The following is a 144,179-nucleotide window of genomic DNA, read 5'->3' on the forward strand; positions in this document are numbered from 1 at the left end:
TATCCTGGCTTCTACCTTGCCACTTTGAAACAGCCTCTTAGAGCAATCTGAGATGCTGTGTCCTGGGCTTGAGTCCTAAGAAAATCCGTCCAATAAAACATAACTCTCAACTTTTAGATTGTACATTATATCTCAGTCAACATAAATCTCATTTTCATTGTGGAATCTTCTTTTTTATTTTTTAATTGAAATATGTTTGACACACAACATTGTGTAAATTTAAGGTGTACATCTTGATTTGCTATACTTATGTGTTGTAATATGGTTGCCACTGTAGTAATAACACCACTATCACATTACATAATTATTTCTTTTTTTTGTGGTAAGAATAAGATCTAGGAAGGAATTATTTCCAATATCACATCAGACATACCTCCTCAGCTATCTACCCCTTGTTCTAGAAAAACCAGCCTCTGTACCCTGATAGCCAAATTGAGACTTGGAGGCAGAGTTTTGGGAGAATTAGGAAAAAAAAAAAACAAAAAACAAAACCAGCTTTATTGCTTTGCCCGGCAAAGGGGAGTCACAGCAGGCTAATGCCTTAGAGACTGTGAATCCAGCTTGGGGTTGGGGTCCTGCAGTTTTATAGAAAAGCTGGGCAGAGCAGAAAGGCAGCAACAAACGGGGCATTTTTCCAGGGCACTGTGTTCTTACTCTTGATGAATCCACCTGGTGTCACAGAGGAACTCCAGAGGATCTGTTCATCCTTCTGAGGCTGTCAGCGCATGACCACCTTCCTGGAACATAGCTTCTGGGTTAAAGGATAAGCTATTCTGGGTAAAGAATGTACAGGGAGTAGAGAGTGTAATAGAAAGTTTGGGGGCTGTTTAGGTCAGAGAATGAGTAAAACAAGTTGCAGGAATTTTCGGTCAGAATGAATCAGCAAACAGCTTCAGCATCAGAGAAGCCATTCTGTTAGGTTCCTAGTCCTTCACTCTCAGTCAGGCCGCACCTGTTTTGAGATCTATAGGAAGCAGTAGAGAAGAGCATGTGTTGCTGGCACCATGTAGAAAGTGAAATTTGTAGGGTATTTGATCTGAAAAAACTCACAGTGTTTCTTTATCAGAAGTGTCACATATCAGAAAAACGTGTAGAAAGTGGAGAAGTGTGTAGGGTATTTGATTTCAATAAAGTTACAGTATTTCTTTCTCAGAAATGTCACATATCAGAACACAGGTGACTAAGTTTTATGTCTGAACACAGCTGATTTTCAGTTTATAGTTGTTTGTCCAGCCAATACCAGTTTTAGATCTTTTAAAAACCATTAATAAGAACCTTGCCCCGCTGCCTACCACAACCCCACATTAACTGCCACGATGGTGTTTACCTCCGCCGAGGGACTCCAGTGTATACCAACACAGGCTCAGACAGCAGGTGTTCTGGGATTATCATTTAAAAATGCCTCAAATCTTTCATGCTTGCGGTTGACAGTGAATAGTTTTGAGACAGTTGACTCTAATTTTGAAACCTAGAAAGATGCTTTCTCTTCGATCAAAGAAAAAAGCTTCACTTGCTACAGGAAGATTTACTTAAGCCAGGAAGAAAACATTTTTGGTTCATATGTCTCTAGACTTACATGTTAAGGAAATTCAAGTAGTTTAGTTTATGCAGAAAACTTCCAAGGGAACGTGTACGACATAAATTTTACATTGTATCTGATTTTATAATTCAGTAAATGTGTGTAAAAATATACATTTGTGAAGAATTTGGTAATTTTTTGAGAACTAAATTGTCAAGGACAGACAATATGTCTATTAGAAATATGGGTACAACTTATGAGGCCCAAATTTTGACTGTTTATCGGCAAGAACTGTTTAGGTCTTAAATTGATCATCACCAGACTGAGAAAGGAATAACTTGCTTTGTACAGAGCATGACATAGAGTAGACTACAGGGTACTCATTATAAGGTTTCAGGCGTGGACTTTTGGGCAGAATTGCCGTTTGATATACTGTGCTTGAAATGGAAATCCCTGCTGATGATGATGCTGATGGCTAATGATGACAATGATGAGTATAGCCTTTTTTGAGCAGTTTGTAGTGCCAGGTACTCTTAGAAGCACTTAACTCATTTAATCAACAAACAATCTTAACCAATGGGACAAATGTTGAGATGAGTTTATTTCTCTCCTAATCTCAGGTACTCATGAATGGGCTGCAGCAGGTAAGATACTAGAGTTGGGTAAAATATTCAGGAGCTTCCTGGAGAAGGTCAGCCTTGACTGAACCCCTGAGAGGTGGCTGGTTTAGGGAGGAGTACACCCTTCTGGCTCGGAGGGACGCTAAGGAAGGAGCTTGGATGTGGCCACCTTACAGCAGATGGAACAAAGCTCCACTGAGGCTGTAGTGCCACTGGTTTCTTCAGTTCTTCTTTTATTCTCATCATCTACCTTGTAATAGAAAACACAGGCAGTTCTCAGAAAAGGCACACCTGCCTATTTTGGAGATGTAGGGAATGTGGGTGGTGTGTTTTGAACTGTTAGAGTGATTGGGAGTCATCCCTGGCAGTGAGTGGCTGGAAGACTGAGAGATGTTAAGTACCCTAAAAGTGAGATAAGCCCACACAGTAAAGAATCATTTCATCCAAAATGCTCACGGCACTTCTTGAGAAACACTGCGGGTGATTCAGGTCCTCACCAAGAGATATCCATGGTGGCTTTATAGTGGCAGACCTGGAATAGAGGATGATGCAGTGGGAGAGGGGTTCATAGAGTCAAATCTGGAATATATTTTCCAAGTTTTTTGGAAATTTTTAGACTCCAAGGAGAATGTACTAATATTGTGCCATGTTAATTTGTTAAATAATTTTTGTATAATGCATCTGTTTTAAAAAATTTTTTTCTTATTTTGGGGAGAGGTAATTGGGTTTTTATTTATTTATTTATTTTAATGGAGGTACTGGGAATCGAACCCAGGACCTTGTGCATGCTAGGCATGCACTCTACCCCTGAGCTATACCCTCCCCTCTATAATGCATCTTTGATGTGGAAATTTTAGAAATAGAACAAAAAAGGATATCCCCCCATCGTGAGAGTATGTTAGTGTATATCCATCCAGGCTTCAGTAGGCAAGTTAATTGATTACACAAAGATGTGATCATAAAGAGAACACACAATTTTTTTAATTGCTGTTTTTGATTATTTGCACAAAAGGGAATAACTTTCATAGCTTCAGCTCAATACTGTATGTGTCTAAATTATTGAAGTTTTAAAAATAATTCTGTGTGTGAAGACACATTAAATATTTACCTTTCACGTATCAGTAAGCTTTGATTATATTTTCAGTGTTTCATTTATTTTTGCATTATTCCAAACAAGATTGGGAGTGGTTTATTTACATGTCAGAACTGACTTGTGACGTAGTGCTTTCATCAGTAAGGTGAGGGCATTTCTGCAGCGCACATCACAGCGATCACTTTCCTGCATGGACTCTCCACGGCATGAAGCAGCAGTCTCTAGACCCTGTTATGCTGTCTACTGCTTTGAGAATTTCTACGTTTCCATAGTTCATCCTGAACAGTGCTCTCCCACCAAACCCTGCCTGAACTCTCCTCCAGGGACCCTTTAACAGGGAGCCAGTTCTCAAGGGATTTGTCATACTTCAGCAGTTTCCTCTACCTTTTCGGTGGCCGCTGTTATTACACCGTTAGTGCACCTTTTTAATTAATATTTATTCTTTTAAATCCAGTCAGGTGGTTGGTTATCATTTTTTTCTTTAGAATTTAGAATTCTTCTTGGTGGGGAAGATAAAGAAAGAATTTTGTGCTTTCTTTTTGCACAGGCAGCATTCTGATAGGAAGCCTCCACAACTTGTGGTCCTTCCTTTGTTAGTCTAAAGCCAGGGAAGGAAGGGGCAGGTCCTGCCCGCTCTGTCAATGCCAGGCCATTGGCCTCTGTGCTCTCCAGAGGGGCCAGAGAGCCAGGGAAGCTGAAGAATGGCTGAAGGACAATTCAAGCTACTTTATTATTGAGTTGTATCGTTCATGTCTTTCACTTGCCCCAGGGTGAGTTGCAGCAGACTCAGATAGCTTTATGAGATCCATGGGCCAATTAACAAGTCATTTCTAGTTTTATTAATGATAGTTTATACATCTTATTTTTTCTAGTATTGATGAATCAGTCTGTTAGTTAATTTAGCAAGTGTTTAATTAAAATCTATAATCATGACTTAGTTTTTATCAAAAACCATGACCTATTTACATACATAATGGAAAATATGACATTATAGAATTTAACAGTATTCTTTTACTCTGAGTATTTGGATTATGAGTAATTTTCATTTTCTTTCTTTATTTTGCGAGTGTTGTGTTGGCTTTTAACAATTTTTTTATTTTTATTTTTTTAATTGAAGTATAGTTGATACACAATGTTGTGTTAGTTTCTGGTATACAGCATAGTGCTTAATTTATATTTATATACACACACACATATCTATACTTTTTCAGATTCTTTCCATTATAGGTTATTACAAGATATTGAATATAGTTCCCTGTGTGATACAATAGGACCTAGTTGTTTATCTATTTTATATATAGTAGCTTGTATCTACTAATGCCAAATTCCTAATTTACCCCTCTCCAACACTTCTCCCTTTGGTAACCGTGTTTGTTTTCTATGTCTGAGAGTCTTTTTCTGTTTTATAAATAAGTTCATTTGTATCATTTTTTAGATTTCACATGTAAGTGATGTCATATGATATTTGTCTTTGACTTACTTCACTTAGTGTAATAATCTCTAGGTCCAACCATGTTGGTGCAAATGGCATTATTTCATTTTTTATGGCTGAGTAGTAGTCCATTTTGTGTGTGTGTGTGTCTGTCTGTATATATATGTGTGTGTGTGTGTGTGTATGTATGAGTGTGTGTGTGTATATATATATATATCTCACATCTGATTTGTCCATTCATCTGTTGTGGACACTAGGCTGCTTCCATGTCTTGGTTGTTGTGAATAGTGCTACTGTAAATATTGGAGTGAATGTATCTTTTCAAATTTGAGTTTTCTTTGGTTATATGCCCAGGAGTGGGATTGCTGAATCGTAGAATAAGTCTATTTTTAATTTTTTAAGGAACTTCCATATCATTTTCCATAATGGCTGCACCAAATTACACATTCCCACCAGTGGTGTAAGGGGGTTCCTTCTTCTCCACACCCTCTCCAGCATTTATCGTTTGTGGACTTCTTAATGATGGTCATTCTGACTGGTGTAAGGTGATACCTCATTATAGTTTTGATTTGCATTTCTCCGATAATTAGTGATATTGGGCATTGTTTCATATGCCTGTTGGCTATCTGTATGTCCTCTTTGGAGAAATCCTTGTTTAGTTCTTGTGCCCATTTTTGGATTGGGTTGTTTATTTTTTTTGTCATTGAATATGAGTCATTTGTATATTTTGGAAATTAAGCCGTTGTCAGTTGCATCATTTGCAAACATTTTCTCCCATTCTGTAGGTTGTCTTTCCTTTTTGTTTATGGTTTCCTTTGCTTTGCAGAAGCTTATAAGTTTGATTATGTCCCATTTGTTTATTTTTGCTTTTATTTCTATTGCCTTGGAAGACTGACCTAGGAAAACATTGCTATGATTTATGTCTGAGAATGTTTTGCCTACGTTTTCTTCCAGAAGGTTTATGGTGTCCTGACTTATGTTTAAGTCTTTAAGCCATTTTAAGTTTATTTTTGTGTATGGTGTGAGGGAGGGTTCTAAGCTTCATTGATTTATACACTGCTATCCAGCTTTCCCAACACCACTTGCTGAAGAGACTATCTTTTCTCCATTGTGTATTCTTGCCTCCTTTGTCTAAGATTAATTGACTGTAGGTCTGTGGGTTTATTTCTGAGCTCTCTCTTCTGGCTTTTTTGATTGTTGTTGTTCTGAGGGCCCATATTGTAATGTACAGTTCACAGTGAGTATAGGTTTTTTATCCTGAGATGTAACTGAATCTCAGAAGCCATTGACTTCAATGCAGAGTTTGAATTCTTGTCCCCAAAATGTTTTACACAGTTATTGTTACAGCTCTTGGATTTTGGTACTTTAGATAGGAAGGAGTTTGACATCAGGATAATATATAAATGATTTAAAGTGGTTTCTACAGAAGTTTTCTTTTTCTATGTATTTCCATCTAATTCTACAGTAATAGAGGAGGCAGGCAGATAAATGGCTTATTAGATACATATTTGCTAATATAATGGGAACTATCATTAGAAGAAAAAGAGCAAATCAAATGAATTAAGTATTCACACTTGAAGAGTATGCCAAGTTTAATCAAATTCAAGCCAACTATAGTATTTTTAAAAATTATTTTTAACTGTGAACTATAAATATCAATCCAACCATATATCAATGGAATGGCTTTGATTTTTCCTCCTGAGTCTGTTAAGCCCAGTGTTTCTCAACCCTGGCTACATAGAATAGAATTAACCAGAGGTCTTCGGGGAAGATTTAAAAAAATCCTGATGTCCAGATTGTTCCCTGGACTGTGACCCATGGGGAAGAGACCAGGCCTCACTGTGTTTCTAAGGCTCCCTGTTGGTGATTCCAGTATGCTTACAACTACTTTAACAGATTACTGACTTTTTGTGTCCACTGAACTGAAAGGTTGGTTAAAAAACATTTTTTTCCCGTTAGAGCAGCAGAATTTGCTTCTCAGCCACTTGAAGTTTGGCTCTCATCACAGGAATAAGTATCTTCCCATGGAGCAAGGATGTTCAGTTTGGCAGATCTCTCTCGAGTACAGAGAGAACCACAAAGGACTTTATTTATCCTTTCCCTGGGCTCACAGCAATCATTGCACATGAATATGTTTATTTATCAGAATAATAAATTAGTGGTTCTGCAGCTCTGTTTCAGATTCACATGCAAGATTCTCAGCATCTTCAAAGAAGGGCCTTTCAAAGACTCTCAGAGCTCAAACTTACTTTTTATCTTTTTTCTGCTCTCTACATATATATGAGTTTCGGCAGGCAGGATTTTCATTGACCAAAATCAAAGGGAGAGACATTAAAAATATTTTAAAACAACAACCAAAAAATCCCAGATATTTCAAGCAGGATAAAGACCCCTTCCTTAGAAAGAAGTTTATGGGAATACAATATTCTTAGTTCTATCAACATCCAAATACCTTATATTTGTTGATAAAACCAATAGTTTCATTGTTAGATAATGGGGTATCTGAGCTTTCTCTCTACCTTGGACATATTTCCCTGAATAAATGGAGCTCAGGCTGCAGTCAGATGCCAACTAAATGAAAGAGCCATCTTTTAACAGCTGAGGCATATGACACTGAACAGCCCCAGTGGACATAGATAAGCTGAGAAGGAAAGTTGTTTGATTTGAGAAGAGGCATGGAGTTACCCTCTGGGCTGACCCACGTTGTTTCAGATGATGAGTGGCTATGGAGGTGACAAAACTTTATTGGCCTGAAAGAAATATAGGGAAAATAAATAAGCTTTGTTTGCTCTTAGTGAAAAAAAAAAAGTGTGTGCAGTGAATTTCCTCCTTCAGATTGGAGCAAGTAGCCTGCTGTCAGTTTCCTAAATATATCACCTGTAGAGAAGTGAGGACTACAGAGCCATCTTAAGCTGTGCCCCTAAATCATCCTCAATCAAGGGCCCAGGACATCGAGATGGGAAGAGAAATACCCTCTTCTTGCACTTTTGGTGTCAGTTTCTTCTTCACTCATCCCTGTCTCCCTCATACTACCTACCCCACAGTGCTTTGCTGCCGCTTTTCTTTCTCTTTTTTCTTTCTTTCTTTTTTTTCTTACTATCTTTGCATATCCGACTATCCTGGACAGGGTCCATCCTATTTAAGAACAATCTTAGTATTAAGCCTTGTCACTTGGAAGGGAACTCAGGGTGTCACATCTGGACAGTTTAACTTGTTTTCGCTGAAGCACTATGAAACTCCCAGGGACCCTCCAGTATTTGTACCAGGCAGGTTTGTTCACGACCAAGCCTTAATAAAACAAGAAATGTGCTGGCAAAGGAAAGATGATATCTTTCATCAGTATGAGAACTTAAACACTAAAAGAAGATAATTTAATTTCATGTTACCCTTGGACTTTGTTCTTGAAGGTTGTTCAGTGTATTCCAAATAAGTATGGGAAGCAGTTTAAAGTGCACTTTTCTGTTTGACTGTCAGTAGCTCAAATTGTTTTAGGTGTGTTTGCATTCAAATCACTGCACCAACCATAATCTCTTGCACTCAGGAATCCATTTCAAACTACCAGGAATATCCAGAAACTACTTTCCACGTTGAAAATTCATGAAGTGATAGAAATATTGACAAATACATTCCTTGTTATTGGAGTGTAAAGTCCTAGAGAGGACTTTAGTAAGGAAATTAAAATCCATCTTTTAATTCATATTCATATTCATATGACTTCATATGAAGTCATACAGCATCTCATACATTAATCTAATCAGTAACACCACAGATTTCTGGAATTGCTAACCTGGTGAACAAAACAAATTATACTTAGATCATATAAAAAGAGAAAGGAGCTAATAGATTTTGGGATAGTACTGTTGCTGATTTAACAGCACCATAGATATACTTTTTGTTGTTGTTGTTGATGTTAAATTTGCAAAATACCAGAAAGTGGAAATTGCTTTGTGTTTACAATTTGAACTCAAATGTATCAGAACAAGGATGGAATACATGTCTTTTCTTGAAATAATGTATCTACAGAGTTTGACACACACAATAAAGTTGCTAGGATTCTACAACTCAGAAGAATCAAGAGATACTGCAGTAACACAAAATTGACTTTTAATGTTTGTTTACCAGTTCATTATATCTTACAGAAAATGAAAACATTTTTTTTTTGTAATACAGATTGGTTCTTCTCCTCAGATTTATACTCAGTAGGTATTAGATGCCCTTAAATACTGACTTCCTTTTAATCAGGTGGCTTAATATGGTTTTTCTATTTTTCATTTCTTTTGTTGTACATCATTGCTGCGCTGGCAGTAGTGAGCTATGATACAGATAACTTCTCAACAAAACTATGTCAGTTATCCATTGATCATTCCTGATGCATTCTGTGCTAGAAACTGATAGGTAATTCCCTTTTCATCCTTCCCTCCTTAGTGGTCAGCTACTCCATGAGACCACCATATTCTTTGGAGCACTGAAATCAAGAAACCCAGTATGGCTGCCAGCAACCAAATTGGAATCTCCTTTGAGTCTACTTCTAACTGCCAAAATAATAAGCGACTATATTATTGCATAAAATAAAACTTTTAACAGGTACCGGCCCCCTTGCTATGAGAGAAAGTTTAAATTTACAGATACCATATTTGACTAAAAAATACTGTGATAAAATATGGCAGCAGTCATTAAAAGATGGCTTCCAGTGTTAGTGTGACTTGCTTGTTTTCATTCCTATGCTGTCTTTTCTGTGAATCATTTCTTTTTGTTTAGGTTTGCAAATGTAGGTGTGTCAGTGAAATGTGCAGATAACCTTAGTTCCTTCAGGGGGTCAAGTGTTGATTATGGACAAAATGATCAAAATAAGATTTCCTAACCCAGACTCCCATCTCAACCCCCTGATGCTCTCGGTACCCAAGTCTGAGGAGCAATTTCTGAATTAGCCAGGGTTGTACCGGCTTTCTGTTAGGAATTGTGTTAGGATAACCTTTCTTTTTCAGACATTCCCAGTGGGATATCTTGAGGAATGAAGTATGGAAATAGCTATTTGGTGAAAAATGGCAAAATAAGAACATTAAAAAGAAACCCTTATTCAAGGAGGAGTCCAAAAGAATATGGGAATTCTGATCCTTTGGGAGAAGTGAGAAGATAAAAATTCTGCTCAGCAGTATTCATTCTGTTAAGATATATTTTTACAAGCATGGAAGAATGGTGTGCAGTCAGTATAGATTTTAATCAGCTAACAGTCACTCCAGAGATTTTGATCAGCACCAATTCCTGTACTAGTAAGTATTCAAAAGTTAAGAAATGCTACTATGCTTAACATTATAAAGGTAAAGTTCTACAGCAATAACTGAAAATTATAGATCTGCTTCAATAGAAATTTGTTCCCACTTGCAGTTCCACTAAAATTCTTGTAACGTGGGTAATAATCATTCAAGTATGGGCTTCCTCCAATGAGCTACCCCCCATATTTGAGGTACTAGAGTCACTGTTTTGGAGATAGTATTCTTTAAATAATATATTCGTCTTATCCTAGACCATTTAGGTATTTTTAATTTAGAAGTTTGAGTTCTATTTGTATCAGCAGTGCTTGAGTTAAACCTAACAATCTCTTTGGATTTACGTTTTTGTACAATTCTCATGTCCAACCTGATGTAAAAATGTGCGTGCATACATTGTCATCTTTTAGTATTAAAGCATCTGAAAATTTCAGATATGCTTTTGATAAAAGAAATGATCTACTTTTATTTACAATATTCTGTCTAGGTAATGTATGGATATAGTTATGATTTCATGGACTTCCAGTTGTTCTATACCTTCCACACACATAACTCTACATTTATAGAGTAAATTTATTAGAATTATTACAGAGCTTTGAATGCAACAACAATCAATTCAGGAAAAAGATTTATTTACTTATGTTCATGGTAGGAAAATCTACATAAAAACATTCATGAAAGCATACCGGCTATGTCATACTTGGATTATTATACTAAATCCCATTTATTAGAACTCATTGTGAAACAATGGGAAACTGTGAAATGTGATTTGAATACAAATATTGGTCCCTGTGGGGTCTCAACAGTCATAAAAATATAGGAAAACCGAGCCTTGTTTAAGTTTGGAGCTGCTAATGGGGAAAGTTGTTTTTCTGAAGCTGATCTTACCCTTTCATTTAAAGCCCTGAAGATTTTGGTGTAAACTCTTTGATGACAGCTTCAGCATTTCATTTAAGCATAGTGATGATCAGCAAGGAACATGACATCACTGACCAGATTTTCTATATGGACAAAGGTTTAAAACTACTTTGTTGACTTTTTTCTCCAAACACAGGCACCAGTTGGGCTTTCTAGAGTCTATACAAATAGTAATAACAAGAATTTGAAAAGTTGGGTTCTTATTTCTTGGTTAGGCAAATATAGTTGTTTATTCCTTTTATGATTTAAATTTTTTTCATGTAATGTATATAAGAAGGAAATATTAAATATTTTAAAGTTATTTTTATAGGACAATAACATTTCATAGGCTAACATAAAATCAAGCTGCTAAATTTTACAATTTTTCTGTCCAGCAGTTTATCTATATAACTGCCCTGAGTAGATGCTAAATGCTGCTTAGCAAATGGCCCTTAGAATTTAAATATAACTCAGTAAAGCTACTCAAAAGAAAACAATTTCTCTCAGGCATGTGTAATTTTAATTAGAAGAAGGTGGGAGTCTGGTTAAATATTATCTGCTCATTTTAGTGTCATATTTCATATAAATGGGATTATTAAGGGGTTTTAACTGTGCTTGTCATAACGCATTGGAGTCCATATGATTTTTTTTTTTTTTTTGGTCAAAAAGGCAGGATTTTAAAGAGTAAAATACTCTGTCTGTTGGAGACTTGAAATACTAACTTTTAGAAAAATGAGATTGTTCCCTTGTGAAACTGAGTTTTGTGCAACCTCTCGGAATCTCAGTTTAGGTAAAGAAGCCTGTATTTCAAACCTGTTGCTCTAATCTGTTCATCGTAGTGCATTTCAAAATTGTACAAATGTGTAAAATTTGTGCTTGTGGCAGCTGCTGCTCTGAGTAGCTTTACTTTCCTTAATTTAATCCTAGCAATGGTCAAGCTATTGCATGCCCCGATCGTGAAAGGATACTTCGTTGGGATGACATAGCCTAAACAGTTTGGCTCTAAAGCCCCCTTATGTCGTGCTTCCCTTAAAATTATATTACTTTATAATATATATTGAATGATAGCTTTACAAAAACAAATTAATGAATTGATCTTTATGAAAATGACTCTTTACAGTAAGTAAAAAAGGGTTATCACAGTTTTGGTAACTTGCATGAGTTCATATTGGAAAAAAAAACCTTTCACATGTTCTTAATGACTAAACCCGCCGCGCTCGGGGGGCACGCTCAATTGTATGCTCTGAAGCAGTAGACACCGTACAGCTTATGCTTTTTGTCTGGGAAGCCCATGAAGCGCACGGCTGCCTCGGTGGGACTGCAGCGCCTTCTTGGCCTGGAGATGGGGTAGCGGACACTGCCGTCTGCCAACCAGCCTGCATCGCAGCGGTCGTATCCCAGGAGTTTCCAGGCAGCGAATATCTGGCCCACTTTGGCGATCTGAGCACCATCACTGAGACAGGCCTGCACCGCTTCGTCGTAGGTCAGCTTGGTGGGGTGGATCAGGTAGTAGAAGCGGCCTGCGGGGAGAGGGAGAGGGAGGGTTAGTGGCCCCGTCTGCATGGGAGCTTGGGGGGATGCGTGGAGCCTCAGACGGAAGTGTTCTCAGTGAAGGGAGATGTAGGGCATTGTCTGTAAAGGTCTTGAAACATAGGATGGTCAATTAAATGTAGTGCCCCCTAGGTCGTGCGCCATTAAATTAGTTTTTTTCCTGGCCCCTTAATATGTGTTCAGACGTGCCCTTTCAGAGCTGTAGAAAAGAAAAGGGGAAGGACAGATGCGGTTTCTGCTCACTAATGAGTGACTAACAGGGCCCTTCTGTGGCACTAGAGAAGACAGAATCCCATGTTGAAAGCAAGAGCTATTTAAATTCTAGCTGTAGCGAGACTGAACCCCAGCGCAAGTTTCTGGAGAGGCACAATTTGAATGTGAAAGGATCAAAAAACATTCCTGACAGAAAAGTCCATTTAAAAAAAATCAAAAGCCCTCAAGTCCTTTTCATTACAGGTATCAATAAGACATTATTCTTATTCAAAGACTACAGTATGAAAATGCAAAACATACAGGAAGTCACTTGCCATAAATTATACAGACTCAGAATGCGAACCCAGTCTTTCACTCACTAGCAGAGAGGATGGAGTTGTTTATTTTCCAACTTCCCTCCGTGGGAGCCCTGACACCTAACCATTTCTTGATCTCACAAGAAAGAGCAAGTTAGTCTCAGCCAATACTGAATAGTGTTAATTACTGGGATTCCTTCAATTTGTATTAAACATGCAAAAAGTGTATAAAGTATGACATCAACTAACTAAAGTGATACCCACTGATTGAAGATCTTTTTCAGACTTTTAGTTTCAGGTAGAATAAAATCAGACTCTCTTGTCTGATTACACATTGTAATGTGACATCCCCCTGGCCTTTATTAAACATAGATTATTGAAGTCTAAATTAATGCTTGCCAATTCTTTCTAGACTAAGAGGATGTGATTTGGAGGAAGGATAGAGGCCACTGGAACATTAATAGAGGGTTAGTTCTATCATCTATGCCCGAGGCCGGCAAACTACAGTGCACAAGTCAAATGAGGTTTTATTAGATGGAACACAGCCACACCCATCTGTTTAATATTGTTCATGGCTGTTTTTGTGTTGTAACCTACAGAGCTGCATCAAGTAGTTGCAACAGAGACCATATGGCCCACAAAGCCAAAAATATTTACTCTCTGACCCTTTATAGAAAGTGTTGATCCCTGATCCTCTGCTGTTTTCCCCAAAGCATCTTGCCAGGAACCTAATATATAAAATATCGGGGCCAGGGCTTGCCTCATGGGTTTGTGACCTGTATAGTTACACAGAGCCCCATGCTTGGTTTAATTCTCTACTGTTATCATCTTAAAATTCTTAAGTTTTGAACAGGGTGTCCACATTCGCATTTTGCACTGGGCCCCATATGTTACGTCCCTGGTTCTAGATGGAGCAAGACAGGGTGGGGACTTGTGCCGAATTCAATGAATCCATCATCAACACTGATGCAGCCTGGATCTCTCACTTCTGTTCTTACCTCCAGCATTATTTCTACTTAATTTTCTTGCCAAGTTCTCTTTATCCTGAGCTTTCTCTTTATCAGAGAGATAAAGCTCTCTTTATCCTAAGCCTTGCTGATCATCTGTGAATAAATTGACAGTGTAATTTAGAGAAGAGGAGAGCATAACACAGAAGCCGCCCTTACGTCATGGAGAGATCTATGCCCGTGGAAGCACAGAGTGGCAGCAGCATCTTTGGCAGTAAGAAAAAAGACTCCATACAACATGACAGTTAAACTATTTCATCATAACAGTTGGATGCAATAAAAGCAAAGAATAATGGAAACATGTACTTATGCTTGACGTCTGTGAATTTTTAAAAATCAGGACATTAAAGAACTTTTTATATCTGAAGCGATACTTCAAAGCTTTTTCCTTTTTTTTTTAAGTAGATAAGATTAAAAGTTTAATGTATCAGAGTACGTATTAGTCTCTGGGATAGGAAACAAGGCAGTATGGTTAATATCTTACCATTGAAGTTGGATGTAAAACAGAAAACATCGTATCTGCTTTTATCTTTGTCCCAAAACCCGTAGTTCCTGACACCAGGCACTGTGTTCTGGCCTCCGCAGGGCTCTCTTGGTTTCGTGATGGGATACTGCACAGACCCATCACTGAGCCAGCCAGCGTTGCACCAGTCCAGCCCACTCCGCCAGGCATCGTACAGTTGGTCGAAGGAGGCAATTACAGCATCCTGGTCCAGACAAGCTTGCTGTGCCTCATGAAAATTGAGATTGTAGCGCCCGAGTCGTGGAAAATAAGGGAATACCACACCTGTCCAGAAAGGAAGGCAAGGAATCGTTAGTGGCACAAGAAGTAAGAACTATGAGCAAGTCCCACTTAACTTGGGAAAAAACATAGTAGAATCTCCATCAGAAGAAGGGGCAGTTTTTGTTCAACTTGCAATATTTTCTCCTGGTCCCATTTTGCTCCTAACAGCCTCTCAGCTCTGAGCGTCTCACAGTTAGCTGATTGGTCTGATAACTTGGTGATTTACCTCTTTTGCTAAGAGTTCAACTCAAGCCTCACAATTCTCCTTTCTTAAATGATTCATCTGAAGATTATAGTTTCCAGATAGCCCTCCCTGAGGATTTACCTTTTGTATATCTAACAAAAACCTAATAAAGCAGTCTTATTTCTTGTTAATAAGACAGTTTTGTATAGTGAGGCCCCTCCACAAGAAGCATCATGGCTCTCTTATCTGTTTCTACTTTTAGTATAGCTCTTTGCCTTACTTTTTTCTGCCTGTGAACAGTGTGACTAGAATAATGACTTTCTTTTTAAAATATTTGCATTACATTTTTCAGCTTCCATATTTATGTATTGCAAACTGAAACTAAGCTTTTAAAAACATTTTATTTTGCAAATGGAGAGGGGGGACTTTCAGAAGCTTGTCCTATACAAGGTAGGAACAAAATAGACATCCTCTGATTAAGTTAATGCCAAAGAATTAAATATTTTAGAGGACAAAAACCTTTAGGAAATGTAAACACTGTGACTTGGCACTTGGCTTTGCCTGGGAAGATGTACTGGCTTTCCAAAAGCATTTCTTTCTGTCAAATAATCATGGGAGGTGATTGAGCTATCTTACAACTTTCTGCACAATTTCATTAAAGGAGAAGGATTGCATGGTAAGAAAGCAAAGTGTTAGACTTTATGAAGGACCACTGTATCAAAATGGCTCTCCCATAGTTGCTAAGATAATTAATTTTGACTGGTTATTCAAAGCTTTGCCTTGAATTTTTTAAAATAATTAGATGTAATTAATATTTTAGCATGTAGAATGTAAAAAACTGTCCAACTGACACAGTAATTTGGTGGATTATACCAAATGTGCTATTTTGTGAGTGCAGACCCTATTCAAGATGAATGCACAATTCACTGGTAGTGTAACCAGTACACAGGAAATGTTTTCTTTTATAACTTGTCCTGGAAGACCCTTCAAGAGGACATTTCAATAGCCTAAATCAAGTCGCGTCCACTGAAGGCCTCTGCAGGACACGTTTGTCCCTCCGGGGCAGTCCAGCTGGCACCATCCACTAGAGGCCGAGATCCAGGAAGGCTTCCTGATCTCATCTTGCCTCCTCAGGTTCTTGGCTGAGGGATCTGTAAGCTGAATTGGAGCCAGTGGAAGAAGGAAAAGCCTCTGTGGTTTGCCTTTGCCCCCTGCAGTGATGGGAGGATGGGGATGGGGGAAGCCCACTCCTTCTAAGAAGGGCTGTGCCCAGGCATTCAGAGAAGAGCAGAGTCTGCGCTGGAAGGAGCTGCTGTAGTTACCCTGCCCCTCACACCTGCTGTCCTCTTCCCTCAGCAATCCCAGGAATGCTGATTAAAAAGGAAAATATCTAATTTACCCAGTAGAGATTTCCTTGGCAGCTAGACCTTAAGTGAGAGAAAATATCAAAGTATCTAAACCTGAATTCAACCATTTAGGTGGAATTCCATTTTCCAAATGGCTTAAGATGGTAACAGTGGAGAATGTAGGATATTTTAACTTAATAATTTTAAAGACCTAGACAGTCTCCCAGTGCAAATTCACCAGACTGCATTTGGTAGACTCCCATAAGCACTCGGAAAATTTTTTCTTTAGTAATTTGTCCTTGATTAACCATTGAATTATGTTTGATTCAGTTCCAAATCCAGTGTAATATATTTTTGAGTTCCTTTTAAATTTAACATAATTTCAGGCAAAGTCAAAGTGAAATCCTATATTAAAATTTTACTATTTTTCAATTGTAAGAATAAATGGTCAACTTATTATTATAGTAACTCCAAGGATTTACTTAGCAGATTTTAATTAATGTTTGATGCTGCTAGAAAGAACACATTCCAAGTAAATTAAAGTCGACTTCTATGTCTTCACCAACATTTAAAAGTTTCACTGTATTGTACACATTTAGTGCACACATTTCAACAATCACATGTTTTGTACAAGTGAGGTCATTTCTGGAACTACATGTTTGTTAGTATTTTATTTATTTACTTATTTTACTTCCAGCTAGTTAAGATTTCAACAGCTAAGACTATAATTGCAGAAACCTTCTTGGCTTTATGGAAGAATGTGCAATTCCTACAGTTGAGTTATGGAGCGAATGGTGATTGCTTTCATCTGGCATCGCAAAAATAAGAAAAGTTTAATTTTCATTTGTGAGAAGGAAGGGTGTATGATTACTTTCCAAGTATGATAATTTTATACTTAGATATCAAAGTATGTAATCAGAAGCTCTTTACTTTTCCATGAAGGGCTGGTATGCATCACTACAAAGGGGATTAATAAGGATGATACAACACATGGAAAAGAATAATATCACATGATGTGAGTAGTTTAGTCAATTGAAATATGTTTTAAAAACACATTCTTTAAGATAGAATTGCACAGTTCCATTCATCCTAGTTGTTGGCAAATATCAACTTGTTGGACATATGAAAAGTTTTCATGCCATGGTACATGTAAAAAGTAAAGGAAATTTCAGTAACTCCGTAAAGTAAGTATTTTTGGTAATAAAAAGGTAAAGACCATGCAACACAATTTTACCTCCCTCAGTGCCTCTCAGAGTGCCTAGAAGCGCTATGTACACATCTGAAATTAGTTTTCCATTTCTGAAAGTTCTCAGACTATGGTTTTGTGGATTTGGCCCAATTTTCATCAATGGAAGTCCAATACAATGGAAGGTGGGAAGCACAAATACCACGTTTTTCATATCATTATCTAAGTAGGTGTTGATTGCTCAGATGAATTCTGTAGCCCAGGCTAATTAAGCATGTCTAATGATACTCTCTGTGTTACATTCATATCAGGCTTGTCTCTTGCTGGGTGCTGTTTCTAGCAGTGTGAGTGGCTGGTAGTAATCAGAGGGCTTTACCCTATCCAGGATTCTATGTGAAAAAAATTGTATTTCCACAACTAATTCCCACTTACACATGGGTCAGTCTTTCAAAAGGACTTAGTTTTTTTTTTTTTAATCACTGTGATATGAAAAATAGATCTTAAATCACAACTAAGATAAACACTTAACTCCATGATGGCACAGCCCTTGCCTGTCTTCGTCTCCACTGTATCCTCAGCATAGGAGAGTGAATGAATGAATGAGTGTTGCTGTAGAACATGTGAGGTCTTCCCTCATTGTGAGTCTCTATCTACCCTTCTAGCAAGTTTTATTTAGTTAGTCTCTATAATCAGACATTTTAATGCGGGAACACAGAGCCACAGTGGCTTTGAGTAAAGCATGTTTTAAAAAGTTTATTCCAGAGAAATTTTTGTTAGAAATTACACTTACCATAATTCTCTATGAAGAGACTAGCTTTTTAGAATTTTGAAGAAATTGTCTTTTTAGAATTTTGCCTGTAGAATGAACTTTTTTTTTTTTTTTGATTTATAATGAAACTGTTCTGCAGGTTTATCTTACAGGGAAAGAAACAAGGATGAAAAGATTAATGGGCAAGAGCAAATTACAGAGAAGCAGGAGACCTCTACATGTGTGGAACTATAGCTTTATTATTAACTGTCAGAGTTGTTACACTAGTAACTGGGTTTTTTAATTTTTATTAAAGGATTTTACTTACTTGACTTCCCAAATAAATTGTTTTTGTTCTTTTATTCATGGAAAATAAAATTTGATTTTTTAAAAATTGAAAGAAAAATCACAACTAAGAGCAAGGCATTGTGCTCAGCACTGTAGGATACCTTGAGTTTGGGGTGTGGCCTCTTCCTGCAAAGAGTCTATGACTTGATATATATATCATATATAAATCTGAATCCAAGATAGAATAAAATCTTTAAAATACAAACCATACAGTTTGGACATCTTGAAGAAGAAGGATTTTTTCCTAATTGGAAAAATTCTTTGAAGGACATAGCATCTAATCTGGTATTAAAGGGCCAATATGATTAAAGACATTGTACAATTACAGTTGGAAAGGCAGCTTAATCATGACATTTAAAATGATATGCTTCCCTGGTCTTATTTATGCATCTTAGAAGATCAACAAGAAGCTGGAGTGCAGCTTGCTTGCCCGATTGGTAGATGGTCACATGTAAGGATGTAATTGCAAAGGTCAGAACCTGGAATAAAAGCTAATAAATGGTGACCACAAAGTATCTCTTGCTTCATGTGGTTTACCATAGCCTTCACCTCTTATGTATGTAATTGCTGCACCTGGAACATCTACCCCAGACTATGTGGAAATTGTCAAGTTCCTCACAATGTCCATCCTCAGGTTGGCAACCAAGGTTCCTCAGATTTTATTCTGTAATAGTACTGTGGCTATCTTAAAAATTTTTTTGTAACTTTATTTTAAAATATTACTTCTTGGGGAAGGGTATAGCTCAGTGACAGAGTGCATGCTTAGCATGCATGAGGTCCTGGTTCAATCCCCAGTACAGTACCTCCATTTAAAATAAATAAATAAATAAATAAATAAATAAATAAATAAATAAATAAATAAATAAACCTTATTACCTCCCCCCCAAAATAAAACACGATTTTTTACCTCATATTGAAGTATATATAGATAACATGATGTCCTGAGTTTTTCTTGAAAATTACAGTGGGAGTAGGAGTAAATAAAGCAAAATAAAATGAGATTGGCTATATCATGACATTTTTTGAAGCTGGGTGATGCTTTTGGGGAATCATTATACTAATCTTTGTACTTTTTGAAATGTTTGAAATTGGTTATAGTAAAAAGGTAAAAATTTTTTATCATACCCTGTTGCCAAGCTGAGCCTTAAACCAGTCAAGCTGGATGCTGTCTGTGGCATCTGTGATTCACGTTTTGGCCTTGGAAGAGTTTCTCCCTCATACCTGTGGTGTCCTCTTTCCTGCTTTGTCGTGCTCTTTACCCTTTGAAAGAACCAGGTTCACCTTTCATGACCAAAATCAATTATCTCTTCTTTTGGCGTGCTTTCCACAGCCCCTCCACTGCATGCACACTTTTTTGTATTTGAAAATATAAACCCAATGTATCAGTCACCGATAAACTATTTACTGAGTATCAACTTTGTTTTTGGCACTTGACTGCCTTCAAGTAGATCCTGTTTAGCAGATGAAGTCAGATGAGTGTGCAAATATTTACAAAACAAAAGGTGAATAGAGCTATAATGGAAATCTGTATATAGTGCTCTTGAAAACATTAAAACTGGGGGGAGGTGGGGTGCTCAGGGTAGAGCTGATATTTAATCTTATTCTTGAAGGATTATATTTTCTTCAGTTGTTCAGAAATGGATTCATGTATATAATGTAAAATGTGAAAATGTCAGTTATTTCAGGACAGATCCTCTGGTTAATGACTATTTCCACCCCTTCCACAGTACACAAGAGAGATGGAAAAACACCCTCTGCAGTGAGGGAAATTTAACAGCTGCCATAGGCACATTTAATGCAGTATGGCCAAAGGACAGTTCCTAGGTCATCTCCCAAGTAACTTTGGGGCCCTTAAGAATCCTTAGAAAACAGAAGAACTGAAGCTGCCAAACATCGCTGCCTTTCTGCGACCTCCATCCCCCCCACCCTGCAACAGAAATGTTCTCTTTCCTGCACCCTCCCCAGATCCTAGCAGACAAAAGCATAGGCTTCATCAGTGCCCTTGGTATCCAATTCCAGCTCTACTCTACCCCTTACTCCTAGCCGTGTTACCTTAGACAGGGAGCTTTCTCTAAGTCTCATCTGTCAAGGGAGGATTACTGAAAGTGAGCAAAATAAATAGTGTATTTGATTAGAGCAATTTGTTTGTACCTAGTTAGTTTACCAAATTCTACCTTATTTTAAAGTTTTTACTTTTGAAAGTCTCTTAGAATCTTTAATAGACTGTAAGATTGCTGAATAAAAGGAACCAAGAGTTGGAATTTTTTTGTGTCTCGTGGCACCAAAACAGCACTTGTAAAGAATATTTATCAATTACATTGGTTTCTTGGACATATTGACTTAAGTCACATGCATATGTATTATGTGGTAGAGAAGTGTTCCAAAAGAATGGAAAACATGGAGATTTGGGAGAGTGCAAGGCCTAGGCAGGAAAAATCCCTCCTCTTACAGTTCCCTCAGCATCTCTAATTGTACCTTAAAGGACATCTCCTTTGACCCTCCAGTGTATTGTCCTCTTAACACGTGCTGAATCTTCTTTTCAAACAAAGGGAGAGCAGGGTTCATGCTCAAAGCCATACTTGAAGCAGGTATTCAGTTATAATTTAGAAATATCTTGTGTTCATTATATTTATTTTTATGGTTTCCTTCTATTTCTGGCAAGTTATACTAGTTTCTATTTATTTAAAATTTATTTTAAAATAAATGTAGGGAGATAATAAATATGGCATGTAAATTACTTAAGGTTATGAAGTACTGTGGTATATAAACATAGGCTTTTAGAAGAAAACATAACTTAGCAGATAATATAGTTCATTCATAGATGAGGACGCCAAAGTACAATAAGGATAAGTAACTTGCTCTGGTTTCAAAACTTACTCTGGCAAAGTTGGGACTAATGTAAGCATCTTGTTAGTACTAGTTCAAGGCTCTGTCCTTTGCCTGATGGCCTGATGCCCCTTTGATAAAAATAAACTGACCTGCAATTAATATTTGATGATTGTCTTCTCTAAGCCAACTGCTTCTTTCATCCTGAATAATACCAATGTTCATGGATATTAAAGTGAATCAATAAAAACTGAAAGGACAAGGTGGCATGCAATCAGGAGCCAAGAACTACAACCAAGAGCGACAAGAGAAGGTCACGGAAATGCACTTTACAACACCGTGCAATGTATCATGCAATGTATCAGATACGTATAATAAACGTGCATACATGTGATGGTACTCTGTGGGATTCAGAAGGTCAGATCTTCAGGTATGTGATAGTGGATCAAACATATATTTTTCCAAAAGCCACAAATCTGCGCTGGAATGTGAAAGGAGTTTCTAGCAAACACACACTGATAGTTTACGCACATAAGGAAGAAAAGCATTTTGTCAATGCAGCCAAAATGCACCCTTCAGTGTAAAGAAACACTGAAATTTGTGAATATAAGATATAAAATATCTTGAGATACATGGGGAACTAAGGAGAAGAGTTTTCCTGCTAGCAAGGCATAGAGGTGGGTGTTGGGCAGAGAGGAGACAGGATGGCACAGCTATGTTTTATTGTTTAGCTGTATATGTTTTGGTCTTTGAACCTACTGAATATATTACATATTTAAGAAAATTCCCCCTGAAATGAACATTTGGTACTCAATGTCTAAGAGACTCTGGACTATTAAAAAAATTACTTCTCCATAAGAATATTTAAATAAATCTAGAGGTGACTTTTTTTTTTTAAGTTTTCAGTTACTTTACAGAATACAGTTAAATGTATTTTAGTGAGCAGTTGTCCTTCACAAAACTTGCCATTTATTTTGAAACTGCGATAATTTTAGAAGTGTAATAAAAAAGCCTCCACTCTGAATTTCTCAATAACTGTGTAATGAGATTTAAATTTTGAATGGCATAAAGCACTTTCTGAATATTGTAATTCAGTTCCACTGCACGTTTCTCCTACTTGCAAATAGCTTCAGTTTTGCATATAACCACTGTGTATACATTTCAAATATGAGAGCTGGAATGGTAGACAAACTGCAAAATAGAAAAGAACAGAAAAACATGCTATATGTGGACTTTTGGTTTCTCATATCAGTCCTGTGGTAACCACTAGACATTCCTTGTCATGGAAAAAAAAAAAGCAATGATTAATTATCAAAGTTTAACATGATGTATGGATACTTACCTTGTAAATCTAACGCTACCACAGCGGTGTCATCTTCTAATCCTTCAATCACCTCACACTTATATCTCCCATAGTCCTCCAGGGTAAGTTCTGTGATCACCAGAGAAGCATCGTTGTCACTGCCTCCTTTCAGAAACACTCTGCCCTGGTAGCCTCCATAGGTTTTCTTGTGGTATCCCATGGAAACAAAAACGTCCACTTCCTTGAGGTAATCTGAAGTTAGCTTGGTCCACTTAATTCGGATTTTGTGGGTTCCTGAGGCTAACGCAGTAGGGTCTCGGTAAAATTTACATGGCAGTGTAACATTGCCACCTCTATGTGAGAACACCTTGGCTTGTTCTGCTTCCACGAGGAGACGGGGGCCATTTTCTGCTATAATTAGAAAGGGAAAAGAAAAGAGCTGTTAATAACGCTTTGGGAATTTTTAAAATACGTAATACACTGCCTACACAGGGTGCCTGACAAAGTAGCATTGGTGACAAGCTTCTCTGTGTTGTTGAACAGTGACCGCCCTTGAACCACGTGGAAAGCTACCTCTGGTACCTAGAGGGCATCTACAAGGTAGTCGTGGCTTTTGAACTGCTGGGAAAAGGAAGGGTGTGTATCATAATCGATGAGAAATACTGGCTATCAGACTCCATAGTCATCTGATGACTTCATCATAAATGACTGATAGATCATCATAAAATCTATTTTTCTTCCTCATTAAATGTCAAAAATGTAGAAGCAAGTGAAATGACAGAGAACTGTGACTGTTTCATCAATGCAAAGCAAAAAGTTCAAGCTAGGTAAACTGACCTCTTTCCAGCTGAGCTATCTAACACATGAAGTCTGTATTATATTCCCGGGAAGACTACCCAGCAACATGGGTAGCCTTCATTGTACTCTTCTGGCCAAAGAACTTAGAATGTCCTCCCACCTCTGGCTTCCATTCAGATACACACCTACGATATACTATTCTAGAGTGTTTCAAGCAACATGTATGTATTTTATTTTCACACAAAGGCTAGACATCAGAAAAGTGTTTTTAGTGAATGCTTTGGAAGAAAAAAAAAACTCCAGATTTTGAAATATAGTCCTCAAATCTTGAATGTTAGAAGTGTATCCAAGGTTATATTTATTTTCTGAAGAACCGGATACTTACTTATTTCTTTATTCCCTTATACCTCCTTCTGTGCGCCTCTCCCCACCCCGCCCTCCACTTTCGGCTGTGCCTGGTTTTACAGGCTCCCGTCTCTTGGCTCCTGCCTTGCCTTGCCCTTTTGCTTCCCTCCTCCCGCCTCCAAGGACTTTACTGCCTTCCTGAGAGCACCGAGATATTCCTAGCCTGCCAAGTCAGCAGGGCTGCCCGGCCCTGGAGAGCCAGCTGTTATTTTCAGATCTTGGCTTTCTCTGGGGTTTCCCCTGGTTCGCTCATTGTGCTTTTGACCTTGACAAGGTCTCTTGAGGATGCGCAAGCTTTGAAAATGAGAAAGTGATACCAGAACTCCTGCATACACGCACCTTCTCATCCACACACAGCTTGCAAAGGCTGCCAAAGCTGCCTTTCAAGCAGCCCTTCCAGCCTCAGGCCAGAGGTACTGAATAAACCATCATGAATCATTTCAGGTACACAGGTCATCAGGGAGAGTAGCCCGTCATCTCCAGACGGACCTCAACACTTAGTTGTTCAGTGGCATATGCAGGGTGCAGATTTTACAATGAAGTGTCCAAAAATAGACACAGGTTCCGTTTTTATCATACAGCAAGCAGAACTGATACTGAAAAATGAACATATTTATGTCAGCCCCAATCCTCAGAAACTGAAAAGTTTAACCACTTTTAAAGCCATCAATGCCCCCACTTTGAATAGATCATAAAATGAAACGACAGTGGCTTAATTAAAATGAATCACAAATTCAGCTTATTAAGCATTTCCTTTAGATTCTATTCTTTATCTTCTTACTTAGGACTATAGAATCTTAAGAAATACCTATCCAACTATACCCTACGTATAGTATTCCCCCTTCAATCAATAACAGGTTCTCCCTGAATATTTCTGGTGTCTTCTTTCTGGGAGGAGGAGAGGGTGCTGTTGACTAAGTGCTCAGCAGTGCCTGAGGCCCTAGGGAACATCTGTCTATCCAGTGCCTTGGGAGGACACCTGGAGCTGGGCCTTCCCACGCTGGGACTTGACTCTAGACGTGACTCAAAAGCTACAAGAGGTTGCAGTTTCCTGATTCTCTCAAGCTTTTTACTTTAAACTCAAAACTAATGCCCAAATGCCCTGGGCTAGGGGATATTACAGTAGTTAGGAACAAGCTTTCATGTGAAAGAGATCTGGTTCTCTTGAGTTTGCTAGCTCTGTAGCCTTGAGCAAATTGTGTAAGCCCTGAGCCCCAATTTCCTTACGTGTGAATTGGGGATAGTAATGTCTACTCTATCTAGTTGACCTAATAGACACATAAAGCACTTAGAATTACGGCAGACCCAAAGTAAGTGTGCACTCCACTGCTAACTGCTCCTACGGATGAGTTTTTCCAGTGTTTCTCACATATGATACTGCCTGACATTGGGCATAATTTTGGCATATGTTAACCTTCCATAGTTTCACTTACTTACAAAGTGTTGAACCATGTGGAGTAATATAATAACATAAAATGCCACCTGTGTGATATAGGAAACTTGGAAATTATTGTGTGGTTTAGCATAATCATACGGTATTCCAAAATGAATACAAGGCCTGAGTGTTTTATAAATTAAAGAGTTAAGACAAAGATCAGAACTCTCGTACAAGGGACTGAGACTTCTAATTTTTTTCTGAGGTTAACTGTAAATCATCTTGTAGTATTTTAGAAGTGAAACTTCTGATTTTTTTTAGGTACTATTTACTTATATTCCAGCATTGTGAGTAGATGATGACTTATGTGGCATAATGTTGAAAATAGAGCAGACACCAAAAATCCACTGGCTTCCCACAAAATAATTTTCTAATGAGCCTGCCAGAACATATAAATTTCCACCATTCTTATTTTGGGGGTGGCTGGGTTGTTGAGGTACTAGATGCCAGAAGGCCCTGGCTGAAATTCAGAGAACCCCAAGAAAGATGTGTAATGTGTGACACTTTGAGTGAATGAGGGCCATTACGTTAGCCTAAATACCCAACATGGCCTTTAGAACAATGTTTTTTGTCAGTTTGCTTGCTTTTAGAGGCCTGACACTGCAGATTATAAAGCACTGAGCATTGCTGGCAGGAGTGGCCTGTTGCAGAACAGGTAAGATGTAGGAAAGAGCCCTAGGTTCTGTTGCAGGCTCTACCAGGGCTTAGCTGTTTGAGTGACAGGTCTACGGCATGAGAACATTGAGCTTAAGATGCTTATCAGGATCCCTATGGCAGTTTGTTACGATAGGGATCAGCCAGGAGACACGTAAGCTGGAGGGGGAGAGGGCAGGGACAAAGAGCAGAAAAGGGACCAGAGAATGGTGATGACAAACTTTGTACAGTCTTCCCTAGAGTAGGTCTCTCTCTCTCTTTTTTTAAACATTGCTTTTTTTTTTTAAATTTTAATTTATTTTTATTTTTGGGGGGAGGCTAATTAGGTTTACTTGTTTATTTATTTCTAGAGGAGGTACTGGAACTTGAACCCAGGACCTTGTGTATGCTAAGCATGTGCTCTGTCTCTGTCACTTAAGCCCCTCCGCCTGGAGGAAGTTGTGAATGTGATCATTGGATTCAAAAAACTGGATCAGTTTGAAATTAATGTTTAAGTCAAAATTGTTCAATCAACAGGGCAGTTGTAAAGCAAATAAAATACAAAAGATTACAATAAACCTTGATCATCAGAATAAGTATCACTTGGTTTCCTTTTGAAAAAAAAACGTGAAAGATTAGAGAACACTAAGCAGCATACATGTGCTTATTTGGGTGGTACTGAACTTTTTTTTAAAGTTCAATTTGTGAGTTACAGGAATTTTATATTTCTATTAGTGAGTGTCAATGACAGCGACTTAAAAGATTTGATGCCCTTCAATGACCACAGTTGTCTCCAGGGAAAACAGCGGGGCTTCATTATTATTTTACAGATTCTGCTGTGCAATCCAGAGGACTTCATTCAGTTTCACCAAATTATGAAAGCAAAGGCATGACCGAACAACTGGTCTTTGTATTGCTATGTAATTTAGATGAAGTCTTTTAAACGATAGGGCAAAAACAACTAGTTGCAGAAAAACAACTTAGAAATATGGAATTGGCCTGTTACCTACTGTTCTTACTTCTATTAAAAGTGTGATCATTTTGGGGGAGGAGGGCAGTTCACTGCCAAAGAAATAGAGGTGACAGAAAAGAAAAGTGTTATGGGTAAAAGTTTGTCTTTTAAAAAATAAGTGATTTTTTGGATTGTACGAAATAACCAGTCTTGGTGTTGATTACTTTCTCACTGGTGTATAATGAAAGGAGCCTCCAGGCTTTTGGATTTTCTAGACCAATCAAATGTAAAAAACCTCAGACAACGAAACTAAGGACTGTAATTAAGATGGTTAAACAAGGACATTAAAAATACCCGCTCCCAAGAAAAACTTCCCCTACCATCATTTGATTATTTTTTATTCTGATAAAATATGTATAACATAAGATTTGCCATTTTAACCATTTTTAAGTATACAGTTCAGTGGCATTACTTTCACATTGTTGTGCAACCACCACCACTATCCATTTCCGAAACTTTTTTCATCACTTCAAACAGAAAGCTCATTCCTCGCTGACATTCCAAACTGGTAGGTAGACACTCAAGTGTCAGCTGCATGATGAGTCATTTGAAAAAACTGTGCAAGATTTAAAAAATGGTTCCTTATTTTTGTGGCATTTGTTATCACTCTGGCGGGTTGGGATGTGTAAGACTAACACTTTGGAAGGTGTTACTTCCCTGCAGGTAGCCACACCTGCCCAAGGCTGAACATCCAGGATGGATTTGTATCCTTACGGCTGTGCTTACCGCAGTCTGCTGAGAACACTGTCTCCCTAGTCCATCCATGTCCTGTTATATTGCTCCTCCAGCATCAACACAGTGCCTGGCGTGTTGATAGTGTCTGTGACTGAAATAGACTAGTGCTGCCCAGAGCCTGTGCTCAGCTCTGGCAGGAGACGTGGGCCCCTGCACTGGCTTTATACTGTGATACAGCTCTAAAATGAAAGTACTTTATAAAAACAAATATGCATATAAAAGGCACAATATCTAAAAAGAATACATAATTTAGACACTTGTTTCTCACTGTATCTTACACATTACATTTGAGTAGGATACATAATTTAGGAAACAATTGATAAGTATTAACTTTTAACTCATTAAGTTTTAACTGTTTATAATTACAGTCAGCCCCTCCCTGTCTGTGGGTTCTTCATTTGGGGATTCAACCAATCCAGGTTGGAAAATATTTAAAAGCTAAATTCCAGAATGTTCCAAAAATCAAACCTTGAGTTTGCTGTGTGCCCAGCAATTATTTACATAGCACTTACATTGTATTTACAGCTATTGACCTAACATTTACATTGTTTTAAGTATTTAAGTTAGCTAGAGATGATTTAAAGTATACGGGGAGAATGCATGTAGGTTATATGCAAATAGGACAACGTTTTATGGAAGGGACTCGAGCATCTGAGAATTCTGGCGTCTGAGGTGGATTCTGGAACCAATCCCCCTTGGATACTGAGGGAGGACTGGGTTTTGTTTCCTTTGGACTGGAATAAATCTGATTGTTTCTGAAGTTGCTCACTGGGAGTCAGAAGCTCCCATCATTTGGTTGTGATCCTGATGTGTCTAGTCAGCTTGGCATCAGAAGCTTTTACAGGGTCCTTCCCCAATGTCTCTCCCTCTCCATCCAGCCTTCACTGTCCGTTCAGAGGGCTGATCGCTTTTAATTTGTCAGAGAAAGAGCTTCAGTTTCTTCCTCCAGCTATTCCTGAATGCAAGGGCTCTGAGTCTCTCTCGATGACTCAACACCCAAGGAAGGGCCGACCTGAAGACAGCAGGAAAGACGCTTTCAGGAGGGTCCATTTCTGCCCTCTGCCCTCAGCCACTTGATTTGAGTTTGAAACCCTGATGGATTTGTCCCTAGCTCATCTTTGCTTTTATCTGGAGTTCAGACGCTGACTAAGAAGACCTATAAGAGTACATGTGCTTCTTACCATTTGTGTAAATTCAAAAGAAATATGTATATTTGCATAAATGATCTGAAGAAATCACTAGAAACCCAGGAAACTACTAACTGTGGTAGCCAGTGTGCAGATAAGGTGAATAGGCAGAGAACTCTTGGGAGATTTTCCCCATGTGTACTTCCATATTGGAAAACTTTTGAACTGTGTGAATATGTTACCTAAATGCGCACGCTAAATGGAAATGGCACAAAAATAAATTAAATGGTTGAGGGGATTTAGTTGAGGGGATTTAATTGACAAAAGAAACAAAACACATTGCCTAAAATGTCTCTAGAAATATACACAAGAAGCTGGTATATGCAATATATTGTTATAATTGCATAATTATATTTTTGTAGAAGACCTGTGGCTCTATTAATAAAAACGTCATCTTTAAACATGTCTTCAAAACTTGAAGGTTTTATCTCATTTTTTCAATTCCTTTAAGATACCGCTGACAAAGGTACTAGTTTTGACTGTAAAGGAAAAGTCCAATGCTGAAAATAAGATAAGTGAAGATTGTTCTTTGCTGTGAAGTGATTACTGCCGTTTCTCACTATCTGTGACCCTGCCTGCTGGTCTCACAGGCGACAAGAACATGCTCCTCCCAATATCCCTCCACCCTCTGCCAGGGCCTCCCTGCTCTGTAACCACCATATAGTTCTTGTGCCCTGCCAGTTCCTTTCAACCTACAGCTGAACTGGACTAACTCGAATTGTGTTTTCACAGTTTCCTTAAATGGTATGTGACCTGCATTATCTGAAGCGATGGAGCATTCTCTTAGGTGCTGACCACATCTGTCTTCCTTGCTGTAGGGTTGAGCCACTCAGATGGCTGTTCTCTTGCTCTCTGTCCATCCCCTGCTCAACCAGTGCCTGCCTCACCTACACCCCACTCACGACTGACCATCCTACACACTTGCCCCAGGCCCCAGCTAGTGATTGTTCTAGCTTTAAATCAGAACATCTCCACCTTGATAGCTTATCAATGGGGCGTTGAGTGGTTTCCCTGGTAACTGATGAGCCATCGTGACATCAATTCCCCCTATAACTGGTAATCTCTCTCTCCCCACCAGGAGTGAAGACTTCCGCCAAGTCCCGCCCACCTTCTGCTGCACATGGTGGGGTTTTGCTCCAGGACCTTGCTTCAGACATGTATGATCCCCCATCCATTAAACCACTGATGTCTCTGTCACTGACTCCAGGCTTTTCCTTTGGTCTTGAAGCTGGGTAAGTTCAGGCCTTGTAGGCCTGCGGGGTTCAGACCAACACTTGCCTTAGAGCTAAATTCTTTCTGTGATGGGAAACTGCCCAAAACCAAAATATACTATTGTTTTGGGGGATGTTGATCATGAATGTGTACCATGTTATTATCACACCCAAGTTTCACAGTTGAAAATAAGAATAAGTGCTGTCACTAGTTTGAAGCTTGGGGGTTGATCTATAGCAATATTAAAAAAAAATTTTTTTTCAGAGACAGTGGAAATTTTTTCCTCAAAGGATATCTTAGACAAAGATTTCCCACATGAAAGGTGAGCTTCTCTGCTGGAAATGGCCATCAAGAGCCTCCAAGTAGCTGTAGGGGGTCTAGGGGGTCTAGTGAACAGTGTAAAAATCTGTGTTCTGAGAGGTAAACCTGGAACTATTACTATCTTGAAAAATATTGTTGCTTTTAATTCCTTTTTCTTCATCTCCTTCAACAAGGAAGAAGTAAAGTGTGGTGAGGGTGTTTAGCTCTGTTCCACTGACTGAGTTCATTGTGGGCTTTTGTCTTTTCATGTTCATTATCATTTCATCTACTTTCTCAGCAGCTACGGTGTATGGGTTAAGCACATGGACTGCGCCTCTTATGTTGTGTCTCTTAACCTTTACGTGCTCAGATTCCTCATCAGTAAAATGAGGTTGAGCCACCTTCCTCCCAGGGTTCTTATGAAGGTTAAGGGAGGTAGTATGCTAAGAATTTAGCCTAGTGTCTGGCACACCCTGAGCACCAGTAAATGCTGACTCTTACTAACAAGCGTTGACTGGTGTCCATAGTGTGCCAGGTGCGCCAGCCAGTTTCTGTCTTCAATGTTGTCTTCACTCCTATGCTCTTTCAGAAGATGGTTCCTAGAAAGTACGAGTTCCTGAAAACTCACATCTCATCAACTTTTGATGATACTTCTAGTCTAGTGGTTCTTAATAGGACAGGAACTCATTTCAGAACCACCACCTTAAAGCCTTTTCAAAAGAAAAAAACTGTACATAATCCAACTTCTTCCTGCCTCCTCAGTTTCCTTGAGGGTTCCAGACAATCTTCATTTGGGGGTAGAGGTGGAATGTGTGTCTTTGCACCTTGCTCCTCTAACTTCTCTTGAGAATCACCATGGTGGCACGTAGGAAAAGTTTCTCTAAGGCCCAAGACCAGATCTTTTTTTCGTAGTGATTGAATTTCTTTTGGAACATAGTTCTATCAATCGAATGGAATAAAATGGGAGCCATTTTTACCCACGAGAAGATTTAGACAGTGGCTACATTGTTCCTGTACAGGTTAGGAGTGCAGGAATCAGCCTGCCCGATTTGAATCTCAGCATTACCTTTTAATAACCATATGCCAGGGACAAGCTACAGAACCTCTCTCAACTTCAGTGAGGGTAACCAACCCCCTTATATAGTGTGGCAGTGGGGACTAAGTGAAATGTCCTAGGGAATGCATTTTCTATTGTGCATCACACGTAGTGAATGGTTTTAAGTGTTAATTTATCAGTAGATTGCCATTGGTAAGTCCAGTATAACTGGTCCCCAAATTAAAGACAATTGTACTGGCTTTATCAACTTGGAGTTGTCTGCTTTTGTTAATAATTTTCAGAATTTTAATTTATCCATGTTATCAAAAATTTATGGATAAAGAAATAGCATTTGATTTATATTACTTTAGGCTTAGAGAAAAAAACAAATTGGGTTATCACAGTTATAGAGGAATTAAGGAATATATTATAAAAAAATGAAATCTGAACATTTCACTAATATAGTGAATGACTTTGTAGAAACATGCTTTCCAGGATTTTAACTGCAATTCAGGCTTCTTTCAAAAGGTATGGGGAAACCGAAACATTAGTATGAGTCATTCTTTTTCACTAGGCTGTAATTAACCACACAGTCCCTAATTATTGGAAATGTGTCTTTATGTGGTAAAGGGGTAGAACTCAAATCTTCTTGTCCCTGTTCAGACCACTTCCACTTTGTGGTGAAATTTAAGATCAAGTTATCCGTAATTTGCAGCAAGGACACTGTTGGTTTTATGAATTGATATGGTTGATGTCTTCACTTAGTGCAGAAGACATCAAGATAGTACTGTCCCAGAGCCAGTTCTGGAGGCAAACTGGATCTTTTGATTCTTTACTTAATCTTAACAATCATGAACTGATAGCCTGTAATGTGTCAAGTATTCAGTTTAGTGCTGAAACAAAACACAAGGTAAGTCGAACACAAATGCCCTGGCGGGCAAGGCTAGGGAAGTTAAGAGCGCACCATGGTCCTGAGAACAACAGGAAGTGGAATGGACGGTAGCGTGGCTGGACTCACACGCTTCGTGCTGCAGGGGAGCAGGTACTGGTTCCCACTGATGTTGTCCAATGGGGGTGCAGGCTGAAAAACAGCAGGTCTTTGGAATTTTCAACAAACGCTAGAAATGCATATTTTAATGCAAATATCTCCTATTTTTAAATGGTTGCAGTTAATTTAGATTTTTTTTAAAGTTACATGGGAAAAAAATGAACACACGTCAGTGATTAGGATTTAGACTCTAAGAGGCGGATATGTGACCTTTGTATCCTCCTGCACCCCGTGTATTGATGCTGAGGGTTTCCAAAGCTCAGACTGGGGCCGCCACCTCGTCTGTCTGCATTGCCTCCTAGGTGATTTTGTCTCGTCCCATGGCTCTAGTTATCCTTCATGTGCTGATAATTCCAGAACTTTTGAGCAGTGCCTTTCTCCTGAGCACAAAGCTAGTAAATCCATCTACCTGCTGGTCAGATATTGGACATAAAGGTAGGAAACTTATCTTTAACTTAACATGTCTTTCCCCTGTTGCACTTGTGCCTTTGTTACCATCCAGTAACTCTGAGCCAAAGAGACAAACGTTGTTTCCAGTGCTTTCCAGGAACATGGCAAAGCAAGGAGGCAAACAGACACCATTACAAATAGAATCACCAGTAAGTGGAACTCTCCTCACTTGAAGGATATGTTTTCAGTGGTGTTTCTATTCTAAACTTAACAATCCCTGTTTAGAAACATACAACTCTCCTTTGTTTCCACCTCCTTCACCTAATCTACACACTTGACTAGTAAGTTCTCCCTGTTCTAACTTGCTTTGTTCAGTTTATATGTGATGGACTATGGTCTCTCTGTGTTTTTATCCTTAATGTCCTTGTCTTTTTTGAAAGGACAGTGTTTGGAAGAAAGTTGGGAGAATTCTCATTTAACTTACGTTGTTTAATTTGCTTCATAGCATAATCCTTGAACATATAGAAACATACTACACAGAGCTTATACATGTGGTAATTAGTCACCTAGTTAGCACTGAAGACAAGCAACCAACATGTTTAATTGAGACAAGATTAAAATGGCTACTGTTTGTACTGACAATCTGATAATCATTTTTGAGAACACACATGTTTAGTGCTACTACATTGTAGCAATACCAAATACACAAAATGTTTGTGAAGGGATTTTTTATAGAACTTATACATTTCTTATACTTTCAATGTCTTCATTTTGAAATAAAAATATTTCTATAATAAAAATCCCTCCCAGATATGGTCACTTTGATAACCTCTTCATTGAACATTTTATCTTAACATTTTGGTAGTTTTTTTAATTCCAAAATACATTCCTAGAAGAGTAGTTTCCACTTTACATTTAAAGAACCAAAGCAATAAATAAAAAATCTCTTCTTTCTTGATATCTGAGAAAGTCTGAGAAACACAGCATGTTGAAATTACTTTTACATTAAGCCATTAAGCTATAGGTCAGTGCTTTAGCTGAGTCAACACTGGTTCCTGCAAAACTGCCACCAAAGAAAAAGGCCTTTCTATCTAATGGATTTTTCTGGGGTGGGGGAAAGAAACGCTTTGGGAAAGTTTCCAAATAATCATTGGCTTCCTGCATAATTTGCTGATTTTAGCACCCAGGATAGAACAGACAAAGAAGTGGCTGTTAGTGTGAATTTATTGCTACTTGAAAATATTATTAAATATAGGTTTTTAGACTTGGAAATATTCCAAAATTTATTATTTTAATAGCTGCTTTATAGAATAACATAGAATTCAGCATTCTAGGTTACTTAATAACAAGTTTAGAAATATTCTGAAGGTATATTTTGTAAGTTTAAATCTACTGAGTAATACAAACTTTAGTGAATTTGGATACAAAGTTCTAAATAATAAGATTTTCAAAATTTGGTAACTAATGATTCTTTTCTTCATATTTCCATCTCTGCTTAACACTTATTTTATTATTTCTGGTTACCTTTGTTGCCCTGATAATACTGTTGACAAGCTCACTGAGGAGATAGTCTGTCCTTCCACAGAGAATAACTCAGTATTTTGCACAAAGGCAGCCAATGTTAACTAAATGTCTGAATGAGTAGATTTTCGCAAAGGACACACAAATGCCAAGAAGACTGGGCCATGGGCTCGCAGGTGCAAAGTTGGTATGAAAATGTAGTTATTTCTGAATAGAGATTAAGGAATTTATCAAAAGTGTATATCAACCTACAGCTATTTCATTCCTTGCTTTTTCTATTTATAGCCATTGTTTATGTGTGTGTAAATGTATAACTGTGTGGGTGTGTGTCTAGTGTAGCAACTATACAACCAAGGAAAACTATTGCCGTGTTTGACCTTTACCTCTAATTTAAAGAAACTGCTTTATTGAATGGCAGTTATCATAGGCGATAGTTCCATATTTAGAGTAATGTGTGCCTTTCACTGAACTGTAAGCTTGATGAAAACAAAGACTGTTTAGTGCCTTATTCTAGTCCCAGTGCCTATTTATAGTAGGTGCTTGCTGTAGACTGAATGTTTGTGCCCCCTCCATATTCATATACTGAAACCTGATCCCCAATGTGATGGTACTAGGAGGTGAGGGCCTCTGGGAGGTGATTAGGTTATGAGGGTGGATCCCTCATGAATGAGATTAGTGCCCTTATAAAAGAGACCCTGGAGAGGTCCCTGATCTCCGTCTGCCACATGAAGGCACAGAGAAAAGATGACCGTCTGTGAACTAGGAAGCCAGCTCTCACCAGACACCAAATCTCCCAGCACCATCATCTTGCACTTCCCAGGCTCAGAACTGTGAGAAATGAATTTCTGTTGTTTATAAGCCACCCAGTCTAAGGTATTCTGTTGTAGCAACCTGAATAAGTGTATCTATGTATGTGTGCAGTATTTTTACATTAAGTATGTATATGCCTGTATATACATTTTCCTTCTCTTTTGGGCTTATTTATTATTTTCATATGGTGATACTCTTATTTTTATCAGATGATAAGCCTGTATTTAATGTAATAGGTTCTTACTCTATTTGGCTTCACATCCTGTAGTAAACTAATATGAGATTTTAGAATTGGGATGTTGCTAATTTTTACAATTTCATGGTGAAATTCTCTGATATTTTATAGCTGATAATTTCTAGGTAGAATTATTAATAGTGTATGCATTTAGCCAAATGCAGTTTGGAAAATATCCTTGATATTTGTGAACTTTGCATTTGTGGCTGCAAATAGCATAGTCTGCCTTTAAAAGACAAAAACAAATTATAATTTGACTTTTAATAACAGACTTGTAGAGTCGGAGTCCAGAACTTATCGTGTTCTCCCATGAATCTGTGGCTCTGAAGATGGTTTGTGATCCTACACATTATTAGATTTACTCCACTCCTTTTGATCCTCTGCCCTAGCAAATCCCAACTCTGCAGATACTACATAAGGAATAGGATAGCATTGCAGTGGCCAAATGTAAACCAAAAACTCTTCAAAGCTTCATGCACTCAAGAGGAAGGATGCAGCAGCATCCTGCCTCTGGTGGATTCTTGTGGAATGTAAGCCACTATGTGCAGTGTGGAAGCAATGAACACACCCAAACAAAATTTGCTAACCAAATTCAGAATCCCCTTCCCCATCCACTGCTTCTCATTCAATAAACTGAAAAGTCCCCTGAGATTTGTAAAGACTAATGAGGACTTGATTAGGAAAAGTACCTGGATTTTGATCCTGAATTTATCCAACAAATATGTACTGATCACCTACTATGTGCCCGGTGTTGATTTAGGTGACCAGGATACATCAGACAAAGATCGCTGCCCTTGTGGGGCTGATATATGTTCTTGTGGTAGAGATGGACACAAACAACTGCATAAAAATAAGTAGACTCAGGGCTACAGAGCCAGGGAAAAGAAGATAGGAAATAGATTGGGGTGCCAAAGGAGGGGTAGAGTGTGGCAGTCAGGGTGGGTTCATTAAGAAGAGGAGAAATGATCCCAGATTTGAAGAAAGGGTGTGATTAGCCAAGAGAAACTGCTCCTCATCAGCCACGCAGCCTGGACCAAGCAATGTTTAAGCTCTGGGTCTTGATTTCCCCATTCATACAATGAAATATTGATCCAGATGATCTATTCTAAAGTCCTTTTAAGTTCTTAAGTTCTGTGAACTATCATTGAGCCCCAGCCAGCATTACAGAATGAAGGCAGTCATCTAGCTCATGTTCATTAGGCCCACACACTGTGTTGTGTGTTGCTAAATGCCATGGATGCCACAGGATTTGAGAAATGATCGTGATAGTGGTCACTTGGAAGTATCTCATTACACTCATTCATTTATTCAACACACATACATTGTGTGCCAACACTGTATAGCTGGAGTGTTACAAAGCTGACAGTCTGATGAAGAAGGGGTGGCATGTGAGAGAAAAGTAACATGTGCAAAGCTGGGACGGAAGAGTTGTTTGGGACACAGGGAGGGGGACCCAAACACACTGAACAGGGAGTGTCCACTTCCACCAGGGGCTCTGGATCCACGTGATTTCTTCTACCCACAGAGATGAACTTCTGCCAGTTATTTCTTTTAAAAAATCTAATTGTTTTATCTTTTTAGAGAAAGGTGACAAGATGTCACCTACTTATTATATAGAAGGGAACTGTTTTCGTCTCTAAGATACCTTATTATTCTTTTTAAAAAAATTAAAATAGCTTATTTGTGTTCACCTAATAAGTATATTAAGGGGGACAGTACTTAAGTTTAGAAAGCTTCAGTTTCTACAAGGAGAGTAAAAGTGATCAGATAATGTTTAATACTATTGAGGAAATTTTAAGTTGTGAAATTAAAAAGGACAAAGGAAGCAACTTAGAAAATATTTACTTCATTAGAACTAAGGTAATAATATGGTTCTGCTAATGAATTTAAAAAGCATGAACTTTTTACACCCTATGTGTGCTCCCTTTTTAATTTAAAAATCAGCTTTCCATGACAGCGAGGAGATACAGACATGGCGGTAACAGCTATCAGCTATTGGGAGCTTATTATGTGCTCTGTACAAGCGCTGTTACAGATATTATCTAATTTCTCACAAAGCTCCATAGAATAAACAGTGATTGCCCAGTTTTATAGATGAGATAACTGAGACTTGAAGAGATTAAGTAAATTGCCCAAGGTCTAAAGCTGGTAAGTAGCCTTAGGGGAAAAACACTTAAACTTGTCACCAGAAGACCTGCACTTGAAGCCAGAGGCAGGAAGCACTGGCTCTCTGATGTGGACGAGATCAAGTGCTTACGTGCTCAGCACAGCTATAACTGTTTTGTATCTGTTTTGGTTAATAGGCAAATGGTCATAAAATTTCTCTGCTGTCCATGTAAATGTTTTCTTCAAAGTTATATTTTAAAAAGTCTGTTCATCATCTTTGAACTTCTACTGGTAACTGAAAGTCTGTATTAAAAGTTTTTAGACCAGATCCAAATATTTTTTAAAATTTTCCTTTTTCATGATTTGATACTCCATATAAAATTCTTCCTAACGGTGTCAAATTTTAGAGGATTTAGAAGTTGTTTGACTAGGCATATCATGCAATGAGGAACATAATCCATTATTAGAGATAGTTATAGAGACAATAATAGCAGCTATCTCTTATGGAAGAAGAATTGGAGGAAATTACTGTCCCCTACATTGTGGACAGTAGATGATATATAAACTAGTATCTTGATTGCACATTTTTAGCAGACTCTGTGGACAAGTGAAGTTTGCTTTCTCGTGTAATGGAATTGATGCAATAAAAAAAATTTAAGGAAATGAGTTAGTACAAGTGCAGTTTTATTCAGAGTTGTTTCTTTCTCCATGGAAAACTGGGAGAATTCCTTTTAATTACCAGAAAAATGCTTTTCAGTGGAAACACTGCGCAGGAGTCTAAACCTGCCCTTTTCTTTCCTGGTAATCTGACTTTTCTTTAAAGCCAGATTAAAAAATTTTGGCCTATGTCCCTATAGAATCTCCCACTACAAGATTAGGAGAACGCCTTCAGAAAAAATAATTAGGTAACTCTTTATGCTTAAGAGTTAAGAATGTGTTATCGGAGTGTTCAGCATCTTTATCAAGGCAGCCAAGGAGAATCTGAGGATGATGTGTATTATTCTCCTGGTATTATTTAAGCCTGGGTAACTTCACATACAAAAATAAAAAATTAAAGAAAAATGGCAGACAGAAAAGGTGTTTTTGTGGTAGCATGAATTTTGAATAATTTTCTATCACTGAAAGACACTCTTACTGCTTATCAGTACAATTCAGGAATTTGAGATTGAGATTAGTAATTGAATCATCTGTCTGCAAAATTCTTACAGAATTTCATGAAGGTTTCAGCTCCCTTAAATTCCTTCTGGGTCATGTCTGACAAGTAAACATTTTAATTACAAGGAAATAATCCAGTATTTCAAGTAAGTAATGAAGGTTATCTGCTTTCATGATTATCTGCTGTGTTTATGGTTGATTTTTGCATAGTAAAAGATGACTGAAATGTTGGCAGGCCGCTTGAAAGTGTTTCTCTGAAGGGCTGAAGAACCTGAAAGTGCAATCTGAGTGCTATAATAAAGTAAAAGAAAACCTGTTGTTGACTAAAGAGTCATGAGAACACATACTTTGAGCAATTTTAAAATAAATTCCAACTATGGATATAGTGTAAAAGTACTGACCCAAATCACATCTCAGGATTAACTTCCACGAGCCAAATGTAGGCCTTGTAGTTTTATTACTTGAAAGCTCAGAGCGACTTTCTAAGAACATGAATTTACAACTAAAATGCAGTGGACTATCAAGTCTTTTTTCATTGGGTAGTGTAGGCAAATAATCTGTATCATTCTGACACCTTGTGTCAGAAATTCCTTTGCACGAAATTTTGCCAGGGTGTATGGTGAAATTTAAAGGCTGGCGCAACAGAAGTTTTCCTTGCTGAGAAAACTTGAATTTGACTCATAGGCTTTCCCCAGGAGTAACTTGTAAAATGTTAATATACTTTTAAAATAATATTTTCATACTCTTGGGTGAAATTTAAACTAAATGATTTGTACATGGTTAATAATATAACAGGTATCTATCTAGTCTCAAAAATAACTTGAAACCACAGATAGTTTCTTTTATATCAGATTGAAAACTGCTGTTGTTAACAATGACTAGGTATTATCGTTTGGCTGAGTTGAATTCTGTGACTTGACATTAAAAGAATGTTATCCCTCATCAGAAATCTATGTGTAAATATCTTATAGTCTCTGGGAAACAGCTTTGATTCTATTATACACATTAAAGGAAACAGCTGAGTCAGCAGCTGGCATAGTAAAATTTATGATTATATAATTCCTTTTTATGGCCCAATAGTGAAAAACATAAAGCTATTAGAAACAAAGAGAACTGAAAGAGAACTATCTAAAATAGCTGGATGTTGTCAAATTCAGAGTTGTTTGGGTATCATAATACATGCAGGAAAATACTTCTAGCCAGACTTATACTATCATTTGACCTTCACAAGCCATAGTTTTCAACAGTAGATGCAATTTTCTGAGACTATATTTTTGACCTTGAAAATACAACTGGATGTTTTATGTCTCTTAGGAAACTTACAATGCTTCTCTGGTCCCCAAACTGAGTTCCTCTAAAATTAATATCAGCATAGGTTTAAACTATTAAATTCTGTAATTCTTATTGTAATTATTCAGCATACAAGGGCAAAGAGAGAAGTTACAGCTCTTTTAGAACTATCTTTTTCTTACTGCATAAGTCTCTTAGCTTTCTTAATGCAGGATGGCCCTCATCTGAAGCTGGGACTGAGGAAATAGCTGCATTGTACTGCAGCCTCCAGTCTTGCTACAGCTCTCAGGCATAGGATTCAGCCTAGCTGGAAAGAAATACGCAGGGACAATACATTGGTCTATGGGAACTAAAGCTTAACCAAGGGAGATTTTGATAGGGTAAGTTACTTTTTCCTGAACCTTAGCTTGTCTGCCTTTCATTTTCACATTGTTTTTCTTAATGATGACTCTAACAGAATGACCTTACATCGTTAAGTTTTACTTCCTATTTCTCCCCCTTTTGCCTTGCCTTTAAATAAACTTTCTGCCCTCCATTCTACTTAGAAGGTAGCAACTGTACTAAAAAGCCTTGAACAATTATATCCACTCCCTGCACTTGGATGTTCTTAAGCCCTTCCACTTGAATTGTCCCTGATTCTTAACTCTATTGTAAGGCAATAGCATTCAGAAGCCAGAGAGCATGTTCACCAATTAGGAGAAAGGAAAAGAAAAAGTCAACGCAGCAGAACTAAAATTAAGAAACACTAACCAAGCATCTCAACTCCAAGTAACTTGAAATGAATTTGACTTTCATAAGATAGCCTGTGTTTTCTTACCTTGGATGTGAATAACTCTGTCGTGATCTAGAGTATAGTTGTCTGAATGATGATCAGCCCAGCAGATTGAAATCAGCACCAGAAGAAGTAGACTCTTCATCTTTTTAGCCCAAAGAATCTTCTTCACTGTGAGAGCATCACATACAAAGAGGCTTGTGAGATTTGGAACCCTTTGGAGTGTTGCACTGCACAACTTATTACCGCCTTATCATCATAGAATGGGTCTGTAAAAATATTTAACCCAATCTGCTCAGAAAGTTACTGTAGCTGTCTTTGGGAGCTGAAGCCTGCAGCTTTGAACAATTCCAGTTTCTCTTATGTAGCCAGAGTCCAAATAGTGTTTAACTCTATCTTTGCAGAATTGTAAATCTAGAAATTTAGAACAATAGAGTTTTGATATAGAGACTTACAGCAAGTTACACAGAGATATGGCAAGGATATAAGCAAACTTTGAAAAAATATTTAAACCTCTGAATATGAAGTATAAGTTAAGAAAACAATTTGATACAGCTACACAAGAAAATTTATCACCCGGTTTAATTTGGAACTGAATCTTAAACCAGGGCAAATAAAGAATATTTGTATGAAACTTGACATCATCCTTCATTTTACATATGGCTTCCTAAGCAGGTTAGATTTGCTTGTTCTAAATAGAAAAGAGGCCAAAAAAAAAAAAGCCTGATTAAATAGAAGCAGCACATTTGTTACAGATTCACTTACCATCTTAAACACTGCTTGGGTCTATGGTGAATAGTTGAAAATTATGGACAAACTAGGTTAGAGTTGTGCATGCTACCACTGCAGTCATCCTGATTGATTTTTCATTCATTTCTACCCAAAATGCTGACGCACCAACTTAGAGTGCCAGGTGGGGTCTCTGCAGTCAGCAGAGCCATGGCTGCGGGGAGCGCCTCTGCCAGCCTCGCAGGGCAATTAGGCAAATGAAGAGCTGAAATAGACAGCCAGGCGCAGCCCTGGTCCTGAGTCAGAAAGGTAGAGCCATCGCCTGGCTGTCCTTTATTGCAAGACCGATCTGATGAAAGGGGGCACAATCCCCCCAAACTCTGTCACCAGAAGGACTAAAAAGTGATTCCAAGTAATACAGACCTTACGACCTTTGCAGTATTTGCCAGGCAAGAATGTCAGTGTAGCTTCTCTGCATTAATGTGGAAGCTGAAGCAGATATTAACAAGGGCTCGCTTTTTCTCTCATGCACACAGCAGCTTTAACAATACTCGGCTATTTTTGAAACTGAAATTGCACAGTACTGGCTTTCACACTAATTTGCTTTTTCCAGGAAAGCCTGACTCCCTGGAATACTTATTAAAGAGCTCTGAGTCTGTTCCTGCAGGTCCTTGCAGACCAGCCTCTTCTCCAGAGCCTAATGCACTACCATAGACATCCCCCAAGTCTCTTTTGGGACCGACACACCGCTCCGCCGTCTCCCCTCTAAAAATTGGCATCGTGGTGATGCTTCTGGCTTCTGGCTCCTGCGTTTGCTTTAACCCTTTTCTTTTCCATCATTATGTCACAGAAAGAAGAGATTGGATGAGCAAAACTGAGAAACTTAACTTTCCCAGGACACTAAATTCTGTCTGATTTACTAATCTTATTTTCAGAAATTCACTTACTTGCTCCTCCGACAGTGTTTTGGAAATGATTATTTTTTTGAAGCTACTGGCTTTTGTCCATAGGAATACTATTAACAAATATTACCTGTTTGCAGCCCAGAACTATGCTTTGGGTGAACAAATGTAGTAATTCCAAAAGGTGGCCTTTTGGCATTTGGAATATAATTGGCACAATTATAGATACACACGTAAGACAGTGGGCCAACCAGTGCAAGAAGTGTCCTGTGCTCTCTGCCTCAGGAATCAGAGAGAGGGAAATGTGGAAGAGAGAGGATGAGAAATATGTACAGTTTTGACTGTTAAAGAAAGGAGGCAATCTAAGGAAGCAGTTAAGATGAGCAGAGGCAGAGAATTTGCTACATTATTTTTCACATTGGGGTGGATATTTACAGTATAATTTATAGGGAGTTGTAAACTCCCCCCCAAACACACACACACACACACACACACACACAGAATTAGAATTATGTGTCCTACCACGGAAGTCAACCTGATTTTTACTCATCTTTATCTAAAATATATTATAAGTGTATCTATCTCCTTTAATTCCAGATCATAGTATTAAAAATTATATCACTGAGGATACATTCTGCTATGTTAAGGTATTAACTATCCCACAACCCAATTTTAAAATGCAAACATCTTGGGGGGATGGGGGATGTGCTGGGAATAAATAATAATAATAATAGCAGTTCCTTTTAATTGAATGTCTGCTATCTGCCAAGTGCTGTGCTAAGCATTGTGCATGTAATGACTCATGCGGTCCTTATAATAATACTGTGAGACAAGTATTTCCATTTTTCCTGACACAGACAGTTACCTTGCTGGGGTCACAGATCTAAGAAAGCAGCAGTGTATGTATTTGCTTCAGGCAAAAGCAACACCTACTTTGAGTTGCACGTATTTTTCAGAAAGAGAAACTTAATCTCTTACTTGTTTTGTTGTCTTTTTTTATTTAGGCTCTTTAACTTAAACCTACTGTGATCTTAAAACTTTGACTTGTGTTATATATGAATATAAACTTAAAATTTTTTTTTATTATTGAAATATAGTTGGTTTACAATGTTGTGTTAATTTCTGGTGTACAGCACAGTAATTCAGTCATACATACATATATTCCTTTTCATATTCTTTTTCATTATAGGCTATTACAAGGTATTGAATATATTTCCCTGTGTTATACAGTAGGACTTTGTTGTTTATCTATTTTATATATAGAGTGTGTGTGCATATCTCGAACTCTCAATTTATTCATCCCACCCCCTGTAACCATAAGTTTGTTTATAAACTTTTTTTCAGTGCTTACATATGAGGAGTTAGGTGGCACTTTTCTTAGCACGATCTCTCTCTGCCTTCTTTATAACACCCACTGGTGCTGTGAACACTGCCACAGTGGCTCATGTGTGCACACACATGTACCCAGACACATCATCTTCAAGTTTAAAAAGTTGAAGACCTTGCACATCTTCAGTGAGTTGTGATTAGAAGAGAGACATGTATCAGTGAACACTTCCAAGTACCCCACACTGGCACTAATGCAACCAGGTAGGAGAAAGTGGAAACTACCTTTGTTACCCCAACAGTATAACAACTGTCTTACCAAAAGATGCAAAACTAGAAACGTGAACTTTAAGGAATCTTCAGGTATTTAAGTAAACTACAAACACACGAGAGGTACTGCACACTAGATTGAAGTCCCTAAGGACATGAGCTATGCCAGCTGTCTGCATTCTGGCCCTCAAAGAAGGATGCTGAATCCTGTTCATTTGCATTTTGTAATGTCTTCTCTGAATAGCGGGGTATGTTTGGTAAAAATGTTTATTTTTTTGAGAGGATCAAAGTTTAAGAAATCTGGGGGACTTTGATACAACCAGCTATTGCCAGCTTTGAATTGGCATTCTTAGTTCACCTGCAGCTCACACACTGATGGTCTCTTTCCAGAACCTACCAAACCTTGCTGCCATGATGTTATAGCCAGCTTCATGATGAGTTCAAATTGAAATGTCTATGTTCATAGTCAAGGACAGGATAGGACTGTAATTTTACAGTTCTGCTTTGGTAACAATTAGACCCTATTTGGAAGCAAGATATCTAGTGAACTTAAAAGTCTAATAGTTTGAGAGACATAACTAAAGATGTACTAATACCAACAGTCTAATACCAAAGTGGCCAGTTGCTACTCCTTAAATACCTACCATGTTAAAATTACTGTATTAAGCAATGGGGAAATACAACCAAGTGGAAGGCATGCATGCTCCTTTCTGTGCCTTGAGAGCTAATGCCACATATTTCCTGAATACTATTAGAGTTGGGCCTCTGCATCTGTGGATTCAGCATCCTTTGATTCAACCAACCTCAGAACAAAAATGTTTGGAAAAAAATTTCAGAAAATTCTAAAAAACAAAACTTTACTTCCAACTATTTCCATAGCATTTACATTGTATTAGGGATGGTAAGTAATCTAGAGATGATTTAAAGTATATGGGAGGATGTGCCTTGGCTATATGCAAATACTGCACCATTTCATATGAGGGACTTGAGCATCTGTGGACTTTGGTATCTACTAGGAGTCCTAGAACTGCTTCCCACGAGGACACCTAGGGATAACTGTACATGCTGGGAACTGTCCTTAAAGCTTCACCCATTGAATTGTTATTTTTCAAAGCAAATCAGTTGAAGTCAGTCTGTTAGTAGACACACTTTACAGTTCTGGAAATGAGTCAGAGGGGTGAAGTCCCCATCGCGTAGAGTGGGGAGCTGGAGATCTGGGCAGCCTGCTGTGACCCCAGAGCCTGCACATCCACCCCCATCACTGGCATCCTGTGTACCCTGAGGAAGGCTTCACACAAGCTGGGAAGCTTCTCCTTATCCTCTCAGCGGTGCAGACATAATAGCACTAATCATAGCCCTGCTGACACAAGACACGTGTACGTTCAAAGTTGGAGTGCTTTCCTCACTGCACGCCCGGCACCCAGAACCATCCGGTGTGCTGAGAGAAAGTCCCTGGGAGAAACAGTTACAGGACTAGAGGAGCTAACACTGAAGCGAGTTTTTACACTGTTTAAAGAGCGCATGTGCTATTATTGGGGGGATGGTGAAGAGTTGCTTCATTCTTCATTGAGGGCAGAATGAAATAAGCCAGGTTTCAGTTTAGCATTTGAAATTTAGTTGACAAATTGTGAGACCCAATATAAAGGTTGCTAGAAACTGAATAAGCAAACCATCGAATCTCACTGGACAGAATTATTTTACAATAGACTGAATCTTCTCCTTGATGTCTTTCAAGTCTGATCTAGTTACAGGTGGAAGAGGGTCCATGATCAATGGTGCAGTGAAATGAAAAAAAGAAAGACAAGGGACTGCAAAAGTATACTTTTTCACCAGCTTAAATTAATTCAACTTTTAAAAATTGTCCATTTTTCTAAAGTAACTTTTCTTACCTCCTTGCTGTTAGAATGACCTTTATTTCATGGAATTATAAATTTTAGACTTCTTGAAATTATAGATTATTTTATCCTTACTTAGCAATATTTTTTAATGGCAATCTTATGCCAGCTCATCACTTGTTTTGTTGTTGTTTGTTGGCTTTGTTTTCTGTTCGGACTCTGCAGGTGTGTAAAACCCAGAATTCAGACCAATGATCCAAATGATGGCTAAAGGACTCAGACTATTGATGCATTTGAATTGTTCAGCATGTGGAGGGACCATTGGATCTTTCCCTAAGCCCCAGGATTTAGTGCACACAGTGGGGCAGAATGCAGAATGCTTGGGGTATACCTAGTGCTCAAAAAAAGAAGCCATGGGTGAAAAAAATAATCTCTGTTCAACTATACACCAAGAACTCCCCTCGGAATGAGTCTGTATACACTTCAAGCGAACACAGTGTCCGCCCTGTCATTTGCATTGTTCTATGAAAGTGCAAATTACTGAGGAAGCAAAAGAGAATTTACGATGCCCTGAATTCAATGTCCCGCCACAGACATCGCAGGGACTCCTGCTCTCTCTGGCCATGGTCAATCTCCTGCGTCCTTGGCATGATCCTTTAGCAACCTAACTCTGGAAAAAGCCCTGGGTCAAGAGGAAGAAAACATGAGTTCTACTCCGGGTCTCATAAGCAGCACATTAGGTCTCAATTTCTTCACCTACAAAATAGTAATAAGAATAATTTTTCCCCAAAGTAAAAAGTGTTTTTGAAAAAGTAAAAAACTATGCAAACTAAAGTACTGGTATCAAGCTGGCATGGCTCACCTCAAATCTGATCAGTTTTCATGGATAAAATGTAGGAAAAATAGGTACAATTTTATACTATAAAGAAACCAAAGATATCTTCTCAGAGGCAGGTGAATTCTAAAAAGTTGACTATTTGGAATGAGTGCAGGAGTCAAAACAAAGTGGGGAGCAGGCGTAGTAGCAGCACCAGCAAACTGGTTAGGAAAGCCAATTCCTGAGCTTCACACCAGATCTGAATCAGAAGCTGAGGGTCGGGCCCAGCAGGCAGTGCTTCACACGCCCCGCCCCCTCCCCAGGTGACTCTGCCGCAAGCTGCTCAGTTTGGAGAACCACCAGGCTAAGCCTTTAAGATTCTTGGGCGTTCTTCATCTCATGGGTGGTCGAGTTGCAGGGAGCCAAAGCCAAGTTGCCAAAGGATCCTGCCAAGGACAAAGAAGCAGAAGACTGACTGTGGCCAGACTGGGGGGTCACCATGATGTCCGGTAATCTTTAAATCTTAGATTAGTTGAAACTAGTATCCTTACGACTCTCAGAATAAACTGCATTTTAAAGTTTATGAATTTTTTTCTTCCTCCTTTACACTTTGATATCAGCCTATTTTATTTCCATTTTCCCCTTAAACTTTTAGTTTCAACGATGTTTTTCTTTTTTCTTTTTTTTATTCACTTTTATGCGTCCATTTCTCCGTTTGTTACCTACAAATCTTACCCATCCACTGTAACTTCATTTTTTGCTCTTCTCTTTTCTCTGTATTTCATTATGTTTTTTACATTATTTGATATTTGATGTGATCATATGATTTATCCAAACCGGGGCTCAGAGTGAACAGAAGTACTACTTATAACAGTATGGGAAAAGAGTACCATGTAAACAGACTATCCTAGGAAGATGGGGCAATATGTTATGAGGGTAACGGAGGAAAGGCAGGATTTCGTTTCATTCTCAGCCACTTTCTAGTTGTGTGTTTCTAAGAGAGGTCACTCAGCTTCTTCAGGGTCAGATTTTTTATCTGTCAGTTGGAATATTTGATGACAGATGTCCAAGTCTTACATTCATTGTTACTACTCAACTTTTTCTTTCTGGAGATAACAATTCCTCCATTCTACTTGCATTGTGTTTTAGGACTGTCCTCCTCAGCAAACAAGTTTATGGATTTTTAAAGGATGACGTTAATAATGCTTGTTTAAGTAGCATTTGGATTTCTTTATTGCTTTTGGCTGGTTATGCTTTGCCAGCTCTCTCTTAGAGAAATATTGATAGAGTTTGGGACAAACTCAGCAACTCTTCATTTAGTCAAAGCACATTTGCTCCAGCTGCTCATTGTCTTATCTGAACCTAATCTAGATAATTCTTGAGGTAACGGTTAGACGTCACCAAAACCAGTTTTAGGAAAGGGTTCTGCAGTGATTTTGTTGATTGCTTTTCTAAAACAAACATGAAAGCCATATAAAAGCACGGAATTATATTTGGTGTTGATAGTGTTCAGTCCTTCAAGGTTTTAGCGAATACCTAGGGAGCATGGGGGGAGGACGGTGTATACATACTAGTAAGTCCAGTGACTTGTTTGGACTTTTCTTGTTTCTGAGTAACTAATAATACAGCTTTGCTGAATGAGTAAATGAAGAAGGTACATACAGCAGGATTCTGACACCCCTAGGTTGTAAACCATGCGAAACCCTAACCTTAAAGTGGTGCTTACGAACTGAATATTTCATTCAACGTTTATTTACATGCAGTGTCTTCAGTTGGAATTGTATTCTCCTACCCAGTTCACATTGAAGTTGGGGATGAGATTAAATCTTTTGCCTTCCCTTCTGTTTATCTTTGGGAAATCTATCCTACTTTGGTGCTCTAAAAATACCATAATTTTACCACAGAACATGAAAAACTGTACTATCACCAATATTAATATTGCATTGCTGTGCAATTAAAAATGCATAGAATGCAGAAGAAAACATTAATTTTCTATCCTTACATATAAAGAAAATTTCCAAAAATCCAGTCACCTCATGAGCCATTCTTAAAAGATGATTAAATCTGTCAGAATGTAAATGAACTTCACTTCTCAAGCAAACCATAATTTCTTTTATAGTTTAACTGCTAAATGCTGCCATGGTGTATTGGCATTATAGTCATGATCAAATTTTGGGAATAATAAGTCCACATGCTAGAGGTAATTTTGACTAAAATTTCTCTAAAATTGTGTTTCTGGCCTAGAATAATTTCCTCAAAAACCAAACAAGAAAAGCATGTACATATGTTAGCATTGTTCTGAAAAAAATTTTTTTACTCTAAAAAGTATGCTTGCTAGGCACACTTGTACAGGAAACACATTATAGATTCATTCTTCCTTGAGTATGTGATCAAAATTCCCAGTAACATCAATGATGAAGCATTATATTGAATAATATAAAATTAGACTTAAAATATTTTTCTTAATGTATAAAATCAAATGACGTACTGCCATTATCAGTAACACTAAATGATTTTGAATACTGACAAAGAATTTGCCACTAAACTAAGAACACTACAAAGATAGACATATTCCCTAGTGAATTGCAATTCAAATACAACTTAAACATAGGGACTTTAAAGAAACTGAAAGTCTCCTTTTAACCAGTGATGTTATAGTAAACAGTTTTTCCTGAAGCATTATGAAAGAATAAATATATTTGCTGTCTCATTATTTCCTAACATACAACAAATCCGAAAACAGATAAAGGCGAATAAAATAAAACAACTTCTGTTTTTTATTACTCTTTTACATCACTTTAAAACCATGGAAAACAACTCTCTTCGTATATGATGTGCGAATATGAACAAAATGACAAGTGTTAGGACTGCTTTTAAACGTGTTACATAAAAATGAGTTAGACTCAAGCTCATGGTCACAACTAAATAAACACAAACCTCTTAGCTACAGGATTTATAATTTGAAACAATTTTTTTAAATAAGATATTTAGAAATAGTGTTTATATGGCTAGAAAACTGATCATAACATCACTGTCAACTAACTTGCTTTTGAAAGTATTTCTAATTAAGCTAGCAAAACAATATTTTAAGATTGTTTCATTTAAAATTTTAGCATTTTTATAAAGTTCAAAATTTCAACAGCTGTCAGTTAACCATTATACTGACACTGGATCTAAAAATACAACTGCAAATCATCTACAAGACAGCTTTGGTGGCATCACAGATGTGACAGTAACAAGTTTTCAACATAATGCAAAATCCAACTCTAAGCTCCCCAGTGCATCCCACTTGCAATTCTAAACTAGTTGACAAACAACAAAAATCAGGCAACTCACATATGTTTTAAACGATGATCAGACTCTGAGAAGGTGTAGAAAGATTTTAAATATATGTCAATTCTGATTTTTTACTGACTACAATGAAGAGTTTTATGATCATTGATTTCCTGAGGTATCTGATCGTACTAAGTCATGATAAAAACAAAAATAAATCCATTAGTGATCTCTAGCCGCAGAAACCTCTCTCCTCTCTGCTTGATGCAGTCCCCACCTCTTTTGGCTGTCACTTTTAAGATATCTTCCAAGACCCCAAAGCAGGTTTACTATTGGTCCACTTCCTACGTCAAAGCATGATCTCATCAGAATTCAGTTCATTGGCTTATGAGTAACAGCCTGTTCGAGCCCCAAAGGCTGTGTCTACACAGCACAAAAAGGGAGAATACAGTATTCTCCAATTAACTTGGCAAGTATTGACAGCTAAGCTCATTAAACCAAGTTTCCAAATTGGTTTTGTGATGCAAGGCACAACACAAGAATTCACCTTAATAGATTAATAGATTTTTAAGTTATGGTGATCTCTGAAAGTCACAATAGAGAGAGAGGGGGAAAAAGGCCAGAGAGGCCACAATAGAGAATAAAAAAAGGCTAGATAGACTAAGTGAACAATCTAAGCAGATCCAGGGAGGGAAAAACCAGCCTGACATATTTCAGGGCTCCTAAATTATGTACTGTGCCAGGTGAAGTCACATTCAAGTGATTATCCTTTGAGCATCACTTGATGATGCCAGGTAAGTTGAAATAAAGTTCAGCTTCAGATACCAAAGCAGTCACCCTTCAGGGAGGCTGGGATACAATAGAGCAGGATGCTAAGTGCACAGAAGCATCTCTGTAGGGTACTATTGGAGAAAGAGGGGCCCTCCAGTCTGCAGTGGGAATGGCTCCCCCTGGAGCTATGAAATTCAGCAGCCTTGGCAGGCACCAAACCCTGGTGCCTGGGAAGTAAGAGGAATGATTTCACAAAGAAAGTGATTGCTCAGCTGGATCTGAAAGACAAGAAGGAGATAGAGAAGAGGGGAATAGGTACTGCAGTCTGTTAGAATAGCACATGCAAAGGAAATGAGCTGTGAGAGGCTTGGGCTGCTCATAGGACTTCATATAGCTGCATGTGACTGTGGAGAGTAGGATGATCAGAATGCACTGGCCAGACAAGTGGGCAGTGGCAAGAAGGCCTTGCATGTCATGCTTATTTGCATATTTCTCTGATACTAGCAACTCTTCTAAACAAGATAGTAGTTTGTGTGTGTGTGTGTGTGTGTGTGTGTGTGTGTGTGTGTGTGTGTGTGTGTGTGTATATCTTTTTTATCCAGTCTTCTGTTGATGGACATTTAGGTTGCTTCTGTGTCTTGGCTATTGTAAATAATGCTGCTATGGACACTGGGGTGCATTCGAATATTTTCAGATTAGAGTTTGGTTCTTTTCCAGATACATGCCCAGGAGCTGGAATTGCTGGATCATATGGTAAGTCTATTTTTAGTTTTTTAAGGAACCCCTATATTGTTTTCCATAGTGACTGTGCTCATTTACATTCCTATGAACAGTGTAGGAGGGTTCCTTTCCTCCACACCCCTAAGAGGGATTTTCTTAATCATATTGTGTATTCTGTTTACTAAATATGCATGCATAACACACTTGAAAAAGATTCCCAATTTTTTATGAAAGTAAAATGTAAAAAAATTTTAAAGATATCAGGTTAACTTTTAGTATTGAATTGTCATTCAGTCTTCAGGAAGGCCAGATTAACATAGATATTGCTGTGAATTAATGATCAGTGTAAGTATGGAACACATCAAAAATTTAATAAGTTTTCATATCGAGTTATAGCAAAAGACTGTCAAACCACATACCTTAAAGTGGGTCTAGAAATATTTTATGGGATTCAAGGGCAGAATCCAGCCTATTGCATGGACACATAACAACTGGATTGCAAGCTCCAAGAAGGTAGAAACTGTGTTCACAGTATCCTCTGGCACACAGTAGGAGCTCAGGGCCACTGGCTTTGGTCTGTGCACTGCATGATAAGTGGCAGCCTCCAGTGTTGTACAGTACACAACCTGTGCAACCATACCCTGAAGCCCTCTAGATATTAGATATGTGACACACACAACTTACCTATTGGACAAATCATCACATTTCATACAAATTTAAAAAACAATCATTTAATTTTCAAATGATAAATGAAGCATCAAAAAGTGTTTGATTCCATGCCAGTGTTGTAAAACTTCAAACCCCCTGAAGACAAAAAAGATACTTTATTAGTCTTTATACTCTGGACATGCAGTGAGTTTTCAGTGAGTGTTCAATGCATATGTAAAAAGATTGGCATTTCTGTGGTTCTAAACCCAACTGATGCAAGGGTATGCTAGAATTAACTAGGTAATTGTTAGGGTAACTCAGTTACTCCATTTTTTCTGTTGATTGCTGTGATCTTTTCTGGTTTACCTCAACCTGTCATCTTTTCTTTCTTTTTTTTTTTAACCGAAGTATAGTTGATATACAATGTTGTGTTGGTTTCTGGTGTACAGCATGTGATTCCCATATATATATATATTCCTTTTCATATTCTTTTTTATTATAGGCCATTACAAGGTATTGACTATAGTTCCCTGTGCTATACAGTAGGACCTTTTTTATCTTTTTTATATATAGTAGTTAGTATTTACAAATCAACCTGTTATCTTTCAAATATGTTCCTCATTTGAAAAGATAATATGCTCTGACATAAAAGGACCACTTTTGGCCAAGAGCATACGACTTCCTGTACCTTCTTGCAGGCATTTCCACACAAGTTCTTGAAGCCCATTTGTGGAACAGCATAAAGCAAAAAAAGCTTTGCAGGCATTTAAATGGACTCTCAGTGCTAATTGTCTACCTCCTCTAGCTCCATCTCCAGTCCCTAGCCTGTCTTACTGATAGAATATTCTCACACTGATAGAAAATAAACGCAGGACAAGTCATTGAAGGCTTCGTATGAGTGGAATTGATTTCTCATCCGCATTTCCTCATCGATTTCTTCACCAGGTACTCTGGAGATTGTTTGAAATTATACTACCGCTGGTCACAGAGTCGAAACAAAAATTAGGGATGGAAAATGTAGTCAAATAGGGGCAAAAAAGGGAAAGAACAAGACCTGAGGCCAAACAATCTATCTCATTTCTTCCTACTTGCTAATTTAAAATTTGCTTAAATTTGATGCACTCCTTGCATGATTATGTGACCTCTGTCACGAAAAGCAAAAGGTTTGACAGATAAAATGAAGAAGCAGCTTTTACTAGTGGTGAAAAGGTAGAAAAGGGAGCAAGACCAGTCTGTCAGATAGAATCACCTTAGGCTTTTTGAGCCCTGCTGTCCTTTTCTGCCAGACTAATGGAAGGAAGCCTCCTTTGGCTTAGAGGAGACAAAGATAGTGAAATCCAGGGACTTTAATTCTTATCTGAGATGGCAATATTATACCAGTCATGAAATCAGCAGGTTCAGTGTTGCTGGACTTCAGATGGTAATTTCTAGCGATGAATGAATTCAGAGGCAACCACGGCACCTCTTCATTCTGCTAATGCTGACTGAAGTGCATCAAATGCAGTGTCAGCAAGGCATGTGCCCTGTCCTCCACCCCACCCTGCCCCGCCGATTTAGAGACAGTCAGCGAGTGAACTTAGGAAACCTTCCTGAATCCCTCTGCTGGGCCCAGGGGTGGGGAAAGATAGTAGAGCAGGTGGCATGCAAACTGATACAAAAGGAAAGAAGGTCATTTAAGTTTCAGGAAGTTCAAGGGCAGGATAATGTTTATTTTCTTCGCATCTGTAAGGGTGTGTTGTTTTTTGATTCATTCCTGAATTTCAAGGGAAGAATTTCATTCTGTAAAAATGCCATTGCTTAAAAAAAAAGTTATTAGGTTATGTTGGCTGTTTGAAAGTTAAGGTAGTTAAGGTGACAGGTATTTTGGAATATAAAACAAAAGAGGAAATTTGCTTAAAAATAAGTTGTATACAATAAAACTGGTGTAAAAAAGGGCAAATGGTCATTAAAAAGCAGATAAACACAGGAAATGAGGAAAAGACAATGATCTCATTGAATCATTGACTTCAGTGATCTGGTTCAGTCAAAATCAATTTTTAAAACTGCATAATTGGCAAATATTCTCTCAGTATGTAGTAAACGGCCTAAGGATGCACCTGCTGCTTCTCCCGCTGAGACAAATAGCATAGCCCTCAGTGAGGAAACTCTTGACTACAATTTGCATTTTTAGTGATAGTTTAGGAAGGTCTTTGCAAAATAGCCCTTTCAGCAAAAGCATAAATTTCTAGTTAGTCATATGCATCAGCAGAATAAATATCTACTTATTGGTATCATATGCAAAGTATTTATTCAGTAATACTTCAGAGACAAGTATATAAAATGCAGTCTGTATCCCCAGATATCTCTCACCATTAGGGAATCCAAACCAGAAAGGAGCTCTTTAAATTCCATTGAATTTATTGCATTTGGTGTCAGACTGATGTGATTAGACATTCAATTTCCCCAACTAGGAGGCAGTTGCTGTGATCAGAGCAATGCTGACATTGTATTATTAGTCTATGAATCTCCATCATGTAGGCTAGAAGACTATCCTCATGACTATTTTGTGGTTTCTGTCTGTCAGTTTTAATGTTTTAGAATACCCTATTCTTTCTTTTGGATTTTTTTTACTGAAGTATAATTGATTTATAATATTGAGTTAGTTTCTTGTGTATAGCAAAGTAATTCAATTATACATGTATATACAGATTCCTTTTCATATTCTTTTTCATAATAGGTTATTACAAAATACTGAATATAGTTCCTTGTGCTGTACAGTAGGTCTTTTTTATTTCTCTTTTTTATATATAGTAGTTTGTATCTGCTAATCCCAAACTCCCAATTTATGCCTCCTTCCCCCTTCCTTGCCCCTTTGGTAACCATAAGTTTATTTTCTACATCTGTGAGTCTGTTTCTATTTTGTAAATAAGTTCATTGTATCATTTTTTAGATTCTACATATAAGTGATATCCTATGATAATTTTCTTTCTCTGTCTAAGTTACTTTACTTAGTATAATAATCTCTAGGTTCATCCATGTTGCTGCAAATGGCATTATCTCATTCATTTCTGTGGCTGAGTAATGTTCCATTGTGTATGTATATGTATGTATGTATGTATGTGTGTATATATATATGTGTATATATATATATATATATATATATACACACACCAGATCTTCTTTATACAGTCATCTGTTGATGGGCATTCAGGTTGCTTCCATGTCTTGGCTATTGTAAATAATGCTGCTGTGAACACTGGGGTGCATGTATATTTTTGCATTAGAGTTTTGGTTTTTTCTGGATATATGCCCAGGAATGAGATTGCTGGATCAATGGTAACTCTACTTTTAGTTTTTTAAGGAATTTCCATACTGTTTTCCATAGTGGCTGCACCAATTTACATTCCTACCAACGGTGTAGGAGGGTTTCCTTTTCTCCACACCATCTCCAGCATTTATCATTTGTAGATTTTTTTAATGATATCCTTTCTGACTGGTGTGAGGTGATACCTGATTGTAGTTTTGATTTGCATTTCTTGAATAATTAGCTATGTTGAGCATCTTTTCATGTGCCTATTGGCCATCTGGATGTCTTCGGAGAAATGTCTATTTAGGTCTTAAGCTCATTGTTTGATTGAATTTTGTTGTTGTTGTTGTTGTTGTTGTTATGAGTTGTGTGAGCTCTTTGTATATTTTGGAAATTAAGCCCTTGTCAGTCGCATTGTTTGCAAATATTTTCTCCTAGTCTGTAGGTTGACCTTTCATTTTGTTTATGATTTCCTTTGTTATGCCAAAGTTTATAAATTAGACCAGGTCCCATTTGTTTGCTTTTGCTTTTATTTCTATTGCCCTGGGAGACTGACCTAAGAAAACATTGCTACAATTTATATCGGGGAACGTTTTGCCTATGTTCTCCTCTAAGAGTTTTATGGTGTCATGTCTTATATTTAAATCTTTAAGCCATTTTGAATTTATTTTTGTGTATGGTGTGAGGGAGAGAACACCTCATTCTTTATACAGAGGAAAGAGAAAAAAGAGAGAAAGCATCAGGAGGATTTGATAAACTTTTTATTTGTGCCCTTTGGTATTAAAATACCAAAATTCTGGAATTGTGTTTATGTAGAACATTTTCCGTTACTGCTCTTCAAGTGAAATATCAAAATGGTGTTTTTATCTTCTTGGTTTTCTTAAAGTGCAAATGTTAGATAGACAAGACTGTCTGAGTCACAAAATAGGCCAAATGGGATGAAATGAATTTGCTCCCGTATCCCTCCATGTCTCCCTTGGTTTCCATTTTCCTCTTTCTCTTTTTAGAACACCCTGGTGTCTGGGACATTCAAGCTAAGCATGGGTCTATACATTCAGGCCCCCTCTTCAGACCTGCTGTCCTGACCCTCTTTCCCCTTGAAACTAACACTTCCTTTGCCTATAGTCTTCTGATAATCTCTTGCTCCTCTAATAATGCTTTTGATTCAAAGGTTTATCTTTCATAGTGAACACATCAGGCAATGGGAGAAATTTTGTCCAAGAAGTCATCCCAGTGATTGCTGAATTGCACTATCCACCTTGGCTGCCTGTTCTGAGGCACAGGCCACATCTATCTCTTTGCAGCAGCATCGTTCCTGCCATTCTTTATTTGGGTCCCTTCACAAGTGGAACTTTTCAGTGTCCACAATGGATCTGGCATTAGCGCATTGGCACAGCCCCACTTTAAGAAGTCCTCATTCTTAATCGAAAAATGCAGTTGCTTCAAAATACTAGCATAATTGGCAAGTCAGATTCTCTCCAATAATTATCTGCACATGAAAAAGCAAATGGTTGTTGACCTCTTTTGTTGTCATCCATGATTTTGGATAATTTCCTGGGATGGTATTTGCCAGATGCAGATTTGAGTCCTTTTTTTTTTTTTTTTTGGTTAATGGGTATTTGAGGGAGGCTTATTTAAATGAGAGACATTAATATAGACTGGGAAGACAACTGTCCTAGAAAATGATGCGTCCAGGGCAATGGTGGACAGAAGGAGGAAACCTTCTGCTGATGGACAGTGAGAAACAGCTATTAATAATTCTGCTAACAAAACCATAAGCCAAGAAAACTAAGCTGAAGGCCATGACAATATTCATTTGCTAACCAGTGCCCATTTGGCCAACAGCTGATAAAGCTCAGTAACACCATGGGGAACTTAAATTCAGTGTTCTGTGTTCAGGCCTAAGTACAATTCTTAGTAGAGACATTGTATTTATACAGCCAAAAATCCCATTTAGAATGAGCATGCCTTAAGGATTTGCAGTCTACAATAGGCACACAGTCTACCTAATTTAAATTTGCTCCCAGTCCCTTAGCCATTTGTCCCAATTATAAAGTCCCCGTTGGTAAGAATTTTTTTTTGTGTGTAACAGAATTCATTTGACTGTCCTTCCTGTTCGGGGTGGGTGGGTGGTCACTGGATTTAGCCATCGCCAGAACTGTATATACTCTGAGCGCTAAGTGGTGACTGATTTCACTGTCAAATTGTTAGCATGACACAGCCAGTGTAGTACTGAAGACCAGAGTTACAGGCATTTGAGAAGTGAGGATCGCTAATATTGTCAGCCTGTCCTGTGTTTCCCTGGAGGGATGAGCTGCCTAAATGGATATTTTTCAGGGAAATAAAAAGCCTCACAACTGGAATACACTTTTTTTTCACTGACCAACCAAGAGAATAAAAAGGGAAAAGGAATCTCTGGAAGATAATGGAGCGTCCATAAAAGCAACTTCAACTACTTAAGTATTTTGCCTAGGGCAAGCTGTAATGGGGGATAATATGGAGAGAAGACAGAGGGGTGATTTCAGATCTGAAAGTGGAATCAAATGTGCAGACTAAGGCTAAGTAATGGCCAATTTTCTCAGAATTGGATGGAGTTCTTTATTTACTATATATCCCCAGATATTTTAAATTTATTATACAGTGATTTCAATATAGAATGCAGTATGTGTTTATGCATCTATTCACATATAAAAATAAGCAAACCAAGTAGTTTATACACACACACTCACACACATGCATTTAATTAATTAAACTTGGCTAAGTCTAAGCCCAAATATATACACATCTTTTAAAAAATTTTTTCTTCCATTGGATTTATGTAGAATTTTTCCCTCTTAAAAGTCAGAGATAGGAAATTCTATATGAATAAACAAAAAGTACTGAATTTCTCTTCATTCTTTCTTAGCTTCAAAGTGAAAGGACCAATGTTACTTTATATTTACAGTAGTATTAGTTCACTACTTTCTTCAAAGAACTATTTTTTAAAAGACCACCCAGAAGTTTCAAGTAATTGAGGAAGCAATCTTCAGCTTACTTAAAAAGAAAGGCTACATGGGACATATTCTGGGCACCAGTAATCTGTCTTATCTGTTTGGGCTGAATATAATGCAAAGGACAATCTTAAATTTTGAAAATACCTTGCTTTGGCCTTTTTTTTTTTGCCTCTTAAACACACAAAGCAAGAACGTCGTTAAGAATCTTTGGTACTTTTTTTAAGAGAGATTGTTTCATAATTTGAGGTTTAGAAATGCCAGGAAAAAATGAGCCACCCAAGGAGATCATAAAAGCCAAAGTCACAGATGTAGAAACAGGTTTTTAGGAGTGTGATGAATTTCTGATTTTGGAGAAAGTGTGAGATGTTATTCAAAGTGGAATGTTTAGGCCATGGAATTCTCATTAGCTGTTTGTTCATGAAAGAAACATCTGTAAATGGGGGCTAAAAGGTTTTATGAAAAATATTTGAGGAATACATTGGAACCTAGAATAAGAAAATGTTGGGTAGTGCTAGATTTAAGTTAGAAAGCAATGACAAGAAGAAATGTGGAATATATGCATATATTTAGAAACTAAACTACAAACCTCTAAATAACCCAAGGGTCATAGAAAAAGTTAAAAAAAAGTTATTTTAGGCTGAATAAAAATGAAAACTCAACATATTAGAATTTCTGGTATGCAGCTGAAGTATAATGTAGTGAAAGTTTTATAGCCTTACACACCTATATTAGAAATGAAGAAGTCTCAAGTCAGTGACTTCAGTTTCACCTTAAGAAACTAGAAAAAGAAGAGCTTATGAAACCCAGTGTAAGCAGAAGAAAGAATAAGAACAATCAGAACAGAAATCAATGAAGTAGAAAATAGAAACAATGAGAAAATCAATGGAAACAAAAGATGGTTCTGTGAAAAGATCAGTAAAATTGATAAACCTCTATCCAGGCTAATGTGATGAAAGATGAAAGACATTGATTATCAATATCATGAATGAAAGAGGTAACATCACTACAAATTTTATAGATATAAACTAGATAAAGGAATAGTATGAAACTTTATTCTAGTAAGTCCAGTGAACTAAATGAAATGGTCAGATTACTTGAAAGATACAAATTACCAAAGCTTGCACAAGCAAAATATTACATTACCTGTACAGCTCTATATCTCTTATAGAAATTGAATTTGTAGTTAAAAACTTTCCCATGAAAACAACAACAGCAAAGCTTTCAGGCCCCGAGGGCTTCCCCAGTGAATTCAGCCAAATATTTGAAGAAGAAATAATATTAAATTTACACAAACTCTTGGAGAAAATTGAAGAGGAAGGTGTGTTTATCAATAAAGTCTGTGAAGCCAACATTATTCTAATACCGAAACCAAAGACATTACAATAAAAGTAAACTACAGATCAAGTACCCTTCATGAACAAAAATGCAAAAACGCTTACAAAATTTAATCAAAGCTAATCCAACAACATATAAAACAGATTTGACAAAATGGTATTTGTTCCATGAATTCAAAGTTTATTTTACATTAGAAAATCAATGTAATCAGTATATTAAGTATATACTATATGTATGTAGATTAGATTAATGACAGATAGGTGGGTAGACAGGCAGACAGGTAGATAGATTATATATCATCTCAGTAAATAGATGAAAAACATTAGGCAAAATTCAGAATCCATTCTTAATAAAAACTCAATAAACTAGTAATAGAAAAGAACTTCCTCAATCTGATAAAGAACACTTGTTTACAACCTACAGCTTAATGGTGAAGGTCTGAATTCTTTACTCCTAAGATCAGAAACAAGGCAAACATGTATGCCTTTACTATTTACTTTCAGCATTCTGCTCTAGGTTTCTAGATAGTGTTGCAAAGGAAGGATTAAAACTTTATTCCCACACAACAGGATTGTCTACACAAAAAGTCATAATGAATCTACAAAAAAGCTACAATAACTGATAACTGAATTTAGCAAGGTTGCTGGACACAAGCTCAGTGTACAAACATCAATTCCATTTGTATATCTGGCAATGAATAATGCAGAAGTTGAAAGAAAACCATTTATAGTAGCTTTCAAAAGTATGAAATATTGAGGCAGAAATCAGGCAAAAGATATGAAAAACTTGATTACTGAAAATTACAAAACATCGCTTGAAGTAAAGGAAACTTAGTAAGTGGAGACATATGATACGTTAATGGAGCAGAAGACTCAATACCTTTAAGATATCAGTTCTTCCTGTATTGATCTATAGATTCAGTGCATTCCCAATCAGAATCCTAGCACACATATTCATAGAAGTGGACAAGATGATTCTAAGATTCATATGGAAATGCAAATTACTTGGAATAGATAAACAATTTAGAAAAGGAAGAACAAAGTTGGAGGACTTAAACTGCCTGACTTTAAGACATAATATTACAGTAATCAAAATCGTGTGGTAATTACGGCAAGATAAACAAATACACAAAAGGAACAGAGTATAGCATAGAGAAATAGAATCAAACATATGTAGTCAACTGGTTTTTTAGCCTGATACAAAGGAAATCCAGTGGAGGAAAAGGATAATCTTTTCCACAAATGGTGCGGAAAAACGTGGATATCCATATGCAAAAACATGAGCTTCAGTCCATGTCTTGTACCATATATATTTTAAAAACTAACTCAATATAGATTATTAAACTTAATTTAGAATCTAAACCTATGAAAGTTTCAGGAAAAAACCATAGGAGAATGTCTGGGATGGTGGGTTATATAAAGATTTCCAAGCTACAACATCAAAAGCATGATACTTATAAGAAAAAAAATTAATAAATGGACTTCATCAACATCATTCAAAAACTTCTGTTCTTCAAAAGAGATTGATGAGAATATGGAAAGACAAACTACAGACTGGGAGGAAATGTTTCCAAAATACATATCTGATAAAGGACTTGTATCCAGGATATATAAAGAATACTTAAAAATCAATAACAAGAAAACAAATAAAAACTAATTTCAAATGTGCAAGGGATTTGAAAAGACATGTCACTAAAGAAGATACACAAATGGAATATAAACACATGAAAAGATGCCGTCATTAGTTATTATGGAAATGCAAATTAAAGTCACAGCAAGATACCACTACATAACTATTAGAATATCTAAATTTAATAGGACTAAACATACCACGTGTTGGAGAGGCTGTGGAGCAACTGGAACTCTGTCACACACTGCTGGAGAAAATGTAAAATTGTATAATCACTTTGGAAACTGTTTGACTGTTGATTAAATAAAAATATAAACATTTCCTACCATAATAGCCAGCCATTCCACTCCTGTTTACTCCAGAGAAATGAAAGCATATGTCTATATAAAGACTTACAAATGAATATTCATACCTGCTCTACTTGTAGCAGTCTGAAAATGGAGACAACCTGAATGTCCATCAACAGATGACTGGATAAACAAATTGTGGTATCCAGACTGAAATACGACTCAGAATAAAAAGGACTGAACCATCGATATACACAACAACATGAATGAAGCTCAAACTAATGGTGCATGAATAAAGCCAGATTTTATAAGACTTCATAGTAATGATTTTATTTATATGAAATTCTAGAAAATGCAAACTAATTTTCAGCGACAGAAAGCAGACCAGTGTTTGTGAATGAGGAAGAGGGATTAGGGGAAGGATTACAAAGGTATATCTGGAAACTTTTTGGGTGACAAACGTTTTTATTATCTTAGTTGTAGTGATGATTTTACAGGCATATTTACATGGAAACTATCATTTGTGCACTTTGAACATGTACTGTTTATTGTATGTCAATTGTACCTTAATAAATGTTAAAAATCAATACAATCATCCACAATTCCACCAGAGATTATTTTTTTTATTTTATTGCATACCTATCCAAACATTTTAGCCAAATATAAATGCTTTTCTTTTTTTGCTGAAATGGAACCAAATTATATGACTTTTTAAAAAGTGATATGTATATATATAAAATTTTCCAGATGCTTTTCCATTATAGATTGTTACAAGATACTGAATACAGTTTCCTGTGCTATACAGTAGGTCCTTGTTATCTATTTTGTATATAGTAGTTTGTATCTGCTAATCCCAAACTCCTAATTTATCCCCCTCTTCCTCCTTTAGTAACCATGAGTTTGTTTTCTATGTTTATGAGTCTGTTTCTGTTTTGTAAAAAGTTCCTTTGTATCATTTTTTTCACATTCTGCATATAAGTGATATCATATGATATTTGTGTTTTTCTGTCTGATTTACTTCACTTAGTATGATAATCTCTAGGTCCATCCATGTTGCTGCAAGTGGCATGATTTCATTCTTTTTATGGATGAATAATATTCCATTGTAGATATATATACCACCTCTTCTTTATCCATTCATCTGTTGATGGTCACTTAGGTTGCTTCGATGTCTTGGCTATTATAAATAGTGCTATGAGTATTGGGTGCATGTATCTTTTCAAATTAGAGTTTTCCCTGGTTGTATCCCTAGCAGTGGGATTATTGGATCATATGGTAACTCTGTTTTTAGTTTTTTAAGAAACCTCCATACTGTTCTCCATAGTGGCTTCATAATAGTGAATTTTTAAAACTGAGTACATGATGGGCATCTTTTCATTTCATTAGATCCTTTTACATCATATTTAATACCTGCATGTTACACTATTACAATGTGTATGCCAAAAATATTTTAAACAATTACCTATTTTTGGATATTTAAGTATATCTGTATTTTACTAATAAAACAGCATTGTTGTTACATAGCTTTAGGTAAGCAATTCTTTTCTTTGTCTAGATTCTACAAAGTGAGATTAAAATAAATTTTTTTTATTGAAGTACATACAGCTACAGTATGTCAATTTATGGTGTATAGCACAATGTTCCAGCTATGCATATACATAAATACATTTGTTTTCATATTCTTTTTCATTAAAGGTTATTATAAGATACTGAATATAGTTCCCTGTGCTATACAGAAGAAACTTGTTTTTTTTAAAATCAATTTTTATACATAGTGGCTAACATTTGCAAATCTCAAACTCCCAAATTTATCCCTTCCCACTCCCTTTCCTTAGTAACTATAAGATTGTTTACTATGTCTGCAAGTCTTTCTGTTTTGTAGATGAGTTCATCATGTCCTTTTTTTTTCCTTTATTTTTTTTTAGATTCTGCATATAAGTGATATCGTACGGTATTTTTCTTTCTCTTTCTGGATTACTTCACTTAGAACGATGATCTTTAGGTCCACCCATGTTGCTGCAAATGGCATTATTTTATTCTTTTTTATGGCTGAGCAGTATTCCATTGTATAAATATACCACCACCTTCTTTATCCAGTCATTTGCCCATAGACATTTAGGTTGCTTCCATGTCTTGACTGTCATAAATAGTGCTGCTGTGAATATTGGGATGCATGTATCTTTTCAAATTAGAGTTTTCTCTAGATGTATCAGTAAGATTATTGTATTAAAGATATATACCCACAAAGCTGTGCAACAGTTACTACTAATTCTGGAACATTTCATCACCCTTAAAAGAAATCCTGTACTCATGAGTAGTTACTCCCCACTCATTCCTGCCCCCATTCTCCGTCAACCACTAATCTACTTTCCATCTATTCAGATTTATCCGTTCCAGACATTTCATATAAATGGAATCATACAGTTTGTGGTCCTTTAATGACTGGCCACTTTCAGTGAGCATAATGGTTTCAAGGTTCACCCATTCTGCAGCATGTATCAGTACTTGATTCTTTCTATGGCTGAATAATAATCCATTATATAGCTATACCACATTTTGTTTATCCATTCAGCAGTTGATGGATATTTGGGTTATTTTTCCACTTTTTGGCTCTAATGAATAAGGTTGCTATAAAAATCCATATACAGGTTTTTATGTGAACATATTATGTACCTAGAAATGGAATTGCATTTCTTCTTTCTCATCTCTTCCAATGATGCATGAGGTTTTAAACTTCCCCACGCCCTCACAAGCACCTGTTATTGTCCGTCTTTTAAATTATATCCATTCTAAGTGGGTGTGAAGTGATACCTCATTTCCCTAATGACTAATGATATTTGGCATCTTTTCACATGCTTATTGGTCATTTATATATATTCTTGGAAAAATGTCTATTCAAATCTTTTGCCCATTTTTAAATTGTTTTTTTTTGAATTGTTGAGTTGTAAGAGTTATTTGTATCTTCCAGATAACAGACCCTTATTTAATACACAGTTTGCAAATGTTTCTCCCAATCTGTATGTTGTCTTTTCATTTTCTTGATACTGTCCTTTGCAGCACAAAAGTTTTTCATTTTGATCAAATCCAGCTTATCTGTTTTTTCATTGGTCACTTGTGCCTTTGTGTGTGTGTCATATCTAAGAAAACATTGCCGAATCTAAGGTCATGAATATTAACTCCTGTGTTTTCTTCTAAGAGTTTTATAATTTTAGCTTGTAAATTTAGGCTTTTGCTCTGTATTAAATTAATTTTTGTATATGATGTGAGGTAGAGATCTAACTTTATTACTCTGTGTGGCTACCTAGTTGTTCCAGCATCATTTTTTTAAAAAGTTTACTTTCTGCACTCAATTGTCTTAGCACTCTTGTTGAAAATAAAGTACTGATTTTTAAGAACTTTTTGTATATTAAAGATACTGCTCCTTTGGTGTATGTTGAAGACATTTTCCCTTTATTTTGATTTATAGTATTCTTTATGTATAGAAATATATGTTGCAGGCAAGGAGGAATGGAGTAGAGGGATGTATTTTTCTAAAGAATGTACAGTCATGCAAATTAAGATCACATTTTGCCATTATTAAATAAACATTCACCTATTTCCCTTAGTAGTTTATGAAAATAATTTAAATAGCTTTATATGGTGCTTTACGTATATTATCTTGATGGATTCTCAGAACACAGGCAAATACTATTAATCACTCTATTTTAAAATGGATAATGACACTCAAGTCTTAAGTAATTTGCACAAGGTGCATAGCTGGTCATAGTAAAATCAGAATTGGGATTTAAATCCAGGTCTACCTAACTCCATAGTACAAGCTCCAAAATGACTGAAATAAATGAAACTTAAACTTCATCAGCATGGATATAAAAAGTTGCCCCATTACTTTTCTAACTTAGCACCTTATACACAATGCTCAATTCTACTTAAGGATTAGCCCCTCTTGATTAAGTGGAAATGTAATATTTTTTGGTAGAATATGTTATTTCAAATTTTTAAAAAACATGTTAAATAATTTTTAATATCCACTTAATATATTAGCTGTGAAAACCTGAATCCACTCTTGTGGGTAAATTATCAGCTGATGATTAAAGAAAGAGAAAATGCTACGTCAGTAAAAAGTAACTTTGTCAGTGTATATAAAATAAAGTTGAGGTTTTGAAAACCATATAGTAACCAAACAAATGTAAAATATTCAATGCAATGTAGTTTATCATCAATAAACTATTGATGGAGATTTTTTTTCATAGAATTTATTCCTTCTGTCTCCCATCTCCTTCCATACCCCACCTTGAAGTAACTTCGAACCTGTTTTACACTTTGTATCTCAGCCCACAGGCAGACTTTACTGCAAGCAAATGTAAAGATTTGGCTTTATAAATAAGGAGACAGTTTGTTTTCATCTCCCTTCACCACATTTCAGTTGGCTATTTAATCAGTTGGTGACCACCAAGGGCTGATAACTTTGAAGGAGATTTTTTTTTTTTATCAAGTGTGTCGAAAAATTGTTTTGGTGACTTTATATGGTGACGAGTTTTGTTTGGGTACCTTACATAGAGCCTGTTTGCACTGAATAAACTTAGGGAGCAAATATACAGTTCAGATTTTAAGTTAGCGTGTCGATGGTTGTGAGCATAGCTGCCTTTCAAATTATAAATTATCAAGACCCAGGATGCCTTTGTTTTACTTCAAGGAGAAATCCTGTGGGCTGTGTAGAGATTTGCTCTGCTACTCAGCAGTCTTCCTTAATCAAAGGATCATAGGCATTAAGCAGAGCATACATGCAATTTTATCAAAATCTCAACTTCACAGGCAGTCGATACACTGTAAGGCATTTCGTGTATGCTTGGATAACTTTCAGTTGCATATCAGGGAACAGTTGAAGGAAATTTTTTTTTTAAATAGTTCATTCAAACTTAAGTTTGAATCCTGTACCTTTCACTCATGCACCAAAAATTCAGATTTGCGATTCATAAATGAAATGTGTAAGCAAAGAAAGAACTGATTACCGATATATTTAAAATTAAATCAGTCCTGTTCCATAGTTTAGGATAGTAGGTTTAAATTTTTTGTTTGTTTTGGGGTTTTTTTTGGGGTGGGGGGCTGGAGGTAATTAGGTTTATCTTTTTATTTATTTCTAATGGACATACTGGGGATTGAATGCAGGACCTTGTGCAAGCTAAGCATGTGCTCTACCACTGAGCTATACTCTCCCCCTAGGATAATAAGTTTAATTTACAGTTGATTAAAATGTTGATAATAATAGTATAATTCAAGCTACACCTACTTTAAGAGCAGAACGCTGGAATTCTGTTGGTAGATTGAAACAAATGCCTTATTCAAAGCTTATACTAAGCTTATACTTAGCTACCGCTATGCTGTGTAGAAAGCAGGATTTTTTAAAAGGTGGGAAGCCTGGCATTTGAAGTATTGTAGATGTGTCATCTCTGGGTGACCCTCTCCCCTCCCATCAGTTTGAGGTGGCAGTTGCTGGCCTGTGGCAAATACATTACCATTTAGAATTTAGAATGATTATTATTCAGGAGTCACAGATGGTTCACCTCTCATCCTGAGCATGGACATTGTCATGCTGGTGCAGGCAAGGAGGGATGGGGTAGAGGGATGTATTTTTCTAAAGAATGTACGGTAATGCAAATTAAGATCACATTTTGCTTTGTACCAATTACAGTAAATATTTTCCTTTAATGTTTAGATCCCATACTCTTCAAAATGTATTATTTTACCTTTAGGCAATTAAAGCATTACCACTAGTAATAACTATTAGACAAACTAAAGTTTCAGTTTTTGATATGCCCTAACATTTTAAGGATACAGATATTTAATGATAATGAATGAACGAAAAGTTCATTCATTCTGTTCCCTGAAGATTCATTTGAAATAGTAACAATATGTAATGAAATAAAGTTACAGTAAAAGGGTGCAGATGATCAGTGCCTTCTGTTTTCAAAAGGAAAGGGTTTCAACTCTGCATTGACATTGATTTTCCATTTCTTTGGTGCACTGGCTATTTGTTTAATAAAATGAGACCTTTCCAGTGACAAGAACATTATCCTATTCATTTTTATAATTCTGTGAGCACTATTAATCAAGGGGTTTGCTTTCAAGTCATGTTAATATAAATAAGGTTCTTCCTTTTAGTCTTAGAGTTCCAAGACTCAAAGTCTGTACAGGAGCTATAAAGCTAACGCTGAGAGTAACTATAACATGGCTTAGAGGCTGGAAGAAATAAAATGATCTGCCGAGTTTGGAACAATGTACCTAAAGTCACAGAATTTTACAGAACATGACAAAGTTTTGCATTTAGAAATGAATTTCCCAAATATGAACTGGGGAAGATCTTAAACTTATTCAGTGTAGCTTCAGAGGGAAAAACTAGAACACATGGATGGAAGTTAAGGAAGCCAGTTTTGCACAATGTCAGGAAGAGCTTTTTGGGATGTCCTCTAAAAGTGAAATGAGTTGCCCTGTGAAATACATAGTGTTTTTCTACCACTGCAGGTGTTGAAGCAGATCAGCAAACATCTGTCAGTTATATTACACAAGGGACTCCTGTAGTGGGTGGAACCTTGGAACAGAGAAGGTTCTTTGAACTCTGATTCCATATCTAACCTTTCAGGTCAGAACTCTTTAGGACTTCAGATGGGTAAACAATCTACTAACAAGAAAGAAAGACACTTCAACAATTAAAAATGGTATAATACATAGAAAAGTGTGCTAAGTAAAGTAATGGTGATACAAATAAAATATTAAGAAAGAATTGAGGAAAAAAGTGATGAATTCTAGCTAGCAGTACAAGGTGAGGTTGCCTGGAGGAGGTGGTACAAGAAGGGATCCTAGCGGGGGTCGTATTTCAGGTGGGAGGGATGACGTGGGAAGGGGTTCCCCCCTGAAAGCAGTGCGTGAGTACAGAGGAGAGATGTGGAGCCATGGATGTCTGGGAAGAGAAGAGAAATATTCTAAAGATTTTTTTAAATCTTTTTTTTTTTTTTATTGACATAGATCAGTTGTGTCAATTTCTGGTATACAACATAATATTTCAGTCATACATATACATAACTGTATTCCTTTTCATATTGCTTTTCATTATAGGTTACTACAAGACATTGAGTACAGTTCGCTGTGCTATACAGTATAAAATTGTTGTTTATCTGTTTTATACTTAGTAGTTAGTATCTGTAAATCCCAAACTCCTAATTTATCCCTCCCCACCCTCTTTCCCTCCTGGTAACCATAAGTTTGTTTACTGTGTCTGTGAGTCTGTTTCTGTTTTGTAAATAAGTTCATTTGTATCTTTTTTTTTTAGCTTCCTCATATGAGTGATATCATATGGTATTTTAAAATTTGTATTTACTTTGGCTACCAAGACCTGTCTTTCAATGCCTTCACTGTTACAACAATGTAAAATACCCGGCATAAATCATCAACTTCTCAGTCATCATATTTATTTCCTCTCTGTAATCTAAAATAATATTAAATAATGATAAAGATAGTTGGAGCCTCCCAGATTGCTTCCTGAATTTTCCTAGACAGCAATAGGATCTGAAAACAGATTTCAGGGACTGAGTCACCAGTAAGATTTATGTCAGTCCAGCTCCTTCGGGGAACCAGGCACAGGGCTTCCCTCCAGGCTTGAAGACTCTGCTCTCAGAGAAAGGAGGCCGAGCAGATAAGATCCACCCAGGATACAGTCAAGCCAACCCACGGATTTTTGGCATCTCCTAAGGTGGAAAGACAAGCAAAATTTCCAGCTAGCTAATTTTGCTACTTGTTAGTCTATTTAAAGTTTTTGTTTCTGGAAACTTCCAGGATTCTCCTTTAATCTTCTCGTTTTTATCCTGTTGGGCTTGGTAGTGTTCCTTGAATCCCTGACATGGACAGTTACGAGCTGTTATTTCTGTAAGATTGTTTCTGCCCCATTAGCTGTTTTTCCTGCTGGGATGCCAGTGTCTATACCCTGCATGCCTTTTACTTTTTTTCCCTCCAGTATCTTTCATCCTTTTTCTGTCGGATTCTGTCTGTTTTTTTTTTTTTTTTTTCAGACCTATTTTCCGGTTTATTAATCATCTCCTCAGTGTGTCTGAACTTTTCATAAACTCATGTATTGAGTTCTTAGTTATTACATTTTCTCAGTTCTAGAATTTCCATTTGATCATTTTTTTGTAGTTTCGAGTTCTTTGCTAAAAATCTTCAGACTCAGTTTCTTAAAATTAATCACATAAAATCTGTATCTGATGACTCTAATATTTATACCTTCTATTGATCTGTTTCTGTTTTATTGTCTTAATTTTTCTGGTCGCTTGATCCTGTCAGCTGGGATGCTGGATCATTTTAGATGAGAGATGAGGCTGGAAAGGTTAGCTAGACCTGGTCACTGAGAACCTTGCAAATCATATTAAATAATTTGGACTTAATTTTCACAGCGATAGAAAGCCATTGAAGGGATGTAAGCAGGCAAATCTTTTCTGTTTACATTTTAGAAAGATTACCCTAGCTTCATTGTGGAGGAGTACATTAGAAAACAGCAAGACTGAAGACTCAGACCAGTGGGTAAGGCTTGCAGGAGTTAAGGCAAGAGAGCTTGGTGACAAGGGGTAAGGCCTATGGTAATGGAGATAAGAAAAGGGTGTATATAGTCAAGAGATATTTATGGACTAGAGTCCACATGGTGATCCCTGTGTTTCTGTTTTTGGAAACTGAGCGGAGAGTAAGTAGTGCCATTTACCAAACTCGATAAAACTGGGGAAAGTTCAAATTCAGGAGAAAGAAAAGTTCATTTGGGACCTGTGGAGTTTGAGATGTTAGGGAGAATTCCTAGTTGCGAGATGTTTATGGTTTGGACACTCAGCAGAAAATTCTGGGACAGATCTAAAGATCTGGGAGTCACCTGTGCACAGGTGTACTGCAGGGGAGTAGACAGCAGTGCACAGGGAAGAAATGGAGAGTGAGGGCAAGGCGTCCTGGGCGGGAGCTGTCAGAGTACAGAACTGCTGAGGGGCAGGCAGGCTCTTAGAAGCCTGAGACAGAGATGGAGGTGGAGCAGTCCAAGAAATCTGTGGCCACTGGGTGAGGGTCAGTCACAGAAGCCAAGCAAGGATAGAGAATGTTGCAAAGGAAACATGGTCACCAGCAGTAAATGCCACTAAGAAACATTGAAAACAAATCATGGGTGACCGTGGTGAGGAGCATTCCAGTGGGACAGTTGAGGGAGAAAGCACACTGCGGTGGGGTGAAGAGTGGCTGGGTGGAGGGGTGGAGAGTGAACATAGATAATTCATGAAGTTTAGCTCTGAGGGGAAGGAGAAAGATTGGTAGATAGGATTCGTGTGAGATTAGGGGAAGTTTTATATTTTTAGGGCAAAAAGATTTGACCAGGATTAAATGCCAATAGAAGGAAATAACCTGAGTGGGAGTAGGAGGAGTTGAGGAATACAAGAGATAAACAGCCTAATTAATAGTGAATATCTCTGAAAAGACAGGAGGATTCAGGATCTAGAGCTCAGGGGGCAGTGTCTGCCTGAGACCCTTAGAAGCAAAGGAGGTCCTTTTTGTTGTTGTTTTTTCAGCAGAAGGGAAAAAAGGGTGCTGGTGGTCAGGGACTAGTTTTGGTGGCAAGACAGTGAGACGGTTCTTTACAGATTGTTTCTGTTTTTTAGTACGAATTAGGGAGGCTTGGATATCTGCTGCAGGGAGTTTGAGAAGCAAGAACGTTCAAGAAATATGGTCGAATGGTCACACAGCATTAATGATTCAGCTGAATCAGAGACCATGAAGTTGTGCGCTGGGTCCAGTCTGCTGGGCGATACGAGTTTTCCCAGTACTTCCCAGCAGTTTGGAGTGATTGCGGAGGAAGTGGACTGTTAGATTTATGCTGAATGTTGGCAAGCGTGATGGATAGTGGAGAAGAAAGCGAAGAGGAAAGGGAACCAACAGGCAGAAGGAATGCGGGAAGCCTGAGATGGAGGTTCCTGGCCAGTTTGATGGACCAGTAGTCAGTGACTGCACATTTTCTAGTTTGGGTAATTGGGACTATGATGATTTTTAACTTATGTATAAGAAGATCAGTGTGCTTGAGACAGTCCTGGTTTAGCCCTGCTTTGCTGGAATAATGAGCAAGATACCCCATTTCACTTTCAAAAGTATTCTGGTTTGGATAATAAATGAAATGCCCTGGTATCTATATTCAGATGACACAGACCAGGCTTGGGAGAAGGAAATAATAAGTTTAATTTTAAACATATTGAGTTCAAGGAATTTATAGGAAATTTAGGTTAAAAGGTCATGTAGATGAAACATACATGCAGATACAAGCTAAATTCACCCGTAAAACTTAAATTAATACAGTACTACTTGATGTATATTTTAGTGATTATCTCAAGAATGATATTCTAATATGCAGAAGACATTAAACTCCTAGGAAATATTTGCATGAAACACTTGAGGGGACGTTTCTTGGTATTATGTGGCATTTTTGAGTAAAATGAAAAATATTAATCATGGGAGGATAATTTTAACATTGACCAAACTGTCAATCTGATGTTAACAGATTAATGGACTGAGTTAAATTGGGCCATACCTCAAAGCAACACAAGGTGGCAGCACAACTACAGTATGACATAATTAACAAGGGTAAGATCCCTTTTAGGTATTCTGCAGTTAAAACATTCAAGGGCTTGGGGTGGAGGTATAGCTTCAGTGGTAAAGCACATGCTTAGCATACACAAGGTCCTGGGTTCAATCCCCAGCAGCACCTCTAAAAATATATAAATAATCCTAATTACCTCCTTCCCCCCCCAATATATTAATTTTAAAAAATAAAAAAAAGAATATTTAAAAGTTTGTACGTCTGGTACACTGTATACATTTTTATAAATGTATGCTCTTTCATTTAAAGATAATTACTTGTTTTCTCATTATTGCCAACTAGAAAATGTGAAATAAAAAATTTTTATTTTTTAACATGTACATTATTTTAAAATATTTTACATAGACTAAAACACATGATCACTGATATTTATGGCATTCTTAAGATAGCTATTAGTATACAGGGTATATCACAGTGGTTATAAATATTTTATAAATTTATATCTTGATTGTTATATTGTAGTTAGATACTTGTAATTACAGTATCTTTTTAATACATTGATCTCACTAGTGAACATACACTCAGTAACTTCATTTGTATGACCTTTAGAAGGAGAGTGTTCAGAAGTCTCATGAAGAAATTCTTGTTCACCTATTATAGCTGCAATAATACAAATGGGGGAGGGAGGAGGGTTATCTGATTTAGCCAATGGAAAATACAGGACACCTAGTTCAATTTGAACTTCAGAACACAGCAAGTAATCTCTTTAGCATGAGTATGTACCATGCAATATTTGGGACATACTTATACTAAAAATGATTCAATTCCTCAATATATTTTACATGGCAACCCTAGTAGGGGGCGACGGGAGGGAGAATTGGGGGGGGGGGGAGGAACTTGCTGAGAAAAAAAAACAGAGAAATCCAGGATTCTGGGCTCCAAATCTGACCTACGATTTAGAGGCCTTCAAGACCAAGGAACTAGGAAAAGAATTATAAATGGACTTGAATGCAGAATGGCTGCATTCTGTGGTGAGCTCGTTTATATGTTAAGCTAAACAACATGAACTAAGGTTAATCAAGTCCTCTGGTGAATTACCACCTACACCAGACATTGATTACTGATTGTTAAACAAAAAAATGCAGCAACATATATTTAAAACTAGCTCAATGTTGGATAAAATTGAATAAATAACTACAATTCAGACATGCTGGGGTCTTACCCACTTTCAGGGTTATCATTATGAAAATCTGTCATTAGAACATCAAGGCTGAGAAATGCCATTTTAATTTCATTTAATTCAACAAACATGTTGGGCACCTTCTAGATGGAGAGGACAGACTGTTAGATATGAGAATTATTAAAACATTGATATTATCTCGGTGGACATCTATAGTTGAAAAAATGAAAGTTAAAATCATTTATAAATAACAGCCAACTCATTCTTAACAGTTTTTTTCCTGGGTTTTAGATCTTGGTCAGCTATTCTTGCTTTGTTCTTCCCTGGAATGATCTCCTTTTCTCTTCCATATGATTTTCAACTGCCATTTTCATACCAGAGACTTCCAAATCTCTATTCCAGCCATCACTTCTCCCCTGTGCTTAAGTATATACATTCAGCTTATATGGGTTCTTGGCTGTCCCATGGGTACTTCCTGAATGAGACTTACCATTTTCTCCTAGAAACTTTTATTCTTCCTTTATTCCCAGTCTTAATCAGTTGCATCCCTCTCCACATTACTGTCTGCCCTTGAAATAACTCACACTGTCCTCAACTCCTCTCCCATCCAATCTGTGTGTCCTTATTGGATCATGCCTATACTGCTCTGTGTCCTCTGTCAACTAATTTCCTTCCTCCAGTCTTGATTTCCATAAATTTAGAGATTCTTAAAATTATCAATTAATTTTATTTACATTAATTTTATACCAACAATTATTATTTAAATTTGAGAAGAGTCTATGAATTTAATGACATTGAAAGATAAGAGGAAGACTGCTAAGGAAAGAAAGGCAGAGTCAGGGAATAGCCGGGGGTTGGAAAGTGTTCATACACCTGAAATATAGGTACTTGGAAGAGATGACAGGGAGACCCCTCAAGCCTCATGTTCAGCACCATGTTGGGCACTGACGGAAATAACAGTAAGTATTTATAGGGCACCTACTGAACATTAGGCATTCATATACCCCAGCACGGTGAATGATGCAGGTCCACAATCCCTTTCCTCTAGGCTGCAGGAAATTAGGGGAAGGAAACCAACTCTCTCAGTCTGGGTTATTAGCCCTAGGAATTTAAAAAGTGATGAGCATCTTTGTTATAAGACCAGACCAGTATCTCACAGGAGCATAATCAATGGAGTGTAATCAAGGAAAACATAAATAAATCTGAAACAACTAATAAAACATGAATTCCTTATGCCCTACGTCAAACATAAAATGGGAAAAATTTCAACTAACAACTCTGATCAGTGTAATCTGTAATTTCCAGAATCTGTAATCAGCATTGATGATGAAATTTCTCTGAAATCAGTTGTAAAGTAGGTGAGCACACATTTTACAAAGATGCTGGCTTTGACCCATATTTTCAGCATGATGGCTTATTCCTGTGCCTGCCCTCTGCAGAGCCCTGTCTTCCTTCTCCAGTACCTTGACTTAGAGGAGTCCTGCAACCAAATACGTGGATTCTCATTGCTCTGTCCTTCTGGATCTAGATATTTTGGGTGGCTTAGGGCTCACACAATAGAGCTTAAGAAGCTACAGGCTTTCTTCCTGTCAGGGGCAGCAACCCAAGCAGAGTAATGAATGGCTCAGAGGCTCAGGGCAAGAGAACAGGAGGGTTCAAAGGGATGGGCTGGGATGCCCCTTGGGGTGGGGGGAGGGAGACCCAGTCTAGGCAGAGCACTGGGGGGAGGGTGAAAGGACGGGTTGATTAGGCTCGGCTAAAAGGGGCCATTGGTTAACAGGACCCTTGGTCCTGGAAACAGGCCTGAGGGAATCTCTCTGGCCTCCCGCATGGAATGGGGATAACAGAGATTGAAGACCATGGAGGGCAAAATCGGTTTAATTACACACTTTGGTGTAAGGATGGGAAGGCCCTCAGATGCTTGAAATTCTTTTCACAAAAAAACAAAACATTTACTTTAAAGAGATAAAAGGCTTGAGATGTAAATGCATGAGTGAAACTCATTCACAATTAGGTGTAATCAGTCAGTCAAGAAATCAATAAACAGAGAAGTATTAGATTCTCCAGGGTGGTGGGTGGAGAGCAGGAGTCTCAGTTAATGAGGTAGAAGGGGGCGGAAAGTTTGGATAAGTGCAAAGGAAAGAGACCCAGCCGACTAGGAAGGCAAACTTCACCTACTTGGCAGATTTGACTAGTGATTCATGATGTGCGTCCATCTGCCTTCTCCACTGGCTTGTGAACTCCTTGAGCCAATGACTCTAATACCTAGCTTGGAGCCTGGTGCAAACGGTAATCACTAAATCATTCTGGGCTCAGTCTGCATTTTAGTTCCAAACGGGTGGACAGCAACTGTGTGCAAATGAATTTTTGCTTTTCCTGTGCATCCAAATAGGCAGATGATTGGAACCCCTGCCCTCCTGGGGTTCCGAAGCGTTCAGCTGCCCTCTCAGGCCCATCTGTGCCCACACAACCAAGACACAAAACTCTTATTCACTAAGCTAGAAGATGGCGAACAAGGGAAAATGATTTTAAAGCTGCATACTCAAAATTCTTCTAATACGAAAACTATGAGGCTAGAACATTTGTGTTGTTTCTGTTACTCAAAACGTACCCCAGGATCTTGCAACATTTTACCTTCATTATCATCAGTGTTGACTTTTTGATTTTTTTTAGAATCCACTGTCATGGTATAAAGTGAAGGACCCAGCATGTAGAGCTGGCACAGTGCCTGGCAAAATAGTAAGTATTCAATACATTTTTGTTGAATGAACAAATGAACTCATGAATGATTGATGGACGTGAGCCCCAAATTCCAAATAAGACAGTCAGAATGAGGAAAATTCACATCATATTGGTGGAGACTAGGCCGAAACATTATCCATAAAACTTTGTGAAAAGTTTAGGAAAATCCAGATTTACCATAAAAATAATTGAATGCTATTTCACTTAATTGGATTTTATGTAATACTGTGAATGGAATTGGAATATAGTAATTGGAACTTAGTAACCAATCGAGTAAATTGTGTTCTCTTTGGGTTAAGCTAGGTTGGAAAAATGGGGACATTTCTGTTGCCCTTACAGGACTGAGAACCCATCCCTGAACTTCAGTAATTTTTCTAAATTATTTAGAAGACTGTGAGTTTGTTTTGTTTGTTTTTGTTTTGTTTTATTTTGCAAATAGCTTCCTGGCCTTCTAGCAATAACCCCATCTCAGATACCTCTCCCCTACCCCCTGTCGAGCTGTAAAAGTATGAATAGAAGCTCAAAATAGTCCAGCAACATTTGATATTTTAAACAAATCCTGACTTTATCTGAATATAGCTAAGAACTTCTCAGTCCCAGCAAGCCCCCCTCCAGGTATCCATCACTGGAAAAAGCCGTTACGTGGAGTTACTGCCATATAGCCAAGAACCCAGTAGCATCAGGCCATTTCAGAAAGCTTGGCTGATTCTCTTTTGTGTAGTTTGTTCTTAACTAGTATCAAGTCACCTGAAACCATTAAACTTCTTTTTTTTTTTTTAAATTGAAGTATAGTTGATTTACATACAATATTGTTGTTAATTTATGGCATATAATATTTTGGTGTACACTGTTACAATGTTCCGCTTAATTTCAGTATAGTGACTCGGTTATACATATACATATTATATATATATATATTCCTTTCATATTCTTTTTCATTATAGGCTATTAGAAGGTACTGAATATAGTTCCCTGTGCTTTACAGTAGGGTCTTGTTGTTTACCTGCTTTATGTATAGCAAGTATCTGCAAATCCCAAACTTGCTGTAACAGTTTTTCTGTCTGTGACTAAATTTCTGCTTTGAGGACCTCTGACTTTCAGGCAATCTCTCATTAGCTCTCTCACTAGAATGAGTATGAGATTCATAGTAAATCACAAGGATGGTAAGATGAAATTGTTAACAGAATGGTGTGTTTCTGGTAGTTAATAACTCATTGGAAATAAGAATTAAGATAACATGCTCTCTTTTACATGATTGTTGTTGATTCCAGCCATTGCCTCTGATCAATTCAGGCTATAATTTTGTGACATTAATGAAGAAAGACTTAATGAGCAGCTCTGTTTTCACAGCATAGATCTCACTGTTGTACACCAAACCAAAGTCCCCTAAACAGGAAACTTCCATTCCACACGAGCAGGCCTAACTTGATTTGTGGATTACACCTCCAGAGCTCAGCAAGTAACAATTTAATCATTTTTCCCTACTGAGGCATTTTTCCTTCCAGTCTGAATTTCAGAACTTGATTAATGCCAATATGCTGAACACTGTTGCCATTAAGTCTTACACCTTGCAAAGAGCCAACTGGAGTAATAATTTTTGGAGAAGAGTTTTCCAGAACTCGCAGTGCAGTTTTCTGATGGGTTAATCTTCTATGATATCATGATGCTTCTTTCAAACAGTGGCTTTCCTTGTAATTGTTCTTGCTTGAGATTTTTTTTCTATTATATCATCTTAATGGAAGCAGTGTTACTGCTTCAAAGCTGCATATGAACATGTAAGTTGTTCTACATGCTGATGATTAGCGTTAGAGAGCAGTATTTCGTAAAACATACCTCGCTACCCAAAAGCAGTTTTTACTCTTATCTTTTATATTTAATTAAGAGAAACTAAAGAATATGTAATAATATGTGCTAGAATCTATGTGCTAACCTTTTAAGCTAATCATTATTTACCCATTTAAAATCAGTAATGATAAACTTTACATTTATTTCCATTTGAGGAAGTGATTCAAGATACAAACTCTCCCCACCTGTTTTTGAGCTAGGTCATGCCATCTCTGTAAAAACAAATCCTGTATTAGAAGCAAGTTATGGTATCTTCTTAGAGGCAGAAAGTTGATGGTAAATTACTGAGTAAAGAGTAAACTGATTTTAAATGCAACTACCAGGAATGCAATCAACTGTTAAGTGGCACCTTGAACTTTAAATTATATAAAAGTCACTTGCTGCCATTTTCTACTCTGAGCACCTACCCCAACATCTGGCCTACAGTTAGTATTCAGTGTCAACAGAATGGAAATCTCAGGATTTTTTACCAAGAGGCTGGTGAGAAAGCGTTCTTTGATTCATCCACTAGGTGGCACACAGGGACCGTGCTTCACACATGGAACCACCACAGACTGTACCTTTCATAGTGTAAATAAAGAGCTGCATTATTAATTTATACCATCGTGTCCACACTACACATAATATTTGTTTAACCAGCTGTTTCCTCTAATCCTCCTTAAACACTATTGATTAAAATACTAAGAATATTCAGGTTTCCATCCCTCCTCGTTTTTCCCCAACAACATGTCATTACCTTTGAATGACAGACTAAGTACATTTAAGTAACATAGACTAAGTACTGTGGTTACTAATAATAAAAACAGGAGGTTGGAAAATTAAGTAGAGGCAACAGAAGACTATAATGTGAAAGTTATTTTCAAATTTGCTCTGCATTTCGCTGGAATTTTAATTGGTGGAATACCATTATCTTAAGAATGTAATTTGGAAAATAAAACATGCATGAGGCAGAAGGGAATGAAAAGAAAATCAGTATGAGGATTTTTGAAAAGGGGGTTATTTTCTGAATATGACTCTTGTTTATCTTTACAAAGATGAAGTGCTGTGCTACCTTAAGATTCAAAGGCTTCAACCACTCAGAAAATACCAACATTCCACATCCAAGATGCTAAAAGGCAGGACTGTTCAGTAGACCACCTATTCATAAAGCATCTTTCTGCGCATGCCGAATGTATTTATCCTGGATGTGTTACTGGCTCCCAAAGGAAGGAGGAGGCAGTGAAACCACTAGGGATATAATGAATTGATTCTTCTCTGTGAAAGTATCTTTAGTTCTTCTAAATTACAGTGTCAGTCATTCCTCTGAGACAGAGGGCCTTGCTGACAATAAATGGCTTCACTTTATAAGAACATGATGTTCCCCTCTTGCTTGTTCCTCATAGAAAGCCCAGACCCACTGAACACTCCTGTTTGGAATACTGGCCTCTGGGTTCATTCTCTTTGGAGACCAGTGGTCTGGAGGTTGTTGGTTTTTGCTTGCTCAGTAAGTTACATTTAAACAAAATGACTTCTCCTTATCTAGTTTTCCCATTTTTAAGCTGTTTCCAATTCTGTACCAAAACATGTAGCCATTCTCTTAGCTTAAAAATTAAATTACTAAGAACAGATAGCCCCAAAGTGACTCAAGACTAAACCTTAAATGCTCAGTAGGCCTTTGGCATACATTCTATTTTACTTATTGAAAGAAAAACTTCTTTATTCGTAAAAATAAGTGAAACTGAAGTTGAAAGCTGATGTAAGGATTAAGAAATATCACATTAAGAGTTATCCAAAGAGAATGTATATGATGCATTTTTGGTAGAACAATATTCCTATTTACGATTCCATTAAAATGTTGAAGTCACTGAAGTGTATATAAAATTACTGCAAATTTAGTACACTGAAATAATCAAATATAAATGGTTACCAGAAACTACATTTGTAATGAATAAATATTACATTTCACTTAGAAATTAATTCACAGACTTTATTTCTTAAGAACCGTTAGCTTCCAAGAAGCCAGCCAGTATGTTTGATTTTATGACATCACGCTGGAACATGTACAGAAACACTTTCCACCCTAAAAACTCCCAAATGTACTGGGCACTTTGTGTATTTTTCCAGTGATAAATGAAAACAAAATAACTTATTTTCAAAATAACAAACCATCTTACTTTGAACACAACAGTCATACTCAGTGGAAGAAAACAACTTCATTTAAGCCCAAAAGAGTTCAGATTTGCTTAGGGAGGTGAACAGTCTCAACACAAATAATTCCTTTAAGCAAAGTTTTAAAAGCAATCTTACCAATCATGGCTTTAAAAAGCTTCTTTTCAGTACATTAAAATTATCCACCAGCATCATTCTATCTATGAAAAGCATCATAGTTCTATGATTGTAATTTCACAATTAAGTTGAGAAATCCAGACCAAAATTGGTAACATCTCAAAGTTTATCAGTATAACAGGTATTACCTATGATTACAGTAACTTTCTTTTTCTCATTAACCTATGTATTCGCCAAAAGAAAGCTCACAAATCTGGAATGGACAGTCCCATTCCTCAGCATTTCCTTCAGCCTGTACTATCCTTTTTTCATCTCAGGTGCTATAAAATGCTTGTTGAAATACACATGTAAAAGTTGCCACTTGGAAACCATGCATCTACCAGATTTATAGTAGCATTAGCAAAAGTCTTGGTACTAGACTTTATTCTTGCCCCAATCTAGACTGAGCTTGTTTATTGCAGTACAGTATTTTATCTGACAATATGAATCTTAAAAAAAAAAGTTGAGATATGTTAAACTCAAAAAAAGAAAATAAGAAAAGTTATTTTAATGTATAGGTATATCATGATATGAACTACTGTCTGAGATCTTAAAGGCACCCAAGTTTTGACCGAAAGAGTAAAAAAATTGATGGAAGTTTTACCTTGTCCTAAAATCCAGAAGTTCAGATGCTCTCAAGTCCTTCTGAAGTTGGAGCCTGGAGATCAACTGAAGCTAGCGCTCCTTCCCCTCACCTTAAGTTTGTCTCTGGGCAAGTGTGTGTGCGTGTGTGAGTGTGTGTGTGCGCGCGCGCGTGTGTGCGTGCGCGCGCGCAGAATGTCTCTTTGTGGCGCTGGATGGCAGTGGTCCTGGTCCTGGGAAGAAGGAGGCACTTTCTCACCAAGAGCAGAAGAAAAGCAAAGCGTCACCAGGAAAGTTCTCCCAGATCCCCTAATTACAGCCTAACGTGCACTTCATGCAAACTTCAGGGAGGCAGGGAGGGGCAGCTCTGTGCCCAAACCTTCTGAAACAGCAGCCTCTTAGATGACTTTCCCCTCTGCTCAGATCCCGGAGTAACACGCTCAGGGGTTCAGGCAAAGCGGCAGCTACAACCACAAGCCCCCACCACACCACACCTCCCGAGTCTGTCTAGAGGGAATGGGGCAAGGGGCTTATGGAATGATCGTGGGACAGCGGTGTAAGGCAGACAAGCCAGGGCAGTGAATTTTCACTTTGTTTTTTAGCCTCTGCTTAAAAGAAAAATCCAAGGGGAGGAGAGATCCTCGCTTTCCCGTCTCCCTCTCCTCAAAGAAGATCCAGGGTAACCAGGTAGAAAGGTAATTATGACAACAGCAGATAAAGCTTCCTACAGCTGAGGTGCCCTTTCACCCAAATTGTCAGAAGTATACTTTACTGTTTACTGGACTCAGTATCGATATTGGGTTTGAATCTCTGTTAACAAACAACTGCTATTGTATTCCTGGATGACAGAGCTCAAAGAACCTGGTTTTATTTATAGAGTGAAGAATGCGAGGGGCAGGCAGGATGGGTGGGGTTGGCTTATGGATCCATTCGCAGGATTAGAACCAGATGGGCACAGGGCGCGCTCGCGCGCGCGCAGACACGCCCCTGAAATAACCACTGGGGAAGATGCTGGGACACGCGGGAAAACGCCTCCTGAACAAATAGACATTTATTTATAACTTCAGGGAGAGTATATAGGTCCATTGATTCCCGCCTTGAGTAACCAAGGGTTTTGGAGAGGAAATGGCTTCATATTTCAATAACAGAGCCACCTTTGATGGAGCCTAGGAGAGGAAAAAAAAGAAACCGCAGGAAGCAAACGGCTTTTGCAGCCGACAGGAGGAGGGAGCGGGGCTGGCCCGGGGATGAGGACAAGCAAACAAGCCCGGGAGGCCCCCTAGCCAGGGAGGAGGCGAGACGCAGGCCGGTTGGCCTGAAAGCCTGGGATGCGGGGCGCTAGGAGGCGTCCGGCGGCTCGCGGCCGCGCTCCGAGCTCTTGCCCTCCGGCTAGCGAGGCGTAGGCGGGACTGCGGGCTCGTCACGACAGCCGCCGCTCGACTGGTGCGCTGGAGAGGCAGGGGAACCGGTGGGGCAGAAGGTCTGGAGGGCCAGAGGACTGATAGAATAGACGGATTGGTGGGGCAGGGGGACTCGGGGAGGAGAGCTAGCGGGGAAGGGGCGTCAGTGGGACAGGGGCGCAGGTGAGCCACGGGGATCAGTGAGGCAGGGACGCCGGAGGAGCAGGTGACTTATAGGGCAGGGGGACAGGTGAGGTGGGGGCGCGAGTAGGGCAGTGCGCGCGGTCTGAGCTGCGCCGGAGGCGGCGAGCGGCGCTATTGTCTTGGAGATAAAACCTAAGCCATGTTGGCGGCGTCCTCTTAGAAGAGAGGCGGGAAAGAGATCTATGTTTTTGTTTTTTTTTTTAAAAAAGACTTCTTTCCAGCTTTTCCCTGGTGTTATTTCACTGGTTCCTGCCCGTAAACTCACCCTTGCCATTCGAGTCTTTGGTAAATTAACGCGTACCTCTCGGAAAGATTTTATTCCAAAGACAAACCAAACACAAAGTCTCACAAAATGAAGACAGTTGTATTCGAAATGAAATAATTAAAAATGAATTCCTAGGCAATTCATCACCTTTCTCGTAATTCCAAAACCTGGGCAAGGCGCCTCTTTTCATTTTTTCCTGTTTGTCCTCACAGGGAACAGGCCGCTCGAGGCTTTGCAATGTTATGTCGTTAATTTTGTGGCTATTGAGACAGCTGTTATACTGTAGGCCCCACATTAACTGCTAATAAAAATAAGATACATCTCTGCCTTTTAACTGTGGAAAGAGTTTTTATGCTATTTCTTGTAAATGTTCAGGATGGTATGTATTTTAAGAAACATAAAGGAATTAGACTTAAAAACAAATATCCTCCAATTTTTGTATTAAAGCTCCATAAAGGTGGCGAGGCTGGTGGTGTGTGGCTATGAAATCATATAAATTAGTTTAACTACTGATCTTGTTCCCTGATTTCAGGGAGTTGCCTGGGGAGTAACTCGGATCAGCTGGCTCATGGATAGCACTTGTTCCTTATTTTGCAGTTTGCTCCATGTAGTTATTTCAGCAGAGCATTAAGAGAATGTAATGCATTCTCTTCAGAAATTGTTTATTAGCCACGTAAAACCATCTGTTTTGCAATTTAGTCAGACCACAGTGAGTTACACTAGAAGGTTTTTGTTTTTTTGTTGTTTTTTCAAATTTCAGGTATAACCCTACCAACTGAGATAGGCTTCCAGCGTTGTTTTGTCGGTCCTTCCCCACCTGTTTCCTACCTACCCTTCCTTGCTTGCTGTAGGATTGGGCCACTCAAGATGGATGTTCTCTTGCTCTCTGTCCATCCCCTGCTCGACCAGTGCCTGCTTTACCCACACCCTCCCTACTCACACAGCTGAGTCTTTACAACATACTTCCCCCCAGCCCCAGGTAGTCATTGTTCTAGCTTTAGATCAGACTATCTCCACCGTGATAGCTTATCAAAGGGGCAATGAGGGGCGTGCACCTTTGCTGATTTCCCTGGTAACTGATGAGACAACGTGACTTCAATTCCCGCTATAACTGGTAATTTGCTCCTCCTCCCGTAGCGGAGACCGACATCACTCTCCTACTGCCCACTGTCTGCCGCACACACAATGGTGTGTTGCTCCAGGACCTGGCTTCCAACATGTAAGATTTCCTCATCCATTCAGCCATGGATGTCTCAATTGCTGACTCTGGGCCGGGGGTGCAGCCCAACACTAGTGTTTGTTAAAAGATCTTCAGTACACTAATTTTAATACTTAACCAGGCAATAGTATGTGTTTAATTTTACTGATATTGATGCATTTATTGATATTATATACATTTCCATTCATTTGTGGGTTCACATGTGTACTAATTATTTAAAATTTACACTGGAATTAGCTTTAAGAGTCTTCTAAAACAGATTTTTGTGTTTAGTTAATTCCCTTTTACAACTTTTTACTGCTTTATAGAGATATACATTACTTTGATCAGTCATTATAATTATGCATAAGGGCAAAGTCATTATAATAACCTTTGGTTAAAAAAATCAAAGCAAGTAAGTAAATAAATAAATAATCTATTTTTGTGATTAAATAATTTTACAAAGGTGTAAGTTGTAGGAAAATATTGGAAGACCCAAATATCTTTTCAAGGAAAATCATATCAAAAGAGTTTTCTATGTATGAAGATTCCTTCTAATTATTAACATTAATAATTTATGTGGAAATGTTACTGAATGCAAGTTCATGTGCCTGACGCACAGTGAGGCCAAACAAATGCAAACATTGGCGTTTGGAGCAGAGAAAGTTTTTATTGCAGGGCCGAGCAAGGAGAACAGTGGCTTGTGCTCAAAACCCTGAACTCTCTGATGGTTTTTGGGGTGAATTTTACTTCTTTTTTTTTTAAACTAGGGTGAAGTTTTTTAATAGGCAAAATGAGGCTTGAGGGCTGCCAGGTGTGTGCCTTTCTTCTGACTGGTTGCTGGTAGGTAATAGGGCCATGCTCCAGGAATCTCGTGCTCAGCCTGAAGTTACCATCCTCCACCTGGGTCGGGGCCTTAGCTCCTGCAGAAGAACTCAGACATATTAAGGATAGCCCTGCCCCACTGCTGCAGCAGTTATTTCTTGACCTGCCTCCTTTGTTTCTGCAAACCCTGCCTTCCCTGATTAGCTGCCATTTGAGTCTGCCCTTTGGAACTCTGGGAAGGTTTAGAAGGCGAAGTGAATCCTATTTCCTACAAACAAGAAACGAGGACACAGAAATAATTTGCAGCTGGGAGGGCCCTGCAGGGTCCTGCTCCGTTTCAGAAACGTCTTTCATGGCATAATGAGGTATTTTGTTTTCGTTTTGGAGGAGGCAAGGAGATCAGCTTTCTTAAGTTTCAGGAAAAAACATATTTTCTTCCATATTAATTTTTAAAATGACTTAGGTGCTTAAAATTCATGTAAGGTTTTACTTTAATTTACCTGGCTAAGTGCTACAGATACAGAGCCTAGAAATTAAAGTTGAAAATCAAGATTCTGGAAAAGCAAATACTAATTTAGAGTTAATGTGTGTGTGTGTGTGTGTATAGTATGTATGTATGTATATCAGCAAATCTTGAAAAGACCTTGTCGAGCATAATGTAAAAGTATTTTTTGAGAATGAAAACTAGGTCAGAATGGTGTTATAAAATGTAACTGCATTTTTTTTTTTTTTTTGCTAATTGTAAGGCAGTTTGGGTGATTGGGTTGAACTAGATAAAATGGAGTATTCAACCATTTTCGACCTACCGAAAAAAGCAATTTCATCTGGCCTAACCTAATAAAAACTTAAATATGTGCATAGTATAAACATAGCAGGAACATTTTCAACATTTAAAAAATATCGATATAAAATATCATGAATCTTTAATATGTAATAAATTTGCAAGCAGAGTGGTATTCCTCCTGGCATATTACCCTTCTAATGGAATATACATTTTTATTCAAATGAAGATTACCTAAATTCATCTCCTTTCCAAACTCAAAAGAGGCTGCTCTATTATCCACTGAATTTCAGAGAACTCCTTCCGTGTGAGTTTGTATTTCCTGGAATTTTTGCCTCAGGCTAATATCCTACCTGGTTGAACATCTGCTGGGAAGAAGATGCAGCTCTGGGCGCTTTGAGGTAGCAGAATGGGGGTGGGGAGGAAAGCCATTTGACCTTTCTTGTTTGACGGCTCAGAACTTCATTAAAGCATCCCTTGGGAATGTGGGTAAAACCATGAGAAAGACATCATTAGTAATTAAGTCCTTCCCACTGGCAATATTCCTGTTAAACTCCATGATTAAAATACAAATGCAATATTCTAAATGGTCACAAAGCATTTGATAAAAGGTTATTTTGCTTTTAATGCAATGAGGTGGGGTTGACTTTCCAAGGGCCCACTTTTTGTTCTCTCACTCAGAAAGTGTCCTGCAGAGAGACTCTTCAAAAGGGCAATTGAAGTAATTAGGCCATAAATTGTTCAAATGTTAAGAGCAGAGCTGTTCCAGAAGCTAGTGAGGCCACAGGAATATCATACCAAGTGATAAATACCCTCAGGTCCTGAGAAGTTAAGTGCCTGCATGTTCTCGAGCTTGTCTGCTGGATTGGTTTTGGTTTCACAGCACCTCTCTCTCGTAATCTGTCGTTCGCTTGGTGTGTTTCTTTTGTCCAGAATGCCTGAACTCTTTCCTTATTTTTTATCAATACATTGGTGTCTATTTGGTTATTAACCAGGTTCTATTTCGCAGGAGCACTCAAATGGAGAGAATCCTATCTACTTCTTTGTGCTGTCTTTGATTGTTCTGGTGTTAAGAAACTTCTTCCTCTCTCACAACTCCGTGTTACTCTTAAGAGCACTCATTGACCAGTTTCATACTGCCTTGTATTTTATTTATATTTTCATGTATTTAGTTTTTTTTTTTAATCAAGTGTACTGTCAGCTCTCTAAGGGATGATATTCTATTTTTGCATCTTCAATTTCCAGCACACAGCCTTGCTGGTAGAAGCTGATCAGAAAATCTTCATTGCTGTTACTGAGGATGACGGTGGCATCCTTTATATTCAGGAGAGAAAATAAGAACACATGAGGAAAGCTAGTCATTGAACAAGCTAGTTCAAAGTATTTTGCATCTGGTAGCCTGTGGCATAAATAGTAAATCATCAGAGGTTGATTAATAATTTGTATCATTCTTATTGCTCTTATGGAATTAAAGGAAGCATAATGCATATTTTTCTTCCATGCTTGGCTGATGAGTGATTGTATAAATGATAATCAACAAAGGTAAAATATTTTTACTCTTTGAAGAAACTAGGTTGAGGTTAGTGACAAAATAAGGTTATTGTCTTAGAATTACAGTATCAGCCACTTGAATATTGATTTTTTTCGCTTGTATTTGTAGTTATTTTAAATTTAAGCCCATTATAACTGTCAGTAAATGTAGTCCCTGTTGTATTTTCTTGCTCTTTTTTTTTCCTTATAACCTTCAGAGAAAAGGATGTCAAGTCTAATTGGGCTGGAGTGATTTATACAGAGTTCTTCTTAGGGTAAAAGGGGTGAATTAGCTATTGCATCACGGTTGACATAGGGCAAGACCACTCAGGAGAGACTAGTGTAGGCTCTGATTATTGGGAAGTAAAGGAAGGTAGTTCAGATTTGTCAGAAAGATGGAGGGAAAGACAGGAATATATTGTATTGGAAGTCTATGAAGAGAATTTCAAAACGGAAAGATTGGTTAGGTGCCAAGCTTAGAGATGGTTCTAAGACTAGAAGAGGATATTAACCTAAATACTTAGAACAGCATGCCTCTTAGTAAATTTTGATGTAAATGGTTTGGAATAAACATCTGGATGTCTTCGAAATTTTATATACCAGTCTATGCTAAACTTGATAGGTAAAATCTATTTTTTCCCCTAATATCACTAGAAATACAGAATTAATTCTTTCTTTACATCTAAGTTTTAGACAGGCACTAGGCAGTAATTAAAATAGTTTTATGTACCTATCTATCTATATATATACACATGCATGTAACATATGTATCCTCCCCCCCCTTTTTTGCATTAAGGTCATTAGAAAGCTCACTTGTTTATTTTAAGTACTAAGGAAGTAAATGATTTTGGAAGGAGCCTTTGAACAGTGCATGTGGAAGTAGCCTCACATGCATTGATCTCACACTTCCTTTCACAGACTAGCTCAGCCAGCTGATTCTACTGTAAATAGGAAATCTGCACTTCTTTCTTAACCACTATCTGGTTGTTTCAACATATGGCTAAATTAAGGCATGAAAGATTAAATTGGAAGGAAGACGCTTAGGAGTAAACAAAGAAAGGAAAAAGAGGAAGTATTTCTCAATTTTGTGTCTAATTGCTACTAACCTTGTTGATGAAAGCACCACAGTTCTTCAGTAATCCTGCCCAAAATGTCAGCTAGAGAATATTCGTTTGCTGGTGCAAATGCCTGGTGTTGGATCTCTTTTGAGCTTAAAGGCTGGTAATTTGGGAACATGAATAATTCTGAAAATTTGCAAAGTTGAGGTGACTCTGTCTCAGCTTGTACATGGAATGTGTCAGTAACTTGAGAATCTGGTGATCTCTAGGAATTTCTTTCCCTGTTATTTAATGTTCTCTATTCATAACTCTCCTTACCTCTTTCCAATAACACTTAAATAGAAATAGAAAGGTTTTAGAATGAAAAGTAAGCTAAAACAATCTAAATCAATCCTTTACTTTTTGGATAGGTAAACTGAGTCTGTTGAGATTAAGGGTTATCCCCAAAGTCACTCTGGTAACCTAAGTCTGTGAATTGTCTTAGCCACCTATTTCTGCAAATTGGACTAGTACTTGGGATGCAGCGTAATTAATGTACTTCTAGAACACAGCTAAGAATTAATTATTCCTTCCTCTCCATTTTATTACCTTATATCTCCATCATGGAACTTGGCACAGTTCAACTCATTAGTTAGGTATATATCTCTCTCTCTCTCATTATATATGAGCACATGCTTATTCACGTCTAATTGATTCTTAAATCTTCAGTGTTGCCTCCCACCCCACCCCAAGCACAGTGCCTTGCACTTTCAGGGGTAGAGAACAGTTTGCTGAATAGAATCACATCGAAACCATAGAGAAAGCATGCTAGCAGGGAGAAATGGAAAAGTGATTTCTAGTTGAACTTTTCAGGTTTATCTTCTGTAAAAAAATAGCCAATATGTGTTGACTTAAAACCCAACTTGACTCATTTTTATGGTCTTTAGTTCTTCTCTCTTAGTTTCTTTCCTCAGTATCTTAATGTCTTGCAACACAAATGCTTCATTTTTCTTACTGGTTGAAAATTACCCTGTGAGGAGTCTGTTGACTCTGGAGGGAAGTCGAAAGTGTTTCTCACACCTGTCACCTCTTTTTCATTTTGCAAATCCCTTTCTTATTTGATCCCTACTCTTCTGCAGTAGCATCCTGGTTCCTCCCTGACTCAGCCATCCTTCGGAGGGGTCCGTTTCTGCATGCTTACAGTACCATTTTCTTCTGTCATAGCTCTGAATGTAGCACTTGCTTCATCAAAAGCTTTTTTTTTTTTTTTTTTTTCTGGATAAGGCTTGCTGAAAAAAACTGAGACGTGTATTTAGTTTTGTGACCTACATGTTAAAATCTACATTGCTGTGCTATACTTGGCCCAAGAGTGATAATCTTTACTCTTTGAATTAACTGCATTGTTTGGAGGCTGTTGAAACTACCTTTGGATCAAGTTGAGTGAATATAGTTGTTCATTAGACTCTGGCAAGTCCTAAAATACATTTTTTTGATTACTAAGTTACTATACATGAAAGTTGCTTAAGCAGCTAGGTCTCTGGGGTGGAATTTTGTACTCCACTTTTGTAGACAGTCATTATGCTCTGTTTCTGTATGTCTAGACCCATAAAGTAATAGACAAATATTTGTAGACCAAAAACTATACTTTATAATTTTGTATTATGGTTTGATCACTTTGTAGATTTTCTTGTGGATAAAAGCTTTGTGTTACTTGAGTCAGACTTATTGAGTCCTACAATGAGAATTGTGTGCAGAGGTCAGAAGCCTCCCCCCTCAAATGGAATATTTGTAAAAAAAAAAACCAAAACAAAACAAAAAAAAACAAGCCAACAAACAGTGTTCATTGCCTTATTGAGATTCAGTTTTCTTTAAAGACAATTTTTTTTAGAGCAGTTTAAGTTCACAGCAAAATTGAGAGGAAGGTATAGAGATTTCTCAAATACCCGCTGCCTCTACACATGCATAGCCTCCCCCCAATATCCAAAGCCCCCACCAGAGTCATACATTTGTTACAATTGATGAACCTACATTGACATCTTGTTATCACCCAAAGTCCATAGCTTACAATAGGGTTCACTCTTGGTGGTGTACATTCTGTGGGTTTGGACAAATATATAATGACGTGTGTCTGCCATTTTAGTATCATATAGAATATTTTCACTGCCCTAAAAATCCTCTGTGTTCCACTTACTCGTCCCTCCTTCCACTTCACCCCGGCAACCACTGGCTGAATTTCCATTTTTAATGCCTGTAGATAATTTAAGAAGCTAATACTGAACTTCTGTGAGATCCCATACTGAATGAAAATGTATAGTCCTAGAAGCCACTTAAAAACACAAATTAGGGTGCTTTTAATGCATGTTATTTATTTCAAAATGTGTCCCAGTATTATCTACTTCTGCATAGAAGGGGATAAATAAAAGTTTTCAGGTAAAATAATTCAGTGCATCAGGAGTGCATGCCTGGCTCTTTAATAAGATTAAAGCGTCATTTCTGCCGCTTAGATTGTCATGCAGGCTGCGTCACCGCTACTGATATTAAATAACTAATTTTCTTTCAATCTTTTTTAATGGTAATATTTTCTGTTTTGTAATTCTGCTATTAAAAATCATGAAATTGTTTTAATCAACTACATAATTTGAAGTGAAATTAAGGTTCATAGCATTATTTTCACTTCAGTGTAAAATATGTATATCATTTGTGATTCTCCTTTTAAAAGTTAAGTATGAGAATGACTCTTTTCTAGCACCTTTTTTTGTTGATAATTAAACCTGAAGCATATTTTGTCTCACTGATTCTTCAAAGTTCTAGCTGTCAAAAGATATCTTTTCCCTTAGGGTTTAGACAAAAAGAGAAGACTCTTAAATAATAAAATACTCAATTTTAATGCCTGTAATCTTCCTGTATGCTGATATTATCAAAGACTAAGAAAAATAATAGACTCATGCCTGTAATTTCCATCCTTTTCTTTACTTGCCCCATTACTCTAGGGAAGGAATAATTTGATGCAGTCCATGTTTGTTGTTTTGATAGGATGATGATTTTGGCTAAGGCTTTGTTGTTTTCATTTCAAGATGAAGCAGATTTTACTCTAAAACGTGGAATGAGCTACCACAAGTAATTGACCAATAAGATAAGATAACACTAATCTATTCTTAATACTTTAATAAATCTTTTAGTTTGTGTTCTTACATCAAAATACTCATCAGCAATTGTTGAGGTTATTAAATTATTCAGTTGTCATGAAGACAGTGGAAATAATCATTGATTTTTAAAAAATTTGTAATAGGAAATGGAAAAGAGTGCATTATGGTAATTCTGTAGTATTGAGGCCACATGCGTAGATGGACTTGTACTTTATGTATTGGTAAAATGATTCTCCATAAAGATCTTTGCATTCTCCTGCCCAACAGAACACATGTCCTGTTGAGGAAAGGTTTATAGCTATGAATCTTTGATGCTTGGACAAATTACAGTTGGGCAGTAATTTTAGAATCTTAATTGCCTTGCTAGATAAATTTTTTTTGGTTTTTCGCAGAGATATCTTATTATTCTCTCTTCCTTTAAAGTGTTTACCAGCACGTTGATAAAAGGGGCTGTAATCACTTCTGTTTTTCATTTGGACTTGAGGAATAGATTTTGGGAAAAGTTACCCACTTGATCCGCCAAAATCTTGAAAGACTTCCGCTTGTGCTGCATTAGAATTTCAATCTCTGTAAAATTCTATTTTAAGCTGGATTAAACTGTTATCATTATAAGATTACTGCCAACCACAGTCTAACCATTTTTAGAAATTGAGTGCAGTTACATATGAAAAAGAAACAGAAAGGGGCCAGAATTAAGCTCTCTTTTGCTCCCATTGGTTTCTTAGGGTATTTTTCATATGAGGAATGATAAACGATGGAAAATGTAATAGATTTGGAAGTGAATGAGATCTAAATTTTTCTTCTTAAGAATCACAGCTTTAGCTTTTCTGTTGTTTACTCCCTTAGCCTCCTGAACCCCTTTACATCATAGTTACCACTTGTTTGCTGTCTTCCTTGGTGGAGTTTGTTACCCTCGGGCAGAAACTAAGTCCATTTTGTTCACTGCTTTATCTTTAACACATAGCATGTAGTAAGTTATTGACAAATGTTTGACAAGCATTTTAAAAATAAAGCTTATTTTAAAAGTTTATTTTAATAAAAATAGAAAAGAGCAAAAACTTCTTAACTAAAATTAGGTTTCATATCCAGGGTGTCTTTAATTGAGTCTTTGAATGACACTGACACTTGAGAGAAAAATGTTTCCTACCCTAATTTATATATTCCTCCTCATAAATCTTTCTCCAGATCTATTAATAAGGAATGGTATTGAATTCCTTTCAGCTGGGATGATCCTACTTATAAACAGAGTGGGAGGCAATTAATGGTATAATTTGAGGGACAGCAAGGGACAGGTCTGTTCAAAAATAGCTCCCACCTGGAAGCTGCAGTATTTGGAGTCCCCATCATTGGAGTTGTTTTGTTGTTGTTCGTAAAGCATCTCTAGAAGGGCCATTTAAACTGATTTATTCTGGTTGTTGTAAAAACAAAAAAGATATACTACCCCCTTTCTGGGGCAAGACTTCTAAATTAGGAGTTATTACGTGAAAAGTAACATAAACTTTGATCAGTAGAATGACATATGATGTGCTGTCATTTTGTTGAATAGGCAGGGATTTTTCACTTAAAAATTTGAGAATGAGAAAAAAAAAAAACCTAAAAAGATCTGGTAAGCTTCAGGTAAGGAGTAGAAGCTGCTCCTCTAAGGAGGTTAAGCAGGAAAGAGATTAAACTCTATTAGCTAAAAGGTCATTGGTGCAAAATTTAAGAAAAAATGAAATATTCCTGAAGCCTGGAAGAATGTGGGGAACATGGACTTTCAATATATTATTTATTTGGAATACGGAATGGGTAAGATGACTGGGTCAGAGTTTGAGAAGCAGTGATGGAAAGGATACAAATCGGGGTGAGGGAGGGGAGATGCTTAGCAACCCAAAGTCCGTTAAGGCAAGGAGATCTTTTCAGAAGAGATACCCTGGCTAGTGGACTCACCATTTGCCCTCTCACCTAAGCCAGGAAACAGGGAAGAGGTGGGAGATTTTATTTGGACTGTGATTTATAATAAGCAGTACATATTTCTCTTGGTCCTGTTTCTGGCACAGAGCTCTTAAAACCCTTGGAGTTTCCCAAGTGACAAGAGAGGTGAAGGTGACTTTTTGGACCACACCTAAGGATGGGGTCTGGTTGTCGGTGGAGCCTACCCTGTGATCAGAGGGTCGGAAATCTCAGTCCCATCCCTGACCTCCTGGGAGGGGAGAGGGGCTGGAGGTTGAATCAGTTGCCAACGGCCAGTGATTTAGTCGGTGATGTCTTTGCAACAAAGCTTCCATAAGATTCCCAAAGGAGGGAACTTGGGGAGCATTCAGGTTGGTGAACACGTGGAGTTTGGGAAGACTGGCACGTTCTGAGAGGGCACAGGAGTTCCCTGCCCTTCTCCCGTCCCTTGCCCTATGCATCTCTTCAGCCACGCTCTTCCTGAGTTACATCCTTTTAAAATAAACCAGTAAGCTAGTAAGTGAAAGTTTCTGAGTTCTGTGAGATGCTCTAGCAAATTAATTGAGCCCAAGGAGAGGGTTGTGGGAAACTGATTTCTAGTCGGTCAGAAGTACAGATAACAACTTGGACTTGGGACTGGAGTATGAAGTACAAGGAGAGGGTCACAGGGACCTCCAATCTGTAGTCGGTGGGTCAGAAGCCCAGATAACCACCTGTTGGAAGTGGGAGGAGAGAAGCAGTCTTGTAGGGCTGACCCCTCAACCTTGTGGAATCTGATGCTCTCCTTGGGAAGATAGTGTCAAAATTGAGTTGAGCAGTAGGATACTCTGCTGGTGTCCTGAGCATCGCTTGTTGACCTGTGGGAAAGCCTCCCCACCCTCGGCAACCCACAACCACAGTTGCACTGGGTGCCGGATGTTGGTGTGGAGGAGACCTCTGCACATCCGGTGACTGGAGGTGAAGTGTTCTGTATGGGTGTGTCAGCAGTGTGAGAATACAAGAGAAACACAGGGAGACTGAAGGGGTTTTTTCCTGTTTGCTGACTTTCTTGTATGGCGTTTACCTTTTCTATTTTCTCCTTCCTCTCTGGTAAAGGTGATCCCGGATTCCATAGTGGGTAGAAGGCAAACTCAGGAAAGAAGGTAGGAAAGTAATTCATGACTGAGTCCCACAATAAACAGTCAGGCTCCTGAATCACTAAGAATTTGAATCCTTGGCTGCTTGTTTTCTTAACTTTGCCTCCACTGAATAAATGAATGGTGTACAAGGAGAAGAAAAGCCAGAGGATGAACCCACCGCCATGTACTGATTGTGGCTGTTCATATTCACATCTGGGCACTCCTCACTGCTAACCCCTGCAGTGTCCTCAGGCAGGTTATCTAACCTTTGTAAACTGAAATTTCATCTGCTATAAGGTGAAGATTAAAGTGGCTCCTGACTGCCAGGCGATGTGAGGGTTAAATGAGCAGCAAGAGAGCATAACCCAAGCTGTGTCCACAGACACGGGGTGAATGTCAGCTGTAAACCTCAGGGTGCAGCCCCCAAGCCTGGGCTGATCTGGTCTGGGCTGGAATGATCTCCAAGTTAAAAAGGACCCAGAAATTCTTGAACCATATTTGGAGATTCCAGTTTTGACATCTTTCTAGCTAAATATGGGTAATTATACAAAAACAAAACCCCCTTAGGGCTCCAAATTGCATCTGGAAGTAAGTGCCTCATTGTCAAAAGTATGGGGAAAAGGAAACCTTTGATCTCTGACTAAAGTCATCCTTTATTGAGCCCATTTTCCTCCTGGAAGATTTGCGTCATAGGTGGTTTATGTACATGGAGTTAATGCTACCTCATAACTAAATTAAAAGAGAACTGCTGTGAACTGTAATCAGGGAGAATTTTAACTACTCCACCCTGGGTGATTTACTTAACAAGCCATTCTGGGCAGACTAATTAAGTACTCAACCTTTTGAACTTCTGTCGCATATTACAGCTGGCTTTTTTTTGGGTCTAAACTCTGTCACTCTTTAGAAATTTTACTTGAGAATTTTCTGACAATTGCTTCTTTCCTTCAACATTAGAAAATCTTCTGAGAGTAGCTTTTCTCCTTCACTTTTCCTGCTCGACCACCTGTAAGGCTGGCTTCTGCCTCATCCACTTTCCTGTTCTCCTCGGGGTACTAACGGCGTCCACAGTGTCAGCCTTAGAACCAGTGGATGCTGTTCGGTCCTTATATGCTACCTTGGTACTGTTGCCCACATGGCAGGTTTTTCAAATTATTTATTCTCTTTGCTTTCATGAGAATATTCTCTCATTGTTCTCCCAAATCTCTAAGCACTCACTGCTACTTTGTTTTGCAGTTTTTTCCTTTTCTGCTATCCTTTTGTGTTTCCGGTTTTCAGTCCTTGGTTTGTTGCTCTTTCCGTTTTACATACTCTTCTTGGATGGTCTCGTTTATCTACCATCCATGTATCAGTCACTCTTAGATCTGAATCTCCAGAGTTGAGACTGTAATTTTCAGACATATGTCTGACCGTATGTCCAAAGTAACATCTCCACCTAAGGCAGCCCCATCACAAACACATTCTTTATTTCCTGCCTTGGCTTAGGAATTACCATCTGCCCTTCACCGACTCTGAAAGCCTAGGGAGCGTTCTTAGCTGCTCTTGAATCTTTACCCCTATCAAAGTCCAGTCAGATTTGCTTTCTAGAATTTCTTATTTTGATCTACAAGCCTGAGTCTTTGCTGATGTGAGTTGTTGTGTTCTTATTTTTTTCAATAGACTTCTGAATGCTCTCTATTCTCACTACGCAGCCATAAAAAAAAATAAAAAATGCCATTTGCAGCAACATGGATGGACCTAGAGATTATCATACTAAGTGAAATAAGTCAGAGAAGGACAAACATATGATATCACTTACATATGGAATCTAAAAATATGATACAAATGAACTTATTTACAAAACAGAAATAGACTCACAGACATAGAAAACAAACTTACCAAAGAGGGAAGGGTGGGGAAGAGATAAATTAGGATTTTGGGATTAGCAGATACAAACTACTGTACATAACATAGATAAACAACAAGGTCCTACTGTATAGTGCAGAGAAATTACATTTAATATCTTGTAATAACCTATAATAAAAAAGAATATGAAAAGGAACATACATATGTATAACTGAATCACTATTCTGTACACTAGAAACTAACACAACATTGTAAATCAACTATACTTCAATAAAAAATAAATGCTCTCCATTCTTACCTTTTTAATAATGTTGATTATAACAAACCTTTAAACAGGGGTTATTACATATCAATCTCTGTTCTAAGTGCTTAACTTATTTAATTCCCAAGATGAGCCTCCAAAGCAGGTATTCAGATTATCTGCTTTTTATAGATGAGATCATTGAGGCACATAGTAGTTAAATAAGTTGGTCACAGAGCTGGTAATGAGTGGAGGCAAGATGTAAACTCAGGCAGTCAGGCTGCAGAGTCCATCCTCTGCACTGTTATCTGAGTAATCTCTGCACAAGGAAATTTAACTGTGTTTTCCCTTCTGTCCAGAGCCCACAGAAAAAGCTTAATCTCTTCAACGTGGCATAAGAGTTCTGGTCTCTACCTATCTGTGCAGTTTCACTTGTTACCTTCCACTTTGCACTAGGTTCTAGCCACACTTGCCTATGCTATGCTCTGGCAATAAACTCAGGAGCAGTGATGAGTTCTCTACCTTTGCACACCTGCCATACAGCTTGGCATTCATTTTATCTGTTCTTGTACTGATATATTTCTTAAACATGTAGTTACTAATGCTGTAACAGTTTAACCGGTTTGTTAAAAGGGTGTTGTGCTAGACGGAATTCCAGGATGCCCCTGCCTCCCCACATTCTCGGCTGTTGCTGTATGTGTTATCTTTTCCCAGTTACTCAAGTAAGCAGTAATTTCAGTCTGGCTGTGAAGGGATTTTGCTGATGTAGTTTTAAGTACCAAATCAGTTGACTTTGAGATTGTCTTAGTCGACCTGAGCTAATCACTAGAGTCCTTTAAAAAAGCAGAGTTTTTTGGTTTTTTTTCCCAGCAGGAGGAAGTCAAGAGATTCAAAGCCTGAGAAAGATTTGATGCACTATCGCTGGCTCGAAAATTGGAGGAGGTCCCATGGCAAGGAATGAAGAAGGTCCCTAGGAGATGAAACTGGCCCCTGGCTGAGAGTCAGCAGGAACCTCAGTCCTACAATGGCAAGGACCTGCATTGTGCCAACAAACGGAATGAGCTTGGAGCCTTTTTTCAAATACAAGATCACGGCATCAGTGAGTAAAGATAGTTTTACTTTTTGCTTTCCAATATGAATGCATTTTATTTCTTTTTCTGCCTAATTGCTGTGACTAGAACCTCTGGTACAATGTTGAGTGGAAGTGGTAAGAGTGGAATCCTTGTCTTGTTTGTGAATTTAGGAGGACAAACTTTATTTAGTCTTTCCCCATTAAGTATGATGTTGGCTTTGGGTTTTTTTTGTAGATGCCCTTATCAGGTTGAGGAAGCTCCCTTCTCTTCCTAGTTTGTTGAGTGTTTTTCATCATGAAAGCTTACTGGATTTTGTCAAATGACTTTTCTGCATTGATGGATTGATGCATTGATGATCATGTGTTTTTCTGTTTACTCTGTTGATATGTTGTATCACACTAATTGATTTTGTGATATCAAGGCTATTTATTTCATTCCTGGGCTATGTCTTACTTGGTCATAGTGTCTAATCCTTTTTATATGTTGTTGGATTCAGTTTGCTAATACTGCACTGAGGATTTTTGTGATTCATAAGGAATGTTGGCCTGCAGTTTTCTTTTGATGTCTTTGTCTAGACCACAATAGAATTACATTAGAAATCAATAAGAGAATGAAACTTTGAAAATTCACAAATATGTGGGGATTAAACAAAGCTGTTATAGAAGGGTCAAAGATGAAATCACAAGTGAAATTTCATTAAAGATGAATGAAAACAAAACGTAACATGCTAAAACATGTGATGCAGTTAAAACAGTGCTTTGAGGGTAATCAATGCTGTAAATACCCATACAAAGAAAGAAAAAAAATCTTAGATCAATAACCTAAACTTTTAATCTTAAGAAGCTGTAAAAGAACTATAAAACAAACCCAAACTAAACAGAAGGAAGGAAATAGTAATGATTGAAATGAAATGAAATAGAGAATAGAAAACATTAAAGAAAATGAATAAAACCAAAAGTTGGTTTTATGAAAACATCGAGTCTATAAACCTTTGTTCCTAGAATGACAAATAAAAAAAGAGAACGCTCAAATTAGTGACATCAGGATGAAAGAGAGAACATGACTGTCGAGCCCTAATTTCCTCATCTGTATAATGAAAATTATAGTGTGTGCCCCATCAAGTTGTTACGGATGTTAGAGGAGAAACTACTGACCACTGTGCCTTGAATGTAACAGGCTGTTATGAGAGGTGGTTTTCCTCTTCCTCTTTGGTACTTCTAGTTCATTTCACACCATTTAATTTTTTTTAAAGTCCAGCTTAAAACTCAGCCGTGGTTATTCATACGTGTTACAATGACTGCATTGCTTAGCTTCAGTGCCTTCCGTGTTCTAATCCCAACTTACCTGTCCATTTACCGTCTTCCCTACACTTTGGGATGATGCTTCACTTCAGCCACGCTGTTTCATTCACTTTTCCATGGATTGCAGCGGATGTAGGGATTTGCTTTCATGGATTTATCTACTTGTTTTCTGGCTTTGCTTTCCCTTTATCTCTGCTCTCTCACTGGTACTCTTCGGACTCGTCTTTCCCCTCCACCCCAAACCGGAGCAGAATCAATGAATTGAGGCATTTCTTACTCGAGTGAAAGGCAGAAGCATTTGGCTCCTGCTAGCAGAGCTGTTTCTTGTCTCTACTCCCTATGTAAACAGCCTTCAAACTTCTCAATGTCCCCATTCTGCACACCTTTCAGGACCTCAAGTCCTGCGTCCTGTAACTTCTTTCATGCCCAGTTTGAAGCTCAGTCTATTTCTGCATACAGTTACAATCAATTTTTTCAACTATTTTGTCTTTTGGTTTGTTTAATTGCATCATGACCAGAGTTTTAGCAGGATGTGTGTACTGGCATATCACTACAACATTATCTTCAGTTGAATTACAAACATCAAAAGAAAATACTCAAAATTGTAAAAGGTGTGAGTATAAAAGTAAACAATGTTTCAGAGAGGGGTTAATAAAAAGTTTTTATGCAGTTTGTTCAGGCATAATTTTGCCCACAGCTTCTAAAATAAAAGTGAGGTATCTTTTAAACAATGCCATTTAAAAAATGTTAACTTTAGATGTCATTTACTGAATACCTGCTGTAACAGATTGGGAAATCAATGCACACACATTTTTCCACTTTCTATCAAACAACTTAGTGCTATTTTGTCAGGCATATTACTATTTTTTACATTTTCAAGGTTTATAGTGTTGACCTAAAATAAATAGACTGCCATTTATTTCTCCAGCAAAAATGGGTTTACTCAAGATCAAAAAAGAGTTGCAATTCAAGGTCTGCAGCCTTAGCAAATCACGTGCAAGCCTTAGCAAATCACAAGGAGAGGAGAACTCTTTTAAAGAGGGGAAAAGGAAGTTGGGAGGGTTGTAGTAGACAAAGGGTCCATTGAGAAATTGAGAGTTAAAGGTTTAGTGGCTCTTCATTGGCTGAGTTGTGACGGTCTCTTGTTGGCTGAGCTCTTGCCAGACTAGAAGAGAAAGTCTTCCTTTAACTGTTGGCCTCTACTGTCTTGGTAGGGCAGGAGAGCTCCCTCTTCTAGCCTCCTTACTTTAATTGAGGCTTCTGTTTATTCACTGTTACAAGTGTGTATACGTTCTTAAACTAACCTTTTATACTGAGCAACAAAATGTCTACATCCCTTTGAGGTGATAAATACATTTCTCAGCATTTGTTCTGTGGATGCATAGTATATTCTGTTGTATGGCTGTACCATAATTTATGTAACCTGTGTGCTATTTAAAGACATGTATGGTATTTTCCATTTATCTTATATAAGCAATATTCTGATGATCATTTTTATAGCTACATTTTTGCTCATATACTTAATTTGTTTCTATTCTTTCCTAAGTTTATGAAGATAAGGTAAAGACAAGTTTAAAAATATAAGTCTGGGTAATCATTGGCTATCATGTTGACCAAGCACACAGGAATTTCAATTAATGTATACTAAACCTACTGTAGTTCACCCATAAAATTAAAATGTAATGTCTTTTCCCTCAGGGTTTTGAAAGTTGCATTTAGATAACATCTGAAAAAGATATGCTGTGTTATCAAACAGTGCAGTATATTACTAATCTCATTGTTGAGGCAGTTTTATGAAATCACTGCCACCACAGCCCTGCTTTTATGCTTTATTACCTTTTGACATAAATGACTACTTACAAAAACTGAAAACACTATGAAAATGTCAGAACAGTCCTGAGTTCTACACATACCTAGCTTTATAGACTCTAGCAGATCATGAGGTTTCAAAGTATGCTATAATTAAGAATTCCTAACACATATCTTTTTTGGGAAAATACACAATAATGCTTTTCCAAATTGTTCATTTAATGACTGCTGTATTCTACATTATGAATCTAAAAATTTAATCTGCAGGTTGTTGTTCCCACAATTGCAGTACAATCCCACCCATTGTGGTGATGATACTTTATGTACTTTAGAAAAAAAATTATCAGAGGCTCTGAATGTACATAGTAAATAGATTAAAAGAATCACCGTTAGCTAGTTAGTACCTTTCATAATATTTCCAAATAATAAACTGAAACATAACTTCACAAAATGCGTTAAGGTTGGAAGAGTTTATTTTTAAGAATCTACCTGAGTATGTACTGAGGTTAAAGGAGAGGCAGGGTGAATTAGTAATTCAAAACAATGCCATTTATACTTGCCTAATTAAAAAAGGCTCCTCACTGAATCTGTCGAGTGGAGTGGAGTATCTGTGTGCTACTGATGTCTCCACATCTTCCCCTTTCCTCCTCTATGTGGAAGTGCTTAACAGAAGGGCAAATGCTATTGTAAATATGCCATGGCTTTGCAAGGGATAGACAGGTAAACATTATTGAGATCCTACTATGTAGCGGGCACAATGCTAGGTGTTAGAGGTCCCAAGATCTGTTCTTTGTGGTTTCTGTCTTTGATGAGTTGACAGTTTAGAGGCAAAAACAGACACACAGACAGGTCATCTCCATATAATAGTTTTAGTTATAATAGTTTTAGTTATAATAGTTTTCCTCAATATTTTGGGGAACAGAGTTTTGGCCCTGTCTGGTAAGGTCAGATAATGCCTGACCCAAGTCTTCAGAGTTAAAAGCCACGTAGCCCGCAGTCCGTGCCACTGGGTGGACGGGTGCATCCCCACCAGTTTTCGTGAGCGCCGCCGTGGCCCGTGTGCTGGGTGTGCTTGTACAGGCTGTGCTTGAAGTAGAGCCCATGCTGCGCTGGCTTGCACTTTTATGCTGTTTTATAATTCGTCTCCCTTGATGAGGCATCTTTCTGTAATCTCTCTGTCCAGCTGTGGTGCCTTTTAATATTTGTTCACTCAGAAGGGCCACTTCTCTGCAGTCTTACAAAGGTGCTGTACTTCTAGCCTGGTACTGTTGGTCAGAGAGCAGCGCTTTCTCTTCATCTTTTAACTCACAGGTTTTCTAAGCATCTAACAGCCCCTTATCCTCTCTTCTGAAAGCTTCCAAGTGTCCTGAGCTTTCTACCTGTGGCTCATCAACAGCTAGCAGGTTGAGAAGCTGGTGGAGAGGCTGGTCTGCACTGTGGGCTGGCTCTGTGTGGTCTAGATCAAAGTCAGTACAAGCCAACAAGCCAAAAGAAACGTGGACAACTGGCTGACCGCTCAGGGAGTGGGTCTCAAAAGAGAACAACTGCACACAGAGTGAGTTTCCAGAAATGTGAGCTCCCAGGGGCTCAGGGTTTCTCCGGTGTCTTCTCCCTTCTATGTGGTACCTCCCCATCTTTTTATTCCTTCCTCCTAACTGGTTGCTTCTACAGACTCTGCCAGAGGAAAACTTCCTCTGCCATAAGCCTCCGAACCTCTGCCTCTTGCATTGTACTCAGTCTTTGTTGATCTTTCTGCAGTAGGTGATTTCACATCTACCTGCCCCTGTGTGGCCTGGGAGATGGAAGAGTTCCTCTGTGGGGTGTGAGGCATGGGCCGTGGGGTGCATGGAGGAATTCACTTTGTTCAGAGAAGGTGTGATGTAGGGAAAAAAGGTTAAAATTTAGAAATATATGTTACCAAATTGTGTGTGCTGGAAATCCCTTACAAGAGAACATTTAGGGAATGCCTAGGGTAGTGGCCAATACAAAGAGCCCCTTACTTTAACTGAATGAAGAAATCATAAACCATGTCTCTGAGAACTAGGTCTAGTCCTGGCACAGAACAGTGTCCCAGTACCATCTCAGAACTCCAATAAGCAAAAAGATGAGCTTGGTCAGCTACTGAGTGTCTCTGAAGTTGTTAGGCAAATGTTAACCATGTAGATAATAAAGGATGATGGTAAATAGTTTAAATTCCTTTTCTCCTCCTTGGCAGAGACACAAGGAGGGCCCTAAATGTATTCAAAAGCCTTTAAATTTCTTATTCAGTATCTCTGAGGTGCTCCCAGGAGAAGGTCACACACTGGGAAGCGTGACTTTGAACAGAAGTTGTGTGACCTTCAGGGAAGTCCCAACCCAGCAAAGTCCTGCATCTGCTTAGAAGCTGGACACAAAAATCTGATCCCTCGCCAAGAAAACCAGCAGTAGTTGTTCAACAGCAGTCAAGTGGCAAGTAAAATGTACAATCTGGAGAGGAAAAGTGCTAGGATAAAATTATCTGGACAAATTAGAGGATGAGTTAACTTGATCGGGGCTCCAGGAAGAGGTGGGTATTGAGACGTAAGCATGACCTGGAGAGACTGGACAGATACTGCTTCTTTGAGTAGGTGGGTTCAAAGTAATTCTTGGCAGGGTGGCCAGATGCCTGCACATGCTCTGCCACCACCCCAAACACAACCTTATGGCAATGCTTCATCGGTGTAGGCTGAGGACGCCTGGGAGGACAGTCTCCTGGGATTCTTTAAATGTCTGATTCCTAGATCCTACCCTGGCTTTGCGGCATAGGTTTCTCTGTGTGTCTCAAGAATCTGACTATTTTTGAATGACCCTGAATAATTCCTAGGTCTCTTACCATTTAAGAATCACTGACTTACAGAATACAATGTGCTGTACACAATATTCACAGACAACCATGTAGGAGTTGGTTTATGCAGAGCAGCTACAGACTTAGACTTTAAGATAGAGAAATCCCATAGGGTGCACCTATCTCTTTGTGGGAGGACTGCAGAGATATGTTGCTACTTCAAAATAAGAGTACTCCTGCCGAGCCAATGTGCTTGTCACTTAGGTTTTTCCTCCTTTTAAAAAAAAAAAAAGTTTGGTATGGATGAACTGGGAGTTGATAGATGAAGAGGAAAGGAAAGAAGTCTGATGTTCACATGTGGCCTGCTTATAATTAAAGTGATAAATGTGGCTAAGTAAATGTCACTGAATATTGTGGTGGTTTGCTGGTAAACGTTGAAGCACTAGCTCTTTTGGGAAAAAGTCCTGATTTGTAGAATTTGCTGATTTTTGTGATGTAAATACTTCCACATTCATCAATTTCAAGCTGCCAAAGATTTAACAACTGGCTAGTCAAGTTCCTGAAATTTTAATATCAGGTTTTAGAAGTCAATAACAGCTAGCTCCACTGACTTTATACATAAACTAGTGTATCTATTTTTCAAAGTTAACTTTATAACTTATTTATTATATTGAACAGTACATAATTTCCTCTCCAAGTCCCAGCCAACATTTTTTCCCCTTTTGCTGTTCTTTTTGCATCATTATAATTTTGACTTGTTAACATGGCCAGTGCACTTTTCATTCAGATTGCTTTTCTAGAATTACATACCCTTAATGTGCTTTTATTTTTCTTTTCTTTTTTTTAACTTAATGTGCTTTGAAAAGGAACCAAGAGACCTTGTAACAGTAGTGGAAAACTAACTACAACTACTAGATGGAGTAAGGTAGTTATTGTTTAGAAGTAATTATAAAATTAAATGGCATCAGTATATCAGATACCATCTTACTTGTTCTCAAAAAACTTTCCGCAAAATAACTTGGTTCAGTAGACTTGGAGAAAAAAAGAGGAATCTGGTTCAATTGCTAGAAAACTCTAAATAACCATGCTTGTTATTCTCCACGGAGAAGAGGAGGGTGATGTGCTCTGGCAGCCGGCTGGTCTGTCAGGAAAGTATTTGTCGTATAATTTTCTGAAAGGAGAGTGAAGGCATGAGAGAAATCTGGGAAGATCTTTTAACAGTGCCTACAGATAGCCACGTACAGAATTTCACAGTTGGAGAGGTCAGTGGGAAAGACAGGTATATTTTGAGAAAGCTTCCTGAGAATTCTAATTATTATGTAACAATCTACCGGCTGTGGCCCCGCCTCAGCCCAGCTCCCTCTCCTGTAAGAAGCGCTTCGGTAGGATATAAGCAAATATTAGAGCAGAGTTATGATTACGGTAAGTTGGTTCTACCTGAAAATGCTATTTTTAAAGGAAATTAGGATTTAGGAATTTATTTTTTCAGAGTGCTATTAAACTGTTCTTCCAGTGACTAATGCGGCTACAGGAATGTGGGCTAATTAGGAGGGAGGAATTTTGTGGTGACATTGGTTAAAAATGCTAAACATCTGGATTATATGTTGTTATGGACTGAATTGTGGCCCCCCCCCCAATTTATATGTTGGAGCCCCAACTCCTCAGTGACTGCATGCCTGCTTTCTTGAAGACACATGTCGGTGAATGGGCAAAAACATCATTACTTCAACTCATGTGTTCTGGCTTCAGCAACAGTGTTTTTGAACATCCAGCATTACCAAGTGGTACGAGTTAATCGGAAAAAGTAAATCAAAATCAGTCTTCAGTATGTTTCTATCATAGTTCATGAGAAAATTCTAATATACCTTGGAGAAAAAATTTCAATATAAATAAAATATATTTCAAGATTGAGATGGAAACAGTTTAAGGTAGGCCTCTCTTGTCCAATTATATGTATTATTTTAAATATAAGTTTTGCTTTTCCAAAAATAATTAAATTAAGGTGGATTTTTAAAATAATCAAGTACCTAGCTGTGATAGGTTCTTGTGGATGAGGCTGTATGTGGGAACATTAAGACTGAAAAAGTGAAGTAGGGAATCACATGATAAAGGAAAAGTAGCTCTGCTCACCGGGGACTACACAGTCGGCAGAAGTGCGATTAAATTGGCTCTGGGAGTCTTGGTTTTTCAGGGAAGGAGTAATCTAATAGTTTGCATACATCTCCTCTTTGGTATTATTTGCTTTATCATTTTGCAGTACATTTCATGTCCAAGCTCTGGTTAACACTCTGCTGTCGAATGGAAATAGCTGGTTTCTAAGAATGAATAATGATGGATCTGTAGGGTTTCATCAGTTTACTCTGGTGCAGTGTTTCCTTGTGGCCCTTAGCTTCCCTTGCAGCTGGCTGAGCGCAGCAACTCATGTGTTCTGGCTTCATGAAAAGGAAGAATGGCTGGCTACTGCCCTGTTTTGTTTTTTTTTGTTTGTTTTGTTTGTTTTTTTTAAGTATCTGTATCTAATAGATGTATATATTTCCTGGCTAAAACAAAGGGTGACAAAGATCCTTCCTGTTTTTGCTGTCTTCGGTCTCTTCCTGCAGTCTTCGCTCTGGCTCCTCAGCTTCTTTAGATCCCCCGTCTTACCGTTTGCTTGAACTTTGACCTCCCATCCTGCACCCTCTGTATTAGTCATGCTCTTGTCTCTGACTCTCTAAGACCTGTAATATCTTTAAGGATTCTTCTTCTATTTTTTTTTTTTTGGCATAGATAAACTACTCAGAGGTTAATTTTCAGCTCCAGTAACTAGATTTGATTTATTAAAGTCATAAGTTCAAAAACTTAGTATTTCCTTAAGGTAAATTCTTATTTTTAGCTTACAGATCCTACTATTGTAATTCTTAAGTCTAGCAACTTTTAACCATCACTTCAAACTTAGTTAATGAATAAACACCTTCAAATATATTTAGCTGAATTTATAAATTAAATATGTTCAATATTCTTCTTCAGTTGTCCAAAAGGAAAGACATGTCCAAAATGAGATCATCTTTCTGCAGAGTAAATGTTTCCAATTAATATGACAAATATAAGTACTTACAATTTTCTTAACATTTACATAAAATAGTTTAATTTTAATTGAACTCTGTCCTGCGACACATCATCCTAAGACTAGCTTTCTGCCTGGTTCTACCTGGTTGTCATGTGCTGCTGAGAATTTCCTTTAAAGGAAAATCCATTTAAATATGGATATCTCTCAGTGCAGTACCTTTTTCAGTTTTCTGCCTGTTTTGGTCCCTCTCCATTGCTTTCAAATAGTTTTTTATTTATAATTTGCTCAAAATTTTAATTGTTTTCTGTGGGAGGGTTAGTCTGATATCAGCTACTGTGTCATTACACTGGACTGGCCCTCTTGAATCAGAGGCTCTTTATTTGTTAACCTGTCATTGAAGATAAAATGAAGGCTCGGGAAATAAAGATACCACAGAGAATTACCCAACAGCAAATAATGTCTTCCATAGGCAAAGCTAGAAAATTAAATGTGAAATTCATAGTGTCTTATGTCATACGAATAAAGTAAAATGTCTGAAATGCTATTCTGTTGCCAGCAACGCTGTTGGTGTGCTAACTAGCAAGACTGAAGAGAAGCTGCCCTTTCATTAGTGTGACCAGCAGTGCCCTGCCATTGGCAGTAGCCCCTGGCTGGTTTTTCAAAACTGTGCCCCAGAACCCATGTTGTATTTTGTTCTTCTCAAGTGGCTAAGATACCTGACAAATGGCAAATGATTGGCCTTTTAGCCTGCACAGAATAATGGCTGTGCCATCAACATTGAAAGACTTAATGCAGCTTCAATAACTATACATTCTGTGAGTTTAAACCTTAAAGAGAATTTGTCAATACTCCATTTGAAACTTATGTTAAGATGCCTCATTAAATGCTATGGATGAAGAGTAGCAAGAAACAAGTACAGAGAAGGATGGTAGAGGAGAAGATAATTTTCAGCAAAACATTACATATAAAATGTATCTGAGGAAAAGGATCAGAGAAGTAGGGAGATGGGGTAAACCATCTCAAACAAAAGAGTAACTCCTTTTGAGAATTAATCTAAGCCAGTTTGGCTAGCCAACAATGTCACCCCACATGAACAGGGATATATCTGGGGCTGCGTGTTCCCTTCACACGTTCATGTTAGCAGGTGATATTTTATGATGAAAGCAAGTCTTAACCTCGACCCCAATTCTGCCTCATATACAATCATCTGTTAGCAAACAGGGACAGATACAGTCATATAATCCATTTTTGTTACTTCTGAAACATCCATCTCTCTGTCCTCAGCCCCTGTGACAGATATCTTACTAAAAGGTTCAACCAGAGCCAGTGCAACAGTATTCTGATGGAAGGGTCAGCCAGTATTTACTGGGGTCAAAAAACAAAGTTATCCTTGAAACGGAGTGGCCCCAGGCTACTGGAACTAGAAATCTCAAGTGATTCCCAGTTGGGGTTAGTTGAATTTTTATGCCTTCTTTATTTAGTCTCATAAATTCTTTTTTTTTTTCTCATATGACTCTTTTTAGTCATATATTTCAGAAACCATTCATGTCAGCAATGAAAACTGATAGCTAAGATTTCCTTGTGATTAATAAAACTTCTTGTAAAGATTTTGGTAAAATATTTGAAGGGCTTAAGTGCACTTCCCGAGTGTGGCTGCTTCTTTAATCTATTTCAAATGTTTACTGAATGCCCCACCTTAAGGGTTAGCATAAACCTGTATCTGTATACATTCTACTGCTTACTGATGGCTTTTAAAAGTAATTTATTACACAGATAATATAATGCTCCCAATGACCATCAGATATGTCTAGAATCCCTTAGCCCAAATGAATAGATTTGAACCACTACCCATGCACAGAGGATACACACTGCTAATGAATGATTAACTGCTTTTCTTCCAGGGTTAAATATAGATTCATGATCTTCGGCAGCAAAGGCAGCCACTGCCAATCAGAATTTTCAGTCAAGATACAACTTGTCATTCTAGCTTTAGCCTTCCCTCAGTTTAATATCAAACATTGATCTGATTTAAACATCTAAGTAATAACCAACATTCTCCATTTCCCATATTGGGATGCCAGCAGTTCAGCAATACACATCTGACATTTGCAGTCATTAAGTTTTTTGTTTTTGTTTTTCCTAATGGAGACAAATAACGTAGGAAGGGGTTCAGTGCTGAGTATCACAGCTTTAAAAGAAGTGTACATGGCAGATGATTGCTTGGAAGCTGCAGCAGCAAGAGACCACCTATGAGGAAAATAGAGCTAATTACAAACAACAATCACAGCTGTTAACGGCAGCACTCATAACACATCCTCAGCATGAAAGGATTGCAACTAATGCATCAGATGTTCTGCCGCAGTCAGTCACTGTGTTGGACCCAGAGTGGAGACGATCTACAGACAAAGCCAACATGAACAGCAGGAGAGGTCAGAATTAAAGTCCAGAGTTTGCCTTGCATGAGAAATTTTTAATCATCTCAGCATTAAGACCTAAAGGCTTAGCTTACTTTGCATAAAAAATATATTACCAGAAAGTTACTTATCAATCAACTCTGCAAGATTTCTTACCATACTTGAACATTTCCTATAGATGGCACTTGAATCATTGTACTTACTTTTCCCAACTGCATAGAGAACCTTCACGCACATACTGTGCTCTGCATTCTTTAGTTCCAAAGCTGTTTAGGATACACTTCATTGCTCCCAGACAGGAACATATAACATTCAGGAGCCAAGGGCTAAATTATGTTGGATTCATCTCCAGAAAAATAATTATGATTTATTTAAGAATATTCATTTTTGGAAACACTTATTCATTTCATTTCCTGTGAAGTGTATTTAATGTTGTGATTGTTTAGTAAGTGACTTTTATCCTCTAATTTCTTCTGCATTAATATCTTCCCAAGCCCACAAAATAACCAGCGACCATGACAAGTCAAGTAGCACAAAAAAAAAAAAAAAAAACCATGCATAATAATAATAGTATAGATCCAAGAGATTTATTCAAATTCTGATAAAATCACATATAATTTAAACAAACATAGTTCGTACTACTTTGAAATGAGCAGCATAATCAGAATAGATTAAAATTTATAAGTAAGGTAGAATAAGGTAATATTGCCATCACTTCTTTGTGTCCCAAATCTGCATATCCTGTTAACATGAATTTATATGCATTTCGAATGTTTACTGTCACACACACAAAATGTTTTGCTTTGGGCAAAATGTTAGTATTTAATGTATTTTTGCTTAAGGGACACTGAAATGCAGAAAAATATTGATGAATTTAGTTTTTGTTTGAAGTGAGTGCCTTTTAGCTGGTCTGCAGTGAGCTTTAGCTGGAAGTTTCTATTTGAGAGAGAAAATCATGCAGATTAGCTGCAGCCTTGGCCAAAAAAGAGCTTCCGCAGGGAATGCATAGAGGAGCATCTCCTATCCTAAATGAGGAAGGCAAATAACAATGTGTGTAAAGTTAGATAACTTAGAAGGGAGAAGAGGATTTTAAGGGAATTTCTGGTCATATCTTGTTTTTGCTTAGAAGAGAGGGGAGGTCAGTTAGTTTTAAAACCCAGTCTAGAAAGTAGCCCCATTTCTTCTTTAAACCTTAGTCTTGTCCCCCAAATCTGTTTTCCCTCCTGCTAATGGTGATCTGGGGGGACACCCCCTTAGGGGGACCAAGAAAACTGGCTTTTGCCATATACCTGGACCCATATCAATGTGGATAAAGTGATGAGAGTGAGAAAACTGATTTCTCACCTGCCTTTCCCCCCATCTTCCATCTGGGTCAGTAAATCAACAAATTAAGCAACTTTTGAGTATATCCAAATGCATTCTTTATTTGAAATATATTAAGTTTTCAAAGCATTATCATGTACAGTGTTTTACTTGATCTGAACAACAATCCTAAAAGTAGAAAGAGGAGACATTCTTGTTATAAGACACTAATGGCATCTAGTATTTATAGAGCACTCTATAATATGCAGAGTGTTTTCCTATAATTTTCTCATTCCAGCTTCAAACAAATTATCAGAGTATCAGAACAATTTGCAATGGAATAAATATGAGTAGTTAATATTCACAAAAGTTTTTCAAGGTCACTTAAGACCAAAGAAGTATAAATTAAAATTAACAAAAAACATTTTCACCTGTCAAATAACTGAGGGAACAATATATTCAATTTTGTCAGGGGCATGTGTTGGCAAAAAGGATTCTGTTATATGCTGCTGGTAAACTTGTAATTTGTTACACCTTTTCTGAATGACATCTTGGCACTAGAAATTAATTCTGAGGAAAAATGGGAGCTATAAACAAATCTTTATATGTAAATGAACTTATTACAGGGTTATTTATAATATAAAATATTGGAAACCACATTTATTTGGGCAAATGTAATTAGAAGCAGTCATCTTGGAACATGCAATCTTGCAAATGTAAACCCTATAAAGTGAAACAAAAGTTGAAAGAAGGTTGGGATCATAGCTGCCTAATCATCTGCACTGACATCCCTGGAGTTTTTAATATAAGAAAAACAAAATGCTTAGGTAGGGCACTATGTTTTGGGGATTCATGTTACAGCCCAACCTAATTTTAACTGGCACAGGTGTACCTGCATGCTTGTTTATGTATGAATGCATTTATTTAATACTTAAAAATGTGTTTTTGGAAAACTTTCAGTCTCCTTATAAGCATAGAATCTGTGTTATTAAGGGACTAGTAGGAAGGCGGCCACGTGGTAATTGACATGGTAGCCCATTATAAAGCCAATAGATACTGAAGGCCTACAGTTATTTTAAAAACTATTGACGTGTATGTCTCTGCTTAAACTGGTGTAGGTAATATCCTTTATTCTGATTCTCAGACTTGATGATCCTGAGATTTCTTTTAGCTTTATGAGTCTGTGGTTGATTTAGCCGCCACATTTATTATTTAAAGAAAGTGAGAAAGATGGTGTTAAATGTTCCTCAAAGTGGAACTGAGGTTTTAATTATTACAGGACATATGGGGGAGAGAGACACTGAAACAGCTCTATTCCAAGCCTGAGAACTGTTTCAGTGAATATTTAAAGATATAACAGTGTGATTATTCAATTTAAAAGTTGTTGCTGTTTGTTTGCTTTCACTGGGCAAAAATTTAGCCAATCAAGTTATTATAGCACTTCGAATTTAATAAAGAAACAAACTTTTTGTAAAATACTGATTAAAACCCCCTTAATTTTCACTTAAACAAAATCAGTGCTACAATATGTAACATTTTGGCTGTGGATGCGTATTTTGTCATGTAGATTAAAGGCCACCTTAACAGTTAATGAAATCTGCAAAACTGAATTGTGTATTGGGCTATAGGAAGTTCTCAGATTTCTTCTCTTTCTGAATTATTATAGTGAAGGTGGCAGATGCCTTAACTATTGAAACAACTTTCCTGAAAGAATACCGTGTCTCTCTTCTCCCCCAGATGCCCTCTCAGAAGACTTTTTTCTTTTTTTGGCAAGTGGTAACTCTTACACTGTTTAACCTTTCTATAGCATCTTACGTTATTTAATATTTTATCCTTCCTCTCTCTCTCTCCCTCCCTTCCTTCTTTCTTTCCTCTTTTCCTTCTCAGTTATTGAGATCAAAATGTTAGTGCTACTATAGATAAAGACAGGGAAATTGTGGCTTTATTTTGGCAGCCACATGCAGCTAAATACTGTCTCGAATGAATATTCCCCCGACAGTGACATGGCCCCTCAGGGTGGTTACCTGACTGCACACACTGGAGAGCCGAGAACGCCTGTGTGCCCCGAGGACATGTAGTGTCAGGGATAAGAATTGCCCTTCTGGAAACACCCTCAGCCCTTGGTTTCTGCCCTGGCTCACTGTCCTGTTCTTCCCTGCTCCCTCTCCATTCCTTGGATGTTGCTTCTGCCTTCACTCTGCCTCTTCTCCTTTAACTTGTTACCCTGAGGCTCCGATACTCCTAACGTTCAGTCTTCTCTCGTATACCCACTCCCTTGGGGGCCTCTTTTTACACTTGCAGTGTCATGTATTATGAAGGCAAACACCAAAGGTATTTCTCTAGTTCTGGCTTCTTGGCTCCTCACTGGACATCAGTAATAAAACTCATTTTTAAAACCAAACCCCTCCTCTTTTTCCTTTACAAACCATTCCTTTGATGTCCACATTTTTGCTACTATATCAGCGCTTTTCCAGTCACCCAGACGCAGAAAGTCTGATATCCTTTCCTCTAATCAGACATTCCTTTGCCATATCTCCTGTTTCCATCCTTTCCTTTCCCTTCCCCCGATACCACGCTGGCTCCGAATCTGAAAGGGCCACACAAAGATTCATTTGTGCCTGCTGTTTTCTGCCTCTCCCTTGTCCAGTTCACCCTGCAGACACCCATCTTCTCTAAGGTTAATCTCCTTCGCCTTTGGAATTAAATCCCTTTATATTGTACTGAAGAATTCACACAATTTACCTTTTACATACCTTTGGAGCTAATCTACTTTTCTGACACTAACCTTCCATTCTAATCCAACTTAAATCATCTCTATTCTTTTAATAACTTTTTTCCCCTATAGCTCTTTGCTTATTCAGTTCTCCCTACCCAGACATCTTCAGTACATCTCTCTATTAAAATCTCACCCTTTCTTTAAGGTCCAACTTAAATTTTACCCCCTTTCACAAGCTTCTCTCAACATGAAATTATACATGCTGCCTTTTACACTCAACGATGAGTTTTCAAATTTTTTTTTGTTATGTTGAGTTTTATGGTTCTTTGTTGCTTTGTATAGTTTTAATATGTTTTATATCTAGTGTTAGATGATAAGCTGCTTGAGGGCAAGGAGTGTATTGGTATTTTCCATAGTTACCAGGAGGGCTCAGTGTATCAAGTTTACTGATTGCTATTTGGAGATTATGTCACCTACATAAAGGCTGTTTACCTCCTATCTTTCCATGAGTCATGAGTGACTCTGAAAGTTGTTATTCAAAATAGCCACCTACATAATAGGGACTGGATTTTTCTTGATAACATATGTACTTATTTATTCCCCACTTGAATGCCAATGTGGGTTTCAGCCAATTATTAATTTTATTCCACTCATGGGGAACTCTTGGGGGTCTTTAGAGCTCTAGGGCGCTATTTATCTTTGGTAAATAGTATCTTCATGCACAAAAGGAAATCAGCAAAATTAATTTCCTTGTTGTATAACCACATGCAAAACTGCCAGATTTAGACTATCTGAGAACAGGGACTGACCCATGAGACTTTTCTGTTACAATCCACAAAGCTTTGAAGAAGATTCCAAGGCTAAAAGTAACATGTAGTCAAGTGAGGGATCCAACAAAACTAATGAAAAGCCTTTTCCCAGAAAGATAGTGTGTTTGTTGTTGTCCGGGGACATGATTTTTCTCTTCCCTCCAAAATGGTGTGTGTTGACAATTAAGCTAAGATAGATTCCTTTTCAGCTTTTGAAAACAAGGGTTGGTAGGTGGCAGTAAGAAAACTAGCATAATGACAGCAACTGCCTAATGTGAAAGGCCATGCTGCTTACATTTCAGCATGAAATGAAAAATTTTTAAATAAATGGAATTCATGTCCTAAAAAGCAGTTCACATAATTTTCAGTACTTAGACTGTTCTTTTGCAAAAAGTATAGGAGAGCATGACCAGAAAATGATGCAGTTGCTGACAGAGAAAGCCCTTTGTTCACAGATGTAAAGTAATTTTGACTTTTTAAAAATATATTGAAAGCAGCATTGAGTTACAGCCACCTTGGAGTTGTAAAGGTCTATAGAATTCTCTTTAAAGTAATTTTTATTGCTTCATCTATAAACAGAAACATTAGAATCCAATTTTCTATAAACGGCATTCTTCAAGTATTCATTAAAATGCTCTATGCATATTTCCCATAGCCTCTTTTTTGCATTCTCTTTTCCAGGCCAGCTAATCTAGTAAGTGTTCCCTTGGTATAATTCCCCACTTCTGAATCTCTGCTCTCACTGTCTTTTCATCAGAAATCCCTGGGGTTGCAGTATATAGGCAACCCAGTCTTAAGTCAGTTAAGACATAACTTAGGTCACACCCTTTCTTGTGGGAGACAAATATGGATTCCAGTTCACCCTTACATTATACCACAGACATCCAGCACATACTCAGTTCCAGCTCCTTGATAAGCATCATCTTACCACTAGCAACAGGAGGACTATTTTAAAGAGTTAGATTAATGGATGTGTAAACTACCCTTGTAGTTCTAAAGGTGACCTTAGAAAAATATCACTGCCTCTAATTTTCCGATCTTAAGATATTTGCTGAAATAGCAAGAACATATAGTTTTTAACATCTCAATTTCATTTTCAGGACTCCGCACAGCATTTTTATAACACACCAAGTCTGCAGTCACTTCACTGGCTGTTGATGGCTCCTGTCTCAGCCAGTTCAAGTGGAGGTTAAAGTTGGCAGCTTCCGTGGTGCCTCCCCATTTTGAAGTGGACCAATTTTCTGTTCTTTGGCAGCATGTGACTTTTTAATGCTTCATTGTATTGCTTGCAATCTGTATTTCAATTGCCAAGGTTTTCAGACTTTGTTTTGGAAGTAATAACTTTTGATTATTTCTTTGAAAGTTCCAGCTTTAACTGAGCATATTTAGCATATGCTTAGAAATTAAAGAAGCAGCATCTGATTAGAGACTTGAGGGATTGTTGTGCAAAAGGCAAAACCTCACTTTCAAGTCAGTAGGTGAAATGCCTGGATTGAACTGGCTTACCTATGTAAGTAAGCTTCTTAAAATATAATCACCGAGAGTCATTGTGTCAGGTAATTTGCTGAAGTTATCTCTTGTATTTGTCACGGTGACTCTGTAAAGTAGGGATGAGTAGACCATGTTGTGGATGTCCGCTACTTTTTGAATTGCTTTAATCTTTTTCTTTTGGAAACTACTGCTCCTTGTAATTCAAGTGGTGCAGGAAGGTAACTGTGCCTTTACCTCCATGTGACATAGACTGATCTCAGTGGCCAAGATTATTGCCCCAGGAGAAAGAACAGGATTCAAGAAAAGCCACTCAGAATTGATGTTGGAGATTCATGTGGCTTTTGGAGGAGCAATACCTTGGCATTTTGTCTGAAGTTTCCAATATTGAGGGAATGTATACTTGGAAGGGCAAGGGCCCAGCTTTGCTGCCCCCTGGGGAAAAATCTTCCTACAGATGAAAGCAACCCAGAGGAAAACAGAGCCAAAAATCTATGTTAACCAATACTTATTTTATTTTACTTTTTTTTTTTTTAACATTTTTTATTGATTTATAATCATTTTACAATGTTGTGTCAAATTCCAGTGTTCAGCACAATTTTTCAGTTATTCATGGACATATACACACTCTACTTTTTTTTTTTTTTTTTTTTTGCTTATGCCAAGTTTAGTAGGGTTCCTGACATTTACAATCAAAAGAATGCTAACTAATATTCCCTTCCCATTTTATTACACACAAGAGGTTACCTGACTTCTCCAAACAGACACAGCTAGTAGGTGGCAAGCCCAGGATTTGAATGCAAGTCTCTCTGATTCTAGAACCATAGTCAGTCACACTGGGAGTATCTTGGGGAATCTTGGGACCAGTCAGCTACTGAAAACATCAAGATGGCCTTGGACTCTGATTCCAAATTGTGCAAACCATTTTTTCCCCAAGAGGTTTTTGTGTACCCCCAAATTATAAGGAGGGTAGTTTCTGAAGGGTAGATGTAGCCCCCAGATTCTAGCACATATCATCTGTTCTTTTTAAGATAGTCTTGAAGAATGTTTGCTTATCTTAACCTTGACAAGTGAGAACGTTTTGTAGAAATCCCAGTTTTACCTCTATCAGTGTTGGCTTGGACTGGTTAAAAATCCTGATGTTTGCCGTCTTCTAAATAGTCAATATAATCTAGTACCAACTGATGGGAGCTGCTGAGAAGAATCCCTGGATTTTGATCACCGTCCTCTCCTGAGAAGGCCCTTCCTAATGTGCACTTTCACGGGCCCAGTAGGAGCTCTTTTCTCTTTCTGGCTCCTACCGTGTTTTGGTGACTGGGTTAGTAAGAGGTCTCTACTTGGGTGGCGTGGATAAGTGTAACGTGGGAAAGCTGCTTCTCTGATGTCTGAGACGTTCAGTGAAGTCTTATAGCCTGGTAAATATTCATGGGCCACTCAGGATATCCCCGTAGGTTGAGGCAAAACAGCTACAGGAATTCTTTCCAAACAAGATTTCTAAACCTGTTCTAAAATTTCCTTAAATTAATATTTCGAAAAAGAAGTTACACTATTAAGATAGATGGCACAGGGCTTAGTTGTAAGGAGACTTGCCTTAATTTCTTCCTGAAATTCAAATCTCTTAACAATTTATGGGGATAGGACTGCAGGTATTCAATAATTTAAGCGTCTCAGGCTTAGTGGGTACAATGAGAACTTTGCGAAGGGTGGATTTTCATGTCTCATAGGTGTCTCATAGTTTTTGTTTTATTTTTTAGACTCTTTTTGTTTACTCCAAAGCATAAAGAAAACTTTCAGTACACTGATTCCAAAAGTTAGGATTCAAATATTCAATATTTATCAGAGTGCACATTTTAAACTCAGTTTACCCAAGTACCAGGACAGAGGCTGAGTTAAAAATCTTAGCAAAATTACTTTAAAATGGATTTGTATTGCCTGCTCTCCATTTACATTTTGTTGAAAAGAAAAGATTCCAACCCCGTTGTTAGAATATCTAGTGTTTGGGGATTAAAATAAATAAGCAGACATGCCTAGCTTGGCCTCAGTTTTTAAAGTCTATAAAAGTATACTATAAAATGCAAATTGGAAAGTTGAACACAATGAGTTGCACAAGCATTAGCTTCTGCTCCCTCTTGAAACTGCAATAAAATGACAGTAAGAGGTGTTTTTTAAGGTCACAAGTAAACAAGGACAATGAGAATGGAAGAGAAGATGTCAGCAATGAAATGTGGAAGCTGACGAACAGATGGAAGAGTTATAACTGACTTAGCAGATCCCAGAAAGCGGCGTCCTAATCGCACAGTGGAGACAGCAAAGAGCAAACTGATCTGCACCGTGGGACCTCCAAAAGGCTCTGGAATTGCTGATGCTGGAAGGAGATGGAAGTGCACTGAAAACAGGATTTGGGTTGAAGGTCTTTTAAGAAAGTTAGCCCCGCAGTTCTTTCTTCCTCTCTGTGCAGCTCATCACTTCTCCTTCCCAGTGCTGGCATGTTTGTTCTCTACAGAAGATCTCTGTCCTGTTTCTCTTCTAAAACACATTTAAAACGGAATGCCCCACTGTAAACAGGGAATGAAGTGAAGATTTGTGTACTCTTTGTTGACTTGCCAAACTTCGTTGTTAGGCTTATATCCTCAAGCAAGAATTGAAACTGTCTCTGGGAAATCTGTCTGGTCCCCCCTCAGTAAAGATGCTGACTATCCCCAGTGGGCTGATGTAGGCACACCGCACAAAAAAGAATCCACATCGAGCTCCCAGCTGCCTCCACCGCGTGTAGACCTTCTAATCACCAATTTATGGCTCAGTCATAAACTTGAGCAGACAGTCAAGGATCACCAAGTATTTGAGAAAGCCTCCAGTGTGAAAAGTATAAACCAAAATAAAGATAGGAAACAATAAATAAAAACAGTGTCTTAGAGGAAAGAGTTACTGTGAAACAAGGAAGAAAAACAATGACCCAAGTCCAGTTATCTTCAAAATGCTTGTAGATAAGAAAATACATTGTGTCCATAAAATAAAAACAGAATGTCAATAAACTAAAACACTTTCATAGACTATAAAAGAGCTCTTGAAAATTAAAAAAAAAAATGAAAGAACAAAATGAAATACTTAGTAGAAGAGTTGCAAAGTTTGAAAAATTCTCCCAGAAAATATAGCAAAAATTAAAGATACAACAAATAAGTAAAAGATGAAATTAGAGGACCAACGTAGGAATGTCAACATCTGAGGAGTTTGGGGAGGGGGGTGAGTAGAAGAACATAGAAGAAATAATTCAGTGAAATTCTCAGCTTTGAAAATGATGAGTTTCCAGTTTTCAAAATGTGTATTGTCATTGAAAGTTTGGGTTTCTAGATTTTAAAATGTATACTGTGTCTGATATAAAGAATTTTTAAAGAGAACTCATACTTAGGCACAGTCCTTTGAAATTTCACAACATTAGAGACAAAGAGAATAAGCTAAAAACCACTTAAAAATTATGATGGGAAAATGACTTTTATTTTAGAAATTTGTCTTGCCAGACTATCACTCAAAGTTGAGAATAGACAAAAGCTACTTTCAGAAATGTAAGGCCCCCTAAATTTTAGCACCCGTGTTTTTTTTTTTTTTTCCTCTAGGAATATTATTAAAATATGTGCCTAAAACAAAGGAGTAAACCAAGAATCAGAAAACACAGGATCCAGGAAAGATACCCAACACAAGATAGAAGCAAAAGGAACCTCCAGGAGAAAGTTCCAAAGAATAATTGGTCTTTATTGAAGTTTATCAGCAGGATCTAGGAAAAACTTTCTAAAAAAGGAATGTGAATACCTAACATGTATAAATCAATTTAGAGGAGATTTAAGTAATGGGTAGGGGAATAGTTTAGAAATCAATTAATAGTTAGTTGTTAGGAGACAAAGCATACAAAAATAAGATATCTATTAATAATAGGGACAATAAAATGTTGTATAGAAAAGGCAAAATAATCATAGTGTACTAAATAGTATATACAGCTGAAAGATGATCATTGATCTAATAAAAACTATGTTTTGATCGTCTTGAGCGAATGGGAAATGGAGGTAAGGTGTGTGATGGAAGCCTCGTCTTCACAGGGGGAGTCAGTAGTGTCTAACACTCAGATCAGGAAGAAGCAATTTAAGTAAATTACTCAAAATAAAAATTAGAAAAATTGTTAAATGATTTAAAAATGGTTACCTCTAAAAATCAGGAAGTTGTGGCTTATAGGAGGTCAGAGATGTGCTGTTTTTTTTTTAAAAACAAGCTATTAACTCTAAACTGTTTGTGTATAACTTACAAAAATGAAAAAAACAAATTAAGAATAAAAATAAAGAAAATACATGCTGGAAAAATTTTTCTAAGGATACCTAAGTATTTGAAATCTAATTTTCACAGACCCCCTTCCCCATTCTATGCCATAATATGTAGTCATTATTTAATATCTGTGTGTCCAACATGTATTATATATAACAACATATAATATGTGTATATATATACTAGATACATATAATATATATGATATGCACGTAAATATATATTCACATTTCTTTTTACTCGTAAGAATAAATCTGCAATGAACCTCCTTAATCATATAACTTTATTCATAAATATACATGCACACACATATGCTTATCCATATATCCGGATAACTATTTTGAGATTTAGAAGTGACGGTCTCCAGAAGCAGAAACAACAGAGAAACTTCCAAAATTGCCCCCCAGAGCACCCTCTGGCACACATGAAGCATGAATTTTCATTCTTACTCGTGCTAGGTACAGCTCCAGTGCCACTTCTTTTATGAGCCTTCCCTGACCCATCCAACTGAAAATAGAATGGACTGTCTGCTCCCTTCTCTGCTTTACCTTTTGGCATTTGTCACAATTATTTTTCTGTTTCTTGTCTCTAATCTTCTGTTACCACTGACAGCTCCCTACCTTTACATCTCACAAATTCAATCTCTTGGCGAGACTATTTGTTTATTTCTTTGGTTCCAAGTTCAAAACCCCCTTGGGCCAGGTGCCCACCTCTGTAGGTGCTCTACTGTGGCCAGGGCCTAGGAAGATTTTGTGGACTGTAATGGCTCTTCTTAAGATGGCCACGTGTATGAAGGAAAAAGACTGTTTTCATGAGGTGAAGGTCCTGGACAGAGGCTCCCTCGAGTGTTTTTTCCACTAGTGTCTATCTGCTTTGGGAAAGAGGTGAATAACTACTGAAAAGATCATGTTGGGTCAAAATTATTTGAGTGCAAAGGGGTAGGTATCTGGAACTGTGGTCAAGACGCTGGCCTGTACAGCCTGGTCCGGGGCTGCTCTAGTAATTGATTAACCTGTTCCTTGGTTAGGTTTAATTAACATTGCATATCAGCATTTTTAACAATTTCCATTTTGCCATATGTAAAGATGGTAGTCAAAGCAGTACTTTCATCAACTATTCTCTCTACTGGTGAAATTTATCCAGCACTTGCAATCTTTAGAGACACGTTCTGAAGTGTTTAATTCATTTTAATTTCTGTAGATATTCCACTGAAAGGTTAGGATGAATTGTTATGAAAAATTAAGGTTAAACCAGTAACTGTTCAGTAGAGAAAGGGACATGACTGCAGGAAACAGAAAATATTAGGGGGGAATGTACTGTTTACAGTTTAATGTAGCAATAAAATTGTCCAGAACAACCCACTGATTCAGGTATTGTTACTGCATATCCTTTAACTGAGCAACGAAGTATGACAAGAGAGCTTTTAGAAAATCTGTATGAGGTTTAGATTATAAATAGAAATACCAACTTATAAATATCAACTCGTTGAGGGGTACTCACCTCGCTAAGAAATGATTCTTGTGAATACCATTTTCAGATTTCTTGTCATTTTATGGTTCAGTTTTTCACACTGAAAATACATTGTCCTTTCTTTGTCTAAATGTGTGTCTATTCATTTTTACTCAGTCCTGAGCAGAATGACTTAAACATTATAATTTTCTTTAAAGAAAGTTTTTTTCTTTGGGGAAAAGTTGCATTTTTACGCCTGATTCCTTTGTAATTAATGGATTAATCTTTAGCTCCTCTTACTTCTGCATAAATGGGTATCTGATTGCTTATATATTCAGGGTATATATTCCTCATTTAAAACAGAGAACCTAATCATCCTATTTCCCCTACTTTAGGAGCCTTACTCTCCCAGCTAACCATTCATCACTGGCCTTTAAATTGCTGCAGGCAAGCAGAGAAGGATTTCCTTCTTTGCATTTTCTTAGAATATTTTCACAGAAAATAAAATTAATAGAAGAGTAAAAGACTCCCTGAGAACATTTGTAGCCACGGCAATTTAGAAATGTTATTGAATTGGTATTTTTTTTAAGCACAAAATAAAAGAAAGAAAAAGATTAGGCTAAAGAAGCCTGCAGTTTTTTACTCTTTAAAAATTTTTTTGAAGGGGTGAGGTAATTGTGTTTATTTACTTTTACTTATTTGTTTTTTAACAGAGGTACTAGGGATTGAACCCAGGACCTCATACATGCTAAGTGTGCACTCTACCACTGAGGTATTGCTCCCCCACTAGAAACCTGCAGTTTTGATTTTTAAAATATTTTTGTGATGATCAAGAAAAACCTAAGGTTCAGGTTGCCAACCATACAGGTTCAGAACCTACAACTAAGCAGGTATTGGCATTCTTTGTTTCACACACAGGCACACTCACGTGCACACACACAACTTAGGTTCTCTTTTCTCTCCAACGGACATTCCCTGTACTTAAAGTCAGTCTTGACCTATCTTGCCCCTTTGAGACCCACGCGAGAGACAGTGTAAAGAGCTGAGGTTTTGACAGTAAACAAATACAAGTTTGGATTCTGGCTCTGCCACTCAGCTATGTGACATGTAAGCTACATAGGCTTTTTTAAACTCTGCTTCTCTGAAGTTCCAGATACTTGCCACCCCTTGTTGTGAGAGAATGACACATGCTTCCTGTGGCTTGTGGCTCGTGGTGTAGTCTCCCCAAGAAAGGACTTGACTTCCAGCCATCATGTCCCCCTTGTCCATGTGTCTTACTTTAGCCAATATAATGTGAACAGAGGTCTTAAGAGCCATTTTGTGGTTCCACTACTGATCTTTTCCTCTGCCTCAAGCTTAGTATGTCCCAGGTAGGCATTGTTCCTTCAGCTTTGGTCTGAAACACAGAAGACCAGCACAGACACAGTGGATCCACAATGGAGACTGGAATGTGAGAAGGGAACACACCCTTATTGGTGTCAGCCACTAAGACCACACAGTACCTTAGCCTAAGCTGATTGCTACATTTCCTTATCTATAAGATGGGGATAATATTATCCATTCTGCAAAGCTAATGTAAGACAAAGTGGGATAATGTATATAAAAACTCAGCAGTTGATAGTCAATGAACAGCTTGAAGATGGAGTTGAGAAGTTTAGGGGACTAGAAAGAGGGAATTTCTGGAGCGTCATCATAGAAACAATTTTAATTTATGCCGACATACACAACAAAATTTGATATGATTCTATTATCTTGTACAATGACACATCTAGTAATGCACATTCAAATTATCAGGTTTATGATAGAATGGAGTAGGCACTGCACGTAAGGAGAATGCCTTAGAATTTTTCACCCTACTCTCCATCACTGGCATTAGAAGCAGAGTGGTTCGAATGTACTCACTTTCCTTTTGTCTTTTTTTTTCAGTCCACTCTAGTGGTTCTCACAGTGTACTCTGTATAAGAATGTCTGTGTATAATATATGCATGTTTACTATAGCTTAGGGGCAAGTTAATGGGTTTTTAACGGAAAATTTTCAATAACTTTACTGAGGTAAAATGGCCATGCGATAAACTGCAGATATTTTAAAAGTTCAGTTTGAAAAGTTTTAATCTAAATACACACCCCTGAAACCATAATCACAATCAAGGTCATGAATGTGTCCATTACTTTAGAAGTTTGCTTGTGTCCCTTGTAATCTCACCCCCCTGAATTCCTCCTTGCTGGCCCTTCCATCCGTAGATGACCACTGACCTGCTTTCTGAGCTATAAATTAGTTTGCTTTTTCTGAGCTTTATATAAATGGAATCATACAGCGTGTACTCTTTGTTTGGCTTCTTTCATTCACTGTAATTATTTTGAGATGAACATTTGGGTTGTTCCCAGTTTGGGGCTATAGCAAATAAAGCTGCTTTGAACATTCATGTACGTGTCTTTGTGTAGACATATGTTTTTATTTATCTTGGGTAAATACCTAGGAGTGGAATGGCTAGATCATATTATAAGTTTATATTTAACTTTTTAAGAATCTGCCAAACTGTTTTCCAAAGTGGTTGACCATTATGCATTCCACTAGCACTATATGTGAGTGCCAGTTTTTCTACAACCTTGTCAACACTTGGTATGGCCAGTCTCTGTAAGTACAGCCATTCTGTGAGGTACGTATCTTCCTGTGGTTTTAATTTGCGTTTCTCTAATAACCCACAGTGTTTAGCATCTTTCCATTTGCTTGTTTGTTACCTACATATTTTCTCTGGAGAAGTGATTGTTCATTTTTTTTCCATTTTTATTGTTTTTTTTTAAATTGCATTTTGAAAGTTCTTTTTATTTTTTCAATACAAGTCTTTTATCAGAAATATGCTTTGCAGATTTTTCCACCTATCAGTGGCTTGTCTTTTCATACTCTTAAGAATGTCATTTGGAGAGCAGAAGTTTTTATTTTTGATAAAGTATACTTTATCATTTTTTTCTTTCGTGGTTATACTTTAGTGTCTAAACAATTGGTTCCTAACCCAAAATCATACAGGTTTTCTCTTACATTCTCTTCTAGAAGTTCTATAGTTTTAGGGTTTACATTTAGTTCTGTGATCCATCTTGAGTTAATTTTTACTATAGTGTGAATTAGGGATTCAAAGTTTATGCTTTTGCATATGGATATTCATTGTTTCTGCCACTATTTGTTGGAAAGACTAACCTTTCTTCACCTTTGCAGCTTTGTTGAAAGTCAATTGTCCATGCCTTGGCTATTGTGGATAATGCTGCAGTGAACATCAGAGTGCAGATATTTCTTCGAGATAATGATTTTGTTTCCTTCGGGTATATACCCGGAAGTGAGATTGTTAGATCATGTAATAGTTCTACTTTTTATTTCTTGAGAAACCTCCCTACTGCTATCCATAGTGGCTGTACCAGTTTATATTTCTACCAACAAGGTTCTTTTTCCTGCACATTCTTGCCAGCATTTGTTTCCTCCTGTCTTTTTGATGATAATCCTAATAGGTGTGAGGCGATGTCTCACTGTGGTTTTGATTTGCATTCCCCTAATGATTAGGGGTTTTTCATGTATTGTTGGCCTTTTGTATATCTTCTTTCCAAAAATGTCTATTCAGGTCCTTTGCCTGTTTCTTAATTGGGTTATTTGTGTTTTTTTTTTTTTTTTTTTTTGCCATCGAGTTGTATGAGTTCCTTGTGTTTTTTGGATATTGACCCTTTATCAGATATGTGGTTTTATATATTTTCTCATATTCATATTAGGTTGCCTTTTCATTTGTTACTGAACCACACTTGGGTCTGTTCACCTGCACACAGTAAAGCCAATCTATTGACACCAGCTTGTGGTAAAGGAAGGTGCAACGTTTATTGTAAGGCGTCATATAGGTAGTCCAGGATAGCTAGTGCTCAAAAAGCTGGAACTCCTCAGTGGGTTTCAGGAAAGCATTTTTAAAGGGCAGGTGAGGGATGCAGGTCCAAGGTTATGTGATCAGCTTGTGCACAATTCTCTGATTGGTTGATGGTGAGGTAACAGGGCAGTGTCACAGGGGTTAACATCATCAGTTCTTAGGCTCCAGGAGGCCTGGGGGCTATGTGGTCATGGTCATCAAGTTAACATCTTCCATTTGGTGGGGTTTTCACATCTGTAAAACAACTCAGGAAATGTGCATCAGATACTCATCTAGGTACTTCAGGGAAGAGCTAAAGCAGAGGATTGGTGGGGGGGATCTGTCCTAGGAAGGCCCCATAGGGTCCCGCTTAGTTGTAGTTTTGTTGATGGTTTCCTTTGCTGTGTGAAAGCTTTTTAGTTTGATGTAGTCCCACTTACTTATTTTTGCTTTTGTTGTCCTTGCTTTAAGTGCCAATTTAATAAAATCATTGCCAAGGCCAATGTCCAAGAGGACTTTACATCCTATAAAGGAAATGTGGTGTATATATATGCAATGGAATATTATTGAGCCTTAAAAAGGAGGAAATCTTGCCATTTGGAGCAGCATGGGTGAACCTGGAGGGCTAGAATATCTAGTGCAGTGTTGAACAGAAGTGATGAGGGTGAATATCTTTGTCTTGGTCCTGTTCTTAGGAGGAAAACATCCAGTCTTTCAAAATTTAGTATAATGATAGCTGTAGTTGTTTCATGGATATCCTTTATCAGGTTGAGGAAATTCCCTTCTATCCGTATTTTACTGAGAGTTTTTATCAGAAATAAATGCTTGATCTGGTCAAATGCTTTTTCTGCATTAGTTTGGATGTCACATGATTTTAACAGGTATATGTATATGAACAGTTGTAAATTATCCTGATTGATTTTTGACTGTTTAATCAACCTTATATTCATAGGAAAACTCCACTTTGTTGTGACATGCTTAATTTTTTTAATGTATTGTCAGATTTGGTTTGCTAAGGTATTATTTAACTGTTGGCATCTATATTCATGAGGGATATTCAGCTCTAGTTTGGCTTTTTTGTTTTTGTTTTAGTTTTTGTAATGCTTTCTGTTTTGGTTTCAGAGTAACACTAGCCTCACATAGTGATTTAGGGAGTAGTCCATTCTCTTCAGTTTTCTCAAAGAGGTAATGTGAAATTGGGATGAATTCTCCCTTACGTGTTTGGTAGACTTCACCAGAGAAGACATTTGGGCCTGGAGGTTTTCTTGTATGAAGATTTTTACCTGAAAATTCAGTTTCCTAAGTAGGGATGAGGTAATTCCTCTTATCTATTTCTCTTCTTTTTGAGAGAACCTAGGTAGCTTGTATCTCTCAAAAAATTTGTTGATCAAAAGTTGTTGTATTTATTTGCATGAGATTGTTCATAATACTTTCTTATTTATTTATTTATTTATTTATTTATTTATTTATTTATTTATTTATTTATTTATAGCATATGTAGAATCTTTGGTGATGCTCTCTCTCTAATTTCTGATATTGATAATTTTGTCTTCTTTTTTCCCTGAGCAGTCTGACTAGAGGTTTATTGCTTTTTATTGATCCTCTCAAAGACCCAGTTATCGTTTCATTGGTATCTAGTCTGGCTGGTGGGAACAGGGTCTATTCCCCGTCCTGTGTGAGTTTCTGGAACTGTTCTCTCTTATTCTCAGAGATGGTTCTGTCCCTGGCTGTGGGTGGTTTCTTCACATGCTCCGACTGATCTAAACTCTCCTGAATATTCAAGAACGAACTTCTGCAGGTCACTAGTGTTCTTTTTCTGTGCATTTCACTTCTCTCCAGTACTCTGTCTCAAAACTACACCCTCTTGGTTTCTTTAGACACTCAGCTTCATGCCTTCACCTCAGGGAGTCTGCCAAGCTCCAACTGGATTCCCTCCTTCCCATAACACAGTCTAGAAACCTCTCTTGAGGCTATAAGCTGGGCAGTTATAAGGATCACTTCATTTGTTTCCCATCCTCAGGGATTACTTCTTTCCTTTGCCTGATGGCCAGGGTCCTAAAATTCATTGCTTCAAATATGTTGTCTGGTTTTGAGATTGTTTCAGACAGGAGGGTAAATCTGATCCTTGTTACTCCATTTTGAAAGTTCCTCTTCCAAGATGGCAGATGTCTCTTAAAGCTAATTTTGATTATGCGATTTTTCACTTCATTAAATTAAATCTGGAAAAGTTAATTGATTTGACTAAGGTTTTGCTGCTAGTAAATAAAGCTTAGCTAGGAATAGCGAGGCCTAGAACTCACAACTCAGTCTTTATTTTCATGTAGCAGTCAATCCTTAACCAGCTTTAGTGTAAAAATTTTTTCATATAGTCACATGTATGTTTGGGCACATATGCACAACCATACTGATTTTTGATGCATGATAACTTAATTTCAAGTAATTCACACATATTCCATTAAAAAATAGTGCAATAAAATGATTTTTTTCAAAGAAGATCTATTCCTGTCTAACATTCCTACTGTTACTTTGGTGTAAATTTACCATTACCTAGAGTTATAGCACTAACAGATCTAATTTTATGGAGTTTTCCAACACTGAACATACAAAACTGTCAGCTGTCAGTTGGGAGCTATAGGTTTATTTTGAATCAAGTATATCTTGGAAAGTGAAAACTTAGATCTGTATACTGTGATTTTTATGCAAAAAAATGCTTAAATTAACACATAGGGAGATTTAATTTTATTTACATATTTTAACATTATGAGAAATTATATCTGTTAGATTTGTTGGTGAAACCTATGTTGTAGATTATTCTAAAAGTAGAATTGGCTTATTTTTGCCTGTTATTGGCAAGTACATAATATTAATTTCTTCCACCTGGGAAAAGCTGAGCTGAATGAAATGGATTATAGGAGAGTTTCTAGCAAGTGATATATATATACTCAAAATATATTTACTGAATGAATGAATACGTGCATGCTTCTTCAAGCTCCTGAGCATACTTTTTATTCTTTCATTCTTAATTGTACAGATATTCACTAAGTGCTCGTTAAGTACCAGGCACTGCAGAAGACACAAAGATGAGTATATTTTAATTGCTGCACTGAACGAGCTGATGGTCTAGCATATGGCACTAGCTGGGAGGCACATGCTATAGAATACTAGGTGCTGTGTGTAGGGTTAATGCCATAAAAGGATACAGAGAAACTTCTGTAGGGACTGGGCACCTCAAAATCATAAAGCAGTCACCTCCACTTGGGAGAAATTGGGAAAATAGACAAGGCATTTGAGATGGATTTGGGAATATGGGTAATGTTTTGATGGATGGAAAGAGGCATCAAGGAAATTCCTAGTAGGAGAATAATATATGTGGAGATACTCCACTTATTTGGTAAACAGGGAAACTACAGAAAGAGTTGAGGGGTGGAAACTGGAGTGACAGGGAGGAAGAAGTGGCAGTTATATTGTTAGCAGCCATGAAATGAGTAGGAGAGTATATTTAATGTCATTAGAGAATTGAAAGGCTTCACATAGTTTAGTAGGAATTCAGTGTGTAATCAGAGCTGTGTGTATGAATATAAACTAACATTTAAACATAGAAAAGAAGTGGGCAGGATGAGAGGAGTGGAAGCCAGTTAGGGGGCAAGCAAAATAATTCTCGAAAGGAATGTTGAAATGCAAGATGGGGAAGGTTGCAAAGACATTTCAGAGGTAAAAATCTAAATAATTTGGCAACTGGTTCAGTAGTTGTTAAAGTGAAAAAGAAGAGATTTAGCTGCAAAGAAAGAATTTTACAAATGTACTCAATTTGTTTTTAGCTAATGTTCCCAAATTAGAAAGCACAGAATACTGAATCTAAAGAGAAGTATGTGTTGAGAACATAGTAACCTGAATGTAAACCATGTCAATATCTGTGCACAGAAACTGAGACCAGAGAAGTTAAGCCAACACAAGATAAATATAGTTTTGAAAAGTACTCACTTCTCTAATGACTTGGAAGTTCTGAGCTTACATGTCTGGTGGAGTAATCAAAGTATTAATGGAATCTGGAAATCCAAGGAGTAGGCTAACTAACTGATAATTACCAATCATGTTTTTCAACTCTGAATGCGCTTGGACTACCAAAGCAAAACAAAACAAACAAACAAAAAACCCCAAACAACGTCTTTCTTCTTTTCCTTCTTCAAGAATAAAATGATATTCAAACTACCAGGTCAAAGACATGAAAGGGGGTTGCAGATGTTTGTAGCAAATCTAATATAAAAAAGTTTAAAGAACAGATTATGTTTCAAAAGGCCACATTTAAGTCTAGGGATTGCAAGTTCCCAATAAAACTATTCAAACACCTAGACGTTTCCAGAATTAGCAATGAGCTCACAGGCATTTGCCACTGATGCTGAAACACTTTTTAATTCCAGTAATCACTTGTCTCTTACTCATTTTTGAAGATTGCATAGACACAGTACTTTTCTCATGCTGTTTGTGAACCCTCTTTGTCTTTCCGAATTATTCCTGATTTCAAATGTTTCATCCCTTACCCAATCATCATCATCTTTCACCAGTTTCAATTATTCTGTGATCTTGAATGTTATTTTTAATAAAACATATATCTCTTCTTACTAACACTTTTATTATTTCCACTGAGTTTTCATATATCAGGATTTATGTTCATAAAGCGTGACAACAGCAAACACACCGTCTACTAGCAAGTACTGTGACAGGTGACACTAAATGAATGTTCACAACTGCTACGGTCCTCCGTTGTTTGGATGCAGAAATGAAACAACTTTTGCTTTGCTTATAAGAGGCAGTAGGTTGAGAAGTTCATGAGGACAGGAGATTTGTATATTCTGTGGCCTCAGGCCTTCTGTCTGCTGAGAACATACTGAAAATGAGTCAGTCTTTCCCTGCAGGTGAGCCATGGTGATGTAAACTAAGGAGTTTGAACCTTTCCTTTCTCTGCTAAGCGAAGAGGCAGGCTCAGTGTGATGAATACTTCATCAGTGTCTGGACAGTATCTGAGTTCCCCTATATGAGAAAATCACAAGAAACATTTATGAAAGGATTCTTATTAGTGAACTTCTCGTTGAGAAAATGCACCCAGCTTACAGCTCACCAGCCTCAGGAAATCTCAGGACTTGGGACTTTTGCCAGGCTCCAAGGGGTGGGAGGGTAGGGGGAAGGGGATGCCACGTGAGGGTGAGGTGGGGACTTTCTTCTCATCTCACCAAGTCTCTGCTGGGACCGACTGCTGCTGTCACAACACTTTTCCTTCCCAGGGAACGAAGTATCTCAATATTCTCTTTGATTGATCTTCCTCTTTGTAAATTTCTATCATTATTTCCCCTCACTACCTCAGTGTTACTTTTTGAAAAATTGCACTGGTGTCTGATGGGCAAAGGAAGGGAGAGCTTACAGGGAACTTCTGGGTCTTAAAAGGCATCAGTTAGAAATCTAGAGATTAAATGACAACAATAACAGGCAAGTTGTGAGGCTGGAAACTGAACTAAAAAAATACAGGAGAGTAGTTTGCTTAAAATATGGTATTGATTAATTATCCTTTGTTCCAGAAAGCAAAATTTTACAAAATTACTTTCATATTTGGAACAATGCAAATTGCACTTTTTGACTCTAATTTGAAAAGGTAATTGCACCCCAATATTTGTAGTAGCCTATTTACAATAGCCAAGACATGGAAGCAACCTAAATGTCCATTGACAGATGATTGGATAAAGTTGTGGTGTATATATATATATATTTTTATATATTTGTATTTATACACACACACACACACACACACACACACACACACACACACAATGGAATACTACTCAGCCATAAAAAATAATTAAGTAATGCCATTTGCAGCAACATGGATGGACCTGGAGATTGCCATGCTAAGTGAAATAAGCCAGAAAGAGAAAGAAAAATACCATATTATATCACTTATTTGTGGAATCTGAAAAAATAAGACAAATGAACTTATTTATAAAACAGAAACAGACTCACAGACATAGAAAACAAACTTATGGTTACCAGGGGAAATGTGGAGGGGTAGAGGGAGGGATAAATTGTGAGTTCAGGATTTTCAGATACTAAAAACTATATATATAAAATAGATAAGTAGCAAAGTCCTACTGTATAGCACAGGGAACTATATTCAATACCTTGTAATAGCCTATAATGAAAAAGAATATGAAAAGGAATATATATATAAAACATGTATAACTGAATCATTATGCTGTACACTAGAATTAGCACAACATTTAGACCTACTATACCTCAATAAAAAATTTAATAGAAAATAAAGTTAAAAAGTAAGTTGCATTTTCCAAGTCCAGTATTAATATTGGTTTGAGAGAATTGGGTGAGACTCAATATTTAATCAGATTTCATTTTCCCTGTAAGGTGAAGAGGAAAATTGAGAAAATACCTCTTCTCTAAACACTCATGTTTATTAATACAGAAAATGAAAAAGACCAATAGGGAAACCTACGTAAAAATAAAAACTCATGTAGATAACTATGACTCCATTTCCTAAATCATATATATTGGGAAACATGTAAGCAACAGCTTGCCCTTTAACAATGGCTAGTATCTTTAAGTCAAAGAGTTACTTGTGGCTGTGGCATTGTTTTATGTTAAGACTTGTGGTTTTTTATTTTTTGTTTTTTTGATTTTTAGGGTTAAGTGATTAGTAACCACATGTTCAGGATTTTGTGGAACTGTCTTGATTTAAAAAAGGGAGCCTCAACAGGGTGATTTTGACCTCATACAGGGGACAACGTCTAGAACATTCTGATGGTTGCAATTTGGAGATGGGTGGGTTGGTCCTACTGGCATCTTGTGGGTGGAGAGGCAGGAGGTGCCGATAGATGTACTACAATGCACAGGACAGCCCTCTCCAACAAAGAATTACCCAGGCCCAAATGTTAGTAATAGTCTGGTTGAAAAACCTTGATTTCAAATATTGTATCTCATTGTGTTTCTGCATACTTCTTAGCTCATGTAGTCTGGTAGTCCTAATTTGGAGTTCAGTAAGTATAATTTAGTCATTTAATTCTATAGTAGGTTCCATTTAGATCAGGTTTTGCAACAAAAGTACTTAACAATTCTACATGTAAGGAATGAATATTTTTGTCTAATATGTAATACATAAATATATATTTTTTATTTTATTTCAGCTATGTGTTAACATCTTAATACAGTTTGTACAGGCTCATTAGGCCAGTTATCCATGAAAAACACGTTCTAAACTGACAACAAAATGCTTCTGCAAACATAGGTTGGAACAGCAAGTTAATAGTTTTCATGACAAGGAAATCTCAAAAATTTAAATCAAGAATTGTAAGCTTTGAAATACGACTTTGTTTCAACAGCATTTTATTCACTCCGGCTTTCCCAAGTGTATAGAATAAGTACTGACATTCTTAAACCTGGACTGAAGGTGAATGTTTTACCCAGTGGTTGCAGAATGACTGAACATACTGTTCCTCCTTCCCAGGCCCTCCTGTTTTACAAAGAGGCCATTTTGGGTGTGCACGTACCTGGTGGTGGGAGTGCAGCTGGGACCTCTGAGTGGGTGTGAATAATCTTTCTGTGGGTTGAGTTGTACCCAAGAACAAAGTAAGACCTGAGCCTCCGAATGCAGCCTCTGTACTCTCCTTTAAAGAGTTTTATTTATCTTTAGGTTAAGTAACATTCTAGAGTATCTAAGCAGAGTCCCCGAGGTACATCGTGTAGTAGGACAGACTGCACAGAAGTGAAGCTTGTGTTGGGCATGTTGTGTGTCTGGTGCTCACTGAATATTCCAGTATCATATGAATTTTCCAAAAAAAACTTAGATGTTCCAGCAGTAAGCTAATGTTTTGAGGGGCCATTGAAGTGTTATGGGTCTGGAAGTATAAATGTAAATTCACATCAAATATAACTGGTCTGTTAAAGGATCAACAGAATTAATATTCACCCCCCCTACCCCCGCCACCTCCTTGGCCTTGTGATCAAAGCTCACTGTGTATTGACATTTAAAAAATGAATGTGACAAAAATTTATTTCTTTACTGTCCTTTCAATTCCTATTTAGGGAGATCTAGTCGTCTAGGGTTGCTGTCTTTTGATTCATGGTGCAACATCCAGACTGCAGTGGTGTGCTCATTTTTTCTATTTATTCAGTCAGTAAGGAGATGAAAATTGATACCCTCAGAAATATCAGATTCACTGCAAAATGCACTCAATCAGGGCTAAAAGGTTTTTGTTATTTTTGGAGAAATAAGGTACATACTATCAAATTTCAAAATATACATATAAAATTTAAAATATAGCACAGGTATTGCTTTTAAGTTCTAGATCATATTATTTTTGAAAATCATTTGAGATATTTTGAGTTTTAACAAAATCGAGCCTTACATATTCACCTGAATAAGCATAAATTAAGTCTCATTTATGATGAGTTTTTTTTAATTGGCCTCCTTAAGAACAGTAGTTTTCAAATCAATCTCATGGTTTTATGGGGTAAGAGAGAATTGCGAGGAGAGAAGAGGGTCTTGAGGACATAGGAGAGTGACAGAAGTAGAATTTCCAATGTTTCTGTGGTCCAATATTTATCCCTTTCTCATTTCCACTACTTTTCCTGGATCCCCTTCCTTCTTGTTTTGCCTTCTTTTGGGTTTATAACTTTCTTTCTGATTTCACAAATTAATAGACACAGAACTGAAATAAACTTTTCTGAGTATATACATTCTTCCTTCATTGCAAGTGTTTAAATATTCAGTGCAAGACACTGTAAGGCCTTGTGGGGACAGGAGATACGTGGGCCGTGGTGCTTGTTCCAAAGAGAGCTCCACACATTTGCACAGTTGGCAGACTAGCAGTGAGAGAGGTGCTACAAGGCAGATTTCCCTTAAAATCCTGCCTTTGCCTATGCGCTGCCCTCCCTTTCGAGTTCAACTTCAGATTTCTACCACGAGAATTACTATTATCCAGGGTTGCAAATTTACCTAAGCCAATTTAGCTGTTTAGCAAATATCAGGGTTTCTGGGTAAATGTCAGGGAGTTAGGGGTAGGTACTGATTTTCTGCCACCATCTCTTTGAATTAATGGCCAGATGGTTAGTTACAACGAAAGCAAATCTGAGACCAAAGTCTGCCAAAGGTTCCTGCATTTATTAGTGAGTTGTCAAAAACACTATCAGAGCCTCTGTTCTCACAGCTTGGGGAAACCTCTATCCTTAAACCCTCTGACTAGTACCGTGCATGAAAAGTTGACTTTAAGGAGGATTTTTTTTCTTACTTTTTATGATTATTAAGATACAATTAAAATACAATCATAAGAGAATTTGTTGCATTTTGATAATTTTCTGTATACTTGTGTAACCGCTGTTATTTATTTATTTGTAAATGAGATGATGTATATTTTCATTCCCTGCTCCCCAGAAGACAGCCCGCTGCTCTTTCCCAGTTCATGCCCTCCCTGAGAACGGCCCGGTCTCCATCTGTGTAAAGCGGATGGTGTGCGTGTAGATTTCGTGTAGGCAGTTGTACTCTAAGACAACTTTGTAGCTGAGTCAAGACAGAATCCCCAGGAGGTAGAGGGATGCTCGGCCCGATGGGCTGGATTCTTCCTTTGCCCTCATACCAGGGATGTGGGTCTGTGACGTCTTTCTAACCAACCACATGTCCTAAATACCAGTCAAGAATGAGGGACTATTTCTTAACTAATTATGCCAGTTAACGTCTTCTGGCATAGATTTGGATAACAGTACGTGAATCAGCTATCTTGGAGAGTATATTAAAGTTTTTGCACCTACATTATATGCTAGATTGATAGAGGAAATTGTCTTCCAACAATCTTGCTCCTGCCTTTACCTCCTTTCCTGAGTGAGTCCCACTCACCCTTAAATGCACAAGTCCACAGCCCTTTGTCCACCATCATAGCAGGGTTTATTGTGGCTTCCTTTTCCCATAGTTCTTTGTATGAACCTTGATTGTAGCACATATAAACAGCGAATTTACCACACAATGTGCTCTGTCTTTCTTGGCATGTAGATTTTCTCTTCAGAAATCATATCTCAGACATCTCTGCATTTTCTATGTAAATCACTGTGTCCTCCAGCAGAGAGTGCTCAATAAATATTTGTTACACTGATCCAAGGACGGGTGGATGAATAGTTAAAATACTCTTGTGTTTCCTGGGGCTTTTTCACAGAGTGGTTTATAAAGAATTCATGACGCTGTCTAGTTGTTGGGAATAGAATATTTTCATTGGGGGGATTTCAACCACAAAGGCACTCTGGGTGGGTGGTCCAGAATGACGCTGCCTGATGCGGAAATGTACCTCCCTAAGGCACTAAAAAGAAATGGAGGATGATGAACTCTATAAAAATAGATTTCTCTTCTTTCCCAACTTCACTGAGGATTTACATTGCTTCCTCACCATGCCAGTTCTGTCTTTCCTCCCTGAGTCTTTATATGAGGTTTATTATATTATAGGAGGATATGAGGTTAATCACGTCAGTGAACCAGCTAGAAAACTTTGCAAGATTTATAAGACTTTAATCAGAAATATTGAGATGATTGGCTTAGATGGAAAAGATTCCTGGAAAACACTGATTTGGATACCCATGGCCATCTTCACCCTAGTTATGACTTTTGCTTTTTGAAATGATAGATAAAGTCTTCCTCTGAATAGAAAAGCTTATGTGCTAACATATCTTACTGGGGGAAAAAAAACCCAGCCTAAATTTGATTTGCTTTATGATGTATCAGAAAACATTAAAATTCTCAGTACCTATTGCAAGTTATCAATTAATTGATCCTAACTTGGCATAATCAAAATTAATTCTTTCTTAATTTCACATATAGGACATGTGCTCCTCTGTAACTAGAGAGGAAATTTTTAGTGCCTAATAGATTCTTAGCACTAATTAGGGTTATACAATTATAGCTCAGTGAACTAAAGAAGAATGCTACTGAGAAAATTAGCGTACCACTTAGAGTTTTAAATATGAAATGGAGAAATGCCTTTATCCAAAGAACACACGTCTTTTACCTCTCCTTCTCACTCAAGGAAGTACTCTATCTCTAGCTACATACTCCTTTCTGCCTTATCTTTCAGTCTCATCACTCTCTCCTTCTGCCCTGGGCTCCTTTGAATGATTTTCAACCCACAAGCCAGTGTGATTCTGTTAAACTGCAAATCAAATTATGTTACTCCTTCACTGAAAACTTTGTAGTAACTTTCCATCTCAGTCATCCCTAAAGTCTATCACTATCACTTTATCCAAGGCTGTAAGAAAACCAGACCTCCTCGCTCTGGAACAAGAGACTGTATCTTCCAAGCCTCTTCCCTATATAAACATCCTTGAGAAAATAGCCCAGAACAAAGGTGGTCAGTTCCGCTGACCACAAGATGTATGGGACTGTGAGAGACTCATGGAAAACTATTTCTGAGCAACTGTGCCCTGCCCTCCACTGGTGTATCTCCAGCACCTAGAAGAGCACCTAATAATAGATACTTAACACATAGGCTGTTGAGCAAATGAATGAATGGCTTGTCCCTCACCAGAAGTTATAAAGGAAGCTAGCTGATAAAACCATCCTTCAGTTCAGTTGATGTGGGTATGAGATAGGCTTTAGCCTCAGTGAAAGGTATTTGACCACCGATTCCATCTCCTACTGCTTAGAATGCTGTCAGGCTCATGGTAGGCCCTCTGTAAATATTTGTTAGATATCTATGATTTACTGTCAGGAATTGGATCGTGTGATTACAGTAGTTGAGAAGGCAAAGATGTGCAATTAGCAGGCTGGAGACCCAGGAGAGCTGATATGTAAGTTCCAGTGCAAGTCCAAGGGCCTAAGAACCAGGAGGGCTAGTAGTGTAAGTTCCAATCTGAGTTTGGAGGCTGGAGAGGACCCATCTCCCAGCTAAAAGACAGTTAGAGAGACAGAGTTCTTTCTTACTCAGCTTTTTATTCTATTCAAGCCTTCAGTGGATTAGATGAGGCCCACCCACATTGGAAAGAGCAATCTGTGCTCAAGTTGCTTAGAACAGAAAGGGAGGGTCAAAGGTCCAGAGATGGGGTAGTTTGTAGGGTTATTTTGGGGCCAGAAAGTAACCAGGCTGAAGAGAGACTGGGGTGGGGCAGGAAAAATGCCTTGGGGCTCCATACCCAGTCTGAGATACGGAAGCCTACTGTGACCCTCGTGGAAACTTCTGTGTTCTTTCCTTCTGCTAACCCAGGGAGAGCCCTGAGAAGAAGGAGACTTCCTCTCTCAGTTTCTTCTTTGCCCTGGAGAGTTTTAAACAGAAGCCCCATCTCTCCAGCCAATGACACTTTCTGTGTGACACCAAGTGCCTCAAACTGGAATGGTGAAGGGGGACAAGGGTCACTCTATTGAGTGAGGGTGGAAACCAAATCAGTCTATGGATATAGTCCTAACTATATGTATGTCACACAAAAAGACCTAACTAGAAATGTGGTAAAAAGTTTTATGTTCAGAAGTTAAAACCTTATTTGAAAAACTTCTCATCTTATCCAGAAACACCCTCACAGACATCCTCAGGAATGATGTTTTAACCAAGTGTCTGAGAGTGGGGCTCAAAGATGGCAAGTTGTGGTACCTTGGGAGTGAAAGAAGAGAGATTGTCCCCACAAACCTGGAGCATTGTGGAGCCTATATCTAGTTAAGTTTGGAGAAAAATGGACGAAGACAATAGAGACCCTCCCAGGTCCAGCCAAACTGACGTGTCGAACTAACCATCACCATTGCTCTAGTCCCTCCAATTCATAACAGGCACAGATAAGTGAATAACAGGGTTCCGAGGATCTGGTGTGTTCAGACCATTGTGTTCAGGGTCATCTTTACCACACACAAAACTTAGATGATCCCAAGTAGCAGAGGGTTAGTCCTTCTTAGCAGATCATGGCTGTTGATGGAGAGATGAACAAGTTCACACTAAACTAGCTGAAAATTATGAATTCAGAAATTAGGTGGATGACAAAACAATCATCTTTCAAAGGTAGAAAGGATGCCATAAAGATAACCTTGATGCATTTGATCATCCATGGCGTTGAGATAGAGAAATAGAAGCATTGTCCGCTGGAAAAAGAAATCGCCTTGATTGGTTTTCATTAGATATCTGAAACATTGGGAAGTTCTGAGTTAACGGGACCTGAAACAGGCAAGTTCTGGAAAGTTGGGAGCAAAAGAAGGGAGATTGTCTCCACGGAATTGGAGCGTATGTCTGGGTCTGGAGAAGAATGGACAAAGACAGCATGTGGACCAACCACCAGTGTGACCGATAGCACAGCTCAGGCATAATCCAGCTGTCATCTTGATTTGCTCATGTAAAACGTCATGAAATCTGTTTTCTTTCTAACATCTCCTTTTTCATCTCTTTTTTTTTTTAAATCAAGGACAAATGAAATTTTTAACTCCCCAGATATCTCCCTCATAACTGCATCTTATTTTACTTGTTTTCCTTGAACTTACAGACATAGAGTATTTTATTTAAGACTCTTTTAAAATAGTTTTTCAAAATTAAAATATCATTGATAAATAGTTCTTTTAAAGAAGATGCTATTCAGTATTTGATTTCTTCCCCATATAATACAGTAGTGCCAAAAAATAAATCAGAGTGAAGCTCTAAGTAAACAAATTATTAGAGCTGTTTACTTTGTAAAATTAAAGTGTTTGACAGGTAAATATAAAGTTTCATATGTACAAACTATTTCTTAAAGAATAAATTGTAATTATTATCCAGGTGACTTCTAATCAAAAGTTTTAAAGACAGCCTGTACTGTTGCTTTTTTGTTCTGAAAGAATCAGAATTTCACATGTTGAAAATTACCCAAGGTTTTTTTTCTTTTGGGGACCCCCCCCCCACCACCACCAAATGGCTTTGACTCATCAAAATCTCATAAGACTTCAATTCATTCGAAGCTTTAGCTTCCTTTCTGGTAACTTATTCATTACTTCCTGAGAGTAGCCAATGTCCTAGGTACAAATGACTAGATTTCTAGAAATGGTACCTCAGTGAGTCATCATTTTGGCCTGAAAATCCCATTTCCAGGGGTAGAACATTGTGGATGGTGGCACGCCCATCATGAGACACATGCTAGTAAGCAGCATTTATTTATGCATTAAAATTTTTTTCCTTAAAGTTTTGGATGTAAAACAGAGAAATTGAACCAAATTAGGAGTCATTCAGTGGCCGTGGTCACGTACTGTTTTGTAGAATACGGTTAAGCAAGTACAAACCAGCAGTGCTTCGGGGGTTGGTTCCCTGTGGGGTTACCATCTGGGCTTGGAGGTCAGACCGGAGTTCAGAACTAGTCAAAGCCAGTGACTAAGGATCAAAACTGAAAATCCCAAGAGCCAGGTGGCCTGGATTAGAACTGTGAGTGAGTAGTCATAACTGGGAACCAGTAGAAGTGAATAAGTCAGATAGGGACTCAGAAAGTAAATGTAAGACATTCTGATGAAATCTGGCTAATACAGACTCGCTGGCTGAGTTTACTTAAAAAAAAAATGACTTCATATCATCCTCATGAAATTCAAATAATACCTGTGGGTATACGTTTAAAAATTAAGAGGAGAATTGACACCTTTGTAATATTAAGCCTTTACATCCATGAATATATCTTTCTTTATCCAAGTCTGTTTTTATGTTCTTCATTAAAGTATTACTCCTTCAAAAGTCTTTGCATCTTTTCTTAGCTCTACTCCTGGCTTCATGGTGATTTTGTTGTTTCTATTGTTTTCTACAATGGAAAGGAATTTTTTTTCTATTACATTTTCTAATTGATTATTATGGGTGTATAGGACCTTAATAATTTTGATGTGACCTTGTACCCTGCACACTTTGTGAAGTCTCCTGTTAGTGAAAATTCCACAGTAACCACAGAGGTAGCCAATACATATCATTTTGTTTCTTTATTTCCAATATATTGTATTGGCTAAGATTTACAGTCTAAGAATTATCTACATTTGTATTTTTAAAAGATCATAAATGTTGAATTTTATGAAATGCTTTACTCTTTCTGCATCTATTGTTATGATCATGTGGTTTTCCCTGTCATCTGTTCATGAAAGTAATACTTAATATTTTTCCATTATTGAACTCTTCTTGTATTCCCAGGATAAACAGAATTAGGTCATGATATATTATTTTATATACAACTTTACTCATTTAGATAATGTATTATTTAAGATTTTGGCTTCTATATTTATGTCAGATCAGTCCCTAAATTTGATTTGGTTTTAAAATATGCTTTATAAATATAAATCTGTCTTTTTTCATTCCTAATAATGTTTGTGTTGTATTTGTTTAATTGATTAGTCTTATTTCTATTTGTTTTTTCAGCAAATCAGGTTTTGATTTCATTGGTCATTTTTTTCTGTTTTTTCATTTCACTAGTATGAGTTAGTAATTTTATTATTTTCTTGCTTCAACTTTCTTCAGATTTGTTTTACTTTGCCTAGTTTCTTGAGTGAAATGCTTAACTCATTTAGCTTTTTAGAAAACTCAGTTTCAAAATACTTTCCTTTTCAAATAAATGAATTGTGTACATTTTTCTCTGTAGTACTTGCATTGTCACTTGCTTCTAAGTGTCTCATAATTTCCGTTGTAGTTTCCTCATTATCCCATGAGCTACTTAGTGCATTTTGAGGTTTTAATGTGTGTGTGTGTGTGCACATGTTTTTCCATATATGTTTACTCTTTCTTGTCTTAGCTAGAAAACGAAATCTGAATGATATTAATTATTTGAAATATTTTGAGACGTAAAGTATTCTCTAGTTTCTGTCTTTGGCTGCTAGTTTTGCAGTTGCTTCTACTTATTCTCACAGTCCAGAAGTAGGTCTTAAAATTATGGCTTAAAGCTTCTTCCCTGCAGTGATATTGGAGGATTTGGAAAATCTAGAGACCTATCCTGCAGGTCTCTTGACTTAGGACTTGATCCTAACTGTCTGTGTGTTCGTTGCCTGCGTAAGTCAGCTGCTCCGTGGAAACAGGAACCCTAGGAAATGGTTGGGAGTAGTTTTTTCTTGTTGTTCTTAAGTGTGTTTTATGGGAGGGAAACGCCTTTCCTGTCTGCAACTTTAAGCAGTGGTCACTGACTCACCTGGACCAGTTTTCAGCTACCTGCCATCAGGACCTGAACTCTTGGTAACTACTGCCTGCTCTTAGACACAGGGCTTAGGTGACCCATGACTTTGGGACCTGCTCAGTGCCTTGAGGTTTTTTTTTCCTGTTTCTGATTCAAAGGAAATTTTAGTTTGCTTTTGATCCTACTACCCTGTTTTGGTTTTTCCTTTCTGTATTATATTCCTATGTGTTTGAATCAGAGGTTGTGCATCTGCATCAGAGCATAAACTTCCTGCATGCTATTGACTTAAATGCTTTTATTTTTACAATATTTGGAATTATTTTTGCGTGTGGTGTAAGGTGAACATTAATTCATATTTTTTCCTCTATGAAATGAAACAAAAGTATCTCATTTATTCAGTGATAAATGATACTTCATTTCATCCTGTGAGATTTAAAATACCTTAATTGGTGGCCTCTGGTTGAAATTGGGAACTCAGAGAGCTTTTCTGAGCTTTTTTTTTTTTTTAACTTTAGAAATTAAAGTCATTTTGAAAGGGGCACAGTCTTTATAGTTAGAGTCGACAACCTTCTCTATTGTCTTATGAACCACTTCACCCATTCTATAACTTACCTGGCCCTAAAAGCATCCGAGTGTGCAAATTCTTATGTAAAATGCAGTCCTTTAAGTTTTAAGCTCATGGATGCCATTATTTTTGACTCATTAGTACAAAGAGTTCTTGAAAAATGAATTTCACAGAATATCCTCCCCCTGAATTTGACTTGTATATAGCTTTATTCCTTTCAGATTGCAGGTGGAGTACCTGCAGAGGAAATAGTTAATGAATGGCCAGTGTAAGATTCTGCATAAATACTGTAAGCAGTAAATGATTTTTAAAAGATCACTGAACCTCACTTGGCCTAAACTCCCTCATCAGTTAAAATGTGAGAAATGGATTATCTGACCTTTGAGATTCGTGTAGGAATATGGCTGTGTCTGTATCCTGGATCTGAGTTTAAAAAATAAATAATAAACAGCACTTGGGAGAACCTACCATATGGAGTATAACTGGGTGTGATGCTATGATTAATCCTGTTCTTTTAAAATTTTTGAAAAAACATTAGTGAATTGGAAGACAGGGTGAAGAACGTATTAATTACATGGGCAGATGACGCTATATAAGGCAATACTGCAAACATGAGAGAGGAGAAATGATAGGTGTGACTTATTACATATGCATGACCAAGAGAGAGCAAAGGACTTGCTGACTGATGCACATATTATGTTTGTTATTCTAGCACAAATTTTTCTTAATGAGCCAGATTCTCTCGTTGTTTAAATGGCTCCCTTAATTCTTCCAGGCAGTTGGAGTACCATACCCTGAAGTATCAAAATTGTCTTTGATGTTACCCTAATGTCCCAAATATTACACTTCTCACAGTGTAGTTTAGGCAGTTGAGAAGATCTGACTCAATTTAATGTTCAGCTTTATGTATCAGGGGCTTTTGCATGATACCTTGTTTTCTCCCTGGAGAGTTATATTAATTGCAATGGGAACACCAAAGTGGTAACACAGTTAGCATTATTTATCTCTGCATTAGGCACACGGAGGGGCTGTTTAGCATCATTTTCAGTTTCTAAAGAAATGAAGTTTTATTCCCAGTGTGAATTCCCATTTCTCAGCCAGCTTCTCTGGAGCCTTAATGATCTATTCACCTTCTCAAAGGAACACTAAGTATTAATAACAAAATATCCCAAAGAGACCAACATTTTGTTGACTTCTAGTCTTCTTAATTTTTCAGATTTGCTGATTGTAACATAATCTGGGTTACTTATTCCTTCATATTTGTTGTTGCTGCTACTGTGTTGAACATCAAAGAAATTTCATAACGTTGACTGGAATACTACTACTTTCTGGTGCCCTGAAATGTTTATTTCAGTACTTGTGCTCACAGCTGCTGTAGCTCAAGTTCAAGACTAATACATTATACCGATATCAAATATTTGCCCTTCACATTTCCTTCTCTTCCCCAGGTTTGGTTTTGTTTTAATTTGGGCTGACATGAACTGAAGTTACCCCTTGGGACTTTTTGCTTAGTCTTCTTCTGCCCATACCCCATGAAAAACAAGGAGACAAATTGTTTTCATTTTTAAGTTTTACAGCTACTCACTTATTTAGGGGAACTGAAAGGAAACAGCAAAAGTAACAAATTCAACCACATTTAAATAGACTTCCACACATTTTTATCTGTATTTCTGTATTCTTCTCTTCAAGGATGGAGAGATCTTTTGCATTTCTCTTTTCTTACTTTCCTCCTTGAGTGGCCATCAGCAGTCATCCTTTTTTTCCTCCATATTCACACATTAAACCAGTATTTATTTTACAAACCATTTCTTCTCTCTCATCTGTCTTATTTTGTCAGAATACAAGTAATGCATACTGACTAAATATACTCCTGAGTAATAGGAGTTCTTAAAAATACAAAGAAGATGCAAACCAAAAACAATAAAATGTCACCCGTATTTTTACTACTCTGAGGCACCTACTGCACCATATTGCATTCTTACGTACTGTCTTCTACAAATCTTTTTGCATATATACAGTGTTCACAAGGCTTTGATCAACTTTATTCTCACCTCTGAAGAACAGTGACAGTTGTCCACCAGGGTATGTCTTTGACTCTGAATTTTAAGCACTTGAACTTCATTTCAAAAGCAAAATGATGGCAATCTACAGATTTAATGCAATCCCTATCAAATTACCCAGGACATATTTCACAGAACTAGAACAAATCATAATAAAATTTATGTGGAACCATCAAAGACCTAGAATTGCCAAAGTATTACTGAAGAGAAAGAAAGAAGCTGGAGGAATAACTCTCCCAGAGTTCAGACAATACTATAGAGCTACAGTCATGAAGACAGCATGGTATTGGTACCAAAACAGACATATAGACCAATGGAACAGAATAGAGAGCCTAGAAATGAACCCACAAACTTTTGGTCAACTAATCTTCGGCAAAGGAGGCAAGAATATACAATGGAATAAAGACAGTCTCTTCAGCAAATGGTGTTGGGAAAACTGGACAGCAGCATGTAAAACAATGACGCTAGAACACTCCCTTACACTGTACACAAAAATAAACTCAAAATGGATCAAAGACTTAAACATAAGACAAGATACAATAAACCTCCTAGAGGAAAATATAGGCAGAACATTATCTGACATACATCTCAAAAATTTTCTCCTAGAAGAGATAAAAGCAAGAATAAGCAAATGGGACCTAATGAAACTTACAAGCTTCTTCACAGCAAAGGAAACCATAAGTAAAACAAGAGACAACCTACAGAATGGGAGAAAATTTTTGCAAATGAAACCGACAAAGGCTTGATCTCCAGAA

At 37.6% G+C, this 144,179-nt stretch overlaps 1 protein-coding gene and 1 long non-coding RNA gene across 3 annotated transcripts; one reads left to right on the top strand and one right to left on the bottom strand.

Moving 5' to 3' along the window:
- Positions 1-11,911: 11,911 nt before the first annotated feature.
- Positions 11,912-80,973, bottom strand: HAPLN1 (hyaluronan and proteoglycan link protein 1). 2 transcript variants are annotated; one of them, XM_010982004.3, is made up of 5 exons: positions 80,800-80,973; positions 40,746-40,871; positions 22,660-23,031; positions 14,380-14,682; positions 11,912-12,348 (listed from the first exon to the last, which is right to left on the bottom strand). In XM_010982004.3, the coding sequence occupies exons 2-5, from the start codon at positions 40,843-40,845 to the stop codon at positions 12,059-12,061; spliced, it is 1,065 nt and encodes a 354-aa protein (XP_010980306.1). In that variant the 5' UTR covers positions 40,846-40,871; positions 80,800-80,973; the 3' UTR covers positions 11,912-12,058. The 2 variants fall into 2 exon arrangements, with proteins under 2 accessions (XP_010980306.1, XP_064338244.1); XM_064482174.1 differs by lacking the exon at positions 80,800-80,973 and having other exon boundaries at positions 40,746-40,942.
- LOC116151962 (uncharacterized) lies at positions 40,225-97,369 on the top strand. The gene is made up of 4 exons (XR_004135555.2): positions 40,225-40,308; positions 51,341-51,376; positions 75,978-76,043; positions 97,167-97,369. It is a non-coding gene; the product is annotated as an uncharacterized LOC116151962 (long non-coding RNA).
- The last annotated feature ends 46,810 nt before the right edge of the window (positions 97,370-144,179 follow it).

This window comes from Camelus dromedarius, chromosome 3 (genome assembly GCF_036321535.1).
Source record: "Camelus dromedarius isolate mCamDro1 chromosome 3, mCamDro1.pat, whole genome shotgun sequence".
Taxonomy (NCBI): domain Eukaryota; kingdom Metazoa; phylum Chordata; class Mammalia; order Artiodactyla; family Camelidae; genus Camelus; species Camelus dromedarius.

Coding starts and splice junctions, on each gene's coding strand:
- HAPLN1 (XM_010982004.3), bottom strand. CDS start 40,845: ATGAAGAGTCTACTTCTTCTGGTGCTGATTTCAATCTGCTGGGCTGAT. Junction 23,032..40,745: donor CAGAGTTATTCACATCCAAG/GTAAGAAAACAC, acceptor TTCTAATTATAG/CAGAAAATGGCCCCCGTCTC. Junction 14,683..22,659: donor GGTAGCGTTAGATTTACAAG/GTAAGTATCCAT, acceptor CTTTCTGGACAG/GTGTGGTATTCCCTTATTTT.